Source organism: Dipodomys spectabilis, unplaced genomic scaffold, assembly GCF_019054845.1.
Source record: "Dipodomys spectabilis isolate Male_0828 unplaced genomic scaffold, ASM1905484v1 ptg000422l, whole genome shotgun sequence".
Classification (NCBI taxonomy): Eukaryota; Metazoa; Chordata; class Mammalia; order Rodentia; family Heteromyidae; genus Dipodomys; species Dipodomys spectabilis.
The window spans coordinates 6,207,506-6,328,381 of record NW_024871099.1 but is presented as its reverse complement, the minus strand read 5'-3'; the positions used below and the strand labels follow the sequence as shown (position 1 = coordinate 6,328,381).

At 52.3% G+C, this 120,876-nt stretch overlaps 8 protein-coding genes and 1 non-coding gene across 10 annotated transcripts; 5 read left to right on the top strand and 4 right to left on the bottom strand.

Annotated features, from left to right (window-relative positions):
- Window positions 1–815: 815 nt before the first annotated feature.
- Rps16 (ribosomal protein S16) lies at window positions 816–4,442 on the top strand. The gene is made up of 5 exons (XM_042667805.1): window positions 816–945; window positions 1,125–1,226; window positions 3,873–3,969; window positions 4,087–4,134; window positions 4,235–4,442. The coding sequence occupies exons 1-5, from the start codon at window positions 898–900 to the stop codon at window positions 4,378–4,380; spliced, it is 441 nt and encodes a 146-aa protein (XP_042523739.1). The 5' UTR covers window positions 816–897; the 3' UTR covers window positions 4,381–4,442.
- A 4,369-nt stretch (window positions 4,443–8,811) lies between these two features.
- On the bottom strand, window positions 8,812–22,348 carry Plekhg2 (pleckstrin homology and RhoGEF domain containing G2). The gene is made up of 18 exons (XM_042668166.1): window positions 21,902–22,348; window positions 19,528–19,787; window positions 19,330–19,433; window positions 17,902–17,968; window positions 17,698–17,744; window positions 17,338–17,488; window positions 16,341–16,478; window positions 15,989–16,180; window positions 15,070–15,162; window positions 14,902–14,988; window positions 13,618–13,651; window positions 13,430–13,531; window positions 13,286–13,333; window positions 13,162–13,200; window positions 12,958–12,974; window positions 11,786–11,962; window positions 10,543–11,368; window positions 8,812–10,336 (listed from the first exon to the last, which is right to left on the bottom strand). Exons 1-18 carry the CDS (start codon window positions 21,987–21,989, stop codon window positions 8,904–8,906), a joined length of 3,903 nt encoding a protein of 1,300 aa, XP_042524100.1. The 5' UTR covers window positions 21,990–22,348; the 3' UTR covers window positions 8,812–8,903.
- Window positions 22,349–23,951: 1,603 nt separating this feature from the next.
- Trnai-uau lies at window positions 23,952–24,045 on the top strand. Its single transcript has 2 exons — window positions 23,952–23,989; window positions 24,010–24,045. It is a non-coding gene; the product is annotated as a tRNA-Ile (tRNA).
- Window positions 24,046–27,728: 3,683 nt separating this feature from the next.
- Zfp36 (ZFP36 ring finger protein) lies at window positions 27,729–29,657 on the bottom strand. The gene is made up of 2 exons (XM_042668155.1): window positions 29,577–29,657; window positions 27,729–28,729 (listed from the first exon to the last, which is right to left on the bottom strand). Exons 1-2 carry the CDS (start codon window positions 29,598–29,600, stop codon window positions 27,791–27,793), a joined length of 963 nt encoding a protein of 320 aa, XP_042524089.1. The 5' UTR covers window positions 29,601–29,657; the 3' UTR covers window positions 27,729–27,790.
- Window positions 29,658–38,890: 9,233 nt separating this feature from the next.
- On the bottom strand, window positions 38,891–43,144 carry Med29 (mediator complex subunit 29). The gene is made up of 4 exons (XM_042667941.1): window positions 42,899–43,144; window positions 41,830–41,888; window positions 41,259–41,343; window positions 38,891–39,171 (listed from the first exon to the last, which is right to left on the bottom strand). The coding sequence occupies exons 1-4, from the start codon at window positions 43,109–43,111 to the stop codon at window positions 38,929–38,931; spliced, it is 600 nt and encodes a 199-aa protein (XP_042523875.1). The 5' UTR covers window positions 43,112–43,144; the 3' UTR covers window positions 38,891–38,928.
- A 243-nt stretch (window positions 43,145–43,387) lies between these two features.
- Window positions 43,388–48,821, top strand: Paf1 (PAF1 homolog, Paf1/RNA polymerase II complex component). Its single transcript, XM_042667852.1, has 14 exons — window positions 43,388–43,688; window positions 44,385–44,414; window positions 44,852–44,944; window positions 45,203–45,324; window positions 45,416–45,482; window positions 45,583–45,684; window positions 45,775–45,880; window positions 45,957–46,025; window positions 46,112–46,215; window positions 46,301–46,417; window positions 46,507–46,635; window positions 47,890–47,995; window positions 48,117–48,207; window positions 48,298–48,821. Exons 1-14 carry the CDS (start codon window positions 43,642–43,644, stop codon window positions 48,708–48,710), a joined length of 1,596 nt encoding a protein of 531 aa, XP_042523786.1. The 5' UTR covers window positions 43,388–43,641; the 3' UTR covers window positions 48,711–48,821.
- An 898-nt stretch (window positions 48,822–49,719) lies between these two features.
- Window positions 49,720–76,666, bottom strand: Samd4b (sterile alpha motif domain containing 4B). Its single transcript, XM_042667851.1, has 13 exons — window positions 76,533–76,666; window positions 64,925–65,330; window positions 59,062–59,532; window positions 55,626–55,865; window positions 55,156–55,265; window positions 54,957–55,043; window positions 54,115–54,454; window positions 53,894–53,979; window positions 53,405–53,523; window positions 52,801–52,999; window positions 52,540–52,663; window positions 51,323–51,406; window positions 49,720–51,118 (listed from the first exon to the last, which is right to left on the bottom strand). Exons 2-13 carry the CDS (start codon window positions 65,118–65,120, stop codon window positions 51,090–51,092), a joined length of 2,085 nt encoding a protein of 694 aa, XP_042523785.1. The 5' UTR covers window positions 65,121–65,330; window positions 76,533–76,666; the 3' UTR covers window positions 49,720–51,089.
- A 4,718-nt stretch (window positions 76,667–81,384) lies between these two features.
- On the top strand, window positions 81,385–86,296 carry Gmfg (glia maturation factor gamma). Of its 2 annotated transcripts, XM_042667923.1 has the most exons (7): window positions 81,385–81,493; window positions 81,830–81,926; window positions 82,196–82,245; window positions 83,245–83,294; window positions 84,868–84,950; window positions 85,860–85,933; window positions 86,091–86,296. In XM_042667923.1, exons 1-7 carry the CDS (start codon window positions 81,491–81,493, stop codon window positions 86,160–86,162), a joined length of 429 nt encoding a protein of 142 aa, XP_042523857.1. In that variant the 5' UTR covers window positions 81,385–81,490; the 3' UTR covers window positions 86,163–86,296. The 2 variants fall into 2 exon arrangements, with proteins under 2 accessions (XP_042523857.1, XP_042523858.1); XM_042667924.1 differs by lacking the exon at window positions 81,385–81,493 and having other exon boundaries at window positions 81,831–81,930.
- A 5,306-nt stretch (window positions 86,297–91,602) lies between these two features.
- Lrfn1 (leucine rich repeat and fibronectin type III domain containing 1) lies at window positions 91,603–110,477 on the top strand. Its single transcript, XM_042668115.1, is given in 6 exon segments — window positions 91,603–91,637; window positions 94,243–94,275; window positions 99,066–99,120; window positions 99,897–101,339; window positions 109,352–110,168; window positions 110,170–110,477. Coding segments are annotated over 3 exon segments (2,322 nt in total). The 5' UTR covers window positions 91,603–91,637; window positions 94,243–94,275; window positions 99,066–99,120; window positions 99,897–99,933; the 3' UTR covers window positions 110,269–110,477.
- The last annotated feature ends 10,399 nt before the right edge of the window (window positions 110,478–120,876 follow it).

The following is a 120,876-nucleotide window of genomic DNA, read 5'->3' as shown; positions in this document are numbered from 1 at the left end:
ATTCGACAAGAAATATAATTACTACCTTACATATGTAACTGTAACTCCTCTGTACATCACCTTGACAATAAAAACAATTCAAGAAAATTCTGGGAAAAGATTGACTCGGGGAAGGCTCTTGGGAGAATGTTGTAATACGAAGCTCTGGCATAGGTGTCCTGGGAAATGAGGGTTTGAGAAAAGAGGAAGAATCTGGAGGACGATTGCTGTGTTAGTGGGTTCTGAAGAGAGAATGACTGGGGGAGGAGAGGGCTCTGAATGGCTGGAGATTCAAAGAGGTTCAAGGGCCCAGGGCGAGGAGGGCTCTAAAGAGGCAGGTTAAGCGGGGTAGACTGAGAGGAAAATTCTGGGAGACGAGGGTTCCGGTAAGAGAATCGAAGACTGAAAGGGAGAAAAGTCGTCTAACAGAGTCTAAAGAAGGGGGGACAAAATGGGAGGGGGAGCTCTGATGAGCAAAGGATTTTAAGAGTGCTCTGGAAGGAAATGGATTCTGGCGGGGGGCAGGATTCTGAGAATCCAGCTTTATTTCTTGCATGAGATTCCTAAATGAAGATTATCCGGGGGATTCTGGAGATACAGAAAAAAAGGAAGATGGTATCAAAGAGCAGAAGGCCCAAGTGCAGAAGTAGAAATCCGTGGCAGTAGGCGGGGCCAGATGCCAGGGGCTCTGTGAGGCTCAGGCCCCGCCCCCTCGACTCCCTAGGGCGTTCCCGCCACCTGCCCAGAGGCCCCGCCCCCAGCCATAAAGCGCTCTTTTTGTCGCAACGCGGCGCTCGGCGCGCCTGCGCAGACCTTAGGAGAAAAAAAAAAAAAAAAAAAAGCAGCCGGGTTGGCCTCACTCTTTCCTTTTCCGGTTGCGGCGCCGCGCGGTGTGGAGCTCGTGTCTGCTTCGTAGCCATGCCGTCCAAGGGCCCGCTGCAGTCCGTTCAGGTCTTCGGACGTAAGGTGAGCCGATCGCGGGCGTCGGGGGATGTCCCGGGTTTGGGGAGACGCCGGTCGGGTGGAGGTTTTCTTGTATTTGGGGGGGGGTGGTGAGCGATCGCCGTGAGAATCGGGGCCTACATTTCCCGTGTTCCTTTCCCCTCCCCCACCCCCCCCACCCCGGTCTCTTTTGCTCCCCACAGAAAACCGCCACCGCCGTGGCCCACTGCAAACGCGGGAACGGCCTCATCAAGGTGAACGGGCGGCCCTTGGAGATGATCGAGCCGCGCACGCTGCAATACAAGGTGCTGGGATCCGGAGGGGCTTTGAGGATCGTGAGCGTACTCCATGATAGAACCAGAGGGAACCTGCATCCGAAAAGGGTCTTTAGGACCACCGCGGGAGAGAATGGGACCCTGGAAACGGGCTTGAGTGCAGAAGATGTCAAAAAGCCGAGTTGGGGAAAGTGGGATCGAGGATGTAACAGGGGAAGGGCGGGTGCTTTGAAAACTTGGTTTGGCGGGGCGCTGGTGACTCACACCGGGTTTTGTTTCTTGCATTAGATTAGGCTGAGATCGGGAAGAATGAAACTCGAAGCCAGCCCGAGCAGGAGACTTTCAACTCCAATTAAGCATCAAAAAGCTGGATGCTGGAGCTGTGGCTCAAGTGGTAGACTACTAGCTCTGAACAAGAAAAACTTAAGAGACAATGACTAGATCCTTAGTTCTCCTAGTTCCAGTAGCAACACAGGGAAGGAAAAAAGAATCCTAGTATGATTGAAGTCTATTCATCTGGGGACCCAAGGTGGCCAGGGAAATAGCAAAATCTATGTATCTTGGAGAAAGATTCTAGAGTATCTAAGATGATGGATGGGGAACACCTCATTCAGCTTTCTGGTGAGACAGGATCACCTGAACTTTTTGCCTAGACTGGCTTCAAAACATAAATATTAACTTTTCTGAATAGGATTACAGGCGTGAGCTACCTGTCTTTATTTTTAAGAGCATGTATTCCTGTGGGAAAGGATTAGTTTTATTCCTGATGAATCTCAAGTGTCTTGTGTGTGTTGATAGTGGGGTTTGAACTTGGGTTCTGGACACTTCCTGAGCTCTTTTGCTCAAATTTAGGCTATACCACTTTGAGCCACAACACCACTTCTAGTTTTCTTGTGGTTAATTGGAAATAAAGAGCCTCACAGACTTTGCTGCCCAGACTGGCTTTGAACCATGATCCTCATATCTTAGCCTCTTGAATAGCTAGGATTGCAGGTATGAGCCACTGTCTCCTGGCTTTCTCAAGGTTTAAGAGTTTGGACAGTTTATTGATCTGTGTTCTTTATTACTTTTTTTTTTTTTTGCCAGTCCTGGGACTTGAACTCATGGACTGAGTGCTATCCCTGAGCTTCTTTGTGCTCAAGGCTAACTCGTGCTTTATCACTTGAGTCACAGCTCTACTTCTGGCCTTTTCTGAGTAGTTTATTGCTATAGGAGTCTTAATGGACTTTGCTGCTCTGGCTGGCTTCAAACTATGATCCTCAGATCTCAGCCTCCTGAAGTAGCTAGGATTACAGGCCTGAAACATCAGTGCCTATTTTGATTGATTGATCGATCGATCGATCGGTCGGTCGGTCGGTCGTGGGGCTTGAACTCTGGGCCTGGGTGCTGTCCCTGAGCTCTTCAGCTCAAGGTGAGGGCTCTACTGCTTGAGCCACAGTGCCACTTCTAGCTTTCTAGTGGTTTATTGGAGATGAGTCTCACAGACTTTCCTGCCCTGCCTGGGCTGGTTTTGAACCGTGATCCTCAGATCTCAACCTCCTGAGTAACTAGGATTACAGGTGTGAGCCACCAGCGCCAGGCTCTGGCTTTATGTTAAAAAGGGAAGAGTAGGGCTGGAAAAGTAGCTCAGTGGTAAAATGCTTGCTTGCATACATGAAGCCCTTAGTTCGATTCCTCAGCACCACAAAAGCAGGAAAGGCTGGAAGTGGTACTGTGACTCAAGTGGTAGAGTGCTAGCCTTGAGCTCAAGAGCCGAGGGACAGCACCCAGGCCCATATCTCAGGCCTCATGACCGACCAAAAAAAGGGGGTGAGTGGGGATATACACACTACAAGGCAGTTAAGAATTAGTAGGATATGAGACTCCTTTGATAGCTGATACTAAATACTGTGTTTTGTTGTTGCTGGTTTGATTGAAGGATTTGCATGTGACCCTGATTGACAATTGGCCCAAAAGCTTCCAGCATAGTGAAGTCTCAAGGTGCACTGGTCTGGTTGCTAGAAACTAGTCCTAAGTGGTCAGGGATGGGGAACCTAGGAAAGTTTGGGAAGGGTTAAAAGGTGTGCTGTAGGTGGCACCACTGGGAAATTTGAAAGGGAAGACAAAGGGGCTGGGAATGTGGCTTAGTGGTTAGAGTACTTGCCTAGCATGCATGAAGCCCTGGGTTCCATTCTTCAGTACCACATACACAGAAAAAGCCAGAAGTGGTGCTGTGGCTCAAGTGGTAGGGCACTAGCCTTGAGTACAGAGGTTCAGGGTTCTAGCCCAGGCCCTGAGTTCAAACTGCAGGGCTGGCAAAAAGAAAAAAAGAATAGGGTACCAGTGGCTCATGCCTGTAATCCCAGCTACTCGGGAAACTGAGATCTGGAGATAGACGTTCAAATCCATCCCAGGCAAGAAAGTTTGTGAGACTCTTATCTCTAATTCAACACCAGGAAACTGGAAGTGGTGCTGTGGCTCAAAGGGTAGAGAACTAATGTTGAGCTAAAGAGCTCAGGGAGAGCCTAGGCCGAGAGTTCAAGACCCATGACTGACCCCAAAAACAGTTTCACTGAACAGAGTGCATGTATGGAGGTCATAAAGGACAGCTGAGTGCTTTTGTTGGTCTAAGAATTCATCCTAGAGGCTGGGAAGAGGTACAACTTCTGATCATTGCTCCTGCTCCTCTATATATAGTTACTGGAGCCTGTTCTGCTTCTGGGGAAAGAGCGGTTTGCTGGCGTGGACATCCGTGTCCGTGTGAAGGGCGGTGGTCATGTGGCTCAGATTTACGGTGAGTCTCAGGTTCTGGACCTGTGGGGCGGGTTAGGTGGTCCTAGGAACAGGACCCACCCTGTCTTAGCCCCCTCTAGTGCAGATACTAACCCTTTATCCTTGCGTGTCTTCACAGCTATCCGTCAGTCCATCTCCAAAGCCCTGGTGGCCTATTACCAGAAGTGTGAGTTGGGAGTCGTTCCCAGTGGGTGATGGGTAATAGGGGGAGGCTAGGGGGAGGAGTCTTGTGGAGTTATCTGTATCTTTACCTTTCTCATCTCCAGATGTGGATGAGGCTTCCAAAAAGGAGATCAAAGACATCCTCATCCAGTACGACCGCACCCTGTTGGTGGCTGATCCCCGACGTTGTGAATCCAAGAAGTTTGGAGGCCCTGGTGCCCGTGCCCGCTACCAGAAGTCCTACCGATAGGCCCATTATGGGGTCCAGATTGGGGCTCACCTTTGTAATAAAGATTGTGGGATTTTAAGGTTTCAGGGACTGTGATGTGCTTTTCTGTGGTGGTGGTGGTGGGTCTGATGGATGGAATGTAAGCAGCTGTCCCCCAGCTCATGGCCAGACTTGATCCCACCCCTCACACCCTCCCCTTTCCTGGAAATGATTTTCAGTACAGGTAGGTGTAGGGTGCAGGCAGTGGTTCTGTTCCATCCTGGAGCCTAATTTTAACTGGGCTTGGGCACTGTCCCTCAGCTCTTCAGCTCAATGTGAGTGCTCTACCGCTTGAGCTGCACAGCACCACTTCTGGTTTTCTGGTGGTGAATTGGAGTCTCATGGACTTTCCTGCCTAGGCTGGCTTTGAACCACAATCCTCAGATCTTAGCTTCCTGAGTAGCTAGGATTATAGGTGTGAGACACCAGTACCGTTTATTTTGATTTCTTGCAGGACTGGGGAATAGAACCCTGGGGTCTTATGCACATGCGACAAGCATTTTTACTATTGAGCTGCACCCCATTCTTAGTGGGTTTTCCCTCTGAGCTCTTGCTCAAACTGGCCTTGAACCCCTGGGCTCAAGGAATAATCTGCCTTAACCATAGGAGTATAGCCCATAGAGTTCCACTACCACACCCACTAACACTGCTATTTTAATAGCAGGAAGAGTGGAGGAAACCTGGAAGGTCAACAGAAATAACAAGGAAAACTACTTTGGCCTGTTACTTAAGTGGATGAGGGCTATGCCCACGTTGAGCTGTTTTGGGACCTGTGTGTGTGTGTGTGTGTGTGTGTGTGTGTGTGTGTATGTGTTTTGCTGGTCCTGGGGCTTGAACTCTGGGCTTGGGCCCTGTCTCTGAGCTCTTTGCTCAAGGTTAGTGCTCTACCACTTGAGCTACAGTTCCACTTCAGCTTTTTTTGAGTAGTTTATTGGAGATGAACCTCATGGGCTTTGCTGTCCTGGCTTAGCTTCAAATGTTGATCCTCAGATCTCAGCCTCTTGATTTGCTAGGATTACAGGTGTGAACTACAAGTGCCCAGCGATTTTTTTTTTTTTTAAGATCTCCCATGTTACTTAGTATGTCCTGGAGCTCACCCTTCTGCTTCAGCCTCCTGTATACTGGGATTATAGACAGGTGCCAGTATTAGCTGCAAGGTTAGTTGTGAGCGTTTTTTTATTTTTTTTGGTCCACTAGTTCTCTTGGTGCCATTCCGCCTTCCTCCCCTAGGGGACACCTGGTAAAAAGTTCTGGCCTCTTTAGATCAGGTTCCTGTGTGTTCTGCATAAGATTTCTCTGGGAGGTTTGTTTTCATGTCTGTAATGGTATTAGCCGGTTTACAGGTTGGATGTGTGGCTCAAAGCCCTGAGTTTTAACCCCTACCCGCCCCCCAAAGTCAATATTAACAAAACCTTTTTGGTATAAGCCAAAAAGGTATAACCCAGTGTCCTGGAGGTTGGGATAGGTTCAAAGCCAGCCTGATCCTAATAGATAATGTGTGTGGCTTAAGCCATTGGTTTCTCCCTTTTGAAGTGCAACAGTAACAAGAAGTAGTTTGCCAAGAGTACATGAGCTGGGCAGCTGGGTGTTCTAGAAAAAATAGGCTATTCATACATATTAGTGGGTCCCCAGAACTCGTCTCCTTTTGGGGAAAGTATGAGAACCCACTCTTTTTCTTTGCTCACTTAACACCTGTCTTGAACATCTGTACCAAGCTAGGTGCTGATCTGGGGCCCTCTGTGGTGGCCATTGCTAGAGGAAGGGTTCTGGGGGAGCAGCCTGGAAGCTACCTTGGGGAGCAGAGATAATGTCTACTACCAATCTTCCCAGCCAATCTCAAGCAAGGCCATGGAGGGCTACACTGCTGCAGTGTTCCTTCAGTGGCCGGCTTTCCATGCATCCGTTTGGCCCCAGACAGCCACGCCTCCACGTGGCCACGCCCCCAGCCACTTGCTGTTCACCAATGGCTGACCAGAACCTTTCCTGGGCAACAGGAGTGAATGGGACATGAGCCCATAGCACCAGGTAGTTGCTGGTCCAGCATTCTGGGATATCCTCGGATGGCTCACTTTGCTAGTCCTGAAGGCAACCTGGGTAGCAGAGTGTTAGGCAGCTCACTCAAGCTCTGAGCTGCAGGTGACTGGGTAAGGAGGGAGTGGGGACCAGGGGACCTTTGTCACCCCCTGGGGTCCTTCAGTAGATTTTTGTGCTGTGGAACCACACCATGAAGTGGGGTTAGAAGATGAAGATACAGGACAAGCCAGGATCCTATTGTTTCTCCTGGAGGGTCCAGAGACCCTCTAACTGAGGTTTCTAGCTGCCTCCCAGAAGCACAGCTGGGACACATCTGGAGAGAGGCCTCTCCCCACCTCCTTCCAGGCCATGAAGCAGACAGTCCCTTCTCTCCCCACCCCCCACCCCTTCCTCCACAAATGCCAGGAATTCCGGCTTCAAGAGGCCCACAGGCCAGGAACTTTCCTTCAGCTGGGAATGTACAGCTGGGGGTGGGTGGAAGGCGTGGGGGGAGAAGGGGAGGCCTAGACTCAGGCCTGACCTTAGGGAGGCCACAGCTCCATCTTCTGCCACTATACAAGGTTTAGGGTCTGCCTCAGTCCCCACGATGCAGCCTGGGTCTTAGTGCACAGTAGCCATGAAACACATGCCAGTAGCTATTTCTAGAATCCCAGCCTTGTGCTGGCTGGCTGCTCTACTTGAGGGAGCTTCCAAAGACTTCTTCCTCCTATACCCCTGGGGGGCAACAAAGGGCCTTGGCACTGGAGACAAGCTCTAGGATGTATCTCAATGAGCTTACAGATTGAGTGCTGCTAGCGTTCAGTTAGGCTCAGCACTTTTGCGATGAGCCAGTTGAAGTTCAGATTCCTAGGCCCTTGCTTTCCAAGTTTTCAGGGCGGGGGGAGTAGGGTGTTGCTATGGTGGGGGGGGACAGATCTGGGGAGAACTGTGATTTAAACAATGCCTTTGGTGAGTCAGATGTTCAGGCCCAGTTGGGCAGTGGCTCACACACCCGCAGCATGCCAACATCATTCCTGGAGGCAGATAATGTTGTCATTTTACAAGACAAGAAAACCCCCCAGAAGCCCACAGAGCCAAATCACCCACCAAGCAGAAAGGTTGGGGCTGAGATGTACAGCCAGGCAACCCCGGGGTGGAAGCAGCTGGCATAGAATTCCAGGGAAAGTTCCACAAGCTTCAAACACACTGCTTAAATCATGTCCTAAAGTGGGCATACCACTGGTGGGTGGGGCAGAAAGATCCTCACATAAAAGACTTTTGTCTCTGGGCTGAATTATTTTGTTAGGGGGTAGGAGTATGTTGAGGAATGATAGAAGGGCCCAAACAAGTGGGTGGGCCCAAGAATTGGAACATTTCATAAGCAGGGGGAAGGAGGGGAAGGGATAGGGATGCCAAGGGAAATCAGACTAATGTGGGGACAGACTTCCCCAAAGATCCAAACCTGGATTGCCTTAAGTTTTGTTTTGGTGCCAGTACTGGGGCTTGAACTCAAGGCCTGGGTGCTGTTCCTGAGCATTTTTTACTTAAGGCCTAATGCTCCACCACTTTGAGCCACAGTCCCACTTCCAATATTTAGGTGGTTCATTGGAGATAAAGAGTCTCACAGACTTTCCTGCCAGGCTGGCTTTGAACTGAAATCCTTAGACCTCAGCCTCCTGAGTAACTAGGATTATGGGCAAGAGCCACTGGAGCCTGGCATGTCTCAAGTGTTAATATGGACTTGTCTCTGAAATGGAGCTGTGGCTCAAGTGGTGAGTGCTAGCCTTGAGCATAAACACTCAGGGACAGCACCCAGGCTCTGAGTTCAAGGCCTCAAACCAGCACACATACTCACAAAAAGGCCAAGTGGGTGAGAGGAACAGATGGACGGTGGCAGAATACCATGAAGTGGATGGACTGCTAAGGGAACAAATCTCAAGGGGTTTCTCCTTGGGACAAGAGTAGTTGTTGCCATGGCTGACCTCAAAAGTCCAGATTGACACAAGTGATTCTCCGAGTAGGCCATCTGAGTAGCTGGGACTACAGGTATGTTTCACCATGCCCAACTTGAACAACACTGCTCAACTTGGAACCTTCCTGGATAACCATCAATGCTAACCCCCTTAAAACCACACTCCAGACTCCAGCAGCCCCAATGTTGGATAATTCTCCAAAGAGCTTGAAGTTCTCCACGCTTCCAGAACCATTGCCCTCGTTAACGTCAGCCCCTTTTCCCACTGATCACATCACCTCCCTCCACTTCCAGAACGGGGACAACTGCACATCATTTCATCATATGAATTAATTCACAAAAGAAACGTGACATCTTCTCCATCCCCTGTGCATCTATGGAGGTCAGAAGAGGAAGGACATCCCAAGGGGCCCGGAAGTCCCCGACACATTCTAGAGTTGTTTGTGGAGTTCGGAGGACCTGGATGGTATTCTGGTTGACTGTCCCGACTGTGTGAAAGCTCACAGGCGTGGAAAGCATATCAGGAGCCACCCCCTGGGCTCTGGGAAGGCCCCCAAGTTCCTGGGTAGGGGGCCAAAAGGGCAGGGTGATTCAACCTGACCTGGGCCTTGGCTGGTCGTAGCCGCCCTCCGCCTCCTACGTGGATACTGACGGTGGTTGCGTAACTCAGCCGTCTTGCTGGAGGGGGCGGAGGCTGGGGCTGGGGGGGTGGGGATGGCGCCCGGGATGTGGGAGCAGAAGAGGACCAGGAACCCCGAGAAGTTAAGGAGACCTCTCCTCCAGGTCCCTGCCGCCGAGCTAAACTCTGGCTGATATATGAGGCGGCCAAATATCGGGAAAGGGCGGTGGCATTGGGGCCCAGGAGCTGACGGGTCGGGGGTGGGGGGCTGCAGGGTGGGGTCGAGTCTGCAGGCTCTGATTTTGTCACAGGAGAGGGCAAGGGACCTCCAGGTTTGGATAAAACCATGGTGGCCTGAACCGGGGGGGACCACCGGTGGAGATGATCTAGAGAATTCTCTTGCTCAGCCAAAGACATGACGGTTGGAATAGGGCTGTCTGGGCAGTTCTGTTGATCCAACAAAGGTGTAGTGGGTTGGGGGGCTTGTGTGTCTGTGAGGCTGTGTCCCTGAAGCAGAGGGGTGGCAGCAGTAGCCCACGAGTCTGGAGGAGCTTCTTGTTTGGGCAAAGGTGGGGGATCTTGGACCCCAATGTCCTTAAGGCCTTGTGGCTGGTGTAACAATGTGGCACCTGTATCCTGACCATCTGGGAGATCCTCAGAGCCAAAAGGTGACGCATTGGCTAACATTGGACAGCTCGGGTGGCCTCCAGCGGCCAGCAGAGGTGAGGCACCTGGACAAGAAATCTCTGCAAGGTCATCTGACAAGGGCAGTAAGGTGGCTGATGGGATCTCATGGTCCACGCTGCTCCCACGTGTTGGCACATGGTGGGTGGCTGGGTCAGAAACAGAGGCTGGGCCTTGATGGTCCTGGCATTCTCTCTGCTCAGCTCCTGGGGAGCTGGCTGGGCTCTGGCTCTCTGGTAGCTCTTCTTGCTCAGCCAATGAGGTGGAAGCTGAATCGGTGACGTTAGAATAGCTTCTCTGCAGGGAAACCTGGCTTCCCAACTGGCTTTGATCGGACCAAGTTGAAACAGCTGGACACTGGACATCTGCAGGGCTGTCCTGTTCACAGGGCAAAGGTGATGGGACTGGAGGCTGGTTCCTGAAGTCTCCTTGTTCCGGCCAAAAGGGAGGTGGCTGAATGTGGCTGCCTAGATGGTCTTGCTCAGGTACAGTTGAGACACCTAGGCTCTGGCCACTCAGGTGGGTTCCCTTAGACAAAGGGGTGGCAGTTTGAAGCAGAGCAGCAGGGCCCAACGGGACAGATTCCTGGGAACAGGTCATAGGGAAGGCCAGCTCACACACTAGCACGTGTCCAAAGGCAGGCGGAGACCCTGTGTGCAAAGCAAACAAAATTAATGCCAAGTGCAGCGGCACACACCTGTAATCCCAACTACGAAAAGCATGACTCTACCTGAACAGGAACTGAAAATGAAAAGGGCTGGGGAAGGAGGGGAGCACATAGCTAGGCAAGCTTGAGACTGATTCTTCAGATGTCTGACAAGCCACCTCTGTAGACCTACCATGTAGCAGATCTCACCTGGCTCAGCCTCCTCTTGGGGCAGACAGGGGGCTGGCTGAGGTTGGGCCAGGACCCGTGGTCGGCGGCGGGGGGCATTGATGGATGCCTGCGTCTCAGCCCTCTGCATCTGCTGGATGCGTTCACTATAAAGCCGGGCCAGTTCTCGAACCCGGGACGCTGCCCGCTCTGAATGTGGGGCTCCTGCCTTGCCACTGCCTCCCCCAAGATCAGAGTCTTCCAGGATCAAGAGAGGCTCGGGGAAGCCAGGCCGGGCCAGACGACCCTGCTCCATAGCCTGCCAGGCACTCCGGATTTCCGAGCAGGAGCGGAATTCCTGTTCATCCGCAAATCCCTGAGCTTGAGTGACATCTTGGGGTTGGAAAGTTTGGGATGAAAATCTTCTCTCTTCCTCCTGCCCTGTCCTGCTTCCTGAAGAGGGATCCCCCAGTTTTCCAGGATCGTTGGCACAGATGAGTTCTGGTCCTGGGAGCCAGGAGTCATGGGGGACAGAGGAAGGGTTGGGGACATCAGAGCCACTAGTTATGGCTGGAAAGCAGGGCACTTGAGGAATGTCAGGGAGGCTGTGGACATCCGGGACCTTGGGAAGGCTGGCAATGTCTGGCATGTCAGCTGTGTTGGAACTTTCTAGTTCCTCTAAGACGTGGAGTGGAGAAGGCTCCCTTTCATCCATCTCCAGTTCTTCCTCTTCTTCCTCTTCTTCTTCTTCCTCCTCCTCCATCTCCTCTTCTGAAGACTCTCTGTCGGGCAAGGATGTGAGGGCTTTGCTGTCATCTGGCGCTTTTGGGGTATCTCCAGGGAACTTGGAAATGTCATGGGTAGCTGGCTATAGTGGACACAAGAAAGATGCCAAAAGTTATCTGGAGTCAGGAGTTGTTGGCTTAAGTGGTAGAGCACCAGTCTTTTTTATTTTTTTTGGGGGGGGGTCTGATCGTGGGGCCTGGGCGCTGTCCCTTAGCTCTTCAGCTCAAGGCTAGCACTCTACCACTGAGCCACCTTCCTAGCCCGAGCACCAGTCTTGAGTAAAAAAAGCTAACAGGCAGGGCTGGTAGAGTGCTTGCCTTGCATGCATGAGGCCCTGGGTTCAATTCCTTAGCCCCACATAAGCAGAAAAAGACGGAAGTGGCACTGTGGCTCAAATGGTAGAGCACTAGCCTTGAGCTGAAGAGCTGAGGGACAGCGCCCAGGCCCAGAGTTCAGGCCCCACGACCAACAACAACAACAAAAATGATGCCCCGCTCACCCCTGGATCCCGAAGGCCTCTCTGGCTCAGCAGTTCCAAGATTTCCTCGGTGATGGAAGTCCCTGAGGGATCCAGTGAGGGGGGCCCAGGGTCCTCTGGGTCTTCCCGGGGTCCAGAAGCTGGAACTGGTGGCTGTGGCTCTGAGGAGGGGTAAAGTTCCTCTTCACTGCCATCATGCTGTGAAAAGGGGAGATGGTGAGAGCCAGAAGGGTCTTTTTCTCTCTTCTCTGTCCTTCTTTCCTTCCTTCTTCCCTCCCTCCCTCCCTCAAGTACTGGGACTTGGAACTCAGGGCCTGGGCACTGTCCTTGAACTTTTTTTTTTTTTGGTTGGTCATGGGGCTTGAGCTCTGGGCTTGGGCGCTGTCCCTGCGCTCTTCAGCTCAAGGCAAGTGCTCTACCACTTGAGCCACAACACCACTTACAGTTTTCTAGTGGTTTATTGGAGATAAGAGTCTCACAAACTTTCCTTCCCAGGCTGGCTTTGAACCAAGATCCTCAGATCTCAGCCTCTTGAGTAGCTAGGATTACAGGCAAGAGCCACCAGCACACAGCTAGAGCTTTTTTCTTTTTCTTGCTGGTCCTCTGGGCCTGGTAACTGTCCTGAGCCTCTTTTGCTCAAGGCTAGCATTCTACCACTAGCTTATTTTTTGTTTATGTGTACTGAGGTATCAAAACCAGGGCTTCATGCATGCTAGGCAAGTACTCTACCACAAAGCCACATTTCTGGCCCCCTGGCTCTAGCTTTTTTTTTTTTTTTTTTTTGGGTCCGGTCGTGGGGCCTGAACTCTGGGCCTGGGCGCTGTCCCTCAGCTCTTCAGCTCAAGGCTAGCGCTCTACCACTTGAGCCACAGCGTCACTTCCGGCTTTTTTCTTTTTGCTTATGTAGTGCTGAGGAATCGAACCCAGGGCCTCAGGCATGCAAGGCAAGCACTCTACCACTGAGCCACCTTCCCAGCCCTAGAGCTTTTTTATAATAAGCGTTTTACTAACTTTTGTCCAGGGGACCTGAAACCATGATCCTCCTATCACTGAGTACCTGAGATTACAGGCATATGTCATGGAACTCAGCTTAGACCCCTTTCTTTTGTGGACTCCCAACAGCCTGGACCCTAAGTTCCTTTCTCCATCAGGAGTCTGAGGTCCCCAAAACTTTGTCTTGGGATATTTCTTACCTTGAATCTAGGCTTAGCTGGGATGGAGAGAGGAAGAAAAGAAAAGATTTAATGAGCTGTAAGAATAAGATTTATTCCTTGTGTGTGTGGGGGGTGGTGAGGAGGCCCTTCCCCTAATCCCACCTCACCCATTCATTGCAGGCATTCCCCTGGGGGAAGAGACAGACAGACAGACAGATGGACAGACATGGACCCATCACTGACCGTCCTGTGGGAACGTGACGTAAGGGTCTTTCAGCGGTTCTAGGGAGGAGAACAGCAGTGTAAGGAGCCAGGTCTCACTAGAACCCCTGGGGTAGCTCTAGGAGTTTCCCCTGGGGTTACTTACCAGATTGCCTATAGCCACGGCGACTGGCAGAGAGCCCAGGAGATGGAGCTGGAAGAATCAGGCAGAATCCAGCATGAAGCAGGTACCAGGCTCCCAGGGTAAGCAGGAACAATGAATACCCAGGCTCCATCTTTTTTTTTTTACCTGTGTTCCTTCGGCCAGGGGTGAAAATTCTAGCATCTCGAGGCCGGGGAGACCCAAGGGGAGGTGTAGGGGGCTCAAACACAGGCTTGCTCTTTGGAGCACCTGTAGGGAAGAGTTTGGGGGAGCTAGCTTATGCAGGTTTCTTTACCTACACTTGCCCGTGCCCCCAGCCCCAGGCCCCAACTCACAGTGAAGGCTGTTTTCCAAAAGAACTTGCTTTGCCTGAAAGACACCAGGATGTGCAGTTGGGGATGGGGTGGTGAGGGGCTTGTGTTCAAGATGGTTGACTGGGAATCCTTAGCACAGTGCTAGTTGGTAAATTTAATCATCTTTCCACATGAGAATATTAAGGCCAAGAGAAGGGAAATGAAAGGACTGGAAATGTGGCTCAAGGGTTGGAGAACCTGCCTCCTATGAGTGAAGTCCTGGGTTCGAGTCCAAGAGCCCACAACAGAGACTTGGCAGAGCTGGAATTTAAACCTAGGATGTGCCTGGAGCAGGTGGCTCATGAGTATCATCCTAGATTAAGGTCCAAAGCCACTCTAGGCAAGCAAGCTGTGAGATTTTTTTTTTTTTTTGGGGGGTCCGGTCGTAGGGCCTGAACTCTGGGTCTGGGCGCTGTCCCTCAGCTCTTCAGCTCAAGGCTAGCACTCTACCACTTGAGCCACAGCGCCACTTCTGGCTTTTTTCTTATGTGGTGCTGAGGAATCAAACCCAGGGCCTCGAGCATGCAAGGCAAGTGCTCTACCACTGAGCCACCTTCTCAGCCCCAAGCTGTGAGATTTTTATCTGGAAGTGGTGGTGTGCCTCAAGTAGCAGAGATCAGTCTTGAGCAAAAACGCTCAAGGAAGACAGTGCCCAGGTCTTAAGTTCAAGCCCCAGGACTGGCACAAAAGCAGCGTAATTTATTTTATTTTGGCGCCAGTTTGGGGGCTTGAACTCAGGGTCTGGGCTCTGTCTCAGAGCTTCTTTTTGCTTAAGGCTAGCACTCTACCAAGTGGGCCACAAGAGCAATACTTCTGTTTTTTTTTTTGTTTTGTTTTTGTTTGTTTTGTTTTTGTTGGTCCTGCGGCTTGAACTCTGGGGCTGGGCTCAGTCCCTCAGCTCTTCAGCTCAAGGAGAGCACGCTATCACCTGAGCCATAGCGCCACTTCCAGTTTTCTGGTGGTTTATTGGAGTTGAGTCTCACAGACTTTTCCTTTCCAGGCTGGCTTTGAACTGCAATCCTCAGATCTCAGCCTCCTGAGTAGCTAGGATTTATAGGCGTGAGAGCCACCAGTGCCTGGCACTTCTGGCTTTTTCTGAGTCACTTTTATTGGAGATAAGACAAGTCTCATGGACTTTCCTGACTGGACTGGCTTTGAACCCTGATCCTAAGATCTCCTGAATAGCTAGGATTACAGGCGTTAGCCACTAAGCCTGGCTAGAAGACCCTCTGTACTTGAGTGCCCCCGCTATGGCACGAGATGTACCTTGGCAGGGATGGAGGCGGGGTGGTTCTCAAAGAAGAGGCGCTGGAGGCAGTGAATCCAGAGGCGCTTCTCTTCTTGGTTCTTGGCCTAGAGATGCAGTTAAGGAGCTAGGAGCCAGGTCTGGGGTGAGGGCGGGGCCCCAGCCAGCCCCGCCCACCCCACGCTCACCTGAAGCAGATGCCTGTGTTTGGGAATGGTCAGATCGGACACCTTGAACCCCAGAGGGTCTCGAGGACTCTCGCTCACACTCAGGTTACAGCACTGCGAGGGGAGAAAGACAAGCTGACAGCTCTCTAGACTCCTTCTTTCTCTTCCCCCACGGAGACCTCTCTTGGGGATAAATCCAGGTTGTTCCCAGAAGCTCTCGGCTCACAGCTGATAGCTCCTGTTGCCCGCTGATCTCGCTTTATTAGTTGGATGGTGATTATTTTTCCAGAAATGGAACCCAGATCCTTGCTTACATGTGAGGCAAGTGTTCCAACCCTGGGCTACATTCCCAAACCCTGGCCTGGCCTCCAGCACTTTTCTGTTTCTGTCAGTCATGGAGCTTGTACTCAGGGCCTGGGTGCTGTCCCTAAGTTCTTCTGCTCAAGGTTAGTGCTTTACCACTTTGAGCCACAGCTCCACTTCCAGTTTTCTGGTGGTTAATGAGATTTTCCTGCCTGGGCTGGCTAGGAACTTTGATCCTCAGATCTCAGCCTCCTGAGTAGCTAGAATAAGAGGTAGAGGATAGACTACCATGGGTGACTATTTTTCTTTTTTTGGCCAGTCCTGGGGCTTGAACTCAGGGTCTGAGCACTGTGCCTGAGCTTCTTTTTGCTCAAGGCTAGCACTCTACCACTTAAGCCACAGCACCATTTCTAGCATTTTCTATTGATGTGGCACCGAGGAATGGAACCCAGGGCTTCGTGCATGCTAGGCACGCACTCTACCACTGAGCCACCTTCCCAGCCCCCTCTGTTTTTGAACACTGAACTTGAACTATGATCCTCCCTTCTCTGCCTAAGTAACTGGAATGGCAGATGTGAGGCACTGCACCTGGCTTTGCTTCCCATTGTGGCCCCTGCTCCTCCATCCCCAGACTTACAAAGATATGACCCTTGTAGGCATATTCTGGTCCCCGACGTTTGGCGATGAGCAGCATCCTTGAGAACAAGAAGAGCAGTCTCTCCCCTCCTCTCAGTCGGGGGCCGCCCCCTCGGAAGGCTCCCTCCAACACCAGCTCCCCAAAGGCGCTGAGCTCTGGGCCAGTCCAGCCCCCCAGCCGCCGCTGCACTTCCTGCTGGGACCCACGCCCAGGCCCAGAGCCAGGCCCAAGCACGGACAGGCCAAGATGGGGAGGTTAGTGACAGGGATCTGCTCGTCCCAGTCCCATCCCCCCCCCTCCAAGGCTGTACCCCCTTCTCTCAGTCAGCCAGCCTGGCCACCCCCAGGTCCACCTGGAGGCGAGCTGCATGCTCCTGTTTCCGCTTCATGTCATTGATGTACCATGCCACGGCGGTCATAGACACGATGGCTTCTTCCACCATCTCCCGGCTGCCAGTGCCCGGGCCCTCAGCCCAGTGCTTACCTAGTTCCTGCCAGGCATCCGCCAGGCACACAGGATGAGGAAGAAGAAGAGAGACAGACAGAGACAGGTAAAGGGAGAAGCTAAATCAGATGCCAGTGTCCCATGCCTGTCACCCTAGCTACTTGGGAGGCTAAGATCTGAGGATCACCACTTGAGGCCAGCTGGAGTAGGAACCTCTTAGCCAGGTGCTGGTGGCTCCACCTGTCATCCTAGCTACTCAGGAGGCTGAGATCTGAGGATCGAGGTTCAAAGCCAGGGCAGGGAAGTCCATCAGACTCTTTCCTCCAATTAACCACTAGAAATCCCAAAGTATAGCTGTGGCTCAAGTGGTAGAGCACAAAAGCTCAGTGACAGCACCCAGGCCCTGAGTTCAAACCCCATGACTGACCAAAAAACAGCAAAAAAAAAAAAAAAAAAAACCCTCTTTTCTCCCATGAACCACCAAAATACTGGAAGTGGAGGTGTGACTCCAGTGGTAGAACACCAGCCTCCCGTGGATAAAAACCAAGTGAGAGCCAGGTGCCAGTGGCTCACACCTGTCATCCTAGCTACTCAGGAGGCTGAGATCTGAGGATCACAGTTCAAAGCCAGCCCGGGCAGGAAAGGCCATGAGACTCTTATCTCCAATGAACCACCAGAAAACTGGAAGTGGCGCTGTGGCTCAAGTGGTAGAGCACTCGCCTTGAGCTGAAGAGCTCAGGGACAGCGCCCAGGCTCAGAGTTCAAGCCCTACAACCGACAAAAACAAAAGATATAAAAAGCAAGAAAAAACTATAAGGGGCTAGGGTCTGTGCACCCAAAGGTGGGGATGGATGGGACCTTCCCGGATCCCTGCCCAGTGCCCGTCTCCGGGGACCACAGCTGACCTGCAGCAGGAGATGGTACTTGAGGATGCGCTGGACGGGTTTCAGGAGGAAACTCTGTAGGGGCAGCGAGTGGCGCAGCTGGGCCTGGCGCTCTCGCAGCCACATGGCAGCTGGCGGAGACACAGACAGCTCCCGGAGCAGGGCCAGGGAGCTGCGGGCACAGCACCCATCAGCAGGGCCTGGCAGCTTCCAGGAGGCAGGGCTGGGAGGGGGTGGTCAGCGAGCGGCCAGGATCGGGGTTGGCAGCGAGGGTCTGGCAGGGCTCAGGGCTCAGTGTGTGACTGGGTGGGTCAGAGGGGAGGCCCCTGAGTCCTGGGCACTGGCTTGGTGCCCATCAGGGACTCCTTGTCCACCCCTCACCTTGGGTAGTTCATGCAGTACAAGGTGTAGATGTCAAAATCCTCACTCTGTTGGGGAGGGGGTCAGGGAGACAGGGGAGGAGTCAGGGAGACACCAGACCAAGTCTGAGTTTCCCATTGCCCTCTGTAGTCCAGGCCCCATCCTGAGAGGTCATCTACTCGGTCCCCCCTCCCCCCCCCCAGCCATTCCCCGGCCCACACTCACCCTCTGCACAAAGCACTCGGCGATGCCCCCTGCACTGCTGCTGCCTTCCAAGTCCTCCAGGAGCTCGCTGTGGGGGAGGGGAAGGGTGAGGACTGCCCCCCCCCCCCAATCATCTCCTCCATCTCCAACCAGGGAGGACACCAAAGAGCACTGTGGGTAATAGTGATGGCCACTAGCTTCTCACAGGAGGAAGGCTGATCCAGAGAAAGGGGCTAGAATGTTACTGAAGGCTTTGTCTCCTAGCTGGCATGAGTTTGGAGGGAGGAGGGGAGTTTCATGGCCTGGAGGAGGGGAGTATTCTGATCTCCCCACAACCTATACTATAGTTTTTCTTTTTTTGGTGCTGGTCCTGGGGCTTGAACCCAGAGCTTGGGAGCTGTCAGTGTTTAAGCTTTTGTGCTTAAGGCTGACGCTCTACCACTTGAGCCACAGATACAACTTCCAACTTTTTGGTGGCTCATTGGGGAATAAGAGTCTCACAGACTTTCCTGCCCAGGCTGGCTTTGAACCTTGATCTTCAGACTCTTGAGTAGCTAGAATGACAGGTGTGAGCCCCTGGCAGCTGGTTTATAAGTCTTTTACTCATTGATTACTAACTCAGGGACCGAAGCCAGGGCCCCCTGGATGCTAGGTTAGTGCTCTACCACACGTGCCACACTCAAGTTTTGGTTTTCCTGCCCCCCTCCCCCCCCAGTCTTGAGGCTTAAACCCAGGGTCTGGGCACTGTCCCTGAGCTTCTTTTGCTCAAGGTTAGCACTCTACCACCTGAGCCACAGCACCACTTCCAGCTTTTTCTGTGTATGTGGTACTGAGGAATGGAACCTAGGGCTTCATGCATGCTAGACAAGCACTCTACCACCAATCCACAATCCCAGCCCCTCAAGTTCTTATTTTTAAGTTCTAGTCATTAGGACAAAGCCCCTCCCCCCCTCTTTTCTTTTTTTTTTTTGCCCAGGCTGGCTTCAAACTATTGTTCCTCCTGCCTCTACTTCTTGAGTGGCTGGGATTATAGGTGTGAGTCACTGATCACCATTCTCAGCTCTGAAGCTACAATGACCTTAACAGCCTGTGGCAACCCTAAAACTGAGTCAAGGCACTGGGAGGCAGGATCCTCAGCATCATTCAGCCCTCCATGTCTGCATGGTTTCCTAGGTAACTGGGAAAGTTCACTGACCATACCAATGCTCCATGGATCATGGCCTTGAGGCTCCAGGGGACTCTCGGATTCAGCCCTGAGGCCAGATCTAATACTAAGACTCCCCCCATGTTGACCCTTGGTTCTTGTCCCAGTGTGGGGAGGACCTCATCTCAATGCTGTAAGCACTCACCCCAACTCTGGGTCCTATCTCCCCAGCATGATCCTGGTCTGGTGTCACTTACACCAACCAAGACAGGGGATCCCCCAACCTCCCCCCTCCCACCCCTGACCTGTTGAACTCGTAGATATCCTCGATATTGGCGAACAGTGTGCCCACTTGTTCCACACTCAGCCCCAGGACCCCACCGCCATCCAGCAGGGGCCCGAGGTAATCCTGTGGGGCAAATCACGTGTGTTAATGATTAGGGTTCGGGGTCTGGCCTAAAGCTTCCCACTGCCCCCCACTTCCCAGGATGCTGGCACCTCACCTCCACGATGCTGCGGAGGTCCCTGACATAGGCGCGCTCCGTCTCCACGATCTCACGGGCCACACGCTCCAATCTCGAGGGTTTTGCTGACCCTGGGGTCCCCATGGGCGACAGGTGCAGGCGGATGGGGGGCCCTGGCAGGGGCTCTGGCTTGGAGGATGGGCAGACTGGGGTAGGCCCCGGGGCTGGGTCTCCCTCAGAGCCCACTGTGCTGAGAGAGGTGGAGCTCCCAGAACCTCGGGGAGAGGCCATGGCCGGGGCTGCAGAAATGGGGAGGAGATCAGGGTTTCTCCTTCAAATGCCCCCACCCTCATCCAGACAGCATTTCCTGGTGGTCCCTCCTCCTCCCTTCCCTCCCACTACCTTGTCTTTCTTTCTTACTTTTTGTCAATTGTAGGGCTTGAACTCAGGGCCTGGGTGCTGTTCCTGGGCCTCTCTGTGCTCAAGACTAGCACTCTATCACTTGAGCCACAGCACCACTTCTGATTTTTGAGTAGTTAATTGGAGATCAGTGTCATGGGAACTTTTCCGCCCAGGCTGGCTCAAACCACAAGTCTCAGATCTCAGCCTCCAAAGTAGCTAGGATTTCAAGCGCCTGGCTTGCCCTATCTTTCATTCAGTCTTATCAAACTATTCAGAAGATCTGAGGATCCTGGTTCAAAGCCAGACCAGGCAAACAAATCTGAGGTACACTTAACTCCAAGTAACCAATAAGAAGCTAGAAGTAGGCCAGATGCCAGGAGCTCACACCTGTAATCCTACTCAGATATGAAGATGGTGGTTTGAAGCCAGCCCTGGCCGGAACAGTCCATGAAACTCTCTATCTCCAATTAACTACCAAAAAAGTCGAAAGCAGAGCTATGGTTCAAGTGGTAGAGTGCTAACCTTGAGCAAAAAAAGCTCAGAGACAGCACCAGGACCTGAGTTCAAGCCCCAGGATTGGTAATAAACAAAGTACAAGTGGAATCATAGTTCAAGTGGTAGAGCTCCAGCATTCTGAGTGAAAAAGTCAAGAGTCAGAGACCCTGCCAGGTGCCCATGGCTCACATCTGTAATCCTAGCTACTCAGGAGGTTCAGATCTGAGGATCACAGTTCAAAGCCAGCCCAGTCAGGAAAGTTTGTGGAACACTTATATTCCTCTAATCAGCAAAAAAGCCAGAAGTCGAGCTGTGGCTCAAGTGGTAGAGTGCTAGCCTTGAACAAAAGAAGCTCAGGGGACAGTGCCCAGGCCCTGGGTTTAAGCCCCAGGACCAGCAAGAAAAAAAAAATAAGTTTGAGGGGCTGGGAAGGTGACTCAGTGGTAGAGCGCTTGCCTTGCATGCATGAGGCCCTGGGTTCGATTCCTCAGCACCACGTAAGCAGAAAAAGCCAGAAGTGGTGCTGTGGCTCAAGTGGTAGAGCACTAGCGTTGAGCTAAAGAGCTGAGGGACAGCACCCAGGTCCAGAGTTCAGGCCCCACGACCAATTTCCCCCCCCCCCAAAAAAAAGTTTGAGACCCTAAGCTCAAGCTCCAGTACTCGCACAACAGTAAATGATTTAGTTCCTTCAACTACCCATGTGTTCTCTCTGTTCTCCATTCCTGTAATTCACCTCCGAGTATCAACCAGATAGATCTTTCTGAATCTGTCCATCTGACCTGTCAACATAAAGGGCTAAACTCCTCTTCATGCCTTCAGGTTAAAGTCCAAACACCTTCGCTTTATGCACTGTGACCAGAACAGACTTCCTTCAGGCTAGATCTTTTCCCATGACCACACCACATGTCAACTTGTAATTATTTAAGGCAGCTACTCTGGGCCTTTGCACATACCATTCGCCCTGCGCACAGAATACTTCCTTGTTTTCTGCCAAATTCCTTTCTCCTAAGGTTTTATGGCTGTTTAGTTGTACTCGCCTCCAGAAGCTCCCAAGACTGGACTCCCACAGCCTGTAAGCAGTGGGGGGGAAGGGGTCTCCCCTCTCTCAGTTCAGGACTCCCTCCTTCTGGAGGCCAAGAGTAGAAATAAGCATTGGGCCAGGTAGGGTAGAGCGAGACATTCTGTCTTTTCTGTGTGTGTTTGTGCTGGTAGGCCTTGAACTCAGAACCTGGGCACTGTCCCTGAGCTCATTCCCTCCAGGCTGCTGTCCTACCACTTGAACCACAGCACCACTTCCGGCTTCTCTACTGGTTAATGAGTGAAAACAGTCTCAAGGGCTTTCCTGCCATGACTGGCCTTCACCCAGGATCCTCCGATCGCAGCCTCCAGAATAGCTAGGATTACAAGTGTGAGCCACCAAGCGCCTGGGCTCCTCAGCCTTACCTTGACTGCACTTTTACCACCACAAGGGCTCGGTGTGGCCCTCCTCTCCCCCCTCCCAATGTGAGATACTCACCTGTGTGAGTGTGGCACACAGCTGGGCAGTCACTCTGGAGGCCGGGGCTGGGTTTAGCCAGGCTCAGCCCCCGAGCCCCCTCAGGCATGGCTGAGGGGCACAGCAGCGACCTGAGGAAAACACCACCATCACCCCCTTTTTTTTTGGGTAGAAGAACCCTTCCCCCCAAGGGGGCCAACCCAAACTCACCAAGATGCAGGGTTACTTAATAGGAAGTTGGTTTAAATCCACTGAGAGAGGGGTGAAGGGAAGGAGGGAGGGAGGAAGAGAGAGAGATAGAGGGGGGGGTAGAGAAAAGAGAGCGACCCCTGGGAATAAGTTAGGAGGGAAACCCACGCCAAAGGACTAGGAAAAAACCTACGGAAAATGACGGGAAGATTAAGACAAAGGGGCTTGAAGACAAGCCAGAGTCCCAGCAGCGAGAAGTCCCCGTGGGGGGGGGGGTGAGGGAGGGCCTGGGGTGGGGGTGGGTATCAGCGATCCTGGGAACGTTCGGGCTCCGGCTGGGAGCGCAGGCCCAGGGGCAGAGCTGGGAAAAGCCGTGGGCGGGAGGCCGCGGGGTCCCCGGGGAAGGCGGAGGCTGGGTGGGGGTGGGGGGACCGGATGCCGGGGTCCTGCGCGCGGCTCCCTCCTCCCCCCTCCCTCCCCGTCCGGCGGCGCTGCCGGGGCGCTGGCCCCGAGCTCTCTACCTCCCCCCCAGCTCCCCCCTTCCTCGGATCCCACCCCACCCGCGGTCCCGCCGGCGCCTCCGCTCGCCCCCCGCCGGCACGCCCCCTCATTGTTCAGCGGCGGCGGCGCCGCCCCCTCCCCCGGCCCCGGGGCCCCGCGCTGCCAGCTCCGGAACGGGGGAGCCCGGGCTGCGAGCCGCCCTCTCCCCCCCCCCCCACGCGGTACCCCCGACTCGCGGTGGTGATGGTGGTGGGGGGGCTGGTGGTGAACTTGTGGTTCTCCAGAATCTGAGGATCCTCTCGGCCGAGTTTCTTGATGTTCTCAGGAAGGGATGCTGCGAATTTCGACTGTGGTTTCAGATGTTGGGGGGGGGAAGAGGGGGAGGGGGGCGGGTCGCTGGGGACCCAAATTCTTGAAGGAAAGGGGGGGGGCTCGGATTCCTGAGAGTTCCCCCCTAAGACTTAAAGAGGAGGCCGAGAGCAAGCAGAAACCATCCTAAAACGCGGAGCGCCAGGATCGCAAAGTTCTGGGTCTTCTGGAAGTGATGGGAGGAGCCACACCCCAAAACAGATTGACTGGGGCGCTACAGGTCCAGATCGATCCCAAGTTATTCTCAACTCGCCCGTCACCCCCCCCCCCCCCGCCGAGGGTGGGGAGGGAGAAGTTCAGTTTTGGGGGGCTCGGATTCGGGCAAGTCCTGGATGCTGAGGTCTTCAAGCTCGGGTGCAGGCTGGACGGGCGGTCGGCCTCCAGGGGTCCCCAATCTTCCAGGAGGGGGCGCTGGGCATCCGAGGTCCTCAAAGTGGGGTGCGGGGTGCCTGGACTTGGAGGTCTCTCTCTCAAGCCGTCCTGAGGCGATTCCGGATCCCCAGGTCCGAGACTCTGGCCCTGGGATGATGGGTCGCACCCGGGATCCGTAGTGGGGATCGCGCCACAGCCACGGCCGGGAGAATTAGGTGCCCGAGGTGGGATAGGGGGGCGGTCACCCAAAGCTTCCCAACCCTCCACCCCCCCCTCCCACCTACCCGGCCGCCCCGGCTCACATCCTGTTCCCGCCCGCGAGGGGGAGGGGCCGCCTTCCGGCCGGCCCGCCAACAAAGGGTTAAGGCGCCGCGCGCCTCCTTGGTTCATGTATATTCATGAGATCGATGGGCGGGGTCTCCAGCAGGCCGCAGCCCACATTCCAAGCGCGGCGGCGACTTTTCTCCCTTTTACAGCTAAGAACTGGCGAGGCGTGAGAATCCGGAACTGGTCGTGCTCTTTCTCCGATTGGTCACAAGAAACGTTTCTATTTACATATGCAACACAGGGCGGAACTGTCTAGAGAGGTCACGTGGCCTCCCGCAAGTGAAGGACGCCGTGGCGGAGGGGTGCGGCCGGAGCTCCAGTGGCGCAATCGGTTAGCGCGCGGTACTTATAAGACAGTGCTAGGCGGAGCCATGCCGAGGTTGTGAGTTCGATCCTCACCTGGAGCACTTTTTGATTTTTACCTCCTTGGGACACGGTTTTCTCTTTTCTGTTACGTTGTTGTTTCTGCTCTTGTGATTTTTTTTTTTTTTGCTTTAGCGACAGAGTTTTTGCTACGTAGCCGAAGCTGTCCACGAATTTGCCAGTCTTCCTAGTATCTAGATTTATTTCTAGGTATACACTACCACACTAGGTTTTTATTCTTTTAACCTGGAGTCTTCTTTTTTTTTTTTTAAGCTTTCTCATTCGTGTTAACTTTTTCACGTCGTAAATCAACCAAAATGCACCACTCAGAGGAAAGGGACGTTTTCATTTACATTTTGTTTTGTAGTGTGGAATGGTGCCGTTACATGTCGGCCACCAGGGGGCAACATCGCCTCTCGACATGTGCTGGCCGTGGAATTGAACGTGCAAATCTCAGTAGATGACAGCAGGGAGTTTCTGCCTTTATCCAACTCTGTCTTCTCTTACCCCTCTATGGAGGTAGATTGCTATAAAGGTAAGCATTAAACACATTTTATATTTTAGCTGGTGTTAGGAAAATGGAGGAGAAAGGAAGGAAACAGGCTGGACTCGATCTTCCAAGGGCCAGGACTGTTTATTGATAGAGCAGCGAGGGACACAGCTTTCCCACAGCTAAGAGACTGTGTAGAGCTGACCCAGGAGCTGGGTTTGACGAGGTCTGAGCAAGGAGGCAGAGGTTAATGAAAAAGCCACTAGGTCAAGGGAGGTGGGGGCTTTTCGGTTGGGCCCACAATGGGATGGTTACAGCCTGGCTTAGATAGATTGTCCTGCAGGAGTCAGGCAGTCTGCACTTACCTTTGGTGGGTTGCTTGGTATCTGTATGCACCTGGGAAAATAGGATGGGAGTCAATCCTTCAGGTGGTAAATGTCACAAATAAACTCTAAGATGGTGAGGATGGGAAACTGGAGGTGGTGTGGCCATTTGAGCAGAGATTATAATGAGGAGCTTGGGGTGGGTTGGCGTTTTCAGGCAGAAGAGCTACTCAGTGCAAAGGCCTGGTGGCAGCGGTAGAAAAGCTAGGCCAACGTGATTAGAGCAGAGAGAACAGGGGGAGGGGAGGAGATGGGAACTTGGCTGTGTTCAGTGGTTAGGACTTTGGACTTTGATTTTTGTAATCTGATTCTGGTATCCTAAGAGGCTTCCTTAGGTTTGGGGGCTGGGAGGTGGGGGTGGGGCTACAGAGGGCCAAAAAGGAGATTAGGGAAGGAAGCAGAACTAGGAAGGATCAACTGGGAAGTTCTGAGGAGGATGGGGCTATGGCCTTGGCTTGGGCCTGAAGGGTAGACTGTAGATCTATTTGTTCTTCTGGATCTATTTTGAAGTTGGATCAAACCAAGTTGCTGTGACCCTGGAGTACGGGTTTGAGAGGTACGGGTGTTTGGGGTTTTGTTTTTTGTTTGTGTTTTTGGTTTTTGTTTGTCAGTCCTGGGCTGGAACTCAGTGCCTGAGTGCTGTCCCTGAGCCTCTTTGTGCTCAAGGCTAGGTGCTCTACCATTTGAGCCACAGCACCACCTGCGGCCTTTTCTGACTAGTTCATTGGAGATAAGAGTCTCACCACTTTTTTGCTCGGGGTTGGCTTTGAACCCTGATTCTCCGATCGAAGCTTCCAGAGTAGATAGGATGACAGGCAGCTGTGCCCAGCTTTGTGTGTGTGTGTGTGTGTGTGTGTGTGTGTGTGTGTGTGTGTGCTAGGAATCCAGCCCAGAACCTAGCACATGCTAAACGAAGTTGTCATATCACTGAGCTCCATTGCAGCCAGGGGTTTGTTTCTAGAAGGAGCCAGGAGATCTGTTTAAAGACAGGCCCAGCGCTGAGAGGTGGTGGGCGCCCAGCCAAGTGTAGTCCCTGAACTCAGGAGAAAGGACACCTAGGGAAACACTAAAAATAAAATAAACTACCTGGGCACCAGGCCTTTGGGTCTCTGGGTTTCTGTTTCTCTGTCTCCTAAACCCTCTCCCAAAAGGGAAGCCAGCCATTTCCTGGAAGAGGAGACCAAAGGTCAGAGTGGGCCAGGGGAATGGGGAGACTGCGAAGAGGCCCCAGGAGAGGGGAGGGGAGGAGCTGCAGGGGAAGAGGGTACCTCAGAGGGTGAGCTGGGGAGGGGGGGAGAGAGAAAGAGGGGTGAGGAGGGGGGGAGGATGGCAGGCAAAGGGGAGAGGAGAGCAGGGGGGGAAGGGGAAGAATTGGGGGGACCAGGGGGTGAGGAAGAGGAAGTGAGCGGGGAGGGAGGCAGGGAGGAGGGGGGCCAGGGGGAGGAGAAGATAGCCAGGGGCGGGGCGCGCGCCCTGACGTGATGCGGGGCGGCTTCCGGGCGCACCCGCCTCTGGCCGGGGATGACTCCCGACGCCTCTTGCCTTGTACGGTCGGGCGACGCGGCTCCCCGCGCCCCGCCCGGCCCCCCCTCCACCCGCCCCCCACCCCGAGCCCTGATCCCGGGGGAAATGGGGTCCGAGACCCAGACACCCCCCCCTCCTCCCCCCGGATCCCATCAGATTCGGGGAAGTGGCCTGAGAATCCAGAGAGCCCAGATTTCCGCAACTAGGAACTTTTATTTAAAGCTCCCCGGCTAACTTTTCCCAAAAGTTTGACACCTCCAGACTTTTTTGTAAAGTCGAGACTGTAGGCGATAGGATCCCGCCCCCCGCCCCAAGATGTCAGTTTGGGGGTGACCCCTCCTCCGCGCCGGCCGCCCCCGCCCGCCGGGACAGGCGATCCAGCACATTCTGTACCCTCCGCCCCGCTCCCCCCCCCCCCCCCCCGCCTCCCCGGGCCCCGTGGGGACGGAAATGTGCCGGCCGCGGCCCCCCGTCCCCGCCCCAAGCAGCCCCGGAACTGGCTCTCCAGGTTCCATCCTGGGTGATCTCACCTGGCCCCGCCCCCTCAGGTGAATCGACGGGCTGGTGACGTCACTTCCTGCCAGGTAAGTGCGGCTGGGCGATTCAGCGCTGGATAAGATTTGGAGGTCAGGCCTTAAAAAACAAAAACCACCCCAACTGTCACTCCACCCTTCCCGCTGAAAGCCAAAAAAAAAAAAAAGCCAGCTTCCACTTTTATTCCTTTTATTTAAAAATTCCAAAACACACACACACAAAAATAGACTTTCAAAGTAACAATATATATATATATTACTTTATATATTATAGCACTGTCACAATAATATCATTGTTTCCAATATTAGAAAAAGAGTACAAGGGAATTGGACGACCCAATATATATAAATACTATAAAATCTTATTAGAATAAATAAGAGTCGTCATAAATAAAAAACAAAAAGGAGGGGGAGCCCACTAGTTAGTATGGGAGGAATAATTTGGCAATGGCTTTGGCTAGGCGCTTGAGGGACATTTTGAGCACCAGGACTGTCCCCAGGGGACACCTTGGGGAAGAATGGGAGAGGGGTGGTGAGGGCCAGCTTCACAGCACATAAAATCCCAAGAGACCAGAGTTGGGGTGGGAGGGGAGGAGGGCTCACTGCCTCCTTCAAATCTGCTACATCTTTAGTTACCCCAGAAAACACTGTTGTCCTTAACAGCAGAAAACACTGTGCTTGGGCACTGGGGACCTGCCCCAGAGGTGGCATCATTAGGGGGTGCAGGTTAATGCATTTTTGGAATGTGGATGGAGGTCCTCTCGATTTGAGGTGTTCCCCCACTTTCCCCGCCCCCTCCCCAGGTCCCCACAAGTGTCTTCCTCCTTGATTTCCAGCTCAATTAACTAGAAGGCACTTGTCACTCTGAAACAGAGATGCGATTGAAGATTGGGAGTCTCCTGGGGGCTGTTGGAGGCTGGGGTGGCCCAAAGACCCCAGCCTCAAAGACAGGAGAGTCGGATCCCCCCAGGCTGCTCCCACTGCTGGCATACTCATCTGGGTCAGACCCCAGGGAGTGTGCAGAGGGGCTCCGGGCCAGGCCCCCCACGGGCCCCCAGATACTGCCAGAAGTGGTCCTTCGGCAAGAGGGGCAGCAGGAAGGGGCGGGGTCCTTTCGAGTTACAGGGGTCCCCGGAGCAGCAGAGAAGGCAGAGGGTGAAAGTGGCAGCTCCCCGGGGGGAGGTGGGGAGCTGGAGGGCGAGAAGGAACAGGAGGACAAGGAAGGGTCCACCAGGCCAGGGGGTGGCGAGCCTCGGCGGCCCATGGGCAGGCCGGAGTAGCTGAGGCTCTGGCGTAGCATGTGCGGCTGGCCTGGGGCGGCCAGGTCCTCCTCGGGATGGTGGATGAAGTGACATCGGGAGCCGTAAGGACAGCGGCCCTGGAAGTAGAACTTGTGGCACAGTTCTGTCTTGTACTTGGGGTGGCGATTGGCCTGACGCAGCTCGCCCAGACCATGGGCGAACTGGCACTTGGCCCCATAGCGACAGCGCCCGCTCTCTGAGAAGGTCCGGCAGAGCTCAGTCTTGTAGCGGGATGAGGTGGTCAGAGTCGCAGTAGGTGATGTGGGTGAGGGTGACAATTCAGGGCCCGGGCGAGGAGCCAGGGGTGCAAAGCCAGGGGGTGGGGGCACCCAATTACAGCTTCGGCCCTCTACCAGGCTGGTGGACCGGCCAGGCAGGTGAGAACCCACCACCCCAGACAGGCTGGAATCAGATGAAGTTAGGCTCCAGAGTCCCGGAGACTCCGTTCCTCCGTGGTCTAATGAAAGCAGGTCGGCGGGGCTCAGCGATGGCAGGCTCTGTTGGGAACAGGGTTTGGTTAGGACACCCGAAGGAGAAAAGGCCAAGGTGCCGCCCCGCCCCAGCTGCAGGACACTTGCAGAAGCCTGCCAGTCCGGTTTGTGGGCTCCCCGGCCTGAGCCCCACCCAATCTCACAAACCCAAAAGGGTTCCAAGCTCCCCGGTGATTCAGAACAAGGGCTCCCATCCACCGATGAAACCAATCCGGAAGGATCGAGGAATCCCCAGCTCTCCTCCCGATAGATCAAGGCGAGTGTCCAGAGCCACACTACCAGTGTTCCCCACTTCTGAATTTCTGGGGCCTCTCCCCCTTTCCCCCGGATGCGATGGAGCACCAGGCTCCCAATAGTTTCACAACCGAAAACAAAGTTGATCCTAGCGCCCGGATTTCTTTTGGACTTTTTTTTTTGAAATCTCTGAACGGAGAGATCAGAGGCCAAAGTCAACGCCCCACCCCTACCCTTGACACTGGGACCCCTCCGCGCCACACAGAATAAACAAAATCAGAAGAACAAACGCGCCCTCAGCAATTTAAGGGGGAGCCAAGTGTGAGGGTCCACTTCGGCCTCCAGATAACCCTACTGAGCCCTGAACCGGCGCCTCCACGATCATTCTCCTCTCTTGCACACATCCCCTGGGATCCAGGGCCTGGGGCCGAGATCTCCCACTCCGTCCCCAGGACTTGGCAGGTTCAGTTTTCCAAAATGTAACCAGGCTTGGTCTGATGAAGGGGAAATAGGGCATCCCCCTACCCTTGTCCCCACCCCACCCCCTGCCCCAAGATAGCCGCCCCAGAGAGTCATCTGGAAGTGTGGCTCCCCAGGAATGCTGGCGATCGATACTGACCTCGAAGAGGACAGAGAGATCCATGGTTGGCGCGAGTGGCCGGGGAACGGTGGAGAGCCAGAAGTCCCAGCGCTGTAGACCGGCTGCAGGGGCAACTGGGAACGCCGGCTTTTTATATTGTGCCGTGGGGGCGTGGTCGTAGCGAGGGGGCGTGGCCAGCGACGAGGCCAAGGGGGCGCTTCCCGGACGCGCGCCCGCGGCCCAGCCCCTCGGGCCACTTACTAGTTCCGCCCGCCCCCGGCTAGCTGACCCTGAATTTGGCCGGGGGGGGGGGGGTGGGGGGGGGGTGGGGGGGTGGGGGGGTGGTGGTGTTGTGTGTGTGTATGGGGGGGGAGTTTGTATTAGGCACGTCTACCTAGTTTTCAAGGTTGGAGACTGGAGAGCAAAGGGAACTGGGGCAGAGGTGGGGGGCGGAGGCCAGGGCTCCCAGGGCGATCAACTTGGGCAGAGTCCAAAGGGGCGTGGGCTTGTGATAGACCCACAGACTAGGGTGGGGAAATGACATAACTGGAGAGAAAGGCGAGAAATGAGAGAGGGAAAAAAGCAAGACACACACACACACACACACACACACACACCTAGAGACTAAAACAGAGAGGGGCATCACAAAGTAGGAGGAGGTGGGAAGTGAGGGAACTGCAGGGCTGAGGGCAGGGCAGGAGCACGTTAAATAATAATAATAATACAATCTGGGGCCTGGAGCCAGAGGCTCATGCCTGTAATCCTGGCTATTTAGGAGGTTGAGTTCGGAGGATCTCAGGTGAATGGCAGCCTGAGCTAGCATCTCTGAGTCTCTTATCTCCATTAAACTACCCCCAAGCCAGAAGTGGATTAAGTGATAGAGCCCTAGCCTGGAGCAAAAAGTGTAAGGGCAGAGCTTGAATTCAAACCCCAGAGCAGGTGCTCATTCCTCCTGCAACCCCCCCCCCCCCCCATAACAAACACTTTCTCAGAAAGACAACCCTAGGAGCCTGGGAGAGGGTTGTTCAAGGATTATTAGACTTTGCCAGAGAACCACGCAGACATCCAGGTACGGAGAACAACAACAGGTACAGAGAACAAAGAAAGGTGTATTGCTGGAAAAGGGGCAGGCAAGACCCCTTCTCACAAGGGAGAAGTGAGCAGCAGCGCTGGCTATGGTCTGGGGTGACCTATATTACCTAGGAGGCTTAGGAGGGGGTAGGAGGCGGGGATCCTGGTGTGGACCTGAGGGCCAGGGGCTTCATCATGGCAGATGAGGATTTATGGCTGCTGTCCAAATAGTAGATAAGGGGTTCTGCAACTGCTCAGACCTGGAAGTCACTCTAAGGGACTCTTTTGCCTTAGATGGTGGTAGCTGCCCAATTGAAGCGCCATCCCAAGGAAAAGGGGGTTGGAGGTTGATTATTTACTGCCTTTGCTAGGTGGGCCTAGTGTTGCCTAGGAAGGGAGCATGCTAAGCTGTGGAGAAGGGAAGGAGTGGACTAAGCTATGGGAAGGGAGCTCTTTTTGCTAACATTGTCCTCTGAGATTTCTTTAAGAGAGATCTGGAACACCCTTCCAGCCCTACTTTCTCTGGGGGTGAGGTCCAGGATATATGGGGGCCTGTGGGGTGGGAGGGAGGGAGAGGGAGAGAGAGAGAGAGAGAGAGAGAGAGAGAGAGAGGGAGACCTGAACTCCAGGTGCACTGTACTCTACCATTTGAGCCATAGCTGCACTTCTAGCTTTTGGTGGTTAAATGGAGATAAGAGACTTTCTGCCAGGGTTGACTTTGAACCACCTTCCTCAGATCTCAGCCTCCTGAGTAGCTAGGATTTCAGAGTGAGCCACTGATGCCTGGGTTTAGTAAGGGTCTTAAGGGACTGTCTTTTCCAAATCGGGCCATCGTAGCCCTCAAACTTTACACTAAGGAACGATGATAATTCTGCCAATACTCTCAATGTGTCCACTTAAGAGATGGAAAACCCAATGTCAAGTTACTCTTTTATTCCAGCTACTGAATGGTAGCAGCAGCAGCCTAATCTTGGGGCCTTAGTTTAGGAGGTTTCTCCTCTGAGAAAACTCAATTTGGGGCAGTGAAGGCTTTTATTATAGAGGAAGATGGCTGGCTTAAAATGGAAGAAATAAGCCATCCTCAATGTTAAGGGGGGAAAAAATCGACAATGCTGTTACCAAAGTTTAAGTTTTTCAGGATCATTCCCTAGCTTACCGAAACCTTTTTTTTTATTTTTTTTGAGACAAGGTTTTGCTATGTAGTTCAGGCGGGCCTATCCCTCAGGGATCCACCAGCTTCAGTTTCTTGCTGTGGCTGGGATTACAGGTATGTACCACCTGACCAGGGAGAATTCATTTGCCTATGGGAATCTGGATGAGCTGACCGGCTTTGCAAAAGGGGAAAAAAAAAAAGAGGAAGAAATTATTGCCACAAAACAGGGACATTGCAGCGTTTTCTGGAGGGCTTGTATTGAGGTGAGGAGATTCAGGTCAGGCTCCTGGCTGATTTCCTTAGGCCTGAGGGAGGAGAGGGGGAAATCCTGATGAGAGGCTTTTCAGGGGTGCAGGGACCTTCCGGGGGTTGGTCCCGTGAGCTGGGCGGGCCACAGGCCGCCTTGGCACGGTTGCGGCCTCCTGCTTGCCTGTGACTCACACGGACCCAGAGGGGGAGGGGGCCTTTCCTGGAAGCCATGACGGGGAGGCTGGGCCCGGACACCCCAGTTCCTCTCTGGTAACCAGGGCTCTTGGTCTGCTGTAAACACAGCCTTGGGGACAACAGGAGGAAAAAGGGGGAGGGTGGGAGGGGCGCAGGGAACTCGCCTTTTGCCCAGCCTCTAACTTGCCCCAGAGCCTCGGGTGGGATCCAACCAAAAAAGTGGGAGGAGCCCTCGGGGTCTTGGTGTTGGCGCTGGCTCTGGTTCCAATCACGGCTGAGCCCAGCCAGATTTGATTCCCAGGAGCCCGAGAAATTCCCACCCCTGACTCAGCCGGGGCCTCCCCTCCCTCCCCTCTCTCCTCCCCTCTGCTGAGTCATGGAGACTGGGGCAGGGAGGCTGGCGATTGGGCCTCTCTCCAAGGGGTTGGGGGGGTGTATTCTCCCCCCCCCCCCAAAAAAAAGACTGTGAGATCCAGGGAGCAGAATGTGGAGCTCCATTTCCTACCACACAGGTTCAGCTCCCAGCCTCCCCCTTCAGACCCAGGGATCAAGGTCTCTCAGACCTAGGGGGTCAGGCCCCCCCCCCCCCCCCCCCCCCCCGCCAGCCTCTCCAGTCTCAGAGCCAGGGGTTCAGGCCTCAGCCTTCCTTCTCACATTTTAGGAGTCCAGGGCTCAGCCTCCTCCCTTAGACACCAGGGTCTGGGCCCCAGCCTCCTCCCTCAGATCAGGGGTCAGGACCCCCAGCCCGGGGTGCCCAGGCCTGGAGGAAGGTCTGGTGGCCTGGCCCTCCCCACCCCCACCCCCGACGGCAGCCAGCGGGGGAAGCCCGCGGGCCGGGCGGCCGGGAAACCCCTCGGGAATGACGGACGGTGGGGAAGGGGCCGGGCGGGGCGGGGCGGGGCGGGGCCGGGCCGCGGGGCCGCGGGGCCGGCGAGGTGGGGCTGGAGGAGAGAGAGAAAGGGGCGGAAACCAGAGAGGCTAAAAATACAGCGAGCACTTCCGGCCGCGCGCGCGAGGGGGGGAGGGGGGGAGAAGGGAAGAGCAGAGTTTCCAGAAAAACAAGCGGGGACGGGAAACGCGGGGGTGTGGGAGCCCGTGCGCCCCGGGGGCGGTGTGGCGCTGCGGGTGGGGACCCGCGGCCAGGCCTGGGATGGCCTTGGCTTGCTGGTGGGGAGGTATTGCATTACAGGGCGACAGTGGGGGGGGGGAGGCCCAACTCTGGGGTGGCTGGGGGTGCAAGCGGGAGGGGACCCCAGTGTGCCCGTGGATCCCCCACGTCCCCGTGTGAACAGAGCTGAGCCAAGGCCCGGGCCGGTGCCGCCGGCTTGGTGCCGGCTCCAGGCCGGTGTAATGATGACTACAGCGGCCTTGGAGGTGGCACTCCTGGGCGGGGCACCCCTGCACATCTGTATGGGGGGCACCCATGGGCGTGGCACCTCCCACATCTGTGTGCGTGTGTGGACGGGGGACCTGGGGTGACAGCAGTGTCTGAACTCTGGCTAAAGGACGGGCTGTGCAAACACTACCTTCACACTGGGCATGGCAGATGCAGGTGTGGTTGCGTGTGTACAGATCTTCATGTATGTGTGTGTGTGTGTCCCTGCTTGTGAGCGTGTCAGAGGCCTTGTGTGTATGTGAGAGACAGCATTGTAGGCTGGGTGTCTAGATGTGGTTCTAGTCACACGGCTGAACTTTGGTGTCTGACGTCAGCCGCCGCCGCGCCACGGGATGATGGCTGCTGGTCCGTGTTTATCCCCCACCCCACTCCCATGTCACCCTCTGTGCTCGCGTGTCTGTGGGCACAGCAGAAGTGTACACAAACGCAGGCACCTGAAGACATCGTCTAGGCCCAGGTCTTATCTGTGTCTCCAGCCAATCAGGACTGGGCTGGGCAGGGCTGAGTCAGCCCCGTGCCGGGTAAAGTCTGCTGCTGATGGGGTGTAGAGATAGCGGGTTAAGTGGTGGTTACAGGGCTGTTTGTGGATTCCGGATTTGCCCTGTTGGAAGGCTCCCTTAAAGGGATTGGTGACTGTTCCTGGGATCTGATCTGCAAGGGGGTAGGGTGTGATTGTGGGACCCTGGGTTGGTGTTTGCCTAGCAGATGTGATGGTTGTAAATGCAGCTCCCTCCTGGTGTGTGGTTGTGCACTAACTAGTAGGTTGTGGGATCTCTCCCTAGCAAAAAGTCCTCGTCAGGCACTGGTGGCTCATGGCTGTAATCCTAGCTCCTCAGGAGGCTGAGATCTGAGGATTGCTGTTCAAAGCCAGCCTCAGGCAGCTAAGTCCTTGAGACTCCTATCTCCAACCAGAAGTGGAGCTTGGCTCCAAGTGATACAGCCCTTCCCTTGAGCAAAAGAGCTCAGGGACAGCACCTAGGTCTTGAGTTCAAGCCCCACTGCAAAAAAAAAAAAAAAGTCAAGTCCTCACCAAGGTCCTCCATGACAGGCTGGCCTTCCTCTCCTCCTCCATCCCTTAGTCAAGGCCCAAAGCCCATTTCTTTGTCTCAACAACTCCACAGCACATTCCTACCCCAGGGTCTTTGCACTACAGTTCTGTCTCTGGAATGTTCTTGCCCTGGATGTCCACTTGACTCACTTTCTTTACTTCAGGTCTATTCTATGACCTCCTGTCTTCCTTCAATTCTTAGGGATTATTTCAAAAATATCATCCAGGCACTGGTGGCTCACACCTGTAATCCCGCTAATCCTAGGTACTATAGATCTGGAAATCAAGGTGACTATGGTTTGAGACCCAGCCTTGAATTGGGGGAAGGGGATGGTATTAAGAGACTTCTCATCTCCATAGAGAAAACCTGGCTGTTATCCCAGCTACTTTTTTTTTGGTCCGGTCGTGGGGCCTGAATTCTGGGCCTGGGCGCTGTCCCTGAGCTCTTCAGCTCAAGGCTAGCGCTCTACCACTTGAGCCACAGCGCCACTTCCGGCTTTTTTCTTTTTGCTTATGTGGTGCTGAGGAATCGAACCCAGGGCCTCTGGCATGCAAGGCAAGCACTCTACCACTGAGCCACCTTCCCAGCCCCCTGTCCCAGCTACTTATGAGGCTGAAATCTGGAGAATCCATCAGCCCAAGCAAAAATGTGAAGCCTGTCATAGCAGCTGCGGATGGCAGATAGTGCATAGTAGGAGGATGACAGTCCAGACCAGCCTAAACAAAATATGAAACTATCTTAAAAACAACCAGAACAAGTGGGGGCGCTGGCGGCTCACGCCTGTAATCCTAGCTACTTAGGAGGCTGAGATCTGAGGATTGTGGTTCAAAGCCAGCCTGGGTGGCTGAGACTCTTATCTCCAATAACCACCAGAAAACTGGAAGTGGCGCTGTGGTTTAAGTGGTAGAGCGCTCCCCTAGAGCTGAAGAGCTCAGGGACAGTGCCCAGAACCAGAGTTCAAGCAACCCAAGATTTAATAAGGAACATAAGGTTTAAAGCCAGCCTCAGCTAGCAAATCACTCTTCCAGTAAACCAGCAAAAAGCTAAAAGTGGAGGTGTGGTTCAAGTGGTAGAGTACCAGCCAGGAGGAAAAAAGCCAGTCAAAAACTGAAGTCTGGGGCTGGGAATGTGGCTTAGTAGTAGACTGCTTGCCTACTATGCATGGAGTGGGTTTGACTCCTCAGTACCACATAAACAGGAAAAGCCAGAAATGGTGTTGTGGCTCAAGTGGTGAAGCGCTAGCCTTGAGCAAAGCAGCTCAGGGACAGTGCTCAGGCCCTGAGTTCAAGCCCCAGGACTGGGGTGAAAAAAAAAAAAAAAAAAAAACCACAAAAAACTCAAAAGCTCTAATCCAATATAAAAACTCACTTTTTGAAATAGTCTCTCAATGTGCAGCCTAGACTGGCTTTGAACAATCCTCTCAGATGCTGGGATTATAGGCATATGTAATCATGCTCAGGCATGAATTTCTTCTGAATCTCTTAAACTACCTTTAATCTTTTTTTTTTTGTCAGTTGTGGGGCCTGAACTCTGGGCCTGGGTGCTGTCCCTCAGCTCTTCAGCTCAAGCCTTGTACTACCACTTGAGCCACAGCACCACTTCCAGCTTTTTCTGCTTATGTGGTACTGAGGAACTGAACCCAGGGCCTCATGCATGCAAGGCAAGTGCTCTACCACTGAACCACCTTCCCAGCCCTAACCTTTAATCTTAAATAATTTTTTTTCCTCCACAATAGCTCTCCACTTTTCTGCTGCATCTGCAAATATCCACTTGACAATATGGCATCTCATTAGAATGTGAGCTTCAAGCTGGGTGCTGGTGGCTCACACTTGTCATCCTAGCTACTCAGGAGGCTGAGATCTTAGGATCAGATTCAAAGCCAGCCTGGATAGCACCCTCCATGAGATTCATCTCCAGTTAACCACCAAAAGCTGGAAGTGGAGCTGTGGCTCAAGTGGTAGAGCACCAGCTTTGAGCATAAGAATATGAACTCAGGCTGGGAAGGTGGTTCAGTGGTAGAGTGCTTGCCTTGCATGCATGAGGCCCTGGGTTCGATTCCTCAGCACCACGTAATCAAAAAAGAAAAAAGCCGGAAGTGGTGCTGTGGCTCAAGTGGTAGAGCGCTAGCCTTGAGCTGAAGAGCTGAGGGACAGCGCCCAGGCCCAGAGTTCAGGCCCCACGACTGGACCCCTCCCCCCCTCCCCCCCCCAAAAAAAATGAACTCCAGGGCTCTTCATCTCCCATGGGGGCTTGGCCTACAAAGAAACTTGGTGATGGTTGAATGAATATAGCTTTACAGTGCCCATCTTCCACTGTGGGGGTGTGGGATGAGCATGCATCATGCCACCACCCTGGGTGGCCCTGGGTATGGCTTTAGGCTGGGCTTGGGATATTACTGCCTGCACCTGTGTCACGGTGACACGGCTCCTAGAGCCAGCTGTACCCGTCTTTCTCTAAATGTGCCCACAGACCAAAACACATCCTTGCCAGCACATTCTATGTGTGTCAGCTGGATGCTGGTGGGCTCTTTTGGAGGCAGAGTTCATGTGTGGGATTTTTTTTAGTTTGTTTTTGCCAATCCTGGGGCTTGTACTCATGGTCTGGGTGCTGTCCCTGAGTCTCTCTGTGCTCCAAGCTAGCACTCTACCACTTGAGCCACAGCACTACTTCTGGCTTTTTCTGAGTAGTTTATTGGAGGTAAGAGTCTCATGGCCTTTCCTGCCTGGGTTGGCTTCGAACCATGATTCTCAGATCTTAGCCTCCTGAGTAGCTAGGATGACAGGCCTGTGCAAGCCTCCTGCAGGTGAATTTGGTTAGATTTTTTTTAAGGTGAATGAGAGCTGTCAGAAATACCACTTTGTAATTGAGGATTATGTGATGCCCAGGGGACAAGGACTGGTCAGTTTGTGTCACCAGGACTGGACCACAGTCTCATTCTACCACATATTCATCTAGGTGATACTGTAAAGATGCTATTTGACATGAGGCCTTCCTAATAGCCCAGGCTGGCTCTGAGCTTGCAATCCTCTCATGATGATGATGGCCCATAATGGATTGCCTTTTCTAGGTGGGCCAAGTGGGGACTGATTTCACTGGATAGAAGGAGAACTAACGTTTCTTTCTAAGAAAGAGACTTCATCAGATGGTAGCAGCCCCCACCTCTCACCATGGTGGGCCTTAAGCTCAAGAGGACTGGGGTTCACTTGCAGACAGGGTCCAGGGGAGGAGGCTGCTGGGTGGTGACAAGGGGGACCAGAGCATGGAAGGTGCTGGGCAGGACAGTTACCCAACCAGGCTGAGTCACTGTGGCCTCTCACAGTCTGACAGCTGTGCCTGGGCGGGCAGCTCTGTGTAGCACTTGCCCAGGCCTGAAGGCTACGGCTGAGCTCCCTGAAGCTGGCCGGGAAGTAGGGGTGCTGGTGGGGCCCTGCTTCCCGGAGTTGGGTTCTTCCCCAGGACAGAGGATGATTCACCCTGCCAGCGCCTTTTCACTTCTCCTTTAGGGCTAAAAATACAGAGACCCAGGCATCCATCTGGGCCGGGCCTCCCCACACATTTCACAATGTGCCTCACTGGAGTTCTGCTGACGCGAGGGTATGGGCGGGGGCCCCAGCTGCTCCCCTATCAGCAGTGCAGAGGTCAGGGCCGAGAATCTCCACTTCTCCTTTCTTGGGCCAACCACCCCACAGCAGCTTAGTTACACAGGAGGAGGGGTGCTGGGGCTGAGGGTCCTGGGCTTGGTTGTGGCCCCTAAAGGGGAAGCTCCTCTCCTAGACCCAGGGGGAAGTAGATGGAAAATGGGGACTGGCAGAGAGAGGCAGGGAGACATGAGATTGTGAGGGCAGACACAAATACAGGGTAGCGGCAGAGTCAGAAAGACAGAATGATGTTGAAAGATGGAGGAACATCTAGAGAAAACAGCAGCCATGCTCAGACAGAAAGACACAAGGATTGAGAAGGGCTAAGCCAGAACATCATGCCCCAGCCAGATCCGGGCGGGGTGGGGGGTAAGATGTGCCCCAAGAACACAACAGGTCATCAAGTTGCCTTTCAAAGTCTAGGCTAGGCCTGGGAGGGAAGCTAGAGGCCCAGGCAGAGGCGAGGTTCCGCCCTTAGTCAGCATGTGGCCTCTGCTGCCACCTGCTGGTCAGTGCTAGGTGGGAAGAAAAAAAATCAAGACACTGCAGCTTTGGCTTAGGTTTACCTCTTCATTCTCTTAACCTCCCACAGACCCACCCACCCACCCACCCCAAGCAGCCTTACTGCTCACCCTAGACCTCAGATGGGGCCCCCAGGTCCAGGAGGGGGTGCAGGCGTTTTGCCCGTGACCTTGTTGGCACAGTCCAGCAGAGCAGTGTGAATGTCCTTGGCACAGGCGATCTGAGCTTTGATGACTGCCAGGTACTGCGGGTAAGGCAGGCTGTCGGGCTGCACAGCATCAGGCTTGGTGGCTGTGGGCACCAGCGTCGGAGAGTGCTTGGCACTGTCACAGCTCTGTGAAAGGCACTCATGTGCCAGGCGCTGTGGGCAGGCAAGCAAGGGCCCAGCATCAGCCTCACTCCAGGTACGTGCCGTGGTCCACCCCCCATCCCCAGGGACAAGCCTGGGCTTCCCTGGCTTCTGTTATGGGGAGTTATAACCGCCATGCTAATCAGTGGCTGGGTGACCCAGGGCACCTGTTTCCTCTTTTGGAAAATAGGTTTAATAATCATCTCTGCAGCACAGCATGGGTCTCCTACATGGTTTTCAGCAATGGGAGAAGAACATTAGGGATCTGGTTCCTGTCCAAACCTAAAACTGGGCAGTGACTGCCCAGATGACACTTGTCCAAGGTTCTCTTCTTTCTCTGACTGCTACTTCTACAGGTACTTTTTTTTTTTTTCTTTATAATTTTTGGTGTTTATAAGGCTTGAACTCAGGGCTTGGGCATTATCCCTGAGCTCACTTTGCCCAAGGCTAGCTCTCTACCAAGTTAAGCCACAGCTCTACCTCTGGCTTTCTGGTGGTTAATTGGAGAGAAGAACATCACTGACTTTCTTGTCCAGGTTGGCTTTGAATCCTTATCTTCATATCTCAACCTCCAGAGTAGCTAGGATTAGGATTACAGGTGTGAGCCCCTGGCACCTGGCATCTAGGTACTTATTAAAACTCCCAGGTTGGGGCTGGGAAGGTGGCTCAGTGGTAGAGCGCTTGCCTTGCATGCGTGAGGCCCTGGGTTCAATTCCTCAGCACTACATAAGCAAAAAGAAAAAAGCTGCAAGTGGCGCTGTGGCTCAAGTGGTAGAGCGCTAGCCTTGAGCTGAAGAGCTGAGGGACAGTGCCCAGGCCCAGAGTTCAGGCCCCACGACCAGACCTCCCCCCCCCCCAAAAAAAAAAAATAAAATTCCCAGGTTCCTGTCCAGGTCTCTCTGTCTCTCTCCTCAATCTCTCAGAGGTAAGGGGGGGCAAGAGGGGCTGCTACACTCCAGCTTCACAGGCCTCTACCTCCAGAGTCCTAGGGCTTGATTCTGCAAATTCCCTCTCGCCCCAACCAGCCCTTCAGTTCAGTACAGGCTTAAAGAAGCCCCTGCACTCCCATCTCTCTTCCTTCCCCTTACCTGAGGCTCTGCCCTGACTGTCTCTTTGGGATCCCACCTCCTTTCTCAGCCCTTCTTGTACACACGCTCCCATTTGCCAGTGAGAGGTAAAGGCTTAAAAAGTAAAGGGTCCATGCTGTGCTGTCCTTTGTTCAAAATCCTCCAGGGCTTCCCCAGGACACTTAAGGGTTATATTCAAACTTCCAACTACAGCTCAGCCAGGTTGAATCTCCTGCCATTCGTGCCCCGTGGGAGTTTAAAGCACAAGCTCCCTCTGTGCCCACATGTCCCCCCTCCCCCCTGCCACAGCTTAGAATGAAGATGATGATACCACAGGAAATCAGGATACAAACTTCCCAGGCGTGATGGTGCTGAGATTTTCCTCCAACTCCTTTCTCCAAGGCTCACCAGTCTGTCTGATTGGAACCTCTTACTCCTCCTTTGTTCTGTGTTTCCATCTGTAGTCTTTTCTGAGCCACTCTTTCTGAACCTGCAGCCCAGGGTTCTGCATCCCCCAAAAGCTGCTCTCATTCTAGTCTCAACCCGACTCCACCTCCCCTTTACTCCCTTTTCTTTGTGGATGTATGTGTGCACCAGTACTGGGGCTTGAACTCAGAGACTGAGTCCTTTCCCTTGGCTTTCCTCTGCGAGACTGATACTCTACCACTTGAGCCACAGTTCTACTTCCAACTTTTTGCTGGTTCATTGAAGTGTCTCACAAACTTTCCTGCCTAGGCAGGGTTTGAACCATGATCCTCAGATCTCAGCCTCCTGAGTAGCTAATGTTACAGGTGTGAGCCACCAGCATCCAGCTTGTGCCTCTCCTTCATAGTACTCACTTCACTGAACTGCTCTCGGTTGACCTTATATTTGTGATTCCACTGAACTCAAAGCTGTAAAAGCAACAGTTGGGCACCACTGTGTCCCCAGCATCAGGTGTGGCTCAGAGGTGACCAGTGAAAGAGCTGACTGAACACCCAGGGAAAGGAACCGGGTGGCACCATGGTTACCAGTGTCCAGAAGGCACCTTACCAGGCAGAGTTCCAGCTGGTCACATAGTGCATAGAACTCTTCCAGAGACTTGTCAAAGCGCTGTATGGGTCCGTCGCTGCTCTCTCTATAACCAGGGAGAAAAGGGTGATCAAAAGGATGTCCAATCTCTGGGACACCAGTATCCACCAATCAAGTGTCTGTCAGTAAATCATGCCCAGGCCATCTAGGCAGAACTTGTCAACAGGAGGGGTGGGCATGGCGGGGAGGGGAAGGGGTTTCTAAGGGTGGGGTGAGTGAGGATAATCTAATATAGTCTTCTCCCAAAAGTTGTCATTTGTAGAGTTCTCTCTCTCTGGGCCAATTACAACATTCCACTCAGAACCCTGGGGCCTCATTCTGGAGTTGCTTCCATGTACCCCACCTCCATCCCTGCAAAGCCCCTTGACCACTGAGTCCATCCTGTGGCTTAAGGCAGCCTCTGTGCTCCCATCTGTCCTTCCCTTTCTTCATGGTTCTTCCCTGGCTGCCTCCTTGGGTTCCCACCTCTGGGTTTTAAGCCCCTATGTCATAGCGAGAGGCATACTAAATGGTGGATGGGGTCTGCACTTACTGTCCATTGTCAATGTTGGTGTTCTGAATCAAGTTCTGGGCTGCGACCTTCATCAAGGTCTGTTTAAAAAAAAAGACAAAAACAAACAATGGGGATAGAGAAAGAAATATTAGAAAGAGCTATGTTCTTCCCTGAGACCCACCTAACTAACAGGCCTTCTCTTCATCTGGCATCTCTCCTCCTGATAGTTGTAGAATAATGCCAGTGTTCTCACTGCTCTGATGATTCCCGACAGTATTTTCCCAGGACACCCTGGTTTCTCACCAATAACCTCCTGACATGGCCCGCATCCACCAATCACAGGCAGAGCAGAATCTCTGTACAATCTGAGGCCTGGACCAGAGCCCAATTTCTCCCTTAAAATATCCTCTCCCTCTCTCCCCCTCCCTCTCTCTTTTGGTCGGTCGTGGGGCTTGAACTCTGGGCCTGAGCGCTGTCCCTCAGCTCTTCAACTCAAGGGGAGCACTCTACCACTTGAGCTACAGCACCACTTCCAGTTTTCTGAGTGGTTTACTGGAGATAAGAGTCTCACGGACTTTCCTTCCCCAGGCTGGCTTTGAACCGCAATCCTCAGATCTCAGCCTCCTGAGTAGCTGGGATAACAGGTGTGAGCCACCGGCGCCCCGCTTCTCCCTTAAAATCTCTTTACCCTTCAGAGTTGCAGTCAATCAGTCCCAATCCCAGCCTCCATATCTGCGTCAACCCCCCTTTCTGAGGTTGGGCTTCAGTCTCACAAAAAATGAGCAAGTTGCCCGACGCTGGTGGTTTGCTTTCTGTAATGTCAGCTCCTCTGGAGGCTGAGATGTGAGGATTACAGTTCAAAGCCAGCCAATTAACCAGAGAAGAGCCAGAAATGGGGGTGTGACTCAAGTGGTAGCGTGCTCGCCCTGAGGGAAAAAGATCAGCGACAGCCCTCAGGCTCTGAGTTCAAGTTCGAGAACCAACACAAACAAGTCTTACCCGCTTCCCTGCCCACGATTTCTCCCTAAATAGCTCCTCGGCACCGCCCCCTTGGACTCGGACAAGCCGAACACCGCTGGCTCCTAGCAGCTCCCAATCAATCAATCACCTGTAGACTCTCCTTCAGCTGCGGGATGAGCATCTTATACCGCTGCACAGGATCGAAGTCCTGCTGCTGTTGCTGCAGGAGCCCGCTCTGGGCCGGTCCCACCAGCTGCGTTGGCGGCTGCGGCTGCTGGGGCCCCGGGCCACCAGCTGAACCGGGGCCCGCCACCCCTGCACCTGAGGAAGCAGCAGAAGCTTGCTGCTGGGGAGCAGCCATGTTTGCTGTAGAGATTTCCGGAAGTACGTCAGGAGCTAGTGCGTCTCCCGCGGTTCATTCGAGTCTCGTTCCGTAGTTACCCCCGCCTTCCAGACAGTTTAGCCAATCAGAGGAGCGACGCTGCTCCGCCTTCATTAATATCCAATGGGATGCCAAGACTGGAAAAATCTGATCACCAATGACAAGAGGTTTTCCTTGGTAGCTCCGCCCTCTAATCCAATAGCTAGCCAATTAGCGGGAGGCTTTAATCCGGACTCTATTTCCCGAAGGATTCGCGGCCTGAGGAGATCCGTCTCGGCCCTCGGAGTCGCGGCGGCGGTTGGTGACGCCAGAGCTGTGAGTCCGTGTGTCCGAGGCGCCGCCTGCGGGTTTACCGGGACGTAAACTCTTCTCTTCTGCATACTCTTCCCAGCCTTCCCCGCGGAGAGCGGCGCCCACGGGAGCCTCGGCTCAGGCCCGGAGGCCACCTTAGCCGGCACGCCCCTCGGCGTCCGCCCTCGGCGCAGCCCGGCCGCTGTCGCCGCGTCGCCATGGCGCCCACCATCCAGACGCAGGCCCAGCGGGAGGACGGCCACAGGTAGGCGCCACTCCACTCGACTTTACAGTTTCCTTCTGGGCTTCTGCAAGGCCGGTGGTGGTGGTGGTGGAGCCTGGGTATGACGTCACTGCAGGTCTGCCCGTGACGTCAGGGAGCCCCCCCCCCGGACTCGTGGGGGAGCCCGCCTGTGCCCCTATACCTCCCCGCTGTCGAGTTGGGAGACTCCCCCGAAGGGGATTGCTTACTTCGATCCCGCCAATGGGAGCATTTTCCAGAAAACGACTCTAAATACTGTGGGGGTTTCATTAAAGCACTGGGGCGACTTCCCACCCCGCTAAAAGGGGGCCGATTGCATAGCTTCACTCGTTAAAGCACTCAGAGTTGGGACACTTAGCTCCGTCCATTAAAGCACCCTCACCAAAGGCACTACCGCTTGTCACTTGGTGCCTTTTGGAAGCTTGGTCCTGTTTTTTTTTTTTTTTGCGGGTCTTGGGGCTTGAACTCTGGGCCTGGGCGCTGTCCTTTGAGCCTGTGTGTGTTCAAAGCTAGCGCTCTACCACTTGGAGCCACAGTGCCACTTCCAGCTTTTTCTGAGTAGTTAATTGGAGATAGAGAGTCTCACTTTCCTGCCTGGGCTGGCTTCCAATCGTGATCCTCAGATCTCACCCTCCTGAGTTGCTAGAATGACAGGTGTGTCACTGGCTTCTGGCTCTCACTGTCTTTTTCCCCCACCAGGCCCAATTCCCACCGCACTCTGCCTGAGAGGTGAGTCTCCAAGGTGCTTCCCAGGAGTACGATGGGGTATGAGGGTGGCAGCAGTGGTGGGCACATAAGCCTTTTTCCCTCCCTTCTATGAGAAGCCTAAGCTGGCTTCAAACTCATGATGCTCCCTTAACTTCCTCAGTGCTGGGATTACAGGCATGCACTACTACACCTGGCAGAGAGGGTTGGTGGGGTCTAGCAGTTTTTTTTTTTTTTTTTTGCCAGTTGTGGGGCCTGAACTCTGGGCCTGGGCGCTGTCCCTCAGCTCTTCAGCTCAAGGCTAGCACTCTACCACTTGAGCCACAGCGCCACTTCTGGCTTTTTCTGCTTATGTGGTGCTGAGGAATCGCACCCAGGGCCTCATGCATGCAAGGCAAGCACTCTACCACTGAGCCACCTTCCCAGCCCCGGGGTCTAGTTTGGAGCCACTGTTTTCCTAGGTCTGGAGTGGTCTGCCGAGTCAAGTACTGCAATAGCCTTCCTGACATCCCTTTTGACCCCAAGTTCATCACCTACCCCTTCGACCAGAACAGGTGAGAGTAAGGTCAAGGATGGGGAAACTCCTAAAGAAGTGCTTTAAAGGTAAGGACTGCTTGTCTCTTTGAGGGCTTTCTCCTTGGGCTAATGATGAATGGAGCAAGCAGCCTCCAAGTCCCTTCCCACTGGGAGCCAGCCTTAAGACTCCCAACACTGGGAATACTTAATGCCACAGAAGCTTAGCTTCTGGGAGCAGGGGCATGAAAGGTGGTACTGAAATCTGGAAACCCCAAGGACCATGTTTGCCCACTCAGGTTTGTCCAGTACAAGGCAACTTCCTTGGAGAAACAGCACAAACATGACCTCCTGACTGAGCCAGACCTGGGGGTCACCATCGACCTCATCAACCCCGACACCTACCGCATCGACCCCAATGGTGTGTGGGGTCAGGGAAGGGGGTTCTGCTTTAGGCCAGCAGTGGCTAGGTCTGGGCCTCCCTCATGGTCCTCCTGTCCCTTGCGATCTAGTGCTCCTGGATCCAGCAGATGAGAAGCTTCTGGAGGAAGAGATCCAGGCTCCTACCAGCTCCAAGAGGTGAAGGGAGAAACAGTGGGTACTGGGTGTGACTGGGATGGGCTCTACAGTTAAGGGGGCATCCTGCACCAGGGTCCTGAGGTGCCTGCATTCCCATCAGATCCCAGCAGCATGCCAAGGTGGTGCCATGGATGCGTAAGACAGAATACATCTCCACTGAGTTCAATCGCTATGGCATCTCCAATGAGAAGCCTGAGGTCAAGTAAGCTGCAGACAGGGAGGGGAAGGAGGGAAGGAGGGGTGAGTTTAAGGGGTGTCCAGAGACTTCCTAGTGCCTTCTCTTAACTCCTAGGATTGGGGTTTCCGTGAAGCAACAGTTCACAGAGGAAGAAATATATAAAGACAGGGATAGCCAGATCACAGCCATTGAGAAGACTTTTGAGGATGCCCAGAAATCGGTAACTTGAGGAACCAGGATGGGGAGGCAGACGAGGTGTGGAGGGAGCTTTTCCTCACTGCTTTTGCTCCCAGCAGATCTCCCAGCATTACAGCAAGCCCCGAGTGACACCAGTGGAGGTCATGCCTGTCTTCCCCGACTTTAAGGTCAGTCAGGCCCAGGGCAGGAGGCAGAGTGATGGCCTCCCCTGCCTGCCAGTTCCAGACTAACCCCAGTGCCTTCACCCCACCAGATGTGGATCAACCCCTGCGCTCAGGTCATCTTTGATTCCGATCCGGCCCCCAAGGACACGAGTGGTGCTGCCGCATTGGAGATGATGTCTCAGGCCATGATCAGGTCACTGATCCTGTCACCTCCCCAGGCCTGCACCTTTTCCCCCTCTGCCCACACCCCCTTGACCACTGTGCTCCTTCTCCACCAGAGGCATGATGGACGAGGAAGGGAACCAGTTTGTGGCCTATTTTCTGCCTGTGGAGGAGACACTGAAGAAGCGAAAGCGGGACCAGGAGGAGGAGATGGACTATGCTCCAGATGATGTGTGCGTGGGGTGGGAATGGGTGGTAAGGACTGAGACGTGTCCTGTTTTCCTCCTTGGGGACCCCTGAGCCAACTGCGCCTCATCCACAGGTATGACTACAAGATAGCACGCGAGTACAATTGGAACGTGAAGAACAAGGCCAGCAAGGGCTACGAGGAGAACTACTTCTTCATCTTCCGGGAGGGCGATGGGGTATATTACAACGAACTGGAGACCAGGTATTCTCCTCTGCTCTCTGCTCAGCCTGCCCCAGGTTTCTCAGGACCCAGGGCTGGTGGGTAGTCTGGCCAGGGCAGGGAAGAACCACCCTGGGTGTCACCTCTTCCTCAGCAGTTGCCATGTCTGTTATGTGTGTGTTAATCCTGGGGCTTGAACTCAGGGTCTGGGTGCTGTCCCTTAGCTTTATCTGCTCAAGGCTGGTACTCTTCCACTTAAGCCACAGCTCCACTTCTGGGTTTTTGGTGCTTCACTGGAGAAAAGTCTCACACTTTCCTGCCCATGCTGGTTTTGAACTGTGATCCTCATATCTCAGCCTCTTGAGTAGCTAGGATGACAGGTATGAGCTACTGGTGTCTAGCTGCTGTGTCTGTGAGAGCAGCTGGTGTGCATTTCATGAGCATGGGCTGGACCTGGCTAAATGGGAGGCCAGGATGAAAATCTTCAGGTAACGTAGAAACCTTTAATACTTTTGTGTGGGTGCATACCTGCTTTCCCTCCTACTAATGCAGGACTTGATGTGAATAGCAATCAGCCAAATTAGAAGGCAACATATAAAATTAGATGTGTTTTAAGGCAAAACACTGGATACCCAACTTTAAAAATGTGACCCACACTCCTCTGAGGGCTGAAAGTTATCTGCTGTATTGGGGCCCTTGGTGTAAAAGCTGGCAAGTGTGACTTGAACTTGTTTAGAGATCAAAAGCTAGGCACTGGTGAGTTACACCTGTCATCCTAGCTACTCAGGAGGCTGACATCTGAGAATCAAAGCCAGCCTGGGCAGGAAAGTCCATGAGACTCCTATTTCCAGTGAACCACCAGAAAACTGGAAGTTGAAGTGCTAGAGTGCTAGCCTTGAATACAAAAGCTCAGGGACAGTTCAAGCCCCCAGACCAAATAAATAAACATTGCAATTCTATTCCAACAAAGTGGGTTCTGGGGGCCCACACCCATATGGTACCGACCTCCCATCTTCAGTCCATGGTCATTTGTTCTATTAAGGGTAAAAAGGTCCACTGGGGCCATAAATTCCTATTACTCAAAAGCCAGACATCCACATGTGACAGCTCCTGTCTTTATGTGGTGGCTTCATAAGTCAACATATATGAGTGAACGTGGATCGCTTATGTGTACACCATATATGCAGTCCTCTGCCTCATCCAGAGTGAGCACTGCTGAGCCCCACATCAGAACGCACCTCTCTGGCAGTGTCTAAGTGTACCCCTCACCCTCTTCCTGCAATTTGCCTACTGCAGAGTCCGACTCAGTAAACGCCGCGCCAAGGCTGGTGTCCAGTCGGGTACAAATGCTCTGCTTGTAGTCAAACACCGGGATATGAATGAGAAGGAATTAGAAGCCCAGGTAAGAGCATCACTGCCTCTTCCACCTCCCCCCCCCACCCCCGAGGAAGGGTAGCTGTGTGGTGAGGAGAGGGACAGTGGGCTGACCAGCACACTGTCCCCCTACCCTATCCTGCTTTCAGGAGGCACGGAAGGCTCAGCTGGAAAACCACGAACCGGAAGAGGAAGAGGAGGAGGAGATGGAGGCTGAGGAGAAAGAAGCTGGGGGCTCAGGTAGAGGAGGAGCTCGCGTAGAGCGGTCCAAGCCTTGGAAAGCTAGGGAGGGTGCGGTGCTGGGTCTCACCTCTCCCTGCTCCCTTACAGATGAGGAGCAGGAGAAGGGCAGCAGCAGTGAGAAGGAGGGCAGCGAGGACGAGCGCTCGGGCAGTGAGAGTGACCGGGAGGAGGGCGACAGGGATGAAGCAAGCGACAAGAGTGGCAGCGGCGAGGAGGAGAGCAGCGAGGATGAAGCCCGGGCTGCCCGGGACAAAGAGGAGATCTTCGGCAGTGACGCGGATTCTGACTCTGATGCTGACTCTGATGAGGAAGACAGGCCTGTCCACGGTGGCAGTGACAATGACTCTGACAGCGGCAGTGACGGCCGTGGCCAGAGGAGCCGCAGCCCGAGCCGCAGCCGCAGCGCCAGCCCCTTCCCCAGTGGCAGCGAGCACTCGGCCCAGGAGGGCAGTGAAGCCCCAGCTTCCGATTCCAGTGATGCCGAGAGCGACAGTGACTGAGCCCACGGCCTTCTTAGGGCAAGAAGGCACTTTTCTAGTGGTGTTGGGGAGCCCTTCACCCTGCTCGGCCCCAACCCATTTGCTGTTAATAAAAGCTACTTTTCCACTTGCCAGGGCCCTCTGGTGCCAACTCCCCCCCCCCCCCCCCCAGCCCCCGCAAGCCATACTGACGTGTTCAAGGACCCCAGCTTGAGTCACGGAAGCAAGGCCACTGGGTTCCCCATGAAATGGCACATAACAAAGGTCAGAATCCTTTTGTTTCAATTTTTTTTTTCTCCAAAATAAGCCCAGACCATTAAACAATTGAAACTCCAACAAATAAGTCTTCTCCAACAGCGAGAAAAACTGTAGTTACTCAAAGCTGATTCTGCCAGTGGGACTGGGGACAGTGGGGGGGGGGGGGGAGGGTGAGACCATGGAGGGCCTGGGGGGTGGGGGAGATGGCAGGAGGGAAGGGAAGGGTCCTGCCCATCAGAGTGGGGCCGCCTGCGTCCTGCACTCTGCTGTCAGGCGTGGGGGGAGGGGGGGCAGCTCTCACCTCCCTCCCAGGGGGAGGGGATCCCTCACCAACTCCCAGTGCCAGGCAGTGAAGTCACCCTCAGAGGGGGGACTGGCTAGGGGAAGGTGAGGGTCCCAGGGGAGGGACACCCAGCTGACTCCGAACCAGAGGCCTACTGCCCCCATCCCTGGCTAGAGGGAGGGGCTGGAGAAGCCAGGTGAGGGGAATGGGCCAAGGCACAGCAACCTGGAGGGCCGGGGCGGGAACTTGCATAGGTTGATGAGTGTGCAAGAGGTACATAAATACACCTGACACCCCGCCCAGCCCGGCACTGGGAGAGGAGGTGGGGAACAGAGGTGGGTCCCCAGGGCCACCCTAGCCCCCTGGCTTCTTCCCCCTCCCTAGGCTCGGTGGACAGGAGGTCCACAGAGCAGGAGGCTGGGGCAGGGCGGGCTGGGGACGGGCTGATAGTGCAGGGAGGGTGGTGGTTTTCAAGGGGGTTTTTTGTTGGTTCTTTTTTTTTTTTTTTTTTTTTGGTTTTTTTTTCCCCAACATTTTGTATCTTTAATAACATACACAATGGTTACCAGCCATATTCATAACAAAAGTTATTCATAAAATGTATCTAAAAATAACATTTTTTTTTTCCTTTTCGATGTGAAAAGCTTGAGAATGTCCCAGTGAGTGGGGGTGGGTTGAGAGGGGAGAGGAGGTTAAAATAGGGGGACTTGGCTTCCCCACTGTCTGAACCCCCAACTCCCCTCCCTCCACCTGGGCCCCAGCACAAGCCCTCATCAGGAACTGGGACCAGAGGGGCTGTGTGACTCAAGCTGGGACGCACCTCTGGGTTTGGATATAGTGTTCCGCTTACATGAGGTCATGACAATGGGGGAGGGGCGAGGCTGAAAGAGAGGGGGACAGGGAGAAAAACAAACAGAAGAACAATCCCCTTTCCTGTATTCCTGACCTCCAAGTCCTTTGCCACCAGACCCAGGAGCGGAGACAGTGTGTTGGTGGGGGAAGGGGACATTAAGGCAACAGACTTCCAGCCTCCCCGCTGCCTGGCTGCCCACCTTCATCCTCCGCATCTGGGAGCCAGGGCTGGGGAGTAAGGAGGGCGAGGGGGTCTGGAGGAGGGGGCGCTGCCCTCTCCTCTTATAAAGTTCAGGCTCCCCCTGCCACTGTCTTGGCTCAGAGAGAGGCCTGGGGATTCTAAAAATGATAGGGAATGATCAGAGAGAAAAACCATTAAGAACTATATAAATATGCATCTTAAATAGGCCTAAGAAATTAATTGTAGAGAACCTCTGACAAACACGGTGAGAGGTGAGAAGGCGGCTCCTGTCCTGGGGGAATGTTGGAGGGGAAGGCATTGGGGAGGAGAGAGAGGCTCCACTCCTCGCCCTCCTTTTCTCCCCAGCTCCTCCAGTGACTTCCTGGCTGGCTCGCCCTCCCCCATGGTGAGGTTCAGAGCAGATCCACAAGGTGGCAGTCAGTCTATCATCAGGGAGTCTGCCCTACTGCAGGGGCAGTGCTCAGCAGTCTGGAGGAGGCAGGGGTGGGGTTGGGCCAGGTGGAATGCAGTAGGGAGGAAAGGAGAGGGGAGGGGAGGGACAGGCAGTCTGGCTGGTCCTTGCCCCTTCTATCCTGGCCACCCACTCGGTGCCCCCCCAACCCCCCGGCCTCAGCAGTCTCTCTCAACGGGCCTGGGAGTGAGCAAGGAGTGTGCCAATGTTAAACAAAAGTTAAGAGGGTGAGAGTAGAAAAATATTAGAACGAGTAGCTGAGCCAGCCCACCCTCTTGCTGCCCAGGAGGCGGCTGGGGGTTGTCCCCGCCCGCCGCCCAGGGAGCCCATGGGTGCGCTGGGCTGAGGGTCCTGTCAGATGGTGGAGGTTTTGTCTGTCCCATCTGTGGTGAGAAAGGGAGGAAGGGAGGCAGATCAGGAGCTGGCGGGAGGCCTGAGGAAGGCACTCATGTCACCTGTCACCCCAGCGGCCCTCCCTGGAGTCTGGCCTCCCCTTGAGCCCCTCAGAACCTCAAGTTGCTTGGTTCAGAGGTGGAGGCATGGGTGGGAGGGGTGGGTGCTGGGTCAGGGAAAGAGGAAATGCTCACCACCCAAGGCGTGTTCTGTCATGCTCAGACACAGAGACTCCAGGGTGGGATTGATCTCCAGGTCAGGCCCAGGGACCGGGCAGTCTGGGAGAGAGAACAGGACGGTGAAGGAGGACCAAGGACAGAGACGGGCTGGGGACAGATATCACGAGGCAAGTGGGGCAGTAGTGGCCAGAGTTATAGGTGGAGAACAGGAAGCGGAAGGAGCTATCCTGGAGGCCCACAGGCTGTGGCTGTTTAGGACAGGGACACCAGGCAGCACTGCTCCCCGATGCTGACCTCTTCTCTCTGCATGGGCCAACAGGTAAGATAAAGTCTTGCTATGCTCACTTGCGCTTGCTGCTCAGGACAGGATGTGGTCCAGGCAGGCTCAGCGACCCCAAGGCCTGTCCTCGCCGCTTCGCCCAAGGACCTGTTTCCTATTTGGGCACCTGGCAGGCCCGACTACCTCAGTGCTCCCCACTGCTGTCAGGTCTGAGCTGCTTTGGTGCTGGGCCTAGAAGACCCGGCTCCAATCTCCTCTCACCACCCACCAGCCATTGAGTCCTGAGATCAGGTCCCAGTAGAACCTATCTCTCCTGAAACATCTTTGTGTGAGGACCGACACCTGGGAGAGAAGAGCGTCTGTGGCTCCCTTGGGTGTTGGAATGATGCCTCATTAGGAAGAACTCATGAAGACCTCATACATTCAGAATCCCCATGGAGGGGGCGGCCCAGGGCCATTGGTCCAGGGCAGGCCACCCATACGCAGATGGGGAAGAGGCAACAAGCCCCCCTCCTCCAGGGAAGCAGGGACCCATGACCCATGGCTGGCGTGTCTCTGATCTACCCCTTGCCCATTCAGCACTTCCCTGACCGCTGAGTCTTTGGGTGGAGGCAAAAGAGCCTTCCATTTCCAGCCCCCAGAGCAGGACTGAGCTGAGAGCGAGGTAGAGTCACTGGCTCCCATGACAGCAGACAGGCAGGCAGGACTCCCCTCTCAGCAATCTCTGGCTCTGACCTCTAACTCCTCAAGCCCTTCCAAACTGAATGATCCTAGACAACGACAGTGACAGTGGCCACTGTGGACACACAACACTGCATAGGGAATGGGGGGCGGGGCACAGGGGGTGAGGGACTGAGAGAAGGTAGGTAGCTTAGAAAGAAAGGGTAAAGAACACACTCCCATGATGCAGGGGGTGGGAGCTGAGCAGCGGCGCCTGGGGTGGGAGCCTTACCTGGAGGGAACATGAGGATGGCCTGGGGTGATGAGTGGACCGGGAGTGAGTGGGTGCGCTGCACAGAGCTTCGGCTCTGGCTGGGCATGCTGTTGCTGCCTCCAGGGTTGGCAAACCACAGGTTCTGCAGGGTCCGTGGGAAGAGAGAAGGGATGAGTGGGGAAGAGGCCCAGAGGTACTGGAGCTGAACACAAGCACAAGGGCAGACACACAGCACCCCCACCACGGAGTGCCATGAGTGCCTGCCTCCATGTGGCTCACCTGTCGGCCCTGGCCCCCGAGGCTGGGGCTGGTGAGGGCATGTCGAGGGGAGACGCCCCCTATGCCCGAGGGGCTCAGAAGGCCCATCCTGCCAGGCGGGAGGGCGCGAGGAGGCATGGGGAACTGCCGCTGGGTGCGCCGGGCCACCCCCATCCCCACAGAGCCAGCTATGGGGAGAGAGTTGGAGCCGAACGCCCAGCTGGAGAGAGCAGAAAGCAGGGGGGTTAGCTTAGGTGCACGGGCCCATGTGTGCCCCCCTTCCTCACCACCCCACAGGAGGATGGAAGAGAGGTGTTGTGGGGGTGGGGGCCGGACTGTGTCCACTCAAAGCAGCCTTTGGGGGGAGACAGCGACTAGTCTGGTGCAAGAAGGCGTTCAAAAGCTCCCCATGAAAGGTGGGGAGACAGTGTCTCTGTAGGTGCTGGGATGGAACTCAGGAGCCCCCCTCCATCCTGATCCCTGACCCTGCCTTGTTCCTAAGATGGTAGTCACTGCTCGAGTACCACAAAAGGGCTCCCAGCCCCAAATGCCATCATCTCTTTAAGCAATCAGCTGGCAGGCGCAAGGGCTGGTGGAGGGGGACTTGGCCAACCCCGACCCCTACCCCTTCTGCTGCCGGTAGTTCTGCATGTCCAGTGCGGCCTTGCGTGGGAACGTTCGCAGGAGCTTCAGCACTTGCTGCTTCCAGGACAGCAGCCGTTTCTTCTGCGTCTCTGTGAAAGCCTAGAATCGGGGAAGACAAGGAAGGAGCAAGGAGGTGCTTCCTTTCCACCTGCCTTCCACTTGGTGCCAGGCAATGCTAGCTGGGGAGACACCCCGGCAATGGAACGGGGCAAGGCCAACCTCCCGCCTCCCCGAAGAGGATTAGGGCAGGTGGCGCAAGCGTCGTGAGCCTGCAGGCGCTGTGGGCGAGGTGTCTCCGGGAGCCTGTCCAAATGTGGGGACGGAGCGCAGGCGTGAATGAGTGCTTTGAGAAGCAGCCTTGGAAGTCCACAGCGAGATGAGGGTGGAGAAGTGAGCTGGGCCGGACCATGCAGGGCCCGAGTGGGGTGGGCCAGCCTCCCCCTGCTCAGTAGCTCAATGAAGGCCTTACCTCATGAGTCAGGCACTTTTCGATGAGCTGGAGGTAACTGGTGATGTTTTCCTCATCTGGTCGGGACACCAACAGCTGGGTGCACACTGGGAGACAGGGAAAGGACAGGGATGCGTGGTCAGAGTCTCAGCGAGGTGCTTCGTGCAGTGTCTCACCTTCTAGCCAGCAGATTCAGGTATATCCCTGCTGCTCCCACTGTCGAAGCTGGGTTTCATCCTTACCTTTGCCCATCACCCGTGTAAACTGGCTGGGGATGTCCCCGTCGGCGACAGGAGCCGGGGCTGGCTCACTGCCATCAGTGGGAGCTGGAGCTGGTGGAGGGGGGTAGCTGTCTGCAGCTGGTGGGTCCTTGGCCTCGGTGCCCTTGTCTGTGCCGGTGTGGGCCAGGGGAGGCTCAGCACCTGGCAGCAGTGGGTCCCCGTGGCCCCCATCCTTGGCAGTAGGGGTTGCGGTGGCGGTGGCCACGGTAGCCTGCAGGACGCTGTAGGCCTTGATGGGGGTGATGATGATCTGCTGCAGCTCCTGCAGAGCACTCCGCAGGTTCCCACCTTCCAGCACGTCCTGTGTGCAGAGGGCACCGTGGGTCAGGGGCATACCCCAGGGGGAGGAGGGCTCACACAGGCCGTGGGGAAGGCTGGACAGCAAGGGGACTGCTGGCTCTTCCCCTCTAAGGCAGAGGACTGTGGTGTCTCAAGGGCCCATGAGGAGGATTCAGATCCACTCCACATCAAGACCCCACAGGCTGGGGAGGAAAAGCCAGAAGGCAACAATGGAAAGACAGAAGGCAACAAAGTGACCTCTCTCTCCCCACCTACCGCCCCCCCCCCCCCCACACACCATCCCATACACACAGGGGAGGGACTAACTCCCCTACCAGAAAGATAGACCAGTCAGAAAACTTAAAGAGCACACATGACACCACTTAGAGAGCCATTTGATGCCAACTTGGTCTCTGGCACCTGACTCCCTAGGGCTGTGGTCAGACCTGAGGAGCGAAGAGACCCAGGAGATGGTCCTGGCAGCTGACAGGCCAATCTCAAGGGATAGAGAACCAGGTCCTTACCTTCTCCAGGGACTTGAGTACACTCTGCCTCTCTCGAAGCTTCTGGATGCTCAGGGCTATCTTGTGACGGGCCCCTTTGGTGACATTCTGTGGGAAAGACAGAGACAGGGAGCTGGGTGCCTTCTCCTGGGCAGCCTGGGCTGCAGGGCAGTACCTAGTACCAAACAGTGCCGGTGCCAATGCCTCCCCTTAGCTTCACCTGCGACTCCAGGTGCTGCTCGGTCAAGGTCATCATCTCCTCATAGCTCATCTGGGAGAACAGGGCTGCATACTTGTGCAAGCGGAGGCTCTTGAGCCACGAGGGCACATCTGTGGAAATGGAGGACATGGGGTCAGGACCTTGATCCTGGTGACCAGAGGGAAGGTGGGGGGAAGGGAGCAGGTAGGCATGGGCCACAGGGAGCCTTAAAAACTGCAGAAAACTGGGAGGGCTTACTCAGCCCTAGCTACTCTGGCAGGAAGCCCCTGCCTGAGACTCCCAGGAGGACTTGCTCACTGCTGTGACATATTCTTGGGTGCTTGGCTTCCTGGGAGGGTGGATGTGGGTCTCTCTGCTCTGTCTTGAGCACAAAAGGCAGAGGCCATCCACTCCTCTAAGATCTTTCCCAGGGAGGGGGAGAAGGGGGGGTCAGCTACATTGGCTTTCTGTCCTCAGAGCTCCAGGTGTACCTTTCATGCCACTGCCATCCTCCTGGAAAGTGTTCCGGCTAGAGCCCTGTTCCTCCGTCTGCTCACTGCCAGAGGAGGCCACGCTGCTCTGGGGTGAGAGGGGGGCGTGGTCGGGCGTGGAGAAAGCAGCCCGGGCCCCAAGCTCCTCTGGACTCGGCCACTCACCAGGGGCCTGGGGGCTCGTAGGGATGAGTGACATGGAGCGCTTCAGCGGGCTGGGGTGGATTTGGCAGGGGAGACCTGGCCAGAAAGGGAGAAGGAGACATCAGCCCCACCATCCTCCAGGAAGGGACACTGGGGCCCAAGGGGAACTGCCTCTCAGATACTGCTCATTCCTTCCCCTAACACCCAGCAGCTGGCAAACCTCTGCTCAAGGCCCCAGCAAGCCTGGCTTGGGGTGATGGTCATGGCCTCCTCAGTGCCCTGCCTGCCTTCCTGTCTCCTACAGACCTGGTCCTCAGGGTGCCTTGTAAAACACACAAATCTCAACAGTCCCTGCTCAGTTCCCAGGGGCTTCCTTCATGCTGCAAACAAAAAATCCCAACTCTTCTTCACTCCTGGTCCCCCATTCACCTGACCTCTCTCATTCCCCATAGCTCAGGCTCTTGGTCCATCCGGGCCTTTGAAGCCCTCATCTCTCCTCAGCCCCCATTTTGCTCCTGGAACTCTCAAGCTAGTCTGCCTGTCTGCCTTCCTCCTTCCCCTCCCCAACCCTCCCGGGCAGTGTTAGTGACAGAGCCTGGAGCTTTACACATACCAGGCAAGCACTCCACCACTGAGACATACCACCAGCCCTTACCTGCTAGCTTCTCCTAATCCCAGCAGTTGGTCCCCTCAGGTCTCATCTCAAATGTCCCCTCCCGCTCCCTCCTGCGGCCTACGCTGAACCTTCAATATGAGGTCACTGCTCCAACCTCAATCACGACTGCTCTCAGCTTCCCCACAGCATCTCTGATAACCTGAAATTAGTTTCTTGTTTATTTGCTAGAAAATTTTTGTGAAACACAGAACCTGTCTTCTTAGCTGTCAATATATCCTTAGTCACCACTGTGAGTCTTGGCCACAAAGCCATTTTTCCCTAAGTACTTATAGAGAAATGAGATGCGTGGATTGTTTTTTCAACATCTCTCAGTCATTGGCCCTCCCTAAAGCCCAAACTGGCTTACCCACGAGGCCCTCCTCCACAGGACATTTCAAACCTTCGAGTTATCCCATTTCTTTTCCTGCCTGGGCTGATTCTGAATTGCAATCCTCAGATCTCAGCCTCCTGAGCAGCTAGGGTTACAGGCATGAACCACCCACACCTGGCTGATGTTCCCAATTCTGAGGAAGCAGAGGCCTGTAACCTGATTTTTAACTATTCCCAAGTCAAGGCAGGCTTCTGTGAGCTTCTAGATCTTCCCATGGCCTACTCTCTCCAGCCTGTGGCTTTCTTTTCCCCTCCATCCTCTCTACCCAGCTGCATTGCCTCAAGTTCCCTCCACGGCTGCCATAAGCCCAGAGCCCACAGCCCTTAGCACTCGCCGGACTTTGCACTGAACTATGGATTTGTGCAGGATGGCCACCAACCCAATCATTTCTGCAGCCAAGATCGGGCCCGGGGCCCAAGGTACAGAAGCCTCCCAAGTTTCATACAGGACAAAAGGGCACTAAGAGGGCAGGCGGTTTGGCACAGAGAACCCAGAAGTACCTCTAGGCAGCCTAGAGAAAAAAAAAAAGAAACAAAGCCAAAAGCCTGGGTAGACGAGGACAGCCAGGCCCAGGAAGCTGAAGTCTTTTGCCCCAGTTCCCACAGGGAGCAGGGAACAGAGACCACCGGCCTTGTTCTGACGGGAAGGCTGGGGTTCCTGCCAGTGGTCCACTGACATCCTGCCCAGGAAGGAGGCCAGCCTGGTCCTAACCCCAAATCACCTTCTGTCACCACCTGTGACAAGCCTCCTACTCTCAGCCAGGAAGTCACCCAAGGGAGAGGCCGGTGCACAAGGCCACCCAGTGGGGCCAGCCTCAGCCCCTGCCCCAGCCCAGGCCCTTAGGGATCCTCTATTCAAGGCTCCCTCAGACGCCCCCACCACCATCCTGGTTTCTGCTCCACTTGGGACTCCTGCAGGAAGATGGCACACTCTGGTCTACAGGGCAGGAGAACCCTCAATACAAGCCTTTGTGCCTCTGGCCTACTCCTTCCTCCCTTTCTCAGCCAAGAAGAGACAGGAGACTCTGAAGGCAGGAAAGGGCTGGGATTGGAAGGATCATGAAGTTCCTGAGGAGTCCTGCTTGGCTGTGCTTTGGTGTGGAGGCTGGCCACAGCAGAGGATTCAAAGACCAGGAATGCCGACTGGAGATCCAGGGCCTCCACTCTCCAAGAAACCCCGGCCTGTCCTTGGCAGCACCCCAAACCCACCCCGCCTGCCCTCCCAGGCCAATCCTGGCTTCCCACTCAAAAATATTTTAATGGTTTCCTGTTTCCTGCAACTGCTTAAAATCTAAAAGCTTTACTCTATCCTTCAGTCCCCTTGGCATGCGCATGCACACACACTAGGGCTGTAAGACCTTAGTTCAAATTCTGGCTCTGCTGCCTCAGTTGGAACCAGGCACTCTGGGGCATCTGCTGCCTGCATTTTCATATGTAGCCCTTAGCAGAGCAAAGGGCAGCTGGTGAAGGCGAGTGCTACTGCCGCACACTGACCCCCCACTGCCTGCCACCCCAGGCCAATTGTGCTCATGCTCTACCTTCCTTGTGGTTGCCTAATTCCTTTCTCTCTTTTGGCCTAAGCCCTGATTCAACATTGTTCAAGGTTAGTCCTTTAAAGCTATTAAGCATGTAGTGAGTGTAATTCAGTAGCAGAGTGTTTGCTTGCCTAGCATGTGTGAAGTCCTGGGTTCAAGTCCCAGTTGTGCCAAAAAGAAAAATAAGCATTAAAAAAACATCTGTAGGGACCCTGAGCCTGGAGCCCGAGAAGGTGTGGTGGTGTGGTTCAAATGGTAGAGCACCAGCCAAATGAGTTCAAGGGCCTTAGTTCAAAGCCAGTACTATCAAAAACAAAACACAAAACAGCAAGGTGCCAGTGGCTCACAGTTGTTAATCCTAGCTACTCAGGAGGCTGGGATCCAAGGATCGTGGTTCCAAGCCAGCCAGGGCAGGAAAGACCATGGGACTTTTATCTCCAATTCACCACCAGAAAACCAGAAGTAGTGCTGTGGCTCAAAGTGGTAGAGCACTAGCCTTGAGCTAAAGCACTCAGAGACAGTGACCAGGCCCTGAGTTCAAGACCCAAAACTTACAAAACAAAAAACACAACACCCTATAGCATAGGTACAATAAAATGTCTATCCCAGGTCATATTCACCTTTGCCTTACTCATGAAGTTGAGGCCCAGAGAGGTTAGGGGACTTGCCCAAGGCCACAGAAGTGAAGATGCTCAGTTGACCACTTTCTTACCTGTGTTGGCGCTGCTCCCAATACTGTTGATGGCTGGCGGCACGGAACTGGATGGGTGGAAAGGTACATGTCCATTTTCCCGAGGTGGCTTGTCCTGCCAACCTGGCCCTGCCTCTCCGGGGCCCAGCTCTGCAGGTCCCCCCCATTCATCTGAGCCCTGACGTGAGTGGTATGTGGGCTCTGGTCGGGGGCGGAAGCCACTAGCCAGCCGCTCTTCCAGGTGGCTCAGCCAGAGGGCCAGTGCGTTGCGGTCCTCCAGCGTGGTGGCCGGGTGGATGAGGGCGTAGGAGAGCAGCTGACGGCTCTCTTCAATGAAGACATTGCTCTCGATGGAGTAGGCCAGCACTTTCTGGAGCAGCCGCATGTACTCTGACTTGGCCTCTGTGTTGCCAGGCTGAAGCAAAGGCAGATGGGAGAGCAGGAGAGACACCACCTTCTCTTTGGACTCCTGCTGCCACTGGCTGACGATGGCTGCAGCAGGAAGAGATGAGATGTCAGGAGGGCCTGAGTGGACACCACCAGGAACCCAAGAGCTGCCCATGGTCTGCCCCCTCTGATCTGAGCTCCCCTCCTTTCTCAGTTCATCAACCTTAATCTTGTCCCTCATACAGATGAGATCAAACATTCACCCTGCTTCTACTTTCTCCTGGTCCTGAGACTCTTGTTCTCAAACATCAGCAGTGACCCTCAAATATGCTATGCTGGAACCTAAATTCCTCCTGTCATTCCCAGGCCTGTTTTGCTGTATCCCATCCTTACATCCTCTATACCTTTCACCACTAAACAGCATCTTTCCTGATTGGCAACACCACATACAGCTAAGAAGCTTGAGCTCTGGAATCAGATGGTCTAGACTCCTCGCTAGACCTTGGGTTAAGTCAACTTCATCAAAATATGATTTCTTTTCCCCACAAAGTTGGGGAGATAATTATAGTACCCAGTTCACAGTGTTGCTCTGAGATTCAACGAGCTAATAAAGAACGGAGAGTGACCTGACATTTAGCATACACTGAATAAATGCTTGCTGTTGCTTTTTAACTGGTCTCTCTACCTCTGTGAAGAGGAACCCAGAGCCAGCCATACCCAGCAGGTGGCTGGGAATTATGTGAAGATCATGGCATTAAGTCAGCACTCAGCAAATGCTAGCTGATTCTTTCTAGTCTCTTGGTTAATGTACTTTACCTACCAGCCCAGAAAACAAAGGCTGAGTTAGGGCATCAACTGAAGGTTTTTCAAGCTAAGTTCCCTGGGTTTTCAGATTCCAGGATAGACTCTTGGCCACTTGCAGAGAAACTTGAAGAAAGCCCTTGTGCACCTTTAGAAACCCGTGGCCTGATTTCACACTACCATGCACACACTGTGTTTAAAGAGCATCTGGTATGTGCTGGACACATTAAGAACATGTCTGCTTTCCCTTGCCTTAACTGTTTTATTTTCAGTTTGCAGACAAACAAGATTGGGGAAGCAAAGAGAAAAGTCTAGTAAGTGACAGGTTAAGCTCAGGTCTGTTTACTTTCAGAACTGGCAGAAACTTTCATTATAACCTTCCTTTCTTCCCCCACCTCTAGCTGGCTTCCCAGATCCCCTTTATTATCTGTCACACAAAGCCAGGAGACCATACCCTTCTCTGTATCTGAAACCGCCCCCCATGATCACACAAAGCTATCCCTCAGGCCATCTCCACATTTAAAGATTGATCTTTCCAAAGTAGACTAGCCTTCCTTCAGACAGGAAGTCTCCCCCATCTCTCACTGGGTCACGTAAGGAACTTTCTTGAATCTCCTCCCCTAAACTCAGTCCCTGAGCTTCCAGTTCCTGAAGATAAGCAAGAAGCAATACAGCAAATCAAATTAGGGACAAAGTAAAGGTTTTGTGTCCTGGCTGGCAAGCAGATCCCTGGGTAATACCTTCCTCTGTAAATGAAGGATTATGGGGCTGCTGAGATTTAGGTTGTTGATGCACATACACCACCATCTGAAGCTGGGTGCTGGTGGCTCATGTCTGTAATCCTAGCTATTCAGGAGGCTGAGATCTGAGGATTAAGTTTGGAAGGCAGTCTGGGCAGATAAATTAGTGAGACTCACTCTCATCTCCAATTAAGCACCAAAAAAGATAGAAGTAGAGTTGTGGCTCAAGTGTTAGAATGCTAGCCTTGAGGAAAAAAGCTCAGGGCCAGTGCCTAGGCTCTGAGTTCAAGCCCCAGGACCCTGTACAGAAAACAAAAACAACAAAAAAAATCCACCATCTGACAGCCTCTGCCCTTCATGAGCATCAAACTATGGCTTAATGATGTCTGTTTTTCTCTGCTCTTCTCCAGCAGTCAGCCTGCCCCTTCGTTCCTACCCTCCTACCCTGACGTTCTCTATGGCTCTTGTTCAGGCCTTGCAGGGTAGCCAGAGGCATCTGGGAGAGAAAGAGGCCTTGTCTGGGCCCTCCCCCATCCCACAGTACTGCCAGGACCCCAGGAGTAAGGGACGCAGCTTCTCTTCTGGTACTGCCAGGGGACGTGACAGACAGCCTCAAGGGTTGAGCTCAATGAAGGACCTTGTTCTAGTGCCCAGAAAGGAGGCCATGGTTTTGGCCACATGGAGGCTGACCCTGGGGAGATGTGTTCATGTGTAAGCAATGGTGGTGTTGGGAAAGATGGGCCGCCCATGACTGGGAAGCATCAATGAGCACTGGAACTGGTCCAGGGAATCTGCACAGCCTCAGGCCCCTTGGGGTGAGCTCAGCTGGGGCTGCAGATGATGGGTGGGATGGAACTTTTAGGTTCCTGCTCAGAGCCGCAAAGTCTGGCCCAGAGTCTTAGTCCAGCAAGGGCCCAATGAATACCTGTACAACTGAATACAGACACTGCCCAGAAGATATGTGCCCTCCCTAGGATCCCCAGCCTTGGGGATGCTCTGCCTTAGGTCCTAGCAGAGTGCAGTGAAAGCACAAGTTCAAAAGTCAGCCTTTAAACGGGTCCATACAGCCGTGGATCAGGTCTATAAACTCTGAGACTGGGTGACTTCTGTGCCATGGGGTAAGTAAAGGCCCCAGGTCACAAGGTCATTTCATGGAAAGCACCTGGCATGTGCAAGCACTCAGGTGATTAACCATTGCTGCTGGGGCTCCAGCTGGAGATACAGCGCCAGGCTATTTCAAGGCTGGAGAAGCACTCAGGGAGCACATCTGGAGCTGGCTCCCCCTGAGGACCTTCACATGGGTGAGGAATTCCATGTGGTTATTTAGCAAAAGCAGACATATCTTGAGCTCCAGAGGCACAAGAAGCAGTGAGGAAATTCTGGAGGTTGTGGGGAAGGGGGAGTGGTGGGGGTGGGGGTGGGGAAGGGAGAAGAAGGTGGGTAATGCTGTGACATCAATGGCTGCTTCTCACCAGGCTGTAACCTGGAATCCTATTTATGAGTGCCCTCCTTGGCAAAGGTCACAGGGTAGGGCAGGCCAGGTGACCAGAGCTAAGTAGGTCATGACCTTGGGTCCTGGCAAATCACAAGAGCCAAATATATCTCCAAGACTGTCATAAGAGCAAACCCATTTTTATATGCTGGGCTGGGGTAACCATCATGGCAGCCTCTGGTACCAGGTGCCAAGTGTTGGGATTTGGCTCCAAGCATGCCTTTTCTGCCTCAGCCCAGCTCAAGCAGACAAGGGGGAGCGCCAGGGACTCACATTTTTGTTTGATGAACTGTGTCCGTACGGCCTGAAAGTGGAGGGTGGAGACATGATGGCTAAGCTCTAGTGACTCACTTGCCACGGCCCCCTCTTGACCTCAGTTTCCCCACCCAGATTCAGGGAGCCAGAGAGGGAAGGGCTTAAACCCGCCAGATATGGAGACTGACTCAGAAGAGAGGCAGTGGGAAGAAATGTAGGAAATGTGGTCCAGAGAGGGAGGGAGGGAAGGGAACCCAGCTTGCCTGGCTCCCATCCCCTCCCTCCCCTCCTATCCAGGGGAACACCTTCTAGTCCCAGCAGGCTCTAGGAGGAGACGGCCAGGATTAATGTCCCAGCTCCAAACAGCAGCAAGATGGCACTAGAAGAAGGTTCACCCTGGGGCTTCTCAGCATGCTCTGGAACTAGGCAATTGCTTTTCTGTTTCTGGATGTTGTGTCAGGCTCTGTTTCCATGAAACTGGGAACCCTCCCTTCATCCTCCTCAAAGGCTTGAGAGGAAGGGACAGCGCAGGATGTGACCACTCCCCCCCCTTCTTTCAGTTGGTCATTTCCAGCGTCCTTGTCATACTCCTGGGCTCAACCAGAAGCAGCCTCAGTTTCCGACAAGGTTTTCCACTGGGTGCACACAGAGCCATCCAGGGGTTTTAAACATCTAGGATAGCACCTAGACCTCATGGGATTTTTCAGAAAGTCTCGGGGACTGTGATATGAAGCTAGAGTAGGCCAATTTCTTGTGCTCCCCACCCTATCTATGGAGAAGACAGTCAAAGAGGGAAGCAGAGAACGGGAAATGGAGGTTAAGTTCCAGAAAAACACCGAGCGTGTGCCTTTCTGCTCAGGTCTCCTGTTTTGAAACGGTCTGAAGAGCTGCAGAGGGGTTTCAGTCCTTGTAATGGGGTGGCCTGCATGAGGACTGGCGGGCCCATCAAAGTCACAACTAGGGTAACAAGTGGGGTCACTAGTGGAGTGAGTATGCAGCTTTTGGGAGAGGGAAGGAGAGGGCTTCCACTGGGTTACCTATTGTCTACTTGGGATAGGAGTCGGGGGGAGGATGGCATTGGGAGTAGAGCCCGTTACCAACAGCACTCCTGCCCTTGGTGCTGGAGCTGAGGGAGGGTGGCAGGTCTGGATTTCTGGTTTGAGTAATTAATTACCCAGCCCTTACAACCGTGGTGCTTCTGCAGCATGTTCATAAAAAATAAAGGTGACTGCTGCTAAGATGGATGGATCTGGGGAAAGAGGAGGAAGGCCAGGTAGCTCTGACGCTCCCCAAATCACAATGCTAGCAGCCCAAGCTGGTTTCCTTCAGCTATAAAATGGGGAATAATAAGGATAGGGACTCTTAGGGTAGTGGTAAGGACTGTCACACAAGCCACTACCAGTTGCTGAGTACCTCCTACTTGGCAGGCCTGCTCTAAGCTCTGTGCAGGATAACTTGCTGACTTCTCACAGGTACCCTGAAAGGTGGGTATGGTAATCACAGCTGATGTAAGATAAGGAAATTGTGACACAGATAGGTCAAAACACTGGGTTCCATGATAAATGATAACTGGGATTTCAACCTAAACAATCTGAACTCAGAGCCATTAAACAGCACTGCTTTCAAAGTTAATAAGGAGTCTGTGGAAGAAGGCTACCTCTGAGTGATCTCTAGGGACAAGCTCCAGAGAATCCTGGCTCACCCACCCCCAAACCACCTCCAAAGGGCACAGGGCTGGTCAAGAACTGGTATGAAGCACTACATCTATACTGGCACTGGTGGGTCATGTCTGTAAACCTAGCTCCTCAGGAGGCTGAGACTCTTATCTCCAATGAATCACCCAGAAAACTGGAAGTGGTGCTATGGCTCAAAGTGGTAGAGCACTAGCTTTGAGCAAAAGAACATGGGGACAGTGCCCAGGCCCTGAGTTCAAGCCCCACAGCCAATCAAAAAAAAAAAAAAAAGAAGAAGAAGACTACATCTAAACTTACCTTCCCTGATCCCCTCTCCACATTTTTGGGGGTAAAGATTAGTATAGGATGATGTGAATTTGGAGAGTTCTAAAATTCCCTTGGACTTCAGTGTGTTCCTTTTCAGCTACCCTCTGTCCTCACCCAGAATCCCCATCGCCTAGCACCACTGAGCAGGCGTCTGGCCCTGCTCCAGGTCTGCATCCTGTCCCTGGCTAGTCCTTGGGGTAGAGACTCACCAGCACTGTTGGCCTCTGACTCCAGCAGGTGGATGTCACTGCAGTCCGCGAGCGAGTGCTCCAAGCAGAGCTGCAGGAAGCGGGCTTGGGTACGGGTGACTCGCTTCAGCAGGGACAGCAGGGCCACTGTCTGCTCACACTCATTCCAGCCCTTGAACCAGCCAGCAAGGATGCCCACCTGGTCTCGGAACATCATGGTGCCGGGCCTGGGGCCAGGGGGCGGGTGACGGCGGTGGCAAGGGCCAGCGCCGTCACATGGTCTCGGCTCTGGTCTCCTGTTATCTTTCCCCTGAGGGCCAGGGCTTGAGGACGTTCCCTGGCGTGGTGGTGGCAACGGGTGGTGAGGGGAGGAGGAGACGTGCTCACATCTGGGGAGGTCTTGGTCCAGCCACACCTCTCCAGGCTCCTAGAAAAGAAAAGGGATCAGAGTGAATAAAGTAGCTGAAGCTATGCCAGTGAGGTGGGTGTGGATGCCTTGTGACTGTACTCTCAGGGTACCTGTTCTGCAGAATCAAGCTCCTGGGAGAAAGTGGAAGCCAAAGCCAGACTCAAATCAACTTCATTCCCACTACCAGATCCAGAGAAATGGTGTGAGTGGCCTTCATGATTGAACCACTCCAACTGGAGGTGAGAATAGAGGGCCTGCCTAGCCAGCACAAGACCCTGAGTTCCAACACCAGTACTGAAAAAACAATCATTTGAATTAAATGTCCTATTTTAGCTGAGTTGGCGGCTCATGCCTGTAATCCTGACTACTCAAGAGGCTGAGATCTGAGGATCGTGGTTCCAAGCCTGCCCTAGCAGAAAAGTCTGTGAATTTATCTCCAATTAGCCAGAAAAAAGCCAGAAGTGGAGGTGTGGCTCAAGTGGCAGCATGCCAACCTTGACAAAGCCAAGCAAGAGAGGTCTTAAGTTCAAGCTTAGGTCTGACAAAAACAAAATAAGGCTGCATTCTATTTTGTGGCAGAGAAAGCACAGTGTTACTTACTAGTGGTCAATGACTGCCTATATGTAGGGAAGAAGAATGATAATTCACAGGCTTGAGGAAAATCAGTTTCCCCTCTTCAGATCCTGCACTGTGTGGCTTTTATCCCCAGGGAGGCAACAGCTGCCCCAGGTAGGGAAGAAGTGTGAATTAATGGATCTGTCAGGAAATGCCCTGGCTGCCAAGTGAGGATGGAGGAAGTTCCTTGCCACTGGACATGGTCAAGCAGAGGCTGATGAGCATCCCTGGAGAGTGGGAGGGGTTCCTTCACTGGTTGGCAACTCCTGAGACATAAGGACACGTTACTATTTCCGAGGGAGCAGTTGTGATAGGTGGTTTGATATGCCAACAGCATTTACAGCAAAAACAGGACCAAATCCACAAACAGACCAGAGCTAGGCACTCTTTGTTTTTGTTGGTGGTGGTCTTGGGGTTTGAACTCAGGGCCTCTGATGCTATCTCTGAGCTTTTTTGCTCATGGCTAGTGCTCTACCATTTTCAGTCACAGCATCATTTCTGGTTTTCTGGTGGTTCATTGGAGATGGAGTCTCATGGACTTTCTTGCCTGGGCTGGCTTTGAACCACAACCTTCGGATCTCAGCCTCTTGAGGAGCTAGAAGTATAAACGTGAACCATGGCACCTGCCCGAGAGCTGGGCACTCTTGCCTTTCCTGAGCAAAAACAACATCAATGTACTCCCCAAACAAACTGTTGACTACATACTAATCTAATTTCTCTTGGTGAAGCTTTGGGACAGGATGGGAGTCTCCAACATGGTGCTCACTAGGCCAGACTTTGAACAAAGCAGGCCAGTGGGGACAACAGCGAGTTGCAAGTCTACACGGAGTCACTATTCAGTTTGAATCATCTGTTGCCATGTGAGAAGGGAGGTCTAGTATTACACAGTCTTGGTTTTTTCAAATAAGGAGTTAGAAATCTGGCTGACATTCTACCACTTGAACCATGCCTCCAATCTCAAAAATCTTCATTTTTAAATGCTGGAAACTAATATACATTAAAACAGCAAATGTGAACTATGACATAGAACAAGCAACATGCATGGCTTGTGGTCCTTGGAACAGATGGCCACAAACTGGGAGAAAATAAGAAGTCTGCTGGCTGGGAATGTGGCTTAATGGTAGAGTGATTGCTGAGCATGCATGAAACCCTGGGTTCAATTCTTCAGCACCACATAAACAGAAAAAGCCAGAAATAGCACTGTGGATCAAGTGATAGAGTGTTAGCCTTGAGCAAAAGAAGCTCAGAGACAATGCCCAGGCCCTGAGTTCAAGCTCCAGGACTAGCAAAATTAAAAAAAAAAAAAAAAAAAAGAAGAAGAAGTCTGCTAACTCTCCTTCCCAAAGCCTCTGGTTTAAATCCAGGAGCTACCCCTCTGCCCAGGGAACACACTGTCAAGAGGATAGAGTGAAGGAAGGGGGATCTGGCAGCCTGAGTAAACACCAGGGGCTTTAAGAAAGCTAGTTTAAGACTGCAGTGTTAAAAACCTTATTCCTAAAGAAAGTGAGCCCTATGTCTTCAGGACAGTGTTTGGTCTGTGTGATTTCTTTCCATCAAAGGAACCAGAGGTCCCCCAGCCCCTCTACCCAAGGACTTGACTGCAAGAGGACCTGGATAAGGCATTAGCACTGACTGTTCCAAGACACCTTCTGTGCCAGTATCTTCCTGTGCTGGGTTCACCTGCCAAACAGCCATCCCATCTCATGGTCTGAGCACCCTGAGTTCCCCTTAGAGAACCAGCTACCTTTTGAGGTTCTAAGAGGAGAGGCCTTCTTGGACTTCTGCTAGAATTACCCAGGAAAAAAAAGGTCTGGATTACTAGCTGGCATCTCTGATGTTTTGTGGCAGAAGCCTGCTTCCAAAGAAAGCCCACACAGATGAAAACCACATCAAGAGAAGAGGGAGAAAATGGAGACCTGTCCACATCATTTGAAAACCTGGATCTATCCAGCCTATAGCCGCCTCACTGGCCCACACTTTCGAGAAGCATAAACCAAAGCACTCCTTTCTGACTTGGGCCAATTGCAGCACTCCTTTCTGACTTGGGCCAATTGCAGTTGCTTTTTTTTTTTTTTTAACTACTTGATCACTTCTATACAAAACATTATATCATCACTGATACTTACTTGCTATGTTGATCTCTAATAAGTAACTCAGTTTCTTTCTCAGTGAAGTTGCTCTACAAACTGAAGGAAACATTGTATATATAAAATTACCTAGCATGAGCCAGTGGCTCCAGCTTGTAATCCTAGATACTCAAGAAGCTAAGATCTGAGCCCCTGCAGGAAAGTCCACGAGATTCTTATCTCCTGGTAATCACCAGAAAACTGGAAGTAGCACAGTGGCTCAAAGTGATAGAGTGATAGCCTTGAGCAAAAAAGCTCAGGGACAGTGCCCAAGCCCAGAGTTCAAGCCCCACAACCAACAACAAACAAAACAACAACAACAAAACCCTAATGTGAGCTGGACTGTGGCTCACATCAGTAATCCTAGATACTCAGAAGGCTGAGATCTGAAGATCTTTGTAGTTTGGAGACAAGTCAGCAGAACAGAGTGTGGGACTCTTAACTTTAATTAACCAGCAAAAAGCCAGAAGTGGAGCTGTAGTTGAAGGGGTAGAGTACCTGCTGTCAGCAATAAAGCTAGGCACTAAGTTCAAGCTCCAGTACCAGCACACAAGTGCACACATGAACGTACACACACACACACACACACACACACACACACACACAAAGCCAAGCAAAACTTTTTTGTAACACCAAAACTCCTATTTTGAAAATGTTCATAGGGTTAGGAGTACAGCGGAGTGGCAGAGTACTTGTTGAGCACAGAAAGGCCCTAGGTTCAATTCTTAGTGCCACACATGCATGCATGCAAAACCAGGCACACATACAGCAATACATGAATATATAATCAATATGTGCTGTAGGAATTGCCTCACTTGACAGATGGAAAAACTGAGGCACAGAGAAGATAAGCCACTTGTTCATGACCATATGCAAGACTCTCAAGAGCCAGACATTCTGCCTTTGTTGCTAGCAACAAAAATGCTATATTTCATTAAGTCCTTTTCTGGGCTTACATACATCTTCTAATGTCAACACCTCCAAGCAAATAAGCATTCCTGCTTATTCTTGGCCCTTCTTATGTCCCCCACCCCTCATGGCTGAAGAAGACACATTTCACGAACAAGATAGTTACCCTAAGGCTAACTCACTATCCTAGCCTTAGAGAAAATGTCAGAAGCCAAAGGAGCCCAGTGTTTCTCATAAGAACCATCATTTTCAGAAACTGCACACTGTCACCTCAGTGTCACACAGTGCCTTCTGTATGAATGGCTCTGGGGAGAGTTGAGGAGAGGAGAGGGAAGGGGATTGCTAAATCTGTTGACTTTTCCCTGCTCTCTTTCTCGCACTTAGAGATGTCTTTAACTCCTGGATATTATATCACCTCTCTGTGAAAAACTCAGGTTCTTTTCATCTTCTGGTTTTGTTTTTGTTTTTCCAGTCCTGGGGCTTGAACTCAGGGTCTGGGCACTGTCTCTGAGCTTTCTCTTGCTCAAGGGAAGCACTTTACCACTTGTGCCACAGTGCCACTTCCAGCCTTTTCTGTTTATGTGGTACTGAGGAATCGAACCCATGCATGCTTCATGCATGGTAGGCAAGTACTATACCACTGAGACACATCCCCAGGCCCTGGTTTTGTCATCTTTGATTACCTGAAGATGGAGTCATCAGTTTTTGTTGTTGTTGTTGTTGTTTTGAGACAAGGTCTAATTATATAGTCTAGACTGCCTTCAAACCTGAGATCCTCCTGCCTCAGTCTCAAAGTTGGGATTGCAGGCATCTGCCTGTAATGCCAGCTTAACATGTTATCTTTTCTAAAGCCCAAGTGGCTCTGGAATTAGACTGGCAGGTTGCACCTATGTAATGTGAGGCAAGTGATTCTGTCCTGCCATGCAGTGAAGGGGGCTTGGCCGTCCTCAATCTCAGAGTTGTGAGAGACAATGACAGCTACGAGCATCACTCTGGATTCCTTTCTCAAATCTTTCAAATCCTGGCTTTTCTTTTCTTTTTTTTTTTTTTTTTTGCCCGTTGTGGGCCCTTAACTCTGAGCCTGGGCACTGTCCCTCAGCTCTTTAGCTCAAGGTTAGCACTCTAACACTTGAGCCACAGCGCCACTTCTGGCTTTTTCTGCTTCTGTGGTGCTGAGGAATCGAACCCAGGACCTCATGCATGCAAGGCAAGCGCTCTACCACTGAGCCACCTTCCCAGCCCCAAGTCCCAGGCTTTTCTGTTTTTTTTTTTTTTTTATTTTTTTGGTCCGGTCGTGGGGCCTGAACTCTGGGCCTGGGCGCTGTCCCTCAGCTCTTCAGCTCAAGGTTAGCGCTCTACCACTTGAGCCACAGCGCCACTTCCGGCTTTTTTCTTTTTGCTTATGTGGTGCTGAGGAATCGAACCCAGGGCCTCAGGCATGCAAGGCAAGCGCTCTACCACTGAGCCACCTTCCCAGCCCAGTCCCAGGCTTTTCTATACCCCAAATATATCATTTCTCTCAGCCAAGTCCCTTTCTCATAAGGACCAGTGCTCCTAACTTGTCTCCCTGCTTTCATGCTTGTTCCTTTATTTTCCTCAGACTGGAAAGCAAAGGAAACTTTCTAAACTTAAGTTATAGCACTGTCTTGATTTTAAAAGAACAATAACAAAAACACCGTCTCATGGCTTCTCAATCAAAGCTGGGATCATATCTATCTCAATCTTCTTCACTTCTCCAGTACAAAAAAGTCTTTAATATCATCAAGAGGTGTTTCTTCAAAGAATGTACCTTTTCCCAAGCCACGAGACTGTGGGAGCCACAGAGAAGGGAAAGCTATGGCTGTATTCCTCATCCTCTATCCTCCCCTTCCTGGCACAGCAACTGGTACATTCACAGGTTCTCAAGAAATAGCTGTGACAAATTTCCCAGTGTAACACCCCCTTCCATACACATAGCACTTAATTTAGATGGTCCCATTCCCTGATCTCCCCACAACTGGTACCTTCCTCTCTCCAGTTTATTAAGCTCAATTGTTATCACCTCAAAGTGGCCATTTCTGATCATTCTGTCTACAGTGGCCAAACTAACCCCTTTTACATCTACAGTTTTATTTCCTTAACACTTTCATTGCTTCTCCCTTTTTTTCCCTTCCTTTGTGTGTCTATGCCAGTCTTGGGGCTTAAACTCAGGGGCTTCGGTTGCCTCTGAGCTTTTCTGCTCGTCTAGTGTTCTACCATTTGAGTCACAGCTCCAATTGTGGATTTTTTTGGTAGTTAAATTAAGAGTCTCATGGACTTTCCTGCTAAGGCTGGCTTTGAATCATGATGATCTCAGCCTCCTGAGCAGCTAGGATTACAGGTGTGAGCCACAAGTGTCCAGTTTAGATTTCTTTTATGGATTACATGTTCTCTCAGCCATCAGTCTCAGGCCTTAATTTGTTTGACCTTTTCTGTATTCCCCAGGACTTGGAACAGTGTTTCTACAGATTGTTTAATGAATGAGTTGAGTACAGGCTGGAGACATCTGTGACTTCCATGTTCTATACGCTGCTACTGTATAGCCTGCCCTCCACTGGCCTATTTGACAAGGTTACACCAAAATAACCAAACTCCATTCACAAAAATTTAGGTAACTCTCTTAAGAGGTCTGAGCCCTGAAAACCCAAAGCCAATGTTAAGGACTCCTAGATTCCACACTTGAGGCCCACACCACGCCAGGTCACCCATCTCATTTCTGCCTCTTCTCATGAGATCCCAAAGGAATGTGTGGAGTTGGGTCAGACATACAATTTCTCTGGGTCCAAATAACAGAGAATGGGGCGGAGGACAAGGAGGAGACAAACTACCATTAATGACAGGTAAGCAAGGACAAGGTTATAGGATGCAATCAGAGTCTTATTTGGCTCAGAAAGCAAGAGAGCCAGTTCCAGAGCACAGAACCCCAAACATGTCCAAGGACCTTCTGTCATCATCTGTCTTGTACTCATGGGGACCCTCAAGAAAAAAACTCTCATCCCAGGGCTGGGAAGGTGGCTCAGTGGTAGAGCGCTTGCCTTGCATGCCTGAGGCCCTGGGTTCGATTCCTCAGCACCACATAAGCAAAAAGAAAAAAGCCGGAAGTGGCGCTGTGGCTCAAGTGGTAGAGCGCTAGCCTTGAGCTGAAGAGCTGAGGGACAGTGCCCAGGCCCAGAGTTCAGGCCCCACAACCGACCCTTCCTCCCCAAAGAAAAAAAAAAAAAACAACAAAAAACAAAACTCTCATCCCACTGAGCCTGCTGAGGGAAAGGTGGGATTTAAACCAGGAGGTAGCAAGGGCTACCTGTCCCCACAAAGCAGAAACCTGTCAAGGGTGATGTTAATTCAGTCCAGAAATGAAAAGACAATATATAATTTGAACTTCTTCTGAATGCAGCTATCTGAAGCTTGCCTAGCTCTGGACTTTTCAGTAACATGAACCAACTAATCCTCCTGCCCCCCTCTCCCATTTGCAGTGCCAGGGATCAAAACCCCCCTTTTAAACTACTTTGAGCTACAGTTCTATTGCTTCCATTTTTAGAGACCCAGCTCATATGAGCCACTTTCTGTAACACTTAGCACTTAACGTGTAGTAAGACACTGTTCTTAGTGTTTTACGTGTATGAATTTATTTAGTCCTCATAACTGCACAAAGGAGGATATAACCACCTTCTGTGTGTGTGTGTGTTTGCCTATCCTCGGGCTTAAAACTCAGGGCTGGGCCTGAGTGCTGTCCCTGAGCTTTTTTGCTCAAGGCTAGTGATCTACCAACTTTGAGCCACAGCTTCACTTCAGACTTTCTTTGGAAGTTGATTGGAGATAAGGGTCTCATAGACTTCTCTGCCTGGGCTAGATGTGAACTGCTATCCTCAGATATCAGATTTCTGAGTAGCTAAGATTATAGGCATGAACTACCAGTGTCCAGTACCCCCCTTCGCTTTATGGCTGTGGAAAGTAAGGACTAGAAAAGGTAAATGAGTTGTCCTTGGGAAGGGATAATGAGGGATGAAGGCTGCATTCCTAATTATTACACCACAATGCCATTGTACCCACCAACTCTATCTGACGAGAACGTCCAGCAGGGCCCACAGATGTTCTCTTAGTCCCACCTGTCCTCTGTTTCAACACATGTAAACTGAGGATAATGGTACTTGACCTACTCTCCTAGGGAGGGTTCCTACGAATGTGAAAGATAAGGTGGCTTGGCTTGCATGTATGTGACCCACTGTTTAAACTGTTTCCTCTACCTGGGTACCATTTTAGCATGGTTCCAACTCTTGGAGAACCCCCACCCCAGATTAAATACCACCTTTCCCATAAAATCTTACCCCTCTCACTGCCAGATCCCCACAGTGCAGAATCTGTAGTTCATGTTCTTCTTTGAGTATCTGCCCAAGCCTTCTTTTGGCCCGGGGGCTTACTAAAGGTAGACTCCGAGCCTCTGCTTCCTCCTTTTGGCTCCAGAGAGAAACACAATCCCTTGGACAAAGTGGAGAGCCCCAGAAAGGCTCCAGACTTACAGAGGCTGAGGGGGGCTGCCAACCAAGACAGGGTGAGGCAGGTCACCAGAAACAGAACTTGGGGTACCTCAGATCAGGAAGTAGCACAGGAACATCTCGTACGCAGAAGCAGGTGGGGAAGAGGCCAGGGGATAAAGAGAGAACTTGAATGGAAATGCACTGAACTTTAATGGGGAGTGAGGTCGGAGATTCCCAGAGGAACAAAATCCAGCCCTGTACTCCCAAAGCCACCAAGCTAGCAAGGGTGAGTGGACACAGGGGAGAAGGTAAGTGGTGCTTTATCAGGTACAATGGAGAACATTTGTCAGTTAAGACATAGAATGAAGATCTAAAGGTGCCTATGTGAAGAGGGAGGAGAGGGGAGGGGAGGTGGACCCCTGTGTGCACCAAGGTAAGACTCTCAAGCAGAAGCTGCAGGAGAGGCCAGGAGGAAAACCTCTAAGGGAAAAGGAACCATTCAAAGGCAGACTCTAAAATAATTACTCAGAAGGTGGGGTAACCTGGTGAAGAAGTCAAGGCCCTTCCAGGGCAGGTAAGGAGGTTTCCAGGAGGATGGGGACTTCACAAAGGGACCCTCCCCCCAAGGAAAATGGGCCTGGTCAGCAGGGCTTAAGAGGCACACCTTGAAGCATCCTTGGGGGACCCACTGTGGGGTGAAGGGAATCTTCCTAGAGGGCAGTGTTCTCAAACTTGAATGTGCTTCAGAACCACCAGGAGGGTTTGCTAAAAACCCAGATTGCTAGGCCCTGCTCCCAGGTTTCCAATTCAGTAGGTCTGGGTAGGAGGTAAGAATGTCCATTTCTTGCAAATGCTGCTACTGGTCCAGGGCCCAGACTTTTGAGGACCACTGTCATAGGCCAAGGGTTGCTTTAGTGAGGAGGCCCTCAAAGGTGAAAGAAAGCAAAATAGGGAATGTCCCCAAGAAGTCTCTAAGGAGAGTGTTAAGGGTCTTCTCATCTTTTCATCTCTGAAGGAGAGGTCTATGAAGGTAGGACCTAAGAGAAATAATCTGAGCACAAGAATTTTCAGAGTGTGTGAGGTGTGAGAGACCAGGAGGATGAAGGGAGTAGAAAGAGGGAGAGGGGAGAAGAGGGAAAGGAAGAGAGGTGGATGGGGAGAGAGATCATTAAAAGGAGACACACTTGGGGGAGAAGTCTGGGGAAAGTTGAGGGGCTCCAAGGGGATAAAGGGGAATCAGAGCCCAGAATGGTTTGAATTAATTCCAGAGGAGTGAGAATGGGGAGAAGCCAGGGTCGTATCCTAATGGGAATAATTTGACAAAAGTTCTGAATAAGTTTTTTGGGGATGTCAAAGGGATGGAGAGGGACAGTTTTGAGGAAGTCTCAGGAAGTGCTGTGTACTCCTGAGGCAGGGAAGTTTTGGAGAACATGACCTAAAGGGTATCTGGGGAATGTGTGTCCTACTGGAGTGGGATGACAGAGGAATCTTTTTCAAAAAAAAAAAAAAAAAAAACCCTCAGAGATCTCTGATGAAGAGGAAATTCTGAGTAGTTTCCAAAAGGGCACATGGTAGGAGACTCCTAGCAGTGGGGAGAGTGTCAGGGTCCAGAGTTTGCCTCAACAAACTCTAGGACTCTAAGTGCAGGAGCTCGGAATTATTTTGAGGGAAGATGAGGTATGTGTGTGGGGTATTCCACAGGGGAGCTGTGAGGAAAAGGTAGCTCTAGAAAAGTAAGGCAGGAAGTCAAGGGTAGGGGTGGGAATGCTCAGGAGTGTCTCTGAAAGGACTTCCATCTCACGAGGGTCTGAGAGGGCTCCTAGGATCTCTGATACAGGGGGTTCCTGAAAGTTGCATGCGGGGGTCTCCTCAAAAGGAGAATCTTCAGAAAGTTCACCAAAATCAAGTCACAAGGAACTTGGAGATCATCTAAGAAGAGTTCTAGAGAATGTAAGAGAGGGTTGGAATATTTGGGGCTCCTTACACAAGGTGGAATGGGTTACTGGAAAAGATTGGATTCTTGCAAAAGGGGGTTTGGAAACGGTTTTGGAATATGGCAGAAGAGTTATCTGGAGATTTCAGGCAATCTCCAGAAGAAATTTTTAGAAAAGAGGTCTCAGAGGGAAGACAGAGGTACATGAGACAGATCTGTAAACCACTGCAGGGTGGGAAGCTGTCGGGGAAATGAGATCTCTGGGAGTGCTTTGGGCAAGAAGGGTGATCTGTGGTAGGGCCAGGAAATACCTGGGAGACAGCTACAATCAGGTACAAGGCTTTATGTGAGTGTGTAGCTCGAGGGGTACCTGGAGTCTCCCAGGAAGGTCTTTTGGGACTACGGGAAGATGTTTGAGGTTCCCTCGGAGAGATCTGGGGAGGGGGACATGGAGGCAAATCGAGAAGATAATTTCTGGAAATGGAGGGGTAGGTAGGAGGGAAAGAGAGAAAATCTTGGAATAGGTGAGGAGACAAGTCTGGGGTAGACGCTGGGCCAAGTGGGGTGGGTGGGGGATTCTGGAATGCCCAGGGTCTGGGAGGGCTTCAGAGGGTCTCTGCAGGAGGTTGGTAAGTTTTGTTTTTTTTTCTTTAGTGAGGCGAATCTAGGGGAAAAACGTGAGCGATACACCGTGGGAGCGGACGAGGAGTGGCCTCTGCAGGATATTTTTTTCGCTACAGGAGGCTGGGGGGCCACAGGGTGGGGGGCAGTGGGCAAGTCTGGGGTGGGGAGGGAGGGGCGGTCACACCGAGGTCCCCGGAGACGGCGGTTGGAAGGGGAGGGCGGCTCCGGGGGAGGCCAGTCGGACGGGCCGGGGGGCTTCCCGGCCACAGGGACGAGGCGTCAGGAGGGAGCTCCCCAGCCTGGCCCCTCGACGACCGCGAGGGCGTGGGGACGTTTCGGAAGGAAGCCCCCCGAGGGGACCTAGGCCCCCGAGGCCCGCGCTCGCGCCCGCCGCCGCCCGCGGCTCGGGGTCCCAGAGGGGGCGGGGCCGCCCGCGCGGCCTGGGTCGCCCCAAGGGGGAGCGCCGCGCGCCCCGACCCGCCACCGCCCCGCGCTCGTCAGGCCCGGGCCCGAGACTCACCTCCTCGGCCTCGGCCTCCGCCGCCGCCGCCGCCGCCTCCGCCGCCCGGTTCTCCTCAGACCACCACCACCACCGCCGCCGCCGTCGCCCCCTCTCTGGCCCGCAAGCTCCCCTCCCTCCTCCCTCAACGACCACCGCCGCCGCCACCGCCGCCGTCGCGCTGCGTCACCGCGCCGTGCGTCACCGCCCCTGGCCCCGCCCCGACGGGCCCATCGCGCGCCGCCATTAGCTTACGCCCAGATGACGAACAGGGCACTAGCCAACCCGCGGCGAGGGCAGCCCGAAGGGCGGGAGGTGTGCGACGAAAAGGCGGGGTCCTGACCAGGGAGGGGAGCGATGGGGCTGGAACGAGGCCCAAGAGGCCCGCCCTCTCTTTAATGGGATTGGTCAGACTTGAGGGTGACGGGCAGGCGGCCAGGCCCGCACTCTAAGTGGAGGGCGGGAGAAAGGGCGGGGCGCGCGGGGCGTTGCCAAGGGCAACGGGCCAGTAGAACCTTGTGATTGGACCCCCGAGCCGACAGGGGGCGATCTCGCGCCGGTCTCTTCAGAGTCACAATTCTTCATTCTGGCGTTCTTAGTCCCCTTCCACCCCGCCCCTCTGACACGCCTCACCCAGGGCCTGAGCCCTACGACTTCCCTGCTCACGGGAGAGAGGTGGGAGGAGAGAGAGAAAGCGAAAGAGACAGAGACAGACAGAGAAGGAGGAGAGAGAGACAGAGACAGCACCTGCACACCTTGGTCCCCACGCCCCAGGGTGCCACTCTGAGCCGATCTCCCGTGACACCGGGGACGGGGAGGGGCGGGAGATGGACCATTTAGGATGGAAAGAGAGAAGGCATCTCCAGCAGGAAAGAAACCATCAGTAAATAGGATTGTTGCAATGAGTCCTCAAAGTGTCCTGCATCAGTGGTAATTAATCCGAAGGGGACCAGCACGCCCCCACCCGCCAGAAGGCCCTCGGGTGACTTGAGAACCTCGGATGACGGAGACATTTGGATGGCTCGTTACTGGAATTCAAAAAGAAATGCATTCAGGGTTGGAGTGGTGAGGGATGAGCTGCGGCCAGATGTTTGGCCACTGGAGGGAGTTTGGGCTTGTCCTGTGACAGGGATCAAGACGGGGAGGATCTTAAGGAGTTGGGGGCTTGGGACTGATGGCTTTCACTTATATATGGAAGGCCGATTTGGAAGAACTAGATCTAGAGGGACTAGAGAAGCAGCTGAGGGTGGGAAAGCGAGGACAGCAGGATTGTTGGGAAAGGAGGTGTTGCAGATGGGAGGGACCTTCAAGGTGGCCAGTGAAGAAGTCCAAGAAGGCTCCACAACCGAGGGGGCAAATTGGAGCCAAAGATTAACGAGTTAAACATCAGTGAACGGGCCGGGCGCCGGTGGCTCACGCCTGTAATCCTAGCTACTCAGGAGGCTGAGATCTGAGGATCACAGTTCAAAGCCAGCCTGGGCAGGAAAGACTGTGAGACTCTTACCTCCAATAAACCACAAGAAAACCGGAAGTGGCGCAGTGACTTAAGTGGTAGAGCGCTAGCCTTGAGCTGAAGAGCTCAGGGACAGCGCCCAGGCCCAGAGTTCAGACCCCACGACCGACCAAAAAAAAAAAAAGATGCTCATTGAAGTTGTGAGAGGGATGAAGCCCAGGGAAGTCTGGTGAATAGGCCCAGGGAAATCCTAAGAAATGAAGACGAGGGGAGTTTGAGACAAGGTATTGTCACTTTTAATTAATATCAAGAAGGCCCAGCCCAGCAAAGTAGGGTGCAGGTGGCTCACGCCTATCATCCTAGCTACTCAGGAGGCTGAGATCTGAGGATTGCAGTTGAAAGCCAGCCCAGACAAGGAAGTCATGAAACTCTTATCTCTAATTAACCCCAAAAAACAGAATGGCGATGTAGCTCAAGTGGTAGAGTGCTAGCCTTGAACATAAAGAGGCTCAGGGAGGGGCTGGGAAGGTGGCTCAGTGGTAGAGCGCTTGCCTTGCATGCCTCAGGCCCTGGGTTTGATTCCTCAGCACCACATAAGCAAAAAGAAAAAAGCCGGACATGGTGCTGTGGCTCAAGTGGTAGAGCCCTAGCCTTGAGCTGAAGAGCTGAGAGACAGCGCCCAGGCCCAGAGTTCAGGCCCTACGACTGGACCCAAAAATAAAAATTAAAAAAAAAGAGGGGGCTGGGAAGGTGGCTCAGTGGTAGAGTGCTTGCCTTGCATGCCAGAGGCCCTGGGTTCGATTCCTCAGCACCACATAAGCAAAATGAAAAAAGCCGGAAGTGGCGCTGTGGCTCAAATGGTAGAGCGCTAGCCTTGAGCTGAAGAGCTGAGGGACAGTGCCCGGGCCAAGAGTTCAGGCTCCACAACCGGACCCAAAAGAAAAAAAAAAGAGGCTCAGGGACAATGCCCAGGCCCCTGAGTTCAAACCCCAGGACTGGCCAGAAAAAGGAAAAAAAAAAAAAAAAAGCCCAGAAAGGAGGAGACAAATCCAGAAGGAGATGCAAATCTCACAAAGGCTGGTGGAAAAGCCATTTCACACCAGGTCAGGGATGTCACAAAACCCAATTAGTACCTCCTAGACAGAAGCTACAACTTTCCTGTTGCATAGATATAGAGGTAGTTGTGCTCTTTCATGTTGCTTCATTTATTCAATACGATTTCTTAGCCAGGTGCCTGTGGCTCATGCCTGTAATCCTAGCTACTCAGGAGGCTAAGATCTGTGGGTTGAAGTTCAAATCTAGTCTAGATTAATCTGAGAGACTTTTTTTTTTTGGTCAGTCATGGGGCTGAGTGCTGTCCTCAGCTCTTCAGCTCAAAGCAAGTGCTCTACCACTTAAACCATACTGGCACTCCCAGCTTTCTGGTAGTTAATTGGAGATAGTCTCAGCTAGCCTGGGCTCGCTTTGATCCGTGATCCTCAGATCTCAGCTTCCTAAGTAGCTAGGATTACAGGCATGAGCCACTAGTGACCAACAATCTGAGAGACTCTTATCTCCAGTTAACCACTAAAAAGCTGGAAGTGGAGTTATGGTTCAAGTGGTAGAGTTCTAGTCTTGAGTGAAAAACGTCAGGGACAGAACCCAGGCTAAGTTCAAGCCCCAGGATCATAACAAAATAAGCAAATAAAATAAAGAAGGAAATGAATGAGCAGAAACAGCCATGTAGATGCTGTTTTTAGTGTATGTATTTATTTTTGGCAGTAGTGATGTTTGAATTCTAGGACTTGAGCTTGCTAATCGTGCATTTTACCGCATGAACCACACACTTTCCAATACTTTTAATTTTTATTAACATACATTAGCCATGAAAGGGGCATTCTACTTTGTTACAAGGGGACTCCTACTTCATGTTATCTTTCAAGTAGTATCTCCTACTTGACTATGATCTTCCTATCTCCACTTTCGGAATAGCTGAGATTACAGGTGTACACAACCATACCCAGTTGGTTTTTAGTTTTTCGAAGAACAGAAATAACTCTGTAGGCCTAGGGGAATAATCCACTAGGGACAGATGATAGAGGTAAGAGAGAGGACAACCACAGAGACGTGCTTGAGTGGGCAGGGGTGAGCTGAAGAGTAGAATGGAGCTCCCCATTACTAGGGAAGGGAGCAAGCTCAGTGAGCACAATGGATCAGGACCTTGGGAAAATTCTCTTCTGTTTGTTTGGATTTTCTCACTAAAATATATCTGGTTCTCTCATAAATTACTTTACCGTTATTTCTTCTTTATTTGACAGTTAGGGTTATTATATTGATTTTTTTTGAATTTATGTGTGTAAGTAGGTCACATTACCTAGGAATTTCATTTCAAGATGGGAAAGGAGGCAATACAAAATATTTTCTTTCTTTTATTTTTAGTGGAACCCAGAGTCTTACAGAGATATGCTGAACATATTCTCTAACATTGAACCACATCCCTACTCCCCAGAACACTTTTTTTTTTTTATGCTGGTCCAGGAATTGGACTCTGAACTTTGTGCTCTCTTGGCTTACCTGCTAACAGCTGGTACTCTTGATCTACACCTCCAGCCCGGATTTTTGCTGGTTATTGTGAAGATAGAGTCTCACTGACTTTTCTGCTTAGGTTGGCTTTGAACTGTGATCCTTTGTATCTCCAACTTCTGAGAAGCTAGGATTACAAGCATGAGCCACCAACACCCAAACTCTGAATAGTCTTAATGTTAAGATGGAGAGAAGTATACATCTGGCAAAATTGTAGGGCCACAAAGGCGTAGGGCCACAAAGGCCATGAAAAAAGTCCAACGTAAGCCAGGTACTGGACAATTGAATCCCCAGCACTTGGTGGGTTTGTTTGTTTTTTGGTTGGTGGTGGGGCTTGAACTCTGGGCCTGGGTGCTGTCCTTCAGCTGTTCAGGTCTGGGCAAGTGCTCTACCTCTTGAGCCACAGTGCCACTTCCAGTTTCCTCGTGGTTAATTGGAAATAAGAGTCTCATGGACTTTCCTGTCCAGGCTGGCTTTGAACCATGATCCTCAGATCTCGGCCTCCTTAGTAGCTGGGATTACAGGTGTGAGCCTCCACACCTGGCATGCACTTAGTGTTTTGAAGACTGGAACTCATGCTCCTCCTGTCTCAGCCTACTGAGTGCTGAGATTACAGGCAAGAGTGAGTCACCATGCCTGGCAAATCAGCCATGCTGGGAGACAAGTGAACCTAAGGATCCTCACTACAATCCTGAAATAGAAGAGCGAAGCCACTTAGCTAGAGCCACCCACAAGGCAATATTTGAACCCTGGTCTGAGCGATTGCAAAGCTTGAACCATCCTGGCCTGATGAGAGGAAGGAAGGAGGAGGAGGAGCCCTTAGTGACAGTTGTCCCAGAACTGGCATAAACAGGATGTGGTGTTGGATGAAACCTTCCCCCCTACCCTACAGCCCGCCCCCCACAGCCGTAGTCCCCACCTCTAGAAGACAGCGGAACTGAGAAAAGAAGGGAAGCTGCAAGCCATGGTCAGGGGCCAAGAGCTGAATGGGATGGGCGAGGGGCTCGGGGCTGGAGCTTGAGCGGGGCTGCGGTGGGGAGGACCTCAAGGTGGAGGTCAGCTGTGGCCTAGAGGTCACAGATGGGGAAGGTGGTTTTGCTGGACTTAGCAACTAGGCAAATGGATCCCTGGGTCTTCTTCACCAAGCCTCCACCCTGACTTCTGGGCCCTTTGTCCTGGTGAACGGGAGGGACAGAGTCTTGTGACCTCCTTTCCTGGAGAGAGAAACTGAGGCTGGGAGGGGGTGGGGGGAACACAAGGGTTATGTCTAGACCAGCTCAAGTCTTCCTGATCCTTCTGGCAGTCTGACTCTTTGGTGGTGTGCGAGGTGGACCCGGAGCTAAAGGAAAAGCTGAGGAAATTCCGCTTCCGAAAAGAGACAGACAATGCAGCCATCATAAGTGAGTGATCTTCCCCCCCCTCTCCCGACCCCCCCCCTCCACGGGAGACTGGGTGCGGGGCCAATAGGGGCGGGGCCACTGTCACTGAGGTGGGCGTGGCATCTGGGGCTGCCTGCGTCGAGGTGGGCGTGGCGTTACAGGGGCGGGACCAGCACCTCTATGTGGGTGTGGGGAGGGGTTAGCGTGGTGGGCGTGGCCAAAGGGGGTGTGGTTGGTGTCGTCTACGTGTTGGGAGCAGGTCTGACCCCTACGTGCACTCCTTTCCCCAGTGAAAGTGGATAAAGACCGGCAAATGGTGGTTCTGGAGGAAGAATTTCAGGTGAGGGTCTGGGAGGGGGAACGGGATCCCTCTAAGCGGTACTGAGGACTCAAGGGACATAGAATGGATGCAAAGACCCGGGCACTGAGAGCCACAAATACCGGGAGACCACAGTTCCTTTGTGTGTGCCTGATATTTTTACCTATGCAATCTCCTAGTCTGCTTACAGAACAATGGTTTAATTCCTTAACCTGAAGTTAAGGCCTGGAGCAAATTATGTGCTCAATAAAGTGATACTGCCAGGCCCTCGTGGCTCACACCTATAATCCTAGCTACTCAGGAGACCGAGATCTGAAGATAGCAATTCAAAGCCAGACTAGTCAAGAAAGTCCGTGGGGGGCTGGAGACATGGATCAGTTGGTAGAGTGCTAGCCAATGAGCAAAAGCAGCAGGTACAGAGTTAAAGTCCGGGTTTCAGACCTAAAAAAAAAAAGAAAACAGAAAAGAAAATCCTTGAGACTCTTTATCTCCCATTAACCAGCAAAAACCCAGAAGGGGAGTTGTGGCTCAAGTGGTAGAACACCAGCCTTGAGCAAAAAACCTAAGGGACAGCACCCAGGCCCCACGGCAAACCCCAGGATTGTGTGCAAATACACACACCTCCCTGACACTTAGAGGAAAATGAGTCTAGATAAGTTAACAGAACTCCTTTGTAATCAGGAAGACAAGGAAGCCACCTTGTCTTTATCAGTAAATCATAAATGATGATAAGGCTTCCTTCTGATTGTGGCTTTGTGGGGTGTGTGGGGTAGGACTGGCTAAGAGCTAAGCTTCCACCCACCCTATAAAAGGAAGGATAGTGAAGTGGTTACCATGGGAACAAAGATTCAAATCTGAATCCAGCTACTTCCCAGCTGTGCAGCCTTGGGCAAGTGTCTTGATATCTCTGGGCTGTGTGGGTATGATAACCGGACCTACTTACGTGAAGTAGGTTATGTATGTGCTTATTTATGGCCTTTGTTTCCTTCTCTCCTATTTGTCCCTTGTCTCCCGTCTCAGAATATTTCTCCAGAGGAACTGAAATTGGAGTTGCCAGAGAGACAGCCCAGGTATCCCGGGGGAAGGGAGTGGAGGACTGGGCTGTGGGGAGGGGATGAAAATGGAGGCCTAGACTTAGGGAACACTTGTGCATAGACTCAGGGACTCTGTGTTTGAGATGAAGACTTCCTAGAACTTTTGGTTGATGTAATATTATTTCATTGCATTATTTTATTTTATTTATGTATTTTGTTGGTCGTGGGGCTTGAACTCTGGGCTTGAGTGCTGTCCCTCAGCTCTTCAGCTCAAGGCTAGCTCTCTACCACTTGAGCCACAGCACTACTTCTGTTTTTTTCTATTGGTTTATTGGAGACAAGGGTCTCACTGACTTTCTTGCCTGGACTGGCTTTGAACCATGATCCTCAGATCTCAGCCTCCTGAGTAGCTAGGATGACAGGCATGAGCCACCCGGCACCTGGCTTTCATTGCATAATTTTATATTAATTTATATATTATATTGGTTTAGAGTTTATTTTTTGCTTTAGTCTCAATGTTTTACTGGCTTTGTTTCTGAAAGAGAGAAAAACATTTCTTTTTTTAAAAAATTAAGGCTGGGAATGTGACTTAGTGGTAGAGTGCTTGCCTCGCGTGCATGAAGCCCTGGGTTCGATTCCACATTACCACATAAATAGAAAAAGCCAGAAGTGGTGCTCAGGTAGTAGAGTAGCTTGCCTTGAGCACAGAGAGGCTCAGGGACAGTGCCCAGACCCTGAGTTCAAGCCCCAGGACTGGCAAAAAAAAAAAAATTTAAGAGGTTGTACAAAAGGGGATTTCAATTCAATAAGTCAGATTATCTGTGTGTGTGCGTGCACGCATACGCATGTGTGTGTGTGCATCCACACTGTGCATGCCAGTCTGGAGGCTTTAACTCAGGGCATAGGTGCAGTACCTTAGGTATTTTGCTCAAGGCTGGTGTTGTACCACTTGAGCCATAGCTCCACTTTTGGCTTTTTGGTGGATCATTGGAGGTAAGGATCTCACAGACTTTCCTGCCAGGCTGGCTTTGAACAATGATTCTCAGATATCAGCCTCCTGAGAGCTAGGATACAGGCCTGAGCCACTAGAGTCTGGTTAAAAAATTTACTTAAAAAAAAAATAATTGTGCTGGGATGTAGCTGAGTGGCAAAATACTTGCCTATCAAGTTCAATGTCCTGGGTTCAATCCCCAGTACCCCCATCCCCCCAAAAAAGATAACCTCTGCTTTCTAGGACTTTATGTGGCTATCCATCCATCTATCTATATATGCTCATATTCATATTAATATCTACAATATGGTATATACATACAAACATGTATAAACAAGTATATATGTATAAACAAAAAAATGATAATCCAGAATCATCTCTAATTAACCACCAAAAACCCAAAAGCGTAGATGTGACTCAAATGGTGGAGTGCCAGCCTTGAGCAAAAAAAGCCAAGAGATAGCTCAAGGCCCTGAGTTCAGGCACCAGTACTGGGAGAGAGACAGAGAGAGAGAGAGAGACAGAGACAGAGGCAGAGAGAGGGAGGGAGGGAGAGAGAGAACTGAAGGCTGAAGACAGACTCAAGTGCTGAGTGTGATTTCCTTATTGTTGGCATAGGTTCGTGGTCTACAGCTATAAGTACGTGCATGCAGATGGCCGGGTGTCCTACCCCTTGTGTTTTATCTTCTCCAGCCCTGTGGGTGAGACATGGCTTTTCTTATCCTCAGGAGATGGGTTAGATTCTGGGGGACCAGGGGTGTGAGTGTATGTGGGTGCATGCTTTTTTTTTAATGCATATGGATTGCCTGTATTAGAGCAAAAAGAAGGTGCTGGAGGGGCTGGGAAGATGGCTCAATGGTAGAGTGCTTGCCTTGCATGCATGAGGTCCTGGGTTCAATTCCTCAGCACCACATAAGCAGAAAAAGTTGGAAGTGGCTCTGTGGCTCAACTGCAGAGCTGAGGGACAGTGCCAGGCCCAGAGTTCAGGCTCCATAACTGACCAAAAAAAAAAAAAAAAGATGGTGGACAGAGAGAAGAGAGAGAGAGAAAGAGGGGGAGGAATTTAGATGCATCTAAAGCCACAACCCCCTCTTTCCCTCTGTCCTCAGGCAGAAGCCACCCTCTACCCCTTTCCTTTTGCAGAGAAATCTACATCTGGCCTTTAAATCAGAGGACCGCCCCCCCAACCATGCACACACAAGAACTTGAAGCCAGGCTGGGAATGTGGCTTAGTGGTAGAGTGCTTGCCTAGCATGCATGAAACCCTGGGTTCCATTCCTCAATACCATATACACAGAAAAAGCTGGAAGTGGTGCTGTGGCTCAAGTGATAGAGTGCTAGCTTTGAGCAAAAGAAGTTCAGGGACAGTGCCCAGGCCCTGAGTTCAAGACCCAGGACTGGCAAAAAAGAAAAAAGAACTTGAAGCCCCCAAGCAAACAAATGTAGAAACTAGAAATTTCTAGTTTGTCTAGGATGTCCCGTAGAGCATTCTGGGACATCTCATAGCAGTTCCAAAGGCCCTTGGAAAATTGCCACCTTGAAAGACGTGTCTAGAGTGTCACTAAGCACTCTCAGGTCCTCAGTGACACACTCTTCTCGGTGTCACACAGGCTGCAAACCGGAGCAGCAGATGATGTACGCTGGGAGTAAGAACAGACTGGTACAGACGGCTGAGCTCACCAAGGTGCAGGGAAGGAAGGGGTGGGAATGTCGAGATCCCAGAGGGGCCTGGAGACCTGGGGCTGAGGGAAGAAGATTGTGTCCTCACCCCGCAATCCTTGGATCTAAGGTGTCTGCAGTCCCCATGGAATTCTAATATGGAGATCTCTCTCCCTGCTCAGGTGTTTGAAATCCGCACCACCGATGACCTCACAGAGGCCTGGCTCCAAGAGAAGTTGTCTTTTTTTCGTTGACTCTTGAAGCAGGAACTTGAAGTTCTCATGTTTGAGTCCCAAGGGGGAACTGAAGATTCCAGACTCTTGCCATCCAAACATCCAAGACTATAAAACCATTAAAAAAAAAAAAATGCAAGAACTCAAATCCTCAATTCTGACTTCATATTTGTGGGTGGTAGCCCTGCAGTTCCAGTCATTGGCCAACAGGGGGCAGAAAGCCTCGAGGGGAGGGGGAAACAGACATTTTTCAGACACCTGTTTATTAGAAGAGGCAGGGACTATGGGATTTCTTGGGGATGGCTTGGGGGGTGGGAGTGAGGGGTCTGAGTCTTCTGAATCTATGGGGGGGTTGCTGTTTAAGGGAACAGACACCCCCTGAGGGTAAAAAAGGTAGTGCCTTCTCTCCCTACCTTATAGGCTTCAGTGCTAGTGGACTTCAGTGCTCACTCACACTGAGCACTGGGCCTTTCAGTGGAAAGAATTTAAAGGTGAAGAAGTGAATGAATTTATCATAATTGCTTCAGGGGCTCAGAAGTTGCTGGTGGCTGGCCAGTGGTTTGGGGGTTTGGTTGGATGGCTAGGTGCTAGGGTCCCCGGGTTAGGGAGGAAGATGTGGCAGTATCAATGGACACCTGTGCCTTGAAGAAACAGGAAATGGTGACCCCCCCCTCTCCCAACCTGTTCCTGATTCTTCTTTCCTTTCAGTGGCATCTGGGGTTTGGGGGCATGGACACTGTGTCAGCCTTTGGCCCTGTCTCTGAAGGATATTTATTGAGCACCTTTGGTGAACTCTAAGATGAACAAGTCTTCACCAAGATGATGAAACAATTCCTCAGGTTTTTCCTCTGGGCCTCTCACTGTTTCTTTCTCCATCTCCAGATTCAGGGACCAGGAAAGCCCCCCCCCCCCCACTCCACCCCTTTCCAGGTTCCCTGTAGAGAGGTGGCCGTTGCCATGGTAACAATGACACAGTGACCTTGGGTCTGGGCAGCTCTCCCCCCCCCCATTCCTCAGGGAGAGCCTAAAAGCCAGTCCCAATCTTATTCCATCCATCTCCTCCCTATCACAGAGACCTCTCACCACTTCACCCTGCTCCATCCAAACCCTTATCCCCTGTCCCCAGTTCCAAGTCTCTTGCATAAGGACTTCAATCATTCCCCCCCACAACTGGTCCATAGAGAAATTGTCCCTCCCTCCACCCAGTTTCAGTTTTCGGGAGGGGGGATTGGTGGAGGCCTCTCCTCTTGGCAACTGGCCTCTAGCCCCCATTTTCCCATCCATCCCATTGATTACAATCCCTCTCTCTGATGACTGAAGGTGGCAAAGGAAGGGACCTAGGGAACCGAGGAGTATTCAATAAACAGATCTGGGAACTCTTGGCCTGCTGAGGTCAAACAGGCAAAGAGACCTATCTAAAGGTCATGCACTTAGATATACTCGAATGTATGATAATAGCTAATTCTGCTATTGAGAGCACCGGTACTTACACAGAGCACTTCACAGGCATTAACTCATTTAATCCTTACAAAACTCCATGAAGAAGATACTATTATTATCCACTATTTTTTTTTTTTTTGAGACTAGGTTGTTCTATATAGCCCTGGCTGGCCTTAAACTTAAGGTCCTTCTGCCTCAAGCCTCAGAAGTGCTGGGATTATGGTCATGCATCACCATACCTGGATCCTTTGATTTAAAATAGAAGAAACTGAGGCATAGAATCCCAGTGTAGTTGTTTGGATCCAATGATGTGAGTAATTTGGACTTGAACTTGAGACTATCCTGTCATCAATGGTCATACTATCTGTTTGACAAGATATTTAAGGAACTCTTTATTTTTGTTATTGTTTTTCTTCTCTTCCCCCCCCCCCCCTCCTCCTTGGGGTTCCCATTTCTTCAAAGATAAATTTCTATTTGCACCTAGGCTGGTGATTGTCAAAGATCCAATCAGAAAGGGGCATGTATGGAGCTTTGTCCAATCAGGAATAAAGGTTTCCCTTGGGAATCAAGGACTAATCAAAGAAGATGATACAGCGCGAGACTGATGAAGAGTGGGTGTGGCTGATTGTGGATGAGCCAATCAGAGAGTCCAGAGTAAATTAGTTATCCAATGAGGAGTCAGCACATAAAGTATGCCTCCTTAGAAGGCTGATACAAACTGCAAATTATTTTTTTCCCAATATTTCTAGGCTTTGTCTAAGGTTCTGAAGTTACCTGTTCCCTAATTTTCTAATCTGGGGTTTGAACTCAGGGCCTCTCACTATCACTTGGCATTTTTGCTCAAGGCTGGCATTCTGTCTCTTGAGCTACAGCTCCACTTTCGACTTTTTGATGGTTATTTGGAGTTAAGAGTCTCACGGACTTTCCTGCCCTGGCTGGCTTCAAACTATGATCCTCAGATCTCAGCTTCTGAGTTGCTAGGGTTCCAGGCATAAGGTACCAGAGCCCAGCTCTTACTTGGCTATTCTGAAGATTGAATCATCCAATCCTTAAACACCATTGCTGGCACATACTGTGGCTACATCTGTACTCACTTTTCTGTTGTGATTTCTTCCCCTACTTGTATCCTCCCAGGCTGACCTCCAGGCTCCAGCAGTGAGCAGTAGAGACCATGAAGTGTGTGTGGGGTGGTGTTTCCCGAGTGACTGGGTCACGGTTCACTAAAGGGAAGGTAGTTGGTTCTGGGGATAGGGCACACTTCTTGTGATGGCATGGCAGGGAAGAATTTATGGTGAAATCCAAAATGAGAAGCATTTGAGACTTCAAAGGTATGGGGGGCTACAACAAGGCAGGTTTTTTTTTTTTTTTTTTTGTCGGTTGTGGGGCCTGAACTCCAAGGCTGGGCGCTGTCCCTCAGCTCTTCAGATCAAGGCTAGTGTTCTACCACTTGAGCCACAGCGCCACTTCTGGCTTTTTCTGCTTATGTGGTGCTGAGGAATCAAACCCAGGGCCCCATGCATGCAAGGCAAGCACTCTACCACTGAGCCACCTTCCCAGCTCCAACAAGGCAGATTTTGATGGAAGACCTTGCTAGGTTTGGGGATCATCTCTGTGAACATCTGAAAAAAGAGATGGAGAGTTTTGGTCATGGTCATGCATGTCTATAATCTCAGCTACTCAAGGCAGAGAGAGTGGAAGGATCACAAATTCTGAGGCTAGTCCTAGGAAATGTTAGCTGAACCCCTTTGTCAAAAATGAAATAACAGATCAGGCGCTGGTGGCTCATGCCTGTAATCCTAGCTACTCAGGAGGCTGAGATCTGAGGATTGAGGTTCAAAGCCAACCCCAGGCAGGAATGTCCATGAAACTCTTATCTCTAATTAACCACTAGAAAACCATAAGTGGCGCTGTGGCTCAAGGGGTAGAGCATTCTCCTTGAGCTGAAGAGCTGAGGGACAGTGCCCAAGCCAGAGTTCAAGACCTATGACTGACCAAAAGAGAGAGAGAGAGAGAGAGAGAGAGAGAGAGGAAAAAGAAATAACAGGGGCGGGCTGGGAACGTGGCTCAGTGGTAGAGCGCTTGCCTTGCATGCATGAGGCCCTGGGTTCAATTCCTCAGCACCATATAAGCAGAAAAAGCTGGAAATGGTGCTGTGGCTCAAGTGGTAGAGCACTAGCTTTGAGCTAAAGAGCTGAGGGACAGTGTCCAAGCCTAGAGTTCAGGCCCCACAACCGACAAAAGAAAAGAAAAAAGAAAAAAGAGGGGCAGGGAATGTGGCTGAGTGGTAGAGTGTTTGCCTAGCATGCATAAAGTCCTGGGTTCAGTTCCTCAGTACCACATACACAGAAAAAGTGGCACAGTGGCTCAAATTGTAGAGTGCTAACCCTGAGCAAAAGAAGCTCAGGGACAGTACCCAGGCCCTGAGTTCAAGCCCTAGGACTGGAAAAAAGAGAAAAGAAGAAGGAAGGAAGGAAGGGAGGAAGGGAAAGCATAACCAAGTGCCAATGGTTAACATCTGTAATCCTGTAAGCTACTCAAAAGGCCTAGATCTGAGGATCGTGATTTGAAGCCAGCCCAGACAGGAAAATCCATGAGGCTCTTATCTCCAATGAATCCCCAAAAGGCAGAAGCAGAGTTGTGGCCAAAGTAGTAGAACATTAGCTTTGGGCCAAAAAATGCTCAAGGATAGGGCCTAGGTCCTGAGTTCCAGCTCCAGGACCAACAGAAAAAAGAAAAAAACACCAAAATACAAACCGTCCAACAACAACAACAACATAAAACAGCAAAAGGGTAAGGCAGAGAGGCCTGTGGGATGGTGGGTACATGGAGAAGGTCCTGCGTTGGAGGGAAGGGCTGGGAGGAAGGTATCCTGGGCTCTTTGGAGTCAGAGTGAGAAAAGGGTGTGGAAGGGTGCCAGAGGATGGGGGGGGGGGGGGATACGGGAAAGAATTTAGGGTAAATCAAAAGGAGAGGTAAGAAGAGGATGGTCTATGGTTCCTAAGAAGGTTGGAACGTGGATGCAATAGGGGGAGAAAGTGGAAAGTTTAAGCACGTAAACACTACATACATCACCTTTATAATAACAATAAAAAAATAAAAGCACCCCCACACACATTGTGGGGTGCTCTAGACTGGCCTGGAGACCAGGAAGGGGCTAAGGGTCCTGGAAGGAGAAAGGAAATGGCTGGAGGAGGGGAAGGGTCTTCACGAAGTCATGGGACCTTGATTGTGGTGCTGAGTAGCTAGCTATGGATTAAGGTTGGAGTCCTCAGAGGGGCTCAGGCATGATCTTGGGGTTGGTACCCCATGGGCCTGCCACCTTCCTGAGTGTTGGGGTGTGGTCTAGGGTCCACCTGTATGCTAGAGGCATTGATTGCTGGCTGCCCTTGAGTACCCGGGGTGGGGAGAGTGCGTTCGGGGCCCTGGCGGGGTGTGGAGGTCATGGAAGAGCCGAGGACACATTCTTTCTTTCTTTTTGTGGTCCTGGGTGTCTCTTTAATATGATCTGGGTCTTTAGCACAGAGGTAAGGCCTGGTCGGAGGTGCTGTTGGCGGGGGATGGGGATGGGGGGGGACGTGATCTGAGATCTCGATGTGTCGTGTGTGTGGTGGTGGGGGGCCGATGGGGTCCCCTAGCAGTCGGGGCGTGGTCTAAAGGATGGGGGGGTCTCAGGGGAGGCCGGGGGTGGGGCAGGGGAGGGGTCGGGGGCGGGCTTTGGCGGCTCCGCAGTGGAGAAGGGGGTCTCCGCCGCGGCCCCGGGGAGGGGGGTGCAGGGAGCGAGTCTGGGGGGGCGGGGGGCGGGTCGGCGCCCCCTCCCCCTCCCCGTTGCGGCGGGGATCGGCGGCGGCGCGGAGGGCGGAGCTCGGCGGTGGCGGCGGCGCGGGAGGGAGGGAAGGAGGAAGGGAGGGCGGAGGGAGGGCGGGAGGCGGGAGGGAGGCGGCCCCGCGGCACCGCGCCCCCTCCCCCGGCCCTCCCCCCACCATGGCGCGGAGCTCAGCGGCGGCGGCGGCGGCGGCGGCGGGGCCGGGCCCGGGGCCCCCCCATTGCCCGGGCTGGGTAAGCTTGGGGTGTCACCCCACCCCACCCCACCCCTGCAGCAAACCTTCCCTCCCCCTACCTTGGGTCAGCGGGGGGGAAATGGAGGCAGGCGGGTGTGAGTGAGTGAGTGTGGCCGGCGCTGCGGCGGCCTTGCGTGCGCTCCGAGGCCCGGTGTGTGTGTGTGTGTGTGTGTGTGCGCGCGCGCGCGCACCCAGATCCTGGGGGGCCATCCATCCGGGTGTGTGCACCTGTGTGTCCCCCCCCTCCACCACACACCCCTTCTTCTTGCACGAGGGACGCCCCCCCCCGGGTCCGGGAAGGGGGCCGTGTGCAGGTGTGTGTGCACACGCGTGGGTTGTGTGCCAGGTGTGTGCACACCGCTCAGCCGCCTGCGTGGGGTGTTTGTGTCCGGGTTGGGGTGTACAAGCCGTGGATCTGGGTAGCCGGGTGTGTTCGCTCGGGTGTCCATTTGTGTGTGTGTGTGTGTGTGTGTGTGTGTGTGTGTGCGCGCGCGCGCGCGCTCGCGGATTGTGTGTCTGTCTGCGAGTCCACCTGCCCGCGATGGAGAGGGGTGGGGTGCGGGGGGAGCTGAGACTCAATGTCTTGTGGGTCCAGGCCTCTAGACGGGTTGGGGGGGGAGGGGAGTTCGCCGCTTCCTCGGTCCATGTCAACCGGAGGAGGAGGAGGAAGGGGGGTCCCCAGCCATCCTTGGGGGAGACGGCCATATCTTTCTTCCCCTTCCCGGTGGCTGGGGGAGGGGGATGGGCAGCTCGGAGGTGGACAGATGGGAGGATGAGAGGCCGAGGGATGGACAGATGGGCCTTAGGGTTTGGGGGGAGGGTGGGGGCGAAGACCTGGCCAGATACCCACCCACCCCACCCTAAACCTCCCCCCCACACCCCTACACACACACACACCACACACACACACACCGGTCAGAAATCTGCAGCAGCAGCTCCCGTCAAGAGTTCCGGCATTCTGATGACCCGGCTGAGGGTGGGGGTGATGGCCGGGCTGGTGTGGTGGGGTGGGGTGCTTTGGGGCTCCAGACAGGAAGATTTTCTTAGAACCTGGCTTTGGATTTGATCACCGCCCCCCCCAACTCCCACCTGCTGAACTCTGACCTCTGACCCAGGATGGTCATCTGATTTGGGGGAGGAAGGTATTGGAATGTGCTGGGTGAGGTGTTGGGGTGAGAGGGGTACCCCAGGGCGTAGAGGAATGTGTGTTGACTGTTATTCAGAATGCTCTGTGTGTGTGAGTGTGTGTGTGTGGCTTTATAAGTGTGGAAAACCCTCCTGGGACTATGTGAGTGTGTCTGTTGCTGAGCAAACATCTTGACATGTCTGTAGAGGTGAATGTGTGTGTGTGTGTGTGTGTGTGTGTGTGTGAGTGTGTGTGTGTAGCTTGTCCTTAGGGTCTCAGTCTCAAAAATGTCTGTAACATTCAGGGTTCTGTGTAAGCGTGTGAGGTGTGCACAGCTAGAGTGTACATGTTGGGGGTGGGCAGGTGTCTGACTGTACAAACACCATTCAGATGTGTGAAGTCGGGTGAGTGTGTTTCAGTGTTTAAAAGTGTGCACCTAAACCAGGCATCCGTGGCTCACACCTGTCATCCTAGCCACTCAGAAGGCTGAGATCTGAGGATCACAGTTTGAAGCCAGCCTGGGCAGGAAAATCTATGAGACTCTTATCTCCAATGAATCACCAGAAAAGCGGAAGTAGAGCTGTGGCTCTAGTGGTAGAGCACTTGCCTTGGGCAAAAAGAAGCCCAGGGACAGCACTCAGGCCCTGAGTTCAAGTCCCAGGATAGGCACACACTCACAGAAAAGTGTGCACCTGTGTACATTTGCTCACGCAGGTGTGTATTTGCAATGTCTGTTTGTCTCTGTGTATGGGTGGATGTCCGTGTGGTGGGTCAGTGCTGGTGTCAGAGGAGTGGATTGTGTGTCCGTTTGGACACGTGTGTGCAGGCTGACCACACATCTAGTCGAGTGGAATGATCTAGGATCCAGGCTGTGGTTCTTGTACTTGGCTAGGTGTCCCTGGCAGTTTTGTGTGTGTGTGGGGGAGGGGGGGACTCCAGATCTTGCTGGTGTGTTCATGGGAGTCCCAGTGGAGAACATGGGTTGGAGGGTTGAGATAGGTCCCCCAGTATTGGGATGGTAAGGTAGGAGCCCTGGGTCCCCTCCTAGCTTCTTCTACAGTTCAAGGTTTGATGGGGGAGATGGGGACCTGGGTTGTAAAGGGTGGGGGTGGGAGGCATCTGGCCCAGACTTTGGAGGACTGAGGAGTCTGGGAACTTAGAATCCCAAGGATGAGAGATGTAGGGGTAGATGCCAGATTCTAGGATCGTGATGGAGGAGGAGCTGGGGGGGAGAGGGGAGGGCAGAAGACAAACAGGGGTCCTGAACCCTTGGCTTTGGGTGACCCAGCCCTGAAGCTCAGTCTCCTTACATTTCAGAATCTACTTCTGAAATTCGGAGGCTGCAGAGACGAAGCAAGGGAGCTGAGGGAGTATAGCTCTAGAGACTTCCTTAGCTCCGCTGGTCCCTGAGGCAGGCCAAAGGGCCCACAAAGGGACCAGAAGGTGCTAACCCGGTGGTTTTTTTATTCCTTTGCAGGTACTGGCCCAGGCCCTGACTCCCTGAAGAGAGGTGAGTTGGAGCCCTCAGGCTTGAGAGAGAGAGAAATGTGGGGTGAGCTTGGAGCCAGCTGGGGCCTAGAACCTCCCTGCCCTAGAACCCCAGTCCTCCCTAGACTGAGGGGAGTGGGGACTAGTCTAGAAGCATCATGGTTGGGTTAGGGTTTTTAGTGACCAGGAGGCTTTGGGGGACAGGGTAAGATGTAACTTCTCTTCTCAGTACTGATAAGTTCCATCTGTGCAGAGTGGTACATGCGTGTAGTCCTGGCTACTCAGGAGGCAAAGACAGGAGGGTCTTGGTTCGAGGTTGGCCTGAGCAAAACAGTGTAAGACCCTATGTGAAAAACAAACTAAAGGGCTGGGAAGGTGGCTCAGTGGTAGAGCGCTTGCCTTGCATGCCTGAGGCCCTGGGTTCCATTCCTCAGCACCATAAGCAAAAAGAAAAAAGCCGGAAGTGGCGCTGTGGCTCAAGTGGTAGAGCACTAGCCTTTAGCTGAAGAGCTGAGGGACAGCGCCCAGGCCCAGAGTTCAGGCCCCACGACGGGACCAAAAAAAAAAAAAAAAAAGAATGTCAAAGATGTCTCTGTGAGTCTGTTCCTATTATAGGCTAAGCAAGTAAAGATGCTGCTTTTTGGCAGTGGGCTAACCTCTGACTCCTGCTATGGGCTAGCCTCTAACCCTTCCAGCTATGATTAACTTTTTTTTTTTAATCTTCTGGTCTTGGGCCTGGGTGCTGTCCCTGAGCTTCTTTTGCTCAAGGCTAGCACTCTACCATGTTGAGCCTGATTTTCTGGTGATTCATGGAGATAAGAGTTGCATGGAGGGCTAGGAAGGTGGCTCAGTGGTAGAGCGCTTGCCTTGCATGCCTGAGGCCCTGGGTTCGATTCCTCAGCACCACATAAGCAAAAAGAAAATAGCTGGAAGTGGCACTGTGGCTCAAGTGGTAGAGTGCTAGCCTTGAGCTGAAGAGCTGAGGGACAGCCCCCAGGCCCAGAGTTCAGGCCCCCCCCCCAAAAAAACAAACTAAAGCCAAAACAAACAAACAAAAAAGATTGTAGGTGTGGCTCAAATGGTAGAGCACTGAGCGTGTGCGAGGCCCTGAGTTCAAATGAGTCTGATCTGATAGGTGTCTAATATAGAGAGGGAGAGGCGGGGAAGGGGAGAGGGAACAAATGAACACCTTATTATAGTAGTAATTGTAGCAGCTCACATGTAGCATTTCCTCTGTCAAGACCACAGTTACAAATAATAGTTACATATATTACAAAGAATTACAGAATTCTTTGAACTGATAAGGGAGTTGGGTTTTGGGTTTTATCCCCCCCCCCCCCCACCCTTCATAAGCCAGTTTATAGCTGAACATGTGGATGCTTCTTTCGGAAGTCCTTTTGACTGAGTGGGGACTTGGATGTGATCTCAAGAGAGTAAGGTCTGAATTCTGTCCGCTGGTACTGCAGTGTCTCTTGGTACATATTAGGTATTAGGTATTTCCAATTGCTGCTTAAGTCTCACTCTGGCTGTGAGAGGTGAAGCTTTGTTCTAGTAAATTGGGGGTTCTGAGCCCTAGCGACCCCCCACAGTCAAGTGGAACTGGGGCACTGAATCATGCGAGACTCACTTTCTTAGGCCAGAGTGTCTGGTCAGTGCAGAAAAGCATTTTATTTTTAAATTAAATTTTTTTTTTTTCTTTGCCAGCACTGGGGCTTGAACTTAGGGCCTGGGCACTGTCCCTCAGCTCTTCAGCTCAAGGCTAGCGCTCTACCACTTGAGCCACAGTGCCACTTCCAGCTTTTTCTGTGTATGGGGTGCTGAGGAATCAAACCTGGGACTTCATGCATGTTAGATAAGCACTCTACCAATAAGCCACATTCCAATGGGCTTTTTTTTTGGGGGGGGGGGAGGGGTTGTTCTGGTTTTTGTGCTGGTCCTGGGGCTTGAATTCTGGGCCTAGCTCTGTTCCTGAGTTTTGTTTTGTGCTCATGGCTGGAGCTCTACCACTTGAGTCACAGCTCTACTTTTGGCGCTTTTTTGTGTGTGGTTAGTTGGCGATCAGAGTCTCAGGATCTTTCCTGTCTATACTGGCTTTGAACCACAATTCTCAGATCTCAGCCTTCTGAGTAGCCAGTGCCTGTTTTTTCCTCTTTCAATTTCTCTACTGTTTGTCTGTCTCTCTTTTATCTCTCTCTTTTAGGGCCAGTAGTAGAACTTGAACTCAAGGCCTCATGCTTTGCCTTAGCTTTTTTGCTTAAGGCTGGCATTCTACCACTTGAACCACAGCTTCACTTCCAGCTTTCTTGCGGCTAATTAGAGATAAGAGGCTTTTCTTCCTGAGCTGGTTTCCATCCTTAAACCTTAGATGTCAACCTCCTGGGTACCTGGGATTACAGGCATGAACTACTGGTATCTGGCTTTGTCTGTCTCCCTTTCTGGTATGTCTCCTTCATTCCCAGTTTTGCTCTTTCTTACTGTGTCTTGCTCTATTTTTTTTTTTTTGGTCATGGATCTTGACCTCTGGGCCTGGGCTCTGTCCCTCAGCTCTTCAGCTTAAGGCGAGCGCTCTACCACTTGAGCCACAGCGCCACTTCTGGTTTTCTGGTGGTTCATTGGAGATAAGAGTCTTATGGACTTTCCTGCTCAGGCTGGCTTTGAACCACAATCCTCAGATCTCAGCCTCCTGAGCAGCTAGGATTATAGGCTTGAGCCACCGGCATCTGGCTTTTTTATTTTTTTTTTTGCTGGGAGGAGGTGTTGCCTTTGTTGTTGTTTTCTTTACTTTTTTTTAAGTTGGAGACTGAGACTTGAACTTGGTACTTGACACTTTTACTGGTTGGCTAGCACTCTACCAGCTGAGCTACATCTCCAGTGCTTGTTGCTGTTCTGAGCTAGCATCTTGCCTTTGGAGCCCAAGTGGCTTCAAACTTATGATCCTCTTGGCTCTGCCTCCTGAGTGCAGGGATTACAGGTGTGCACTACCATGCCCAGCCTTTACCTTTTTGTGTGGGTATGTGGGGCTGAGAATGGAACCCAGAACCTCATAAATACTAGGCAAGCACTCGTCTACTGAGCTTCACTCCCAGCTCTCCTTCATTTGGGATTCTTTTTCTTTCTCTGAATCTATACCTCTCTGTCTGCCATTCCAACCCTTTCCCCCTGGCTTCATCTCTTTCTGATTTTCTTGGTTTCTCTTATGGACACAAAAATGTAAGCCCCATAGAGTCTTAAGAAGTGTGTTAGCGGCACTGGAGTACAGGGAAGTGGGGATGAAAACTATTTAATGGATACCCTTTCTCATTTTTTCCTTCTCCCCCCCTACCCTGTGTTGTGAGGGGGGGATTTGTCATGGGCTGGTGTAGGGGGGAAGGGAGGAATAAGAGCCCAAAGGCTTTGCCTGGAGTAGAACCATTGTATAAGGGTGTGTGTGTGTGTGTGTGTGTGTGTGTGTGTGTGTGTGTGTGTGTGTGTGTGTGTGTGTGTGTGGACAAAGACTCATTCAGAAGGACTGAGTCTGAGCTAGGAAATGATTGTGTTTAATCTCAGTCTCTGCCTTCCTCATACTCTCTCTGGCCCTGCCCAGGATGGGAGAGGGATTTGAATGTTGGCAGAGTATGCCAGGCCCAGGGTTGTTCAGTGGGAAGGTGGCTCAGTGGTAGAGCGCTTGCCTTGCATGCATGAGGCCCATGGGTTCGATTCCTCAGCACCCCATAAGCAGAAATAGCCAGAAGTGGCACTGTGGCTCAAATGGTAGAGTGCTAGCCTTGAGCTGAAGAGCTGAGGGACAGCGCCCAGGCCCAGAGTTCAAGCCCCATGACCGACAAAAAGGGGGGAAAAAAAAAGATCCCAGTATGACTCTCATCTCAATTTCTAAATGATGTTGTTCTGGGGTTGGGGGTGTGGCCAGGTGGTAGAGCACCAGCCAGTAGATGAGAATGTCAGATACTGAGTTCAAGTCCCAGTCTCAGACAATTTTTTTTTTTTTTTTTTGGTCAGTCTTAGGGCTTGAACACTGGGTTTGGCAGCTCTTCAGCTCAAGGCTAGCACTCTACCACTTGAGCCACAATGCCACTTCCAGTTTTCTGGTGGTTTATTGGAGATAAGTGTCTCACGGACTTTCCTGCTTGGGCTGGCTTTGAACTGTGATCCTCAGATCTCAGCCTCTTGAGTAGCTAGGATTACAGGTGTGAGCCACCAGTGCCTAGACAAGTTTTTAAAAAGTCATTCTGGCCCAGTGTTGGGGGAGTCACAAAGGGAGGAAGAGAGGATTTGAACCTGAATCTGACTGATTTCAAAGCAGTTGCTCCTGCCAGGTGCCAGTGGCTCACATCTGTAGCTCCCACCTGTAACCCCAGCTACTCAGGAGATTCAGAGCTGAGGACTGCTATTTGAAATCAGCCAAATCCAGAATTCTTTATCTTCACCTAGCCAGCAAAAAGCTGGAAATGGAGATGTAGCTCAAGCTGTAGAGCATCAGTGTTGGGCAAAAAGCTGAGGGTAGTGTCCAGGCCCTGTGTTCAAGTCCCTGTACCACACGTACACACACACACACAAAATATTAAAGCATTTGCTTGTCATTGTGGTAGCATTTGTTCTTAGTACACCTTAGCCACTTGATAGTGATAATAATGATGATGGTGGTGTTCATGAGGATGAGGATGATGATGATGATGATGATGATGATGATGATGATGACTTCTGGCATGTAGTAAGCCCATCTTAGATGCTAGATGCTATTCTAAAGTCAGCCGTATGTATTGATTAACCCAGTCTTCACAGAAATGAGCCCTTGTCTTTATCTCTACTTTCCAGATGACGAAACCGAGATTCAGAGAGGTTCAGACACTTTCCCGAGGTCACACAGCTAGTAAGTGTCACTGCCGGGATTTGAACCCGGACAGTATGGTTTTTGACATCGATGGCCTTAAGTTAAAGTCAAGGGTGACTTCAAAATCTTTGGTAGGGTTGGGTATCGGGCCTGTTTCAAATGGAAGGTGGCTTGCCTTGGGTTCAACTCCCAGTACCACCAATAAGAAAAAGAAAAGAAAAGTAGGAACTGAAGGATCTAGATTGGCCCAGGTGCGAGAAAGAAGTTGGACATTCAAGAGTGGTAATGTTTTTATTGGTTGGTCCTAGGCATTGTCCCTGAGCTCTTTTGCTCAAGGCTAGCACTCTACCATTTTGAGCTATAGCTCCACTTCTGGTTTTCTGATGGTCCACTGGAGAGAAGAGTCTCATGGACTTTCCTGCCCAGGCTGGCTTTGAACTGTCATCCTCAGATCTCAACCTTCTGAGTAGCTAGGATGACAGGTGTGAGCCACCAACATCTACCCATATTTATTTTTTTGTTGGATATGGGGCTTGAACTCAGGACCTAGGGGACTGTCTCTGAGTTTTATTTTTGCTCAAGGCTAGTGCTCTACCACCTTGAGCCACAGCTCCACTTCCAAGGGTTGGTAATTTACCAACTAAAGTAGAAAGATTATAATAATTTATCCATAGGCAATCTGAGGGCTGTCACTGTCTGGTGTGATCAGGCCACTTGGAGGGGTGGGATTCAATTCTGACACTGAGGCAGGTCACTGGGAGCTGGTAGGGTGGTGATGGAGCCCGTGCTGGCCTCATCTTCTGCTTCCTCTACAGGTCTAACCTCCTGTCCCTCCTGCTCTCTCTGGGCACCATGGCTCCCGGCCCCTTGTCCACGGTGCTCTTCTCGCCGCCTCCGACTGCCCTGTCCTTTTTGTTGTTACTCTGGGCCGGGGCATCTCGTAGCCAGCCTTGTCCAGGCCGCTGCATTTGCCAGAATGTGGCACCTACACTGACCATGCTGTGTGCCAAGACCGGCTTGCTCTTCGTGCCACCGGCCATCGACCGGCGCGTGGTGGAGTTACGACTTACCGACAACTTCATCGCGGCCGTCCGGCGCCGGGATTTCGCCAACATGACCAGCCTGGTGCATCTCACCCTGTCCCGCAACACCATCGGCCAAGTGGCGGCCGGCGCCTTCGCCGATCTCCGCGCCCTGCGTGCCCTGCACCTGGACAGCAACCGTCTGGCCGAGGTGCGGGGTGACCAGCTGCGGGGCTTGGGTAATCTTCGCCACCTGATCCTGGGCAATAACCAGATCCGCAAGGTCGAGTCGGCCGCGTTCGACGCCTTCCTGTCCACCGTGGAAGACCTCGATCTGTCTTACAACAACCTGGAGGCCCTGCCCTGGGAGGCCGTGGGCCAGATGGTCAACTTGAACACACTCACGCTGGACCACAACCTCATCGATCACATCGCCGAGGGGACCTTCGTGCAGCTGCACAAGCTGGTGCGCCTGGACATGACCTCCAATCGCCTCCACAAACTCCCTCCCGATGGCTTGTTCCTGAGGTCCCAGGGCAGCGGGCCCAAGCCCCCCACGCCGCTGACCGTCAGCTTCGGGGGGAACCCGCTGCACTGCAATTGCGAACTGCTCTGGTTGAGACGGCTGACCCGCGAGGATGATCTAGAAACTTGTGCCACCCCCGAGCACCTTACCGATCGCTACTTCTGGTCCATCCCCGAGGAGGAATTCCTCTGTGAACCGCCATTAATCACCCGCCAAGCTGGGGGCCGCGCCCTGGTGGTTGAGGGCCAGGCGGTCAGTTTACGTTGCCGGGCCGTGGGTGACCCTGAGCCCGTGGTACATTGGGTGGCGCCCGATGGGAGATTGCTGGGGAATTCCAGCCGGACTCGGGTGCGAGGGGATGGGACCCTGGACGTGACCATCACCACGTTAAGAGACAGTGGCATCTTCACCTGCATCGCCTCCAATGCGGCCGGGGAAGCCACGGCGCCCGTGGAGGTCTGCGTGGTACCTTTGCCCTTGATGGCACCTCCACCAGCTGCCCCACCGCCTCTCACCGAGCCCGGCTCCTCTGACATCGCCACGCCCGGCAGACCCGGGGCCAATGAGTCAGCTTCCGAGCGCAGGCTGGTGGCAGCTGAGCTCACCTCAAGCTCTGTGCTCATCCGCTGGCCAGCCCAGAGGCCAGTGCCCGGTATCCGCATGTACCAGGTCCAGTATAACAGCTCGGCTGATGACTCTCTTGTGTACAGGTAAGGTGTGGGGTAGCTCCAAGCCCCGGGGTCGGTCCGGCCTTCCCTTCTGTGTGCCCATTCCTTTGGCTTTTTTTTTCCTTTTTCTTTTTTGTTGGTATCAATCTTGGGGCTTGAACTCAGAGCCTGGGCGCTGTCCCTCAGCTCTTCAGCTCAAGGCAAACGCTCTACCACTTGAGCTACAGCGTGACTTCCAGGATTCTGGTGGTTCATTGGAGATCAGAGTCTCACAGAGTTATCTGTCCTGGTTGGCTTTGAACCCTGATCCTCAGACTTCAGCCTTCTGAGGAGCTAGGATGACAAGTGTGAGCCACGGATACCTGGCTACCCTTGGCTTTCTTGCTCAGCTGGGGTTTCTGCATGGCCTCAGACTTGTCTCAGACTCCTTCATTTGCTCTGTCTCCTCTCTCCTCTATTTCTGTCTTGCTCTGTTTTTCTTGCATTTGGCAAATATTTGTTGAGCATCTACATGAGGACAGTTGAAGGCTGGAAGCTGCAGTTATAATAGTGAAGGAAGCCAGCCTAATTGTGCATATCCTAGGGTTCATGTCCACATTGATCATAATCATCCACCTTAGAAGCTGGGTGCTGGGGGCTCATACTTATATCATCCTAACTCCTCAGGAGGCTGAGATCTGAGGATCACAGTTCAAAGCCAGCCCAGGTAGGAAAGCCCAGGAGATTCTCATCTCCAATTAAGCACCAAAAGAAAAAAAAAAGTCAGAAGTGGAGCTGTGGGCTGGGAAGGTGGCTCAGTGGTAGAGTGCTTGCCTTGCATGCATGAGGCCCTGGGTTCGATTCCTCAGCACCACATAGGCAGAAAAAGCTGGAAGTGGTGCTGTGGCTCAAGTGGTAGAGAACTAGCCTTGAGCTGAAGAGGGACAGTGTCCAGAGTTCAGGCCCCATGTCTGAGAAAAAAAAAAAGTGGAGGGCTGGGAAGGTGGCTCAGTGGTAGAGCGCTTGCCTTGCATGCCTGAGGCCATGGGTTCGATTCCTCAGCACCACATAAGCAAAAAGAAAAAAGCTGGAAGTGGCATTGTGGCTCAAGTGGTAGAGCGCTAGCCTTGAGCTGAAGAGCTGAGGGACAGCGCCCAGACCCAGAGTTCAGGCCCCACGACCGGACCCAAAAAAAAAAAGTGGAGCTGTGACTCAGTGTTAGAACACCAGCCTTGAGTGAAAAAGCTCAGAGATTGCACCCAAACCTCAGTTCAAGTCCCAGTACTGGTACAAAATAAAAGTTAAACTTTTGGAGAGGGAACATATATGTGTCTATTTAGTTTCCCTTCCTTCCTTCCTTCCTTTTTTCCTTCCTTCCTTCCTTCCTTCCTTCCTTCTTTCCTTCCTTCCTTCCTTTCTTCCTTCCTTCCTTCCTTCCTTTCTTTCTTTCTTTCTTTCTTTCTTTCTTTCTTTCTTTCTTTCTTTCTTTCTTTCTTTCTTTCTTTCTTTCTTTCTTTCTTTCTTTCTTTCTTTCTTCCTTCCTTTCTTTCTTTTTTTCTTTTTTTCTTTTCTGGTTGGTCATGGGGCTTGAACTCAGGGCCTGGGTGCTGTCCCTAAGCTCTTTTGCTCAAGGCCAGCTTTCTGTTGGTTCATGGACTTTCTTCCCCAGGCTGGCTCTGAACCACGATCCTCAGATCTCAGTCTGCTGAGTAGCTATGATGACAGGTGCTAGCCACTAACACTGGCTTTTAGTTACATTTCCATTAAGAAACTATTAACCACTTCTATTATGTTAACACATAGGGGTACATTATAGATAGAGAAAGCAAAGAGGGTGAGAAAAATGGATGTTATTTCCACCCCTTTGCCTTGGTTGGAAGCCATGGTTGATGAACAGATCTGGGTGGTGAAGGCAGTTTTTGAAATGCCTAGGAGTCCCATCCCCTCTTGAATTTTCTTTCTTTTCTCTTTTTTTTCTCCCCAGTCCAGGGGCTTGAACTCAGAACCTGGGCTCTGTCCCTAAGCCTCTTTGTGCTCAAGGCTAGTGCTCTACCACTTGAGCCACAGTGCCATTTCTGGCTTTTTCTGGCTAGTTTATTGGAGATAAGAGTATCTGGGACTTTCCTGCCTGGGTTGGCTTCTAGTGGTCAAATTTTCTTTCTTTTTTTTTTTTTTTTTTTGGTCCGGTCGTGGGGCCTGAACTCTGGGCCTGGGCGCTGTCCCTCAGCTCTTCAGCTCAAGGCTAGCGCTCTACCACTTGAGCTAAAGCGCCCCTTCTGGCTTTTTTCTTTTTGCTTATGTGGAGCTGAGGAATCGAACCCAGGGCCTCATGCATGCAAGGCAAGTGCTCTACCACTGAGCCACCTTCCCAGCCCCTAGTGGTCAAATTTTCTTGTTCTCCCCTGTCTATGTTGGTCTGTCTCCACCCTGTCCCCTCCTACCCCTATTAGGTGTCTGATCCCTCCTCTATGCTAAGCCCTAAGTTGGGTACTAGGATCCAGAAGGGCAAAGAGACCCCAGTCCTTGTCTTCAGGATATTTCCAAACTACTGGGAAGAGACCAGAACACACCTTTGGTACTACCTTGGCCCCGCTAGGTCTCTATTCTATGGTTTTCCAGTCTGGCTCTTCGCCACAGATCTGTCACACAGTAGGGACTTGATAATTGACTCTTGGGCACCCAGTGGGGATTTGTTAACTGGCTGTTGGCTATGGGGATGCCACTTCTTGTCTACACCTTCCTGGTGCAACTGTAGAGCACCTGCTGAATGCCTTACCCTGGGATTGCCCTCAGCCAGGCACTAGAGGGGCTGGAAAATGTTCCCACTTTTGATGCCACCTCTAGCTTTGGGGTGTGCTCAGACCTTCTCTTATATACCTGCCACCATTCTCCATGTCCTCTTGCCACAGGTCTAGCACAGTGTGGGCACTCTCTCATTGTTGGTGAAGTGAATCAATGTCTCTCTTTTCCTCATGGTCCTCTCCCCACCCCTAGCCCCTAGATAGGGACTTGGTGCCCTGTGGCCCAGGCTGGCCTAGAATTTTTGGCTTCCCTGCCTTAGCCTCCCCAAGTGCTGGGATTACAGGTGTGTGCCACCACACTCAACACTCATGCTCCTCCTTTGGATTCTGGCTACCTAACAGTGAGCACAGACCTTCTCTGTGCTTCATCTGAGGCAAGCTTGGCCCTAGGCTGACAGAGATAGTTAGATACTGGCCCAGATTTACAAACAATAGGCAAAGGAACCACACAGAACATTTTGTATGATGTTTCCAACGGTGCTGCTACGTCATTCTCCCTTCCCAGTGTCTGATTCAGTGATCATTGCTCATCCCACGTTCTTGTCTTCTTTATTATTTGCAGCACTAAGGATCGAACCCAGGTCCTCACCCATACTAATCAAGTACCTCACTACACCCCTAGCCCACTCTCCACTTTGCAGATAGGGAAATTGAGGCTTCAAGGGTGGGAGACAGAGCTGTCCTTTATATGCTGGACACATACTTTCTGTTTGCTGGGAAAATGGATAACACACATTGGTAAATAACCCTGTTTCTTTCACTCTCGTTCTCTCCTCAGTCCTTCTATCTGGCCCATAATCACCACATTGCAGATTAGGGGATGGTTCCCAAATACCCCCTCCCTCCCCACCCTAGATGTGTGTTCAGATGTCTCTAGTCCCCTGTCTCCAGCCAAGCAAGAAACCCTAAGATGCTTCCTCTTCAGGGGCTAGGTTTCAGTCTTTCATCCTCTTTTACTGATGCCTGTATAATGGCTCTGCATGGGTTAACTTCCTCACTGCTGCCACGGGGTGGAGGTGATATCCAATCAGAAACCTGCTGGGTGGCTTGTTCTGGTCTAACAGCCAATGAGAAACCGAAGGGTTCAAGCTTTCTTAAGGAGCCAGTCTCTGTCCTTGATAAAGGAGGAGCCCCTAGCAACTGGTTATTTAGAGGGGGGGGAGGGGAAGCAAGGGAATGCAAAGCTGTAAGGAGAAAGAGAAGAGTTGAAGCCTGGGGGAACCAGGTTGGGGGGTGATGGTAGTCTGGGAAAAGGCAGGTAGGGGGAGCATGAGGGCACCTTTGGTGGGTTCATACTTGATGTCTGTGGGTTGGAGGGTGACTCTTGGGTGTGAGGGACCCTCCTGGATGCAGGATGACTGAGGTGGGGCTTCAAAACCAAAAGGTGTCCTAGAGGAGGGGAATGTGGTGCTCTGAGAGGTGAGCAGGCCTGTAGAGATGGGGTATGGCCTTTTCCTGAGCTGGAGCCTCTTCCCTGACAGAGGAAGGGGCTGATCTTGCTCCTGACTGGTCACTAGGAGAGCTTGTGAGGTTCGGTGCTGTGGATTTGGCAGGCCTGAGTTTCTTGAGACAAGATGAAGCCAATAGGGAAGATGGATGTACCCAGCAGAAGGGGGCCATTGACATCTAGAACAAGTCTTACAGCTGGGAGCTGGTGGCTCATGCCTGTCATCCTAGCTACTCAGGAGACTGAGATCTGAGGATCATGGTTCAAAGCCAGCCTGGACAGGAAAGGCCAAGAGACTCTTTTATTTTTCCTCCAGAGCTGGGGCCCTAACTCAGAGCCTTGTACTTACCAGGACGTAGAACTGTGGTTCAAAGTGGTAGAGTGCTAGCCTTGAGCAAAAGAACTCCAGGGCAATACCTGGGCCCTGAGCTCAAGCCCCAGGACCAACCAAAAACAAACCAAACAAAACAAAAGAAGTCTTGCAATTGGTCAGGGAGGTATTGGCCCCAAACCCTAGGCAAGATTTCTGACTATCACTGAATGGGATTTCAACTAATGGCTATATTAAGTATCAGATTTTGACTGTTCAGTAATTCTTTCCTCATTTTTTCTCTCCTGCCCCTCCTCTTCCTCCTCCTGCTCCTCTTCCCTCTTGCCACTCCTGGGGCTTGAATTCAGGGCCTGGGCACTGTCCTTGAGCTCTTCATTTCAAGGCAAGTGCTCTACCACTTCAGCCACAGTGCCATTTCTGGTTTTCTAGTGGTTAATTGGAAATAAGAATCTCTTGGACTTTCCTGCCTGAGCTGGCTTCAAACTGCAATCCTCAGATCTCAGCTTCCTGAGTAGCTACGATTACAGGAGTGAGCCACTGGCACCCAGCTCTTATTTTACTTTGTTTTCCCTTCCTTCCTTCCTTCCTTCCTTCCTTCCTTCCTTCCTTCCTTCCTTCCTTCCTTTCTTTCTTTCTTTCTTTCTTTCTTTCTTTCTTTCTTTCTTTCTTTCTTTCTTTCTTTCTTTCTTTCTTTTCTTCCTTTCTTTTTTTTTTTTGTCAATTATGGGGCTTGAACTCTGGGATTGGGCGCTGTCCCTGAGCTCTTCAGCTCAAGGTGAGCACTCTACCACTTAGGCCACAATACCACTTCTGGATTTCTAGTGGTTTATTGGAGATAAGAGTCTCACGGGGGCGGGGGGGGGGGGGGGGGGAGGTTGCTGGGAAGGTGGCTCAGTGGTAAGCGCTTGCGTTGCATGCATGAGGCCCTGGATTCGATTCCTCAGCACCACATAAGCAAAAAGAAAAAAGCCGGAAGTGGCGCTGTGGCTCAAGTGGTAGAGCACTAGCCTTGAGCTGAAGAGCTGAGGGACAGCACCCAGGTGCAGAGTTCAGGCCCTACGACCAGACTCCCCCCCCAAAAGAAAAAATAATAAAAAACAAGTTTCACGGACTTTCCTGCCCAGGCTGGCTTTGAACTGTGATCCTCAGATTTCAGCCTCCTGAGTAAGCTAGGATTATAGGCGTGAGCCACTGGCGCCTGGCTCATTTTTTGTAATATGGGAAATTTGATTATCCCCACCTCACCACATATGGGGTGAGGGAAACTGATGTATAGAAATATTAAGCCGGGGCTGGGAGGTTGGCTCAGTGGCAGAGTGCTTGCCTCACATGCATGAGGCCCTGGGTTTGATTCCTTAGCACCACATAAGCAGAAAAAGCCGGAAGTGGCACTGTGGCTCAAGTGGTAGGGTGTTAGCCTTGAGCTGAAGAGCTGAGGGACAGTGCCCAGGTCCAGAGTTCAGGCCCCATGACCTCCACCACAAGCACCAACAATAAAAAGAACATTTAAAAAAAAAGAAAGAAATGTTAAGCCGTGGAGCTAGGAAGGTAGCTCAGTGTTAGAGTGCTTGCCTTGCATGCATGAGGCCCTGGGTTGGATTCCTCAGTACCACATAAGCAGGAAAAAACCAGAAGTGGCACTGTGGCTCAACTAGTAGAGCACTAGCATTGAGCTGAAATGCTGAGGACAGCCCTCAGGCCCAGAGTTCAGGCCCCATAACTGACAAAAAGAAAAAAAAAAAAGAAATGTTAAGCTGTGCACCCATGGCTCATGTCTGTAATCCTAGCTACTCAGAAGGCTCAGATCTGAGGATCATGGTTCAAAGCCAGCCCAGGCAGTGAAGACTTTGAGACTCTTATCTCCAATAAACCACCAGAAAACTGGAAGTGGTGCTGTGGCTCAAGTGCTCGCCTTGAGCTGAACTGCTGAGGGACAGTGTGCAAGCCCAGAGTTCAAGCCCCTGATGACCATCACCAACAACAAAAAGAAATGTTAAGAAACTTGCCTAAGGACACAGAGCTAAGCCAGAGGCAAAGGAGAGATGCACACTCAGATGGCCTTGCTCTCAAACTTAATTGATATAACCACTTTCTTTTGCCTTTGAAGGGAAGGGCTTATAGCAAGAAAGGAACACACTAGCTTGGCTACACTTAATTCAATTATGGATGGAACCTTGGAGGTCTGATTAGGTCTTGTCTGACATTACTGGGCTTTCAGTACACAAAGGAGTGGTTGCTTCTAATATCTGGGTAAGGGTGGGGCATGATGAGCCTAGGCAGAGTAGAAGAATTATATTCCTGGTTTGCCTTTGTGGGGTGTAGCTTCCCGAGCAGGCATGCGCATGCTAGTACTGGGGCTTGAACTCAGAGCCTTGCCCAGTCTCTTGGTTTGGGCTTTTGTGCTCAAGGATAGTTCTCTACCACTTGAGCCACTGTTCCCTTTCTGATTTTTTTTTTTAATTGTGGGGCTTGAAATCAGGGCCTAGGCAATGTCCCTGAGCTCTTTTGTTCAAGGCTAGCTTTCTACCACCTTGAGCCACAGCTCCACTTCTAGTGTTTGAGTGGTTAATTGGAATTAAGAGTTTCACAGAAACTTTTCTGTCTGCTCAGGCTGGCTTTGAACAGGATCCTCAGATCTCAGCCTCCTGAGTAGCTAGGATTACAGGTGTGAGCCACCAGGGCCTGATGCAATGCCCCTTAATAAAGGTGGGAATATGTAACTGGGTGGAAATTGTGCTTAGAAATGATGGTTTTATCCAAAAGTGGATGAAGGAGAATGACTGGAAGCATGGTTCCTCCCACATGCGAGGCAGGGATAAGTATGAAAGAGGAACTAGAAGATAATCCTTTATTAGGATGAATAAGACAAACTCTGTAAATGCTTAGCCTTGGTGTACATATGGCTGTGGGTGAGGCATGCAGATAAGTTGGGGGGGGTTAAATTTGAACCACCTAGAGTTCCAGGGTGTGAAAACAGCAGAACTCCTCCCATTCAAGGGTGGGGATATGTAAAGGAGACATGAATGGCAGATAGTGTTTCAATAGGCAGTCTGGGGGCAAGGCCAGGCAGATGAAGGGTGTGGCCTGTAGTACCAGTCTCCTTAAATGGTAAACAAATGAAGATTAAGGAGCTCAATTAACTGTTGTGGGAGATACTGGAGGGGGCGTGTCCCTTGAGGGCAGGATAGAAAAACTACAGTACTCCTCCCACGTGGGGGCGGGGATATGTAGATGAGAAGCATGAATGGCAGATATTGTCCCCAATAAGTGGTTGACCAGGTGTGTCTGAGGGTGGGGCATGCAGACGAGGGGCGTGGCCTGTAACTGTGGTCCCGAGAAAGGGTAGAACTATATTGGAGGGAAAGAGGGGAAACACCCACCCCTTCAGGTTCAGTTTCCTCTTTTTATTTTCTGGGTGGGAGGGGGGGTGTCAGGTGAAAGGGTGCGGGGTTCAGAGTGGGGCTAACTACCCTGACCCCCAACTCCCTTTCTGCAGGATGATCCCATCCACCAGTCAGACCTTCCTGGTGAACGATCTGGCAGCGGGCCGGGCTTACGATTTGTGCGTGCTGGCGGTCTACGACGACGGCGCCACGGCTCTACCCGCCACGAGAGTCGTGGGGTGTGTGCAGTTCACGACGGCGGGGGATCCTGCGCCGTGTCGCCCCCTGAGGGCCCATTTCCTGGGTGGCACCATGATCATCGCCATTGGGGGCGTCATCGTCGCCTCGGTCCTGGTTTTCATCGTTTTGCTCATGATTCGCTACAAAGTATACGGCGATGGAGACAGTCGCCGCGCTAAGGGCGCGTCCCGCTCACCCCCGAGGGTCAGCCACGTGTGTTCGCAGACTAACGGTGGTGCAGGCACCCAGCAGGCCCCGGCCCCGGCCGCACAAGACCGCTACGAGGCACTGAGGGAGGTGGCCACCCCGGCTGCTGCGGTGGCCATCGAGGCCAAGGCCACCACCACCACCGCGGCTGAGGCAGCTTCCATGGAGAAGGAGACGATCCTAGGACGCTCTCTGGGCGGCTCGGCCACCTCCCTGTGCCTGCTGCCATCCGAGGAAACTTCCGGGGAGGAGTCTCGGGCTTTGGCAGGTCCTCGGAGGAGCCGTTCAGGGGCCCTGGGGCCACCAGCTTCTGCGCCCCCGATTCTAGCTTTGGTTCCTGGAGGGGCTCCAGCCCGATCAAGGCCGCAACAGCGCTATTCCTTCGATGGGGACTACGGGGCGTTATTTCAGAGCCACAGTTACCCGCGCCGCGCCCGGCGGACAAAGCGCCACCGCTCCACGCCACACCTGGACGGGGCCGGCGGGGGGCGCGGCCGGGGAGGACGGAGACCTGGGGCTGGCCTCCGCCAGGGCGCGCCTGGCTTTTACCAGCACCGAATGGATGCTGGAGAGTACCGTGTGAACGAGTGGGGAAAAGGGGTCCGGGCGCCGGGATGCCTGGGGTAGGGGGGGGGGGCGTCCCCTCCACCCCACCCCCACCCCCATGGATAAACGGCCACAGCCCCTCTGGGACGCTGGGGCGGGAAAAGCACATTGCCAGGAACTTGGGCCTGGAGCTGAGCGGGGAGACTCCGCCCTTCTCCTCCTGGGAGGGAGGGAGGGGCGGGGACATACGCAAGACCACGCCCAGAACGCGCCTCATTGGCTCGGGGGCGTGGTCACCGGCCGCCACGCCCCTCCTGCCCCTCCCCTCGCGCGCTCGCGGACCTCGCTGGAGCCGGTGCCTTACACAGCGGAGCGCGGGGAGGGGCAGGGCCCCCCCGACACTGCAGCACTGAGACACGAGCCCCTTCCCCCAGCCCGGGACCCCGGGGCAAGGGGTCAGGGGTCCATTTCTTGTATCTGGCTGGACTAGATCCTATTCTGTCCCGCGGCGGCCTCCAAAGCCCCCCCTCTCACCCCTTGACACACACCTCAGCCCCACCCCCTACTTCCCTCCCCTGGTCCCCTTTGTCTGTCTCTGTCCCGTCCTCTTGTCTGTCTGTCTGATGTCTCTGTCCTGCTCTACTTGTTCCTTTTTCTCTGTTCTGTGGTGGTCTCTTCTCCCTCTGCCTTCCCTTAATTTGTCTTCTCCCCTAATTTCTTCTCACTACCAGATGTTCCGGGCAGGTCCCACTGGAAGGACCAGACTTTCCCCCTATGCCTTCTTCGTACCTCCTCTCCCCAACCTTGCCCCCAATAAATCCCTCACATGAACAAAATCCAAAACCAAATCCCCCCACTCTACCAGAGCCGGGACCCTCCGCCGCAGCAGAATTAAACTTTTTTCTGTGTCTGAGGCCGCTCTGCTGTCCTGTGTGTGTGTGTGTATGTATGTGTGTGTGTGTATGTATGTGTGTGTGTGTGTGTGTGTGTGTGTCTTGAGGGGGAGGGTGGCCTAGGTAAAGACCTAAATTAGACTGAAGGAAAGATGACAACAGGGGATGGGGGTCCTGAACTGCCAGACAGGCACTTACCTTCCTAAGATGAGGTGTAATCAAAATAAAATTATTGTAGTTGGGTGCTCACTGGTGGCTCATGCCTGTAATCCTAGCTACTCAGGAGGCTGAGATAGGAGGATCATCGTTTGAAGCCAACCCAGGCCAAAAGAAAAAAAAAAAAATGAGACTCATCTCCAAGTAGCCACCACAAAGCCAGAAGTAGAGGGATGGCTCAAATGATAGAGCACCATCCTTTAGCAAAAAAGGCAAGCCAGAGTGGGAGACTCAGAGTTCAAGTCCCAGTACCCACTCACCCTCCACATACAACATGATTGTAGTTAAAGTAAGTGCTCAGCCCTTAATCCTAGCAGTGACCCTAAGACACAGGGATTGCTGTCTCATTTTACAGATGAGCAGATTGCAGTCCAGGAAAGGTAAAATACCTTACACATGGTGATATAACCAGGTGGAAATCAGATTTTTAAAAAGTCAGGAAAAGGCTGGAGGAGCGGCGCAGTGGTAGAGCACTTGCCTAGGAGGAGAGAGGCCTTGGGTTCCATCCCCAGTTCAGCGAAAATCAACCAACCCTCACCCACATTGCCTGTAAAAAGACAGGTGGAGTTGGATATTGTGGTCCCCACCTGGAGTCCCAGCTACTCTGGAGGCTGAGGCAGGAGGATCGCTTGAGCCTAGGGAGTTCCAGGTCTCAAACAATAAATAATGATAAATAAAAAGGCAGGTGGCCTGACTTCTGGTTTGTTTTCAACCTGAGCCCTCTCTGTTGGGCAGTCTGAGTGATCTTTTAGCTCTGAGGCCTCCCATATGTGCAACACAGGAAGTGGAAGCAGAAACAGTTGAAGGGCCTTGCCTGAGGCCCTCCCCTGCCCTGCGTCCCTGTGGATACAGAAACTGGCAGTTTGCCCATGCCTATGCAGCTCAATCTGGGGAGATTAGGGAAATAGCTCCACTGAGAGTGGCTGAACTTGAGAACCTAAACCAGGCTGATAGGGAAGTTCAAGTGAGTCACAGAAAAACCAGCCTGATAAAGCGTAAAGTCAATCAGAGCCAGGTGCTGGTTTGCCTGCCTGTAATCCCAGCTACTCAGAAGGCTAAAATCTGAGGATCACGGTTCAAAGCCAACCCAAACAGGAAAGTCTATGAGACTCTTATCTCCAATGAACCAGCAAAAAAAAAAAAAAAAAAAAAGCCAGGAGTGGAGCTGTGGTTCAAGTGGCTGTGGCTCACTAGTCTTGAGCAATAAAGCTCAGCAATAGTGCCCATCCTATGGAAGGCTCAGGATTGGCACACACACGCGCAGGTACAAAAAGTTAATCATAGATAACCAGCTAGGTAGGGAAGCACAGTCACTCTTACCTGAAGTCTCAGCTACTTGAGAAGTGAGCAGGAGGTTGGAGATTCTATTGGGAAAAAAGTGAGACCCTTTCTGAAAGAGACAGAGAGACAGAGAGAGAGGGACTAGAGGTAGATCACTGCCTAGCAAGTGTGAAGGCCTGAGTTTAAAATCCAGGACACTCAAAGATCAAAAAAAGAAAAAACCAAAAACCCCCACTACCACCACTAACAAAAGTACTGGCCCAAGTATACAATGCCTGCCATGTTTCTAACTACTTACTTGGGACATGGAAATAATAGAAAATCACAGTCCAGATCAACCAAGACAAGAAACCATGATAACCCTGTCTGAAAATTAATCAAAGGCCAAAAGGCTTTCAGAGTGGCTTAGTAGGTAGTGTCTGTTTATCATGTTCAAACCCCAGTAAAGAAGGAAGGAAGGAAGAGGGGAAGGAAGGAAGGAAGGAAGGATGAGAGGAAGGAAGGATGGAAGGAAGGAAGGAAAAAAAGAAAGAGAAGGGCTGGGAAGGTGGCTCAGTGGTAGAGCACTTGCCTTGCATGCCTGAGGCCCTGGGTTCGATTCCTCAGCACTACATAAGAAAAAGAAAAAAGCTGGAAGTGGCGCTGTGGCTCAAGTGGTAGAGCGCTAGCTTTGAGCTGAAGAGCTGAGGGACAGCACCTAGGCCCAGAGTTCAGGCCCCACGACTGGACCCAAAAGAAAAAAGAAAGAGAAAGTCTAGAGAGAATGTGAAGTAAAGCATAGAAAACAAGTGCATTAATGGGGTGCTGGTGGCTCAAACCTATAATTCTAGCTACTGGGGAGGCTGAGATCTGAGGACTGCACTTCAAAACAAAGCCCGGGCAAGAAAGGCCATAAAATTTATCTCCAGGGGCTGGGAAGTTGGCTCAGTGGTAAAGCCCTTGCCTTGCATGCCTGAGGCCCTGAGTTGGATTCCTCAGCACCACATAAGCAAAAAGAAATAAAGCCGGAAGTGGCGCTGTGGCTCAAGTGGTAGAGCGCTAGCCTTGAGCTGAAGAGCTGAGGGACAGCGCCCAGGCCCAGAGTTCAGGCCCCGCGACCGGACCCAAAAAAAAAAAAAAAAAATTTATCTCCAATTAACCACCTAAAAACTGGAAATGAAGCTGTGGCTCAAAGTAGTAGAGCACCAGTCTTGAATGAAAGAAGCTTAGGAAAAACACCCAGGCCCTGAATTCAAGGCCTACCACTGACAAAAAATAAATAAAAAAGAAAAGCAAGTGAGCAAGCAAGCCAGTGTGTTTGGAGATGAATGTTTTGGTTCTTATCTGTAATCCTACGTGGGAGGTGGAGATTGAAGAGGATCTCAGTTTGAGGCCAGCCCTGACAAAAAGAAGTTCATGAGATTCCATCTCAACCAATGGCTGTGCATGCTGGTACTTACTGTAGTTCCAGCCTTGGGGTGGGGTAGGGTGAGTTCAATAGCTGGGTATAGTGGTGGGTACATAGAGAAACAGAAATAGATGGATGGCACTCCAGTTCAGTAAGGGCAGCCTACCTTGAAAACTAATAATGCAAAAATTAAAAAAGGTAGGAAGTGGCGCTGTGGCTCAAGTGGTAGAGTGCTAGCCTTGAGCTGAAGAGCTGAAGGACAGTGCTCAGGCCCAGAGTTCAGGCCCCACGACCGACAAAAATAAAATAAAAATTAAATTAAATGAAAAGAAAGGTGTTGGAGGTATGATTCAAGTGGTAGAGGCCCTTGCCTAGTAAGTGAGTTTGATCCTCAGTACCACTGGGGGTGTGGGGGGGGGGGAATCCTGTTTATAAGCAGTAGAAGAGAGCTGTCTCCCTCTGGGCATTGGTCTGTGGCTTGAGAGAATCTTGCAGAAAAAGATAGGTGCCAGTAACTCACGCCTGTCATCCTAGCTGCTCAGGAGGCTGAGATCTGAGGATGGTGGTTCAAAGTCAGCTGGAGAAGGAAAGTCCATGAGACTCTTATCTCCAATGAACCACCAGAAAACTGCAAGTGGCATTGTGGCTCAAGTGGTAGAGAGCTATATTTGAGCAAAAAAGCTCAGGGACAGTGCCCAAGTCCTGAGTTCAAGTCCCAGGATGGAGACACACACACACACACACACACACATACACACACACACACACACACACACCTGCTGGTGGCTGGGAGGACAATGGGAAGGAGGATGGAGGGGGCTCTGAGGCCGTCTCTCTGAGGCCAAGGGGGGATGTTGGGGGTCTCCGGGCTGGCACAGTCCCTGCAGTAAAAACTCATTTCAGATCCAGGGGAAGGAGGAGGACAGCTTCTAGCCAGCTAGGGTCCCCCTGAGGCCTGAGGAGAAGGAAAGGAAGACAGAAATAGCAACAGAGAAGGAGGGAGGAGGATAGAGCTGGGCAGACGGGGTGGGAGGCTGTGAGGACAGCTGCATGGCTTTGGAGAAGTCCAGGTGTGGAGGCTCCTTCCTCAGCCTGCCAGGCCCAGCCACTAAATGCTCCCAGCGACTCAGGCTGGCCTGGCAAACCTTCCTGGCTGCATGCCGGGGCGGGGGGGGGGGGGTAGGGGACAACCCAGGCGGGCCCCAAACTCTCAGCAAATTCAGTTGCTCACATAATAAGCAAGATTTCGAAAACTGCAACAAACTGGGTTGCTGGGGGCTCACGTTTGTCATCCTAGCTACTCAGAAGGCTGAGATCTGAGGATTGAAGTTTGAGGCCAGCTTAGGCAAGAAAAGACCATGACACTCTTATCTCCAATGAAACACTAGAAAAAAAAAATCCAGAGTGGAAGTATGATTCTAGTGGTAAAGTAGTAGCCTTGAACACAAAAGCTCAGCAACATCACCCAGACCCTAAGTACAAGCTGCATGACAGATAAATAAAATCTAACTGGGTGCTGGTGGCTCATGCCTGTAATCCTAGCTACTGAGGAGTCTGAGATCTAAGGAACACAGTTTGAAGCCTGTCCTGGCAGGAAAGTCTGTGAGACTCTTTTTTTTTTTTTTTTTTTGGGTCGGTTGTGGATCTTGAACTCTGGGCCTGGGTGCTGTCCCTGAGCTCTTCAGCTCAAGGCTAGCACTCTACCACTTAGCCACAGAGCCACTTCCGGCTTTTGCTGTTTATGTGGTGCTCAGGAATCAAACCCAGGGCCTCATGCATTCAAGGAAAGCACTCTACCACTGAGCCACCTTCCCAGCCCCTGTGAGACTCTTATCTTCAATTAACCACCAGAAAACTGGAAGTGGAGTCATGGCTCAAAGTAGTAGAGCACTAGCCTTGAGCAAAAGAACTTAGGGACAGTGTCCAGGCCCTGAATTCAAGGTCTATGACTGACAAAAAAAAAAAAAAAATCTGTGAATAGGAATTGGAAAGGCCTTGGTTACGTGTGTGTGTGTGTGTGTGTGTGTGTGGTGTGTGTGTGTGCCAGTACTAAGGCTTGAACTCAGGGCCAGGGCACTATCGCTTAGCTTTTTCAATAAAGGCTGGCACTCTTCTACTTGAGCCATACCTCCACTTTTGAGTTTTTTCTAGCATATTGGAGATAAGAGTCTCATGGACTTTTCTGCATGGGTTGGTTTGGAACTGCACTTCTCAGATCTCAGCCTCCTAAGTAGTTCAGATGCCAGGCATAGGTTACTGGCTTCTGGCCTTGGTTCTTCACTGATCATTTATTATCAGATAATATATGCTGAGTGACATATAGCCCTCGATCTGTCTTAGGTATGTGCAGACTCATGCACCTGCACACACACACTCACACATGCACATATACACACACGCACGAAGAGGTATGCATGAATATGCACTGTGATGCAGCTTTGGCTAGTCCCAAGTTTGGGGAGACACTCACTTTGGACACACAATCACAAAAATCAAGCACACACCAACAACATACACTGACATCCACACTCAGACTGGTATGACCATCGCAAGTAGCCACACATAAAGCCAAGGGTATTGTGGGTTTATTTATTTTTTTCTGTTTATTTACATACAAGTAGAAAAATAAACTCAACTATAATCTTAAATCTGGGCTATAAATAAGGGGAAGGAGGAAATAACTTAAGGAAGGGTGGGGACTGGGGCATAAATAGGGTGCAAGTGTCCCCCAGATGCACTGGGGATGAGTCCATATTATTTGACACACAGGGCACCTCTGGTGACACAGCTCAGGTCCTAGGTGAGGAAATGAAAACAGATTGAAGGTGACAGAGGCCTGCAGGAAGCCTGGAGATTGATTCCTGGGGGAACAGACAGGGTGGGGCGCTCATAGCAGTTCAAGCTTGGGATACAGGCACGGTGTACCCGCAATGTCCCAGCACGTGCCCCTCACCTGCTTCAGGGCGGCCTGGAGCCTGTGCAGCCAGTGGGACAGGCGGGCTGTGGGGCCTGGGGCTGGCTGAGGGCTGAGCCTGGGCCTGGGGACAGAGCAGGGTGGAGTTGAGGCCAGGCCTGGGACCTAAGGGGCCACTGGGGATCAGAGCTCCACCTCTCCATTTGGGACAGCTTGGGCGCAGGACTCACACTGGCCAGGAGCTGGGAGTGGATGTAGGACAGAGTGCTGAGCCATTGGTCCAGGATGTCCCCCAGGGCGGGGTCAGCCACGGAGCCCAGCACCTTCAGCGTCAGGGCCAGCTCAGTGTGCAGGGCCTCCGGGTGCTCCCATACCTGAGCAGGGACACAGGAGGGGGAGGTTTAGGAGATGGAGGCCAGATGGGCATGGAGGCTAGGGTAAGTGGGGACCAGAGCAGGTGCTAGAGGCAGGTGAGGGAAGTTAGGAGAAAGAATGAAGAGGCTTCAGGGGAGATAGAAAGAGTAAGAAGTAAGCCAGGCACCAGTGGCACATACCTGTAACCCTAGCTGCTTGGGAGGCTGAAATCTAAGGATCATGGTTTGAAGCCAGCCCAAGCAGGAAAGTCCATGCAACTCTTTTTTTTCTTTTTCTTTTTTGTTTTTTTTTGGGGGGGGGTCCGGTCATGGGGCCTGAACTCTGGACCTGGGAGCTGTCCCTCAGCTCTTCAGCTCAAGCCTAGAACTCTACCACTTGAGCCACAGCGCCACTTCTAGCTTTTTTTTTCTCTGCTTATGTGGTGCTGAGGAATCAAACCCAGGGCCTCATGCATGCAAGGCAAGCACTCTACCACTGAGCTACCTTCCTAGCCCTCCATGCAACTCTTTTTTTTTTTTGTCGGTCGTGGGGCTTTAACTCTGGGCCTGGGCGCTGTCCCTCAGCTCTTCAGCTCAAGGCGAGCGCTCTACCACTTGAGCTACAGCGCCACTTCCGGTTTTCTGGTGGTTTATTGGAGATAGGAGTCTCATGGTCTCTCCTGCCCGGGCTGGCTTTGAACCGCGATCCTCAGATCTCAGCTTCCTGAGTAGCTAGGATTACAGGCGTGAGCCACCATTGCCCAGCTCCATGCAACTCTTATCTCCATGAAGCACCAGAAAATCAGGCTCAACATGGTAGAGTGCTAGCCTTGAGCAAAAGAAGCTCAGGGACAGCACCCAGGCCCAAGACCAGAAGATAAAAAAAAAAAAAGTTAACCATAGCTGGAAGGGTTAGAGGCTAGCCCATAGCAGGAGTCAGAGGTTAGCCCACTGCCAAAAAGCAGCAGCTTTACTTGCTTAGCCTATTATAGGAACAGACTCACAGAGACATCTTTGACATTCTTTTATTTTTTTTTGAGTCCAGTCGTGGGGCCTGAACTCTGGGCCTGGGCGCTGTCCCTCACCTCTTCAGCTCAAGGCTAGCACTCTACCACTTGAGCCACAGCACCACTTCCGGCTTTTTTCTTTTTGCTTATGTGGTGCTGAGGAATCGAACCCAGGGCCTCAGGCATGCAAGGCAAGCGCTCTACCACTGAGCCACCTTCCCAGCCCCTTCTTTGACATTCTTGAAGGATTCTCACTCCAGTGGGGAAAGAGATCAGAAGCTGCCAAGGCGGCAGCCCAGCTTCGTTGCCAGGGTCTCGGAAGTGGGTATCCACTGTGCTGAGACAATATCCACAGAGTCCCCAGCCCCAAGAACCATGCTGGAAGCATCATTCACATACCCAGACTGCACCCACCTCTTGGCCAGAGGTTCCGTGGGCAGTTGAGGCAAAAAGGGTTTTCATGGCCCTCCAATATAAGCACCTTCCCCACCCCCTCCCCTTTGTTGTTAAAAACCACCCACAGAGCCCCGAGCCCAGAGGCCCCTGTAAGCTCAGCTACTCAGGAGGCTGAGATCTGAGGATCGTGCTTCAAAGCCAGCCTGGGGAAGGAAAGCCCATGAGACTCTTATTTCCAATAAACCACCAGAAAACCGGAAGTGGCGCTGTGGCTCCTGTGGTAGAGTGCTCACCTTGAGCTGAAGAGCTGAGGGACAGCGCCCAGGCCCAGAGTTCAAGCCCCGTGACTGACCAAAAACAAACAAACACCCACAGCTGGGTGGATCCATCCTCTGTCCCCAGTGAGCAAACAGATGTGGGCGTGGCTAGGCTTACCGGAAATGAACCCAATAGGAAAGGGAAACTGAAATGCAGTCTCACCAGCCTGGAAATCGGGTCTCTTTGAGGAATGCCCTGGGCAGCTTTGGCCTGGCTCACCCTGGAATCCCTGAAGGGATTAGACATGGGGTGTGGGGGGAACCCCACTCTTGTCCTGGGCTGAGGCTTAGCATGAGTGTGCTTGAGGCTGCCTCATTAACAACTTTCTATCCATAAAATCTTCGGATCCTGTGGTTATTACTTGATTTTGTTGTGTTGCTGTCAGTTGTGGGGCTTGAACTCAGGGCCTGGGTGCTACCTCTGAGGTTTTGTGCCCCAGGCATCCTGTCACTTGAGCCACAGTTCTACTTCCAGCTTTTTTTTTTTTTTTTGGTGGTTCTTTCAGGGTAAGAGTCCCACAGACTTTCCCGCCACGGTTGGCTTCCAACTGTGATCCTCAGATCTCAGCCTCCTGAGTAGCTCGGATGATAGGCGTGAGCCACCAGCTCCTGCTCATGCCACATTTCTGACATCTGTCTTGCCACTGTGGACATCTACTTCGCTATTGTAACTGCTGTATTCTGTTAGGGTGCATCCAAGCCTGTTCATACCTACTCCCCCAGAAACGGACACTGAGGTTGCTTTCACCCACTGTGCCTCCCCGCTCCCCCCAGCACCATAAGGCTCACACCTGTCTCCTGTGTGGGAGATTTTTTTCCCCCTAGAATATACTGTAGCACACCAACTGAATCCCTCCCACCACCACGTTCCTGTGGCCTCATCTTTTGCGCTCACTTGTGGATCCAGTGGGCAGTTCCCCACACTGATGGCTCTCCACTTGTGGGGACCTGAGGATCTTTCAGGCTGAGTCTGGGGGGTTTGTGTGTGTGTGTATGAGAGAGAGAGAGAGAGAGGAGCGCAGCACACACACACACACACACACACACACACACACACACACACACACACACACACACACACACGCATGCGCACTCCTGTGTAACTAGAAATCCCAGGACAGATTAACTCAGAGCCGTCCTTAATCAGGATGGTGTGAGAGTAATTTCTGTAGCTTTCCTGCTCCTCTAAGGTCCCTTAAAGTGTGTTCTGTGACCTCTCTCTTCCTCTCTCTCTCTCCTTTGCCTAAAAGACACTCTATTACTTAAGCCATATCTCCAACCCTTCTTCCTTCTTCTTTTTTCAGACAGGGTCTCTTGCTTTTTGCCCTAAGCTAGCCTTGGACCAGGATCTTCTTTCCTCTGACTCCTGAGTAGCTGGGATTATAGGCAAGCACCACCATGCCCTGCTTCTACTTGATTTCTGCATTTATGGAGAACGCTAACCCTCATAGGGCTGAGGTGAGGGGCATAGGATGTAAAACTTAAGGGGGGGGGTCATTCTCCCAGTCAGAGAGTGCCCTAAATATCTCACTCTGCTCCAGACTGTACCACTTACTGGTGGGGGAGGGGGGGCACTTGTCCTGGAACTTGAACTCAGAGCCTGGTCACTGACCCTGCGCTTTTTCACTTAAGACTGGCATTCTACCATTTGAAACACAACTCCACTTCTAGCTTTTTAGTGGCTCATGGGAGATAAGGATCTCATGAACTTTCCCACCCTGGAGGGCTTTGAACCATGATTGTCAGGTCTTGGCTTGAGTAGCTGGTATTACATGTGTGAGCCACTAGGGAGGGGAAGAGTCTGGGTTGGGGGGCAGTAGCAGGTGGCCTATTGACCAGATCTGAGAAACAGAAGTGAGACTAAAGAAGGGGGCTGCTTTT

Excerpts from the sequence above, each read along its gene's own strand:
- Rps16 (XM_042667805.1), top strand. The coding sequence starts at position 898 with ATGCCGTCCAAGGGCCCGCTGCAGTCCGTTCAGGTCTTCGGACGTAAG. Across the intron at positions 946-1,124 it reads TTCAGGTCTTCGGACGTAAG|AAAACCGCCACCGCCGTGGC; the intron begins GTGAGCCGATCG and ends TGCTCCCCACAG. Across the intron at positions 1,227-3,872 it reads CGCGCACGCTGCAATACAAG|TTACTGGAGCCTGTTCTGCT; the intron begins GTGCTGGGATCC and ends CTCTATATATAG.
- Samd4b (XM_042667851.1), bottom strand. The coding sequence starts at position 65,120 with ATGATGTTCCGAGACCAGGTGGGCATCCTTGCTGGCTGGTTCAAGGGC. Across the intron at positions 55,266-55,625 it reads GGATGGCAGTGGCATGAAAG|ATGTGCCCTCGTGGCTCAAG; the intron begins GTACACCTGGAG and ends CCATTTCCACAG. Across the intron at positions 53,980-54,114 it reads TACACGGGTGATGGGCAAAG|TGTGCACCCAGCTGTTGGTG; the intron begins GTAAGGATGAAA and ends CCTGTCTCCCAG.
- Gmfg (XM_042667923.1), top strand. Across the intron at positions 82,246-83,244 it reads TTCTGGAGGAAGAATTTCAG|AATATTTCTCCAGAGGAACT; the intron begins GTGAGGGTCTGG and ends CTCCCGTCTCAG. Across the intron at positions 85,934-86,090 it reads AGACGGCTGAGCTCACCAAG|GTGTTTGAAATCCGCACCAC; the intron begins GTGCAGGGAAGG and ends CTCCCTGCTCAG.
- Med29 (XM_042667941.1), bottom strand. The coding sequence starts at position 43,111 with ATGGCTGCTCCCCAGCAGCAAGCTTCTGCTGCTTCCTCAGGTGCAGGG. Across the intron at positions 41,889-42,898 it reads AGCTGAAGGAGAGTCTACAG|ACCTTGATGAAGGTCGCAGC; the intron begins GTGATTGATTGA and ends TTTTTTAAACAG. Across the intron at positions 41,344-41,829 it reads ACCAACATTGACAATGGACA|AGAGAGCAGCGACGGACCCA; the intron begins GTAAGTGCAGAC and ends CCCTGGTTATAG.
- Zfp36 (XM_042668155.1), bottom strand. The coding sequence starts at position 29,600 with ATGGATCTCTCTGTCCTCTTCGAG. Across the intron at positions 28,730-29,576 it reads ATCTCTCTGTCCTCTTCGAG|AGCCTGCCATCGCTGAGCCC; the intron begins GTCAGTATCGAT and ends TGTTCCCAACAG.
- Paf1 (XM_042667852.1), top strand. The coding sequence starts at position 43,642 with ATGGCGCCCACCATCCAGACGCAGGCCCAGCGGGAGGACGGCCACAG. Across the intron at positions 46,418-46,506 it reads GACTATGCTCCAGATGATGT|GTATGACTACAAGATAGCAC; the intron begins GTGCGTGGGGTG and ends CCTCATCCACAG. Across the intron at positions 47,996-48,116 it reads AGAAGGAATTAGAAGCCCAG|GAGGCACGGAAGGCTCAGCT; the intron begins GTAAGAGCATCA and ends TCCTGCTTTCAG.
- Plekhg2 (XM_042668166.1), bottom strand. The coding sequence starts at position 21,989 with ATGCCTGAGGGGGCTCGGGGGCTGAGCCTGGCTAAACCCAGCCCCGGC. Across the intron at positions 17,489-17,697 it reads TACTGCATGAACTACCCAAG|CTCCCTGGCCCTGCTCCGGG; the intron begins GTGAGGGGTGGA and ends CTGTGCCCGCAG. Across the intron at positions 13,652-14,901 it reads CCGCCTCCATCCCTGCCAAG|GCAAAGCAAGTTCTTTTGGA; the intron begins GTACATCTCGTG and ends GGTGTCTTTCAG.